At 51.1% G+C, this 121,896-nt stretch overlaps 1 protein-coding gene across 2 annotated transcripts; it reads right to left on the bottom strand.

The window, feature by feature from the left end:
* Positions 1 to 2,976: 2,976 nt before the first annotated feature.
* Positions 2,977 to 109,473, bottom strand: ARK2C (arkadia (RNF111) C-terminal like ring finger ubiquitin ligase 2C). Of its 2 annotated transcripts, XM_060310380.1 has the most exons (8): positions 109,351 to 109,473; positions 21,444 to 21,759; positions 19,671 to 19,781; positions 14,778 to 14,907; positions 13,021 to 13,125; positions 12,616 to 12,711; positions 7,552 to 7,658; positions 2,977 to 7,043 (listed from the first exon to the last, which is right to left on the bottom strand). In XM_060310380.1, the coding sequence occupies exons 1-8, from the start codon at positions 109,409 to 109,411 to the stop codon at positions 6,926 to 6,928; spliced, it is 1,044 nt and encodes a 347-aa protein (XP_060166363.1). In that variant the 5' UTR covers positions 109,412 to 109,473; the 3' UTR covers positions 2,977 to 6,925. The 2 variants fall into 2 exon arrangements, with proteins under 2 accessions (XP_060166363.1, XP_060166364.1); XM_060310381.1 differs by lacking the exons at positions 21,444 to 21,759; positions 109,351 to 109,473 and having other exon boundaries at positions 14,778 to 15,016; positions 19,671 to 19,765.
* Positions 109,474 to 121,896: the final 12,423 nt, after the last annotated feature.

Here is a 121,896-nt window from a genome sequence, read left to right as displayed (position 1 = left end):
AACAACAGACAGCATTTTGGATCATCTCACTCGAAGGAGAACTGGGGATTCTGAACATTCATTAACCTAAGGAAAACCATGGACTTTAGTTAATAATAATGTATCAATATCGGCCCCTCCACTCTAGCAAATGCATCTAACCAAGGCAAGATGTTAATTACAGGGGAAACTGGGTGGCCATGAGAGAACATATGGGAACTCTCTTTATTTTCAATTTTCTGTACACCTAAAACTGTTCTGAAAAATAAAGTCTCTGACTTTAAAAAAAAAAAAGTTTATTAATATGGGTTCTGCTTGCAGCTTATGAGAGAAAGCCATCTTCCAGTCCACTGACCCACACTTTTCTGAGAATAGACTCTAGACACCACAAAGAGTGTCTGACTTTGGGCTCTTAGGAAGGAATAAAAAATCCACTCCAACTTTCAAAAATCAAATCCCTTCTCTCCTATGGAGAAACTGAGGAGTCTCCAGTTCAAAACACGAGCGGTTACATTTGAAATTGATCAAAAATGGGAACTTTCCGCTTTAAGATCCATAAAGTTCAGGAAACAGGTTAATGAGATGATTCTTCACAGAATAGAACAGGTTCTTTGAGAGATAAAGAGGTAAAAGAAAATAATAGATAAGAGAGGAGGAGGAGGGAGAGGGAGTTGGGAGGGGGAGAAGTGGGGAGGCTGAAGGGGCGGGGAGGGAGAAGGGAAACAGGTGAAGCACAGGGAGAGGATGAGGAGACAACAGACACTGCCCCGTGTCCTGGATGAACACAGGTCTGTGAGCGGCTTTCTCTGGACGTTTCCTGGGTGTGCACAGAAATAATCACCCTCCACGAGTGAGGTGTAGTTAGCAATGCAGTTCATTTTTATTAGTTATAAATAAAGTACAAAAAATCCACCAAAAGTGAATCTAAGCATTTACACAATTCCTAATGTCTCCGCCTTTTCATTGATGCACTATTGCTTTAATATTCATAATAAATATTCTTCTAGCTTTCTGCTATAAAATAGTCTATGTAGCAAAATGTTGCACAGCACAACAGAACAGAACAGCAGGAGGATTACAAAAAAGGACAATCAACACTGAGGATAATCCTTTCACTTACCAGGGGCAACCAAATTACCCCCTCGAGGGCCTGGTGTCGCTGGCTCCAGAGCTGAGACATGAGCCACTGACAAGGCCAGGGGTGGGGCTGGGGAAGGGGAAGGCTGGGGTGAGGAAGGGCGGGGGGACAGGCCAGCCAGGGCAAAGGGCACTTCCCACTCCGACCCCACAGAGCAGCATAAGGCATGTCTGTCCAGGAGCCCTGCCAAGGGGCAGCGTCCGCCAGGCCCCCTGCCAAGGGGCAGCGTCCGCCAGACCCGGCAGTGTGGTGGTTATGCACCAGTGGGCAACTCCACAGCCTGCCTTCACAGAAAGCAGGTAAGCACGGCTCCAGGGTGGAGGCAGAGGGGAAGCTGGGCAGGCAGCAGGCCGGAGGCCCAGGGAAAGGGACCCACAGTCCAGCCAGAGCAAAGTTGGGGCTTAGGCACCCTGCACGGCCCAGCCACTCTTACAAGCCTGGCCTGGCAGCGTGGTGAATCTGGGCCTCCGCTCCCTTCCCAATCAGCACCGTCCCAGGGGCCTCATGTGGAGGGTGGATTTCTCCACCACGCAAAGGCAGTGATGTCAAGAGGCAAGAGGGAAGGATGAGCTGGAAAGAAACGGGAGGAGGCGAGGCGGGACGAGGCTGACATGCAGAGTCGGAGCAGCTCAGAGGCTGCCCCTGGGGACAGGGACCTCCGCTTTCCTTTTGGCTCAAAAACTGCTGGGCTCACCGCTGTGCCAGGCTTTGAAGCTACTGCTTCCTCAAACTCTCCCCTCCCACTCCTCCTGGGGGGCAGTGAGATTGGAGGCCCACACCCGTTCTCCACAGCACTCCCTCCTGCCCACAGCCCCCTTGGAGCAATGGCAGAGGGTGAAGGAGATGCTGGGAGGAGAGACCATGGGTCCAAAATCTGTGCCCCAATCTGCTGTCAAGGGCGATGCCTCAACAACAAAGCCTCCTGGAGAGGGTAGGATGGGGGTGCCAATGCCAAATGCCATAGTCTGGGGCTTATAGTCTGCCAACCCCGTCCCCATATCTAAGAAGACACGGATTTTAGCTCACTCTCCAAATGACCACTAAACCTGTGAAAGCACATGTCCAGGGATGTGTCCACCCATCTTGCTGCATGTAAAAGGACAGACATCCTTCCAGGTTTCTCCTTTGAGCAAATCCGCTGGATAAATTCTCAGTCCACTCTCTTCCTCTCCTCACCTCTCCTTCCCTGTACCCTCCCTTTCTTCTCTCCTAAGAGGATGAAGGAGCACAGCGTGGTGGGCTCCCACCGGCTCTGTGTCATATTCTATCCAAGTCTGAGGGACCCTAGAGAAACCCTCCAGTTCAGCTTCCTCACCCCAGCCCAGAAAACTGAGACTCAGGGAGGCCAAGGGACTTGCTCAAGGTCACGGGGAAGTTTGCAGAAGAGCTGCTGAAAACCCAAGCCTCCTGACCCCCGGTTCGGAGCTCGTTCTAATAAATCAGGCTTTTGGCTCTCAGATGCTCCTGCTGGTAATGTCCAAAGGACCCAGTTCTGGAACCAGAGAGATTTGCAGCGCAGGTGGAGAGAGTGCCCCCGGACCTTCCTCTGAGGATGGGGGCAGGGTGGCCTGAGGTGTGGAAACAGGGAGAAGGAGAAAAGAAACAGGCTAATGATGGGGGGTTGAGGAGAACGGGCAAGGATAGCAAGTGAAAGGCTTACCCCAGTCTGCTGACGAGTGCAAATTATATTTATATATGTGCTAAATACAGTCACTATATTGGAGTTTTTCACTAGGATCACAGCATACAGAATCAAAGGTTTGCATTTCGTATGGAATGTATCCAAAGAGGCCAGCACCACAGTAGGACAGCTTGCAATCACACACCCTGATAGTCTGGACGAAATAAAGTTCGCGGAATTTTATTTAAGTTTTTTTTTTTTTTGTATTCGTAGTTGTTTGTCATCGTACCAATGCATGCAAAGCATTCCACTCCCAGAAACAACGCCAAAATGAGGTAATAGGAGTAATAAAAAAAATTAGTATCCTTTCTAAATAAATAAATTATAATTAAAAATGCAAAACAACTATAAAAATAATTAAATAAGAACCCACGATATCTACAAGTTAGTCATAAATTATGATTGTTAAATATAAGGCATTTAAACTCACAAAACCCTGTAAACTAGCAACGTGCCATGTTTTTTGTTTTTTGTGTTTTTTTTTTTTTTCATTTTTGTTTTTCTATCAGCTGAAATCGCTCTAGCATTTGCTCTACGCGCGCGCAGGAGATGAAACACGAGGGGGGGACCTGACAGACGTTGCTACAGCCCCACGCGGGGAGTGTCTGTCCCGCCGGTAGGCGGGGGCTTGGGGGATTTCTTCAGGAAAAAAAAATCTGGTGCTTTTTCTTCACCGTTGAAAAAACTGTGCTTGTTCATTAGGCGTAAAGAGTTAAGAATACTTGCACGGAGGCTGGAAACATTTGCAGAAGAGGAGCTTGAGTCCCGCCACGGGTAGGGGGCGAGGGCTGGGCCAGGGGCCCAGCTGGAGGAGGAGCCCAGGCTCCGCCCCCGCCGCGCCAGGTGGCCTGGGTTTGTGGGTTTCGAAGATTGGCGTCCTTGGCGACCCGCTGCGGCCAGGGCTGCAATGCGGCAGGAGGCCCAACTGGAATCCTGGGGCAGCTGTCGCCCCAGAAGGCACTCATGCGTCTCAGTCAAGAAGGGGTCGAAGGACGACAGGGGGCTGAAGCCAAAGCCTGCCTCTTCTCCAGTCTTCCCAGGCTCCCGGACGTCGAGGGAGGGGAAGCACAGACCCCTCTCCTCTCTTCTCACCCCGCCTGGCTGCCTGCTGAGGAAGCGGGTGGCTGGGAGGTGCCCACCGGCAAGGTAGGAGGGCCCCAGAGAGATGGGCATGGGGGGCTCCAGGATCTACCCGCAAAGTCAGAGCTGACCTCTCCCCTCTGGGTGACCTTCACCCCACTCACTGGCTAACGTTAGCCTGGGGCACTCAGGGAGCCTGCAGAGAACTGGGGGGAGGAGGGGACCCATCCCACTCTCAGCCTATGATACAGGCATTAGTGCCTTCGGGGAAGGTTGTTGTCAACAGCTTGGTGGGCACAGAGCTCTCCCACCTTGAAAAATGTGTTGATGTTAGGGAGGATCAGAGAATGTGATTGTTGGAAGGAAATTTAGCAAGCATCCAATCCAACCTCTTTGTGTGCAGCTGAGGAAACTGAGGCCCAGAGAGAAGGAGGCAGGTTCTAGAGCTGCCCACTTGTCAGTCAAGAGCCAAGACGGAAGCCAGACACCAGCTCCCGTTCCCTCCGGCCTCCCCACCAACCCACCACCTGCTGGCCTTGCAAGCCAGCCTGGGAGAGAAGAACAAAGGACTGAGACTAAGTGGGGAGTGACCTTCCCTGGACCACCCTGCCTACCTCTGGGTCAAAGCAGGGTTAAGGAGAGTTCCCAACTTCCTGGGGCTGCTAGTAACTAGCTCTCTCCAAAATCCTGACAAGTACTTTCCCACTCATGGGCTCTCCAGCCGTTGGCCCAGGAGACACTGTTCACACACTGCAACCACTGAATGGGACAGTACAATGCTCGTGCCATTAACCTCGGATCAGACTAGCCACCCTTTGCGCACTACTGCCTTAGCTCCTCAACTGGACTGTAAGCTCCTGGAGGCCAGGGATGTCGTCTCCCTGGCTGTTGTCTCCTCCAGAACCTGCACTGGCAGGTACTCGGTACAGATGGTCTTGGGCTGAGTGAGATCCTTGAGTAACCCTCCTTCCAGAAGCCATGACCCCCACTCTCTGCCTGCAGGTGTCCAGAGCAGCCATCCCTCCACCTGACAGCTCCACATGTACTAGAAGGTTCTACCTCAAGCCAAAATCTGCCTCCCCATCATTTTTACCCATTGGTCCTGGTTTTACCCTTTGTAAGCAAAAATGCAGACTCAAATTTTCTTAACCTTATGGAATTTCTTCATACATGTGATAAGTATCCTGTTCCCCTTAGTCTTCTCTTACTGATATAAAGGCATTGAGACTGGGGCAAGGGGTGAGGGGAGGGGGAGGCTCTGAGGGCAGTGCAAATGCGAGAGAGAAGGAGTGAGCAGGAGAGCCAAAGGAAGAGAGCAGAATTCTAGCTGAGCTGGTGTTTTCCACAGATGGACAAAGAAAGTTGGGTTGGGGTTGGAATTTGGTGGACTTTCGCATCTCCATTCTCTTGTCCTCCCATCTCTCTGCTCCCTTTGAGATTCAGAAAAATTATGGAGTGGTTCAGAAAAACACACTGTATGGTGTCACTTGGAACTTCCAGGTCTTGTCTCCCACCACCCCCATCCCTAAACCCCAGGGAAGTTCCCAGGAGAGAGCACAGAATGCGTTGGGCAGAGTGTTAATCCTCACAACATCTAGGTGAGGTAGAAGAGGTGGAAATGGGGATGCACTGTTGTTTCTCCCCACTGTAAGGAGAAGGAAACTGAGGCACAGAGAAAGAAAGGGACTTGCCCAAGGTTATTAAAGAGAAAGAGCCAGAGGCTAGGAACACAGGGCCTCCCAAACCCAGCCAAGGTGGTCTCTGGGCCAGGGCCATCTCTGAGGGACTTCATCAGGATTTGAGACATTCCAAAGGAAGCTCAAGGTCCTCCTCGAGGTCCACGGTGTTTGACCTCAGCCCTTGCGCGCTAGCTGAGAGCACTTTGGCCAAGACCAGGTGTCCATCACCTATGCTACTTTACCTTTAGCATCTGGTTGATTTTTTGCATTAGAGAGGCAGTGGCCAAATGGCCTCTTTGCGACAGGGCATAAGCACAGCCAAAAGGAAGAAGCTGGCGTGAGCAGGGGTATCCTGGCTCCGAGGAACCTGGGGCAGCTCTGGCTGAAAGCTGACGCCTCCTGGTTCAATGTGGAACTGGGGGGAGGGGGGGGATGGTTGGAGCTAAGTAGATGGGCTCTGGAAGTGGGGAGCCCTCCTTCAAGACAGACCTCTCCCCTTCGCCTACTCAAATGCTGCCTTCCCAACCCCGGCTGAGCCCCTCCGAGGCCCATCTAAGTCCCCATCTGCTCCTTTTCCAGTCCTCCTCTTTCCTGGACGCCCCTCCACGCTCCGTGCACTGTAAACATGAGAAAAACAAAAGCCAAGAGAAAACAAAAACAAAACGAGAACCCCCTCCCGCCTCCCAACCTGGGTGAAAAAAAATCATCCTTTTTCACCGTAAACAGGATTTGGCTTTTTTCTTCACCTTTGATTCCTTTTTCCTTTTCTCTCGTAAAGACGGGAAGATTCGGGCTGTCGTTGGTTGGTTCAGTCAGGCACCAAAACAAGAAACTCAATGAGAACTATTTGGTGCGGATTCGGTAACAGCGACATGTCCACCACAGATGACTAGAGCACCACACACAACATTTTTCTTAAGCTAACATGCTCTGGCTGCCATCCACAGAATTAGCTAGAGACCCCTACATGGTTTCTACGTGGTCAAGAGGTATATATACAATCCTTCAAAGGACAGGATTGAGGGGCCGGGCTATCAGCTAGGACCTGCAGGATCACATCTAGATTCTCAGCAGCATGGGCCCCCCCTTCCCACCCCTGCTCCGGGCACTGCCAGCTCCCTCCCTCCCGCAAAGCAGGTGGATGGACATGGACGGACGGACGGGGCAGTCACCACTCTGGACAGGTGGGCCTCCCCCACCCCCTCCTTTCCTCAGACACGGATACCACCAACTCCTCTTTCCACAAAATGTGCTTGCAGGCTTTTCCTCTACATCAAATGGCTCAGAAGGCAAAGTTTGGCTGCAAGGGCTATGGCCGTGGGGGGACCTGGTGAAGGAAAATGGGGTGTCCACTGGCTAATTCCTCCCTCAGCTGTCAGCTCCCAGTTGTGTCTCAATGTCCACTCGGCAGATGGGGCATTTCTTGCTCATGGCGAGCCACTGGTCCACACACAGTTGGTGAAAGAGATGCATACAGGGTAGGCGCCTGGAAGAGAGGAGGGTAAGTCGGAGGAATGGTCAAGGAGAAGGGCCCCGGGCTGTGCCAGGCGCCAAGGGACACTGGCTCTACTCGGGGAATGAGGAGACTCACACCCAGGACCACTGGGGGCCTGGCCAAAGAAGGTTCTGGGGGCTCTGCCACGGAGTAAGGCTGTGGCTAGGATGGGAATTCATGACAGGAAGGAAAGCCCCAAGGCCCTCCTCCTCCTGGCCCTCCAGATCGACCTGAAATGAAGCCAGGACTTTGTGTGAGGTCCATTCAGGCCAAATGTCTCTCTGTTCTCCTAGCTTTGTGTCCGGGAGTCCACACCATGGGCACCACACATCTAGAATGTTCCACACCCCACCTTCCTAGGACAACCACAGAGCACACTGTGCACACTTGGCACGTTCACACATGTGCACAGGCAAACAAGCACCCCTGACACACGGTGCAGGACTGATCACCAATCCCCATGAAGGAAGAGGGGGGACTCAAAAGGCGGGGCTCCTACCTCACATCTTCTCCATCTTCCAGCAGAGACAGACAGATCGTGCATTTCTCATCTGTGTCTGACTCCTCCCCCTCTTCCTTCTTGCCCTTGCCATCCTGGGGTCTTCGCTGTGTGAAGCAGAGGAAGAGCACCGACTCACCTGGAGGCCCCTGTCTTTCATCCACAGCTGCCCCCTCCCTTTCAGCCTCCTTTCCCTGTGAGTCAGTCACTTTTTTTTTTTTTTTTTTTGCAGTACACGGGCCTCTCACTGTTGCGGCCTCTCCTGTTGCGGAGCACAGGCTCCGGACGCTCAGGCTCAGCAGCCATGGCTCACGGGCCCAGCCGCTCCGCGGCATGTGGGATCTTCCCGGACCGGGGCACGAACCCGCATCCCCTGCATCGGCAGGCGGACTCAACCGCTGTGCCACCAAGGAAGCCCGAGTCAGTCACTTTTTAAGTTCTGAAGTAACACCCAGACTTCTGTGCGCTTCCCAGACCCTTCTCCCCGCCTCCTCCCCATGCCCCCTCCTTGCTTCAGGATACAGAGTGCAGGAGTGGAGCAGCGGAAGAGGCCAAGCAGTTTTTGTTGTTCCAGGCAACTCATGTCCCAGGTCTAAACTTTATACTGTCCTAGAGGCGTAGAGTTTAGAAAGGAATTGAGTACCTAATGAACCAATCTTTGGAAAACTATGGCTTGTGCATAAACAGCTTCCTCTTTTCTAGTCCCCTCATGCTGTCCACTCCTCCTTACATCCTTTCCAACCTATATCCTTGCCTGCAGACTTCTCCCTCCACTTTCAGGTTCAGCATGCTTCATCTATCCATCCATCCATCCTTCCATCCATTCACTCTTTTTTCCCTTCCTCCCTCCCTCCCTCCCTCCCTTCCTTCCTCCCTTCCTTCCTTCCTCGCTTTCTCTGAACTAATGTCTATTCACTTTTTCTTTCATTACTAGACGAAGGCAGATTTCCTCAACTGGGCATTACCTCCTATAATTTGTACCACACTTATTCTATGTTGTTTGATCTCTCTGCCTGTCCAGAAATTTCCGTTAAAATAGGCACTAGTTCCACTGTACACCGGAAACTAACACAACATTGTAAATCAACTATACTTCAATTTTTTTAAAAAGGTATTAAGTTTTTAAAAAGGTAAGCACTAGTTCTAATATCATGTTAGACATCATGCAAGCACTCAGTTTACACTTGTTGACTTTAATTGTCCTGTTTTAAATTCTTTGCTAATTATTTGAAGACAGTTAACTACTATGTAGAAAGTTCCAAGCTCTTAGATGGTGTGGACCATGGCTCACCCTTCTTTAGATACTGCCCCACACTTGGTTAAGTACAAGGCACATCACTGGTGCTTAAAAAAATATTCTGGGGAGGAAGGAATGTAATCAGTGAATGGAATCAGCCCACTTTCTTGTTCCATCTCCATGCTATGCAGTGAAACATTCTGATAATACCCATGGGAAGAAAACTAAACCTTTTCCCCCCTCTCCAGGGATAAGCAGACTTAAAGGTCATCTTGCCAAGAGAAATCTGAAGAGTCACAAGATAAAGATCACCCAGAGAGTGACTATGACCTTCGGGCCAGGCCTAAATGCCAGGTCTCCCCAGTCTGGTCCCTGGTCCTCAGCTCCGGAGTCTGAAGTAGTCTGGGGAATTGTGTAACCTTATTAGAACATACAAGAAAATCTATACCTTCTGCTCTCAGCCTCCCTGTGCCCTATACACCCTACTGCAATAAGTTTACCCTTAACCAGAAAATCAGAATTACATCCATAGTCCCATATAATTGTCATGGGTTTGGAGTATGAATGGAGTCATGATGATCTGCCTGCCCAAGAACCCAGCCGTGTTTGCTGGTGGAGTGACCTTCTTTTAGTTGGCCCTTTGAGAAAAGGGAATTCCATAAAAAATACCATTGAGACTATTTTCTATTGTTTTTTCCCATCATTATTCAGGATTTCCTTTTTATAGTTAACAATTTTAACTTAATAGTCCTACCTTGTTTTACTATATCTAATCTATATTTCTTTAAACTATATTGTCTCTTTTCAAATCTTATCCTATTTCTTCCTTTGTATTTTTAATCTTTTAGGTCTTCCAGTTTTTGTCTTCTCTTTTCATTATCTATGTAACTTTTATTTTAACTATAAGTTTCTTCAGCATTTTTAATTTAATATGTATTTTAAAGGTTCCCACACAGAACCTTATGTGGGAACTGTCTCTTTTGCCCATACCTTCTCATTTTCATTAACGTTCTGTTTTCACTTTGATGATATTGACATTAAATTTGTATGTAATTTTCATATCTTTTCCTAATTCTTGTTTTTTTATATTTTCTTTTTGACTATATTTTTATTTATTCTTATCGTATCATTGCTATTTTAAAATATCCTTTTTTGTTTTGTATTATTTTACTCTCAGTTTAAATTTTTTTTTATATTTTGGGGGATCTTAAATGCTATCATTTTGCATTTTTAATTCTTCTTATTCCTGTTTTTATAATATTTTATTCCCCTAAGTCTCCTTTTATTCCCATAATTTTTTTAGCTCAACTCTTTATGTCATTGGTTCAGTCCATTTTCCCTTTTCATTCTTAGCATTAGTTCTTTTCCTTATCTCCTCTCAGCCTGTTGAAGTAATGACAGCTGAAGTGTGCATCTCTGGCAGGAGTGAGCCCACCCTGGTCAGGAAGGTAGAAGTTGTTCCCGGGCTCCTGAACGTACCTCACTCCCTTCCACATCCTTCTCCAGAAGCTTCAAGCTCTCCCTCCAGAGAATGATCATTTTCTCCATGCAGATGACACACTTATTTACTGAAATACTGTTGTTTCCTCTATTAACGTACTATCCATGACTGACACATAATAGATGTGTCAGTAAATGTTGACTGGAATCACTGATGGGTAAATCCAGTGCCTCCATGAGGAGCATAGACCAAGGTTCATGGTCTTTGACATTGACACCATGGGCACCTGGGCAAGCCTAGAATCAAGGTGAGAGCAGTCACCAGGTACTGGGCACGGTGCTAAGCTGTGTATATGCGCTGTCCCACTGAATCCCCAGAGTCCCCCTATGGCAGCTACTAACATATCTTTCCCATTTTGCATGAAAAAGGGCAAGGGAAGGGCCAGAAAAGCCAAGTAAGCTGTCTGGAGTTACACAGCTCTAAGTGGTGGTTAGGGACTGAGTGTTTGTCCCCCTCCCCCCAAATTCATATGTTGAAGCCCTAACCACCTCTCCCAATGTGATGGAGATGGGGTCTCTGGGGGGTAATTAGGTCTAGGTGAGGTCATGAAGGTAGGTCCCCCATGATGGGATTGGTGCCCTTATAAGAAGGGAAAAAGACACCAGAGCTTCCTCTCTGCCATGTGAGGACACAGCAAGAAGTCAGCCGTCTGCCAGCCTGGAAGAGAGCCCTCACCAAGAACCAAATCTGCCAGTGCCTTGGTCTTGGACTTCCCAGCCTCCAAAACTGTCAGAAATAAATGTTTGTTGTTTAAGCCACTAAGTAGAAGGCATTTTGTTATAGCAGCCCAAAGACAGTAGTAAAACTGAAATTCAAAACTGGCCCCGTCTGTTTCCAACACCTAGTGCTCACAGCCACTGCAGCCTGTGGCCTCCTGAGGGGGTGAAGATGGGCTCCAGCGTGACCACCATGAGCATTTTCCTGCTCCAAGTTTCTCAGTGCTTCTCAAGCTTTTAATTCCTAAATTTTAAAAAGTATTGGGCTTCCCTGGTGGCTCAGTGGTTGAGAGTGTGCCTGCCGATGCGGGGGACACGGGTTTGTGCCTCGATCTGAGAAGATCCCACATGCCGCGGAGCGGCTGGGCCCGTGAGCCATGGCCGCTGAGCCTGCGCATCCGGAGCCTGTGCTCCGCAACGGGAGAGGCCACAACAGTGACAGGCCCGCGTACCGCAAAAAAAAAAAAAGTATTTATTTACCTGTTTTCATGGCAGACTTTATTTCATAGAGCAGTGTTAGTTTATTCGAAAACTCAGCAGAAAATACAGTGTGTTCCCTCCCTTCCCCTCTCAAAACTCAGAGTTTGCCCTATTAATATCTTGCACTAGTGTGGTACATTTGTTAGAACTGATGCACCAGGAGTGATATATCATTATTAATAAAGTCCATTAATTTACATTAGGGTTCTAAGGGTTTAACAAATGCACAATGTCATGTCATGTCCACCATTATAGTAGCATAAAAAATAGTTTCACTGCCCTAAAAGTCCCCTATCATCCACCTATTCATTTGCCTATCCCTCTCCTAAAGCCCCTGGCAACAGTGGATCTTTTTACCGTCTACTCTTACCTTTTCTAGAATGCTGTGTATTTGGAATCATACAGTATGCAGCCTTTTCAAGTCAGCTTCTTTCACTTACTAATATGCATTTAATACATATTTTCTGCATCACATCTATTCATGGCTTAATAGCTTATTTTTTTAAATCATGGAATAATATTCCATTGTATGGATCTACCAAAGTTTACGTACCCATTTACTTATTGAAAGACAGATTGGTTACTTCCAAATTTCTTATTTATTTGAATTTTTTTTTTAAATTTAACTCCAATTCCTGGACTCCAGTCCTACTCCAGAGTCTTCCTGGAGAGTCTTCCTCCACAGGCTTAGGGTAGAGCCTGTGAATCTGTGGCTTTAAAAGCAGCCCACGCAAACCTGACGCTCACCGAGGACTGGAAACCTACGCTCTGAAGGCTTAGCCGCCTGTTTGTCCACATGTGAGATTGGACTTGGAATCTTTTCTAAGGTAAATCTTAGCCTGCAGTGCAGGTGCTCCCTTGGCCCTCCTCATTCAGATACAAACATTCATCTCTCTGTACACCCACTCACAAGTCCACATGCACACACACATACCCAGCTCCCTTCCTGGTCACACCTGGCAGAAGCAAGGGAGAAGACCCTGGGAAGGTAGCAGAGCTTCAGAGCATCTAGCCAGAGCAAAAGCTTCTAGAGTTCGGACCGTGCCCCTCGGTGGAAAGCTGGGCCAGGGTCAACTAGATCGTACCCACCCCAACCCCAACTATGCAGGCTGACCTGCTGGTTGGCTCACCTTCTTGTACTTGTGGGGGAAGGTGAACCTCTCAATGGTGTTCTGTACAGCTCCCCGAGTCACATTTCCCAACCTGTCCTCGAGCTGCAGCAGCTCCTACAAAGAGAGAACATGTGGATGTGTGCATTCTGCACGTGCAAACACACGCATGCACTCATGATAAGGAGGAGGGGCACTGAGAGACCTGCAGAGCATTCACGTCGATGGGAAGAATTGTCAAATGCTCAAAGACTGCGAGATCTCTACTCACTCTCTTCTTCTCTCTCCTACTCTCAACCCTGAGGCTACGCCTACCACCCATGCCCTCCCCACCCGCAGGGGAGGGAGAGGGGACAGTGGCATCTCCACCAAGCCGGCGGGAGCCAGGCTGACGGGAGGGTCCCCAGACAGAGGGGCGGGGCGTACCTCATAGCTGTCCCGCACAGCGGAGGTGTGTCTGCTGGCATTCAGTCCCTGGAGAGCAAGGAAGTGAAGCTGAGGGTAAGGGTAGTTTCGGATTTCATGGACGACCTGTTGGGGAGAAAACGCCTCAGACAGGATTCCAGGCTCCAAGAGCCCAGCTTCTGACTCCCCCTCCCGTAGCCAATCAGCGCACCCCTGAGATGCTGTGGTGTTCGGAAGCACTGTCTTTCCTCCTCCTGTGTCCCCCTGTCCTCATCAAGAACCAAGCCTGGGCCGAACCAGCCCCAGAAAGAATAACAAAATCAGTAAAAAGTAACAACTAACCTGACTGGGCATTTATTTCATGGCAGGCACTGTTAAGTCCTTCAAACGATTAATTGAATCATCTCACCTGACCTGTAACCTGGGTGCAATTACTATTCCCATTTTGCTGATAGGGTAAGTGAGACACAAGCGGATGAAGTAAGTGACAGAACCATGGTTTCAAACCCAGGCAGTCGGATGGCAAAGTTCACTCCCTTCCCCTCTGCTCTGTACTGCCCAGAACAGGGTGGGGCAAGTGAGGGCACAAAATTTAAGGAGGCACCGAATGACTCAGTAACCAAGATAAATAATACTTTAATGTAGTATTTTAAAATCAAAATTAATGCAAAGAACCCATGATGAACAAACTATCAAAATTTTAAATAAAAACAGGACCTGATCCTTTCCTTGCACGGCCCTGCCTCACTCACCTCACCCTGACCCTCACCCTGTCTCCAGCTGTGAGTCAGAGCTCCTCAGCTTACTCCTGCACGATCCTGGACTTAATCTTTCTATGCCTCAGTTTGCCAATCTGTAAAACAGGGATAAAACCTTTCGTGTGGTGTTTTTGCGAGGCTAGTGATTAGAACGGTGCCTGGTATGCAGCGAGCGCTCAATAACCACTAGCTGTTATTCTTAGGAGATGGTGCTTCTTAAGGCGAACCTTAGAACTTCCGAGCTGACAAGGATTCTGGGATTATTCATCCAAGCCTCTCATTTTACACAGGAGGAGACTGAGGTGCTGAGTGGTTAAAGGGCAAAGGCAAGGGCTGGAAGGGCCGAATTATGCTCTAGGGCAGCAGCATGAAGAAGCTGTCTGGAAATAAGGTTTTCAATCAGCCTTTCGCTGCTTTAGTGAACTATCTTCACCTTCATTCCACACAGCTCGGGATGCCAGGGACGCAAAGGCCCCAAACCCCACCACAGTCGCCACACCCTGCGGCGCTGAAGGCCGGCCCTCTGCACAAGGCAGCACCAGATCAGCAGGCAGCCTCAGGGGCCACTTCTGGGGTCTCCTGTGTTCCCCACACCAGGCATCTTCATCCCATTTCACGGATAAGTAAAACCAAAGCCCCGGGAGAAGCTGACCCAATAAATTAACTAAATGAGGTCACGTGGGGTCCAGGGACTACGCTGCTTGCTCTTAGCCCTGAGCCTTCCCCCCACCCTCCCTCACTCCACCTCCCAGCCCCCAGACCGGGGCCTGCCACAGGGTCCCTTGCCCCACCCCCAGTGCCCCACCTCCTTTCAGCAGTGCTGGCTTCTGGTCCAGCAGCTTTGCTTTCTTTCCCCTTCAAGCCCAGTTGGGAATAGGAGCTGGGAGGGGAGGGGAGCGGCTGACCTGCCTGTGCTCAGGACACAGCCGGGCAGGACACAAGGGAGCCACAGGCCTCAGCCCACCATTGGCACCAACAGGCAGCAAGGGAGTCAGTTTCCTGGCAGAGCCTCTCACTCACCATCTGCGTGGAGGAGGAGTTTCGGGGAAAGTGGTGCATTCGAGGAGTCGCTAGGTAATGCTGATAGTGCTGGGGCATGGGCCGCACCTGGAACTGAGCGGGACTCAAGCCGGTGTCCACACTGAGATCCCTGCAGGGACACAGCCACGGTGAAGCACAGGTGATCCGGCCATCGGGTTGCAGAAGGGACCTCAGACATCAAGCCCGTCGAGTAGAATCAGAGTCACAAACTGCCGGAGCTGCAAGGGGTTCAGTCTCGCCCAGCCCCGCCCCTCTCTTTAAGGCGAAGGGAGCCGAGACTCGGAGAAGCCCCGCCCCTCTCTTTACGGCGAAGGGAGCCGAGACTCGGAGAAGGAAGGGCTCTGCTAGATCGAAGGGACCGGTATAGTCTGGGCCTCACACTACTTGAGACTAGTGCACCAAAGCCCGTCCCTGAGAGAAATGCTGAAAGAGGAATCCAAATAAGCCGGTCACGGATACAGAGCAAAGGAAAGACAGCTCCAGATAGAGTGGAGGGGGGCAGAGGCCATACTTTAACCACTTTGAGAAAATAATAGGAGAGGGACCTGCAGCTGTGAGGCAGGAAAGCTCTCCTGGACCACCGCCCCTGCTCCTCACCATACAGGAAACTCATTTCACTTAAAAATCAATCAACTGAAAAGGATCCAGTGTTCCTTGGAAAATGGCTAAGTTCTGGTCTGAGACAGAAAAAACAAAAAGTGCAACGTGAGATTGAAACATCTTGTCATAACTAAAAGCAAGGAAGTTATCAAGGTCAAGTCAAAAGGATTCGGGAACCATCCTGGAGAGGCTCCCACTGGCAGACTTTGGGCATTTTGTATCAATGAGTGTAACTGCAATAGACTAAAATACATCAAATAGGTTCAAATCCGTGAGAATGAAATGATGCTAAAGAAAACTGGTCCCCTTTGAAGGATGCAAGGGAACCAATGCTTCATTTTGAAAACTAATAAATAAAGGGGAAGGGGCTTCCCTGGTGGCGCAGCGGTTGAGAGTCCGCCTGCCAATGCATGGGACACGGGTTCGTGCCCCGGTCCGGGAGGATGCCGTGGAGCGGCTGGGCCCGTGAGCCATGGCCGCTGAGCCTGCGCGTCCGGAGCCTGTGCTCCGCAACGGGAGAGGCCACAACAGTGAGAAGCCCGCGTACCGCAAAAAGTAAAATAAAATAGAAAATAAAGGGGAAGAACCAAACATTTATCCTGCCTTTCCTCTGTTAACTGTACTGCAGGGTAACCAAATCGTGGATGAAGGAAAATTGCTCTTTATGAAAGTTGTCTAGCTAATAAATGAATAAGGAATGATTGAATTATTTGTCACATTCCTTCATCCCCTAAAGAAATAAAGGATCTGGGCAAAGATTATCAATTGCTACTAACATCACACAGGAGAGACAACCAGCCATCTGCTGGAAGAACACAGCACCTCGTATGAAGTGTTTTTTGCCAGAAAATGCAAGTTGAAGCTGTATCTGCTCAAGTCGCAACCTGGGTGCCAGTGTATAGTGAGTTTAGCAAACCAAGGGGCGTCTGAGGTGACACCTACAGAGCATAACCAGCAAAATCCAGATGAGGGGAAACTACAGGAAAAAAAGCCTGATTCAACAAATACTTTTTTTTTTTTTTTTTTCGGTACGCGGGCCTCTCACTGTTGCTGCCTCTCCCGTTGCGGAGCGCAGGCTCCGGACGCGCAGGCTCCGGACGCGCAGGCTCAGCAGCCATGGCTCACGGACCCAGCCGCTTCGCGGAATGTGGGATCTTCCCAGACCGGGACACGAACCCGCGTCCCCTGCATCGGCAGGCGGACTCTCAACCACTGCACCACCAGGGAAGCCCTATCTTTTTTTTTAATATGAGGATCATTAAAGGAATTTCTGCTTCCAGCTGTGATGCCTATACAGTATGACATATATATATATTCCTACATTTCTTCTATATATTAGCCCACATCCCTGGAACAACTCCTGATGAGTCTGTCACTTGGGACATGAGGTAACTCTTGGAGCCAGTTGGAAGCAAACTTAGAAATTCTCTTAGTCCAGTCCCTCACTTTTGCAGGCCCAGCGGAGGCCTGAAGAAGGCCAGTGCCTTATCCATGGCCCCAGGCTAGCCAGTTAGAGGCTCCAGGGTTTCCGATCCTCGCCTGGGTTCACCCCATGACCTGCCTCGGAGAAAGGAGTTCCCCGGGGCACCTCACGTGGCAGAAACTCTGACTCTTAGCACTTGCCCAGCAGTCCCAGGGAATCCAACAGATTCAAAGTAGCAGAGAGATGTTCAGGGAATTCTACCAAAAGCAAAGTCCCAAGGAACTGGGAACAGGATCCCTCCAATTCTAGGAATGCTGAGTGGAGAGGCAAAAGACACCTCAACCCTCAGATGAGAGAGGTGATCTGCCCAGGTTGGGCCTGAGTGGGCTCTGGGATCCCCTTTTATCATCTCATCAAAAATCCCTTCCCAAACCCAGGATCCTCGAACAGGGCTCCTTTGCTGAGGCCGAGCTGCTTGCAGGGGAAGGATGGTAGGAAGCTCTCACCCCTACCCCCCTCTCCCAGGTGCCCAGGCAGGGCTAGGGCTGTGTGGCCACGCAGGCTGCCATCTGCACTGGGGGCAGAGTCAGAACTGTGAACCCAGGACTGAGTCAAAGGAGCACGATGAGGACAGAGACACTGGAGCAGGGCTCAAGGTCAGGGTCAAGTTATCAGGCCCAGGCCAGAAAGGGGAGATTGGGGAGGATTTATCCCCCAAGGCCTGCTGCTCCCACACACTCCCAGGCCAGGATGCTCAGTGCGCACAGCTGCTTGGGTAGGGCTAGAATCTCCTAAAGTAATGGGGGGAGGGCCAGGCAGCCTCAGGCCTGGGGCTGGACGAGAGCTATTGGGGCATGCCAATTCCTGGAATGACTAGGGCAGAAGTCAGTGGTTTCTGATGATTCTCTAAAGGAAAGGGGAGGTGCGCAGACACACTCCCCACCTCCTCCCTCCCAGGGATCCTTGCAGAGGGTGAGCGAAGCCCCTCCTACAATGCATTTCCTGTCATCTAATTTCCAGACCTCACATCTCCTGGCAGAAGAGGCCTCCCTGGAAAAGAGGGGTGGGATGAAAAGCCCCTCGTCACCACTTGGATGGCCCTTGCTGGAGCAGAGCTAATTACAGGGAGGAGAAAGGGCCTCCTACTTGGGAAGTGGGGACAGGACAGGCAGAAATGGCCCCGGGTGGACCCGGGGCGGGACTCAGCCCAGGGCCCTCCCAGCGTCCCCTGCTGGGGCACAGACCAGCCTCTCAGGGCCCCCGCCGCTCTGTTTCTCTAGGCAAACAGGGGTCAGGAATGCAGAGCGACAGAAATGAGCGAGGAGCACAGGAGATTTGGCCAAATAGAGCAAGTCGGCGGCCTAACCCGCACCGCGCCTTCCGCATCTCAGCGGCACCCGCCTCACCGCATCTCCTATCCCCTCCCACTTGCCACGCTGGACCTTGTTCAGATCCCTCAGCCGTACACAAGGACCCCAGGTGCTCTGTGTGCTGAAGAGAATTAAACTGGATTGACTTGCCTGCTGAGGGACAGAATTTCATCCAAACAACAATTAAATCTTCCTAATTTGAATCTGCTAATTAGAAAAAGTCTGGGCTGAAGCTGGCCGTGGTGCAATCTATATTTTAGGAGAGCGTTAAATCTAACAGAGAAAACCTGAGAACTACTAAAAGCTGGAGACACGGAACCTGTTAAATCAACCATTTCCTGCACCTAGAAGCACCTTTAGCGTCCAGTCAACCAGAACTACCCTTTTGAACCATCCTGGGTGTCTGGTCCTAGGCTGCTTCCAAAGCAACCCTTGCCCACACCAGTTTGCCTGACTAAATGGCTGAGTAATGACACTAATGTACGTCTGTTTTTTAAATAGCCCATCCCTTTCCGTTGAGGTTTTTTGTTTGTTTTTACATTCTTTAAAACACACACACACTTTTTTACCTCAAAGTTGCAAAAACTTCCTGGATACTCTTCACTCAGATTCCCCAAGTGTTAAAATTTTACTGCCTTACTGCATTTCTATTTCCTTCTCTCTCTCCACGTATACATCCATACATACAAACACACACACAGAGTTCTCCGTGGATTTTTTTCCCTAAACTATTGAAAAATAAGTTGAAGGCATGATGCTCTTTACCTCTAAATACTTTAGTGAACTACACATCTTTTTCAAGTGTTCAGGTGTTTAGATCCAGCCCTAGTTTAGGTCAGCCCACCCCTGAGCTAGAACCTGTGAGTAGGGTGGGACCAAGTATCCAAAACAAAGCAATGATGCATCCCAGGGCAACAAAGCCCTCTGCCCTGAGAGCAGGAGACTGTGGGAAGATGTCACAGGGGCCCGCTGCCTACAAAGACACCACAACCAAGCCCTCAACCTCTCCCCAGCCAATCTCCCCAGTCCTTGCCTCCAACCCAGCTGGCTCTATCTCCATGAGCCTGTTTTGCCTGGCTGGCATGCCCTGGCACTTCTCTCTGGACTCCTCAAGGCCCACCCCCTCCAGGAAGCCTTCCCTGACCATGCTAGCTCCTGAGATTCTCCTTTCCGCCCCCCTCCCAGGGACCACTGGTTCACAACATTCCCTGAGCTTGGGAAATGCTTTTGCATTCCTGTCCCATCCTCCCCTGCAGTACCATGAACACTGAGCCCAAGGCTGGGCACATGATGGCCCCTAGCCACATCTGGGCTCATTGCTGGAACCAGGACCTTGGGGGGCCATCTGGCCCTGAGGGTGGACAGGGCAAACGCTGGGGCTTGAAGATTAGGACTCCGGCATCATTGACGTGAAGGAAACAGGAGCTCCGTGGATCAGACAAGACCCTCCTCCCTCCCTCCCCCAGGGACCCCACTCACCAGTCAGTGCCCTCAGCCAGATACCTGGGCTGAGGTGTCTGTAGTTGGTGGCCGAAGTCGAAGCTGGGGTGGAGGCGGTGAGGGTGGACAGACACTCGCTCCTGACTCCGCCTGCCCGGAAGGGAAGGAGGAATCCAGGCGTCAGGGCTGCCCAGGGCCAGCCCAGCCCCCAGGAGTGCTCAGCAGCCCCAGCCCACAGCCTGCGTGTGGAGCAGCGGCCTTCAGCCCTCGTCCCAAACTCCAAGGAAGCTTCCTGGGCAGCAGCCAATAACTCAGAAATTCCCGCTGTCTCTGGGCTGCCCACTATACTGAGCCTCTCCCTGGGTGTGACTACTGCAGATCAGCTGTCTCACCCGGTCTCTCCAGCTTCTCTGCTCCTTCTCCTACTGCTCCCCTCTGTCCTTGGTGGGATGTATTCAGGACACACAGACCGGCCTCCTGTAGGCTCTCCCACCTCTGTGCACCCCCTCTGCTCCCACCATGCTCTTCTCCTCTCCTCCACCCTCTCCACACTCTTCCCAGCTTTCATGGCCCAGGGCAAAGCCACCTCCTCCAGGAAGGCCTCCCTGAACACTCCAGATCATGATGACCTCTCTTTCCTCTGACCTCCTACAGCACTCACCTTCTGTCCCAGGCACCCCAACCTCTACAGACATAGAGGCTTGGGGCCTTAAGGATCATCAAGTCCAGAGGTGCTCAAAGTGTGCCCCAAGCAACCCTGGCAGTCCCTGAGACCCCTTCATGGGGTTTACGAGGTCAAAATGAATTTCATAATAATACTATCATGTTATTTGCTTTTTCACTCTCATTCTCTCACAAGTGAACAGTGGAATTTTCTAGAAACTACATGACATGTGATTCTGCCACATTTGAGAGCAGAAGAAGACTTGAGAACACAGCCATCTTCTATTAAGCCAGGCATGAAAAAGATTTGTAAATATGTATTTTTAAAAAGTCACTCTTTTCACTGATTTAGATGCAAAAAATACGGTTATTTTTTGAAAAACATATTATTGGTGTTAACATATACCTTTGCTATTGTTATTTTTAAATGAATTAATAAGTATTTTTAAATTTCTGTTTTAATTTCTAATAGGGTAAGTATCAATAGTCATAACCCACATAAACAGGAGCTTGCTGTAATCCTCAGTAACTTTTAAGAGTGTAGAAAGGGTCCTGAGACAAAAATGTTTGAGAACCACTTAACTTGTACAGCTCCTTCTCTTAACAATTGAGGCTCAGAGAGGTGAAGTGACTTGCCCAGGATCCCACAGCTACTTCAGCCCCATTTGATTAGCATTGTCTCATTTTACTCTGCACTTGTTTCATAGCTGGTCTCTCCAACCAGACGGTGGGCTCTCTGAGGGCAGGGCTGACCCAGCCCTGTCCTGAGGTATCCCTTAGGGACCTCCAATGTTAGAATCTGGTGACCATGAAGTTTGAGGGGACGTGAGGGGTCCCCTAGTCTAGTCTCCCACAGCATTGAAAAGTCCACTGTGAGCATCCTAGCCCACCACTTACCCAGCTCCTGGCCAGTTACCTGGGCGATATGACAGGGACACACACTAACAACAGAGGGAACCCGTATCAGGTTAAGGCAGCGCTCACTGCCCGAAACAAATGCCTCTAAGTGGATCAAAAGCTGCCTCCTACGCAGAGACTCATTTGGTGACTGACTGCTGGCCAAGCCTGGCAGGGTAGAAGCCAGAGGTCCAGCGCTGGGCCCTGCCCCCGCCCCGCCCCGCCCAACCCCTGCCCAGGTAGCACACACACCTGGGGTGTGAGAGGAGCCTGCGGTGCTGAGCTTCCAGGAGCTGCTGCTGCAGGAGGTATTGCTGGTGCAGGGCCTGAGGTAGGAAGGAGGGACCTGTGACGTCCTGGAACTGCAGGGTGGGCAGCGGGGTCAGCGACTGATGCAGGGCGCCGCTGTGCTGGTGGGCCGGGGCCATGTGGGCGCTGAGGCCCGGCTGCGACTGCACCGGGTGGGCCAGGGGGAAGTCGGGAGCGAGCTGCTGCGGCTGGGGGGGGCCCAGATGGAAGTGGCGGCAGGAGGTAGCGTGAGGATGCTGAGACCTTTGAAATGGGGCACCTGGAGAAGCAATGACAAAGACTCCATGAGGACCAGCCCTGCTCCCCTCTCCCACAGACCCCATCTCCCCCTACCCCCAACCTGTAGCTGGTGAAACTCAAGACCTTCATTAGAACACAACAGTGTCATCACTTTTGTATACAAATGGTCATCGATGCTCCCTAGTAAAGGCTCTGTGCAGTATGTGTTGGAGAGTGGGGGGAGTATTTTGTTTAATAAATAGATAAGCATCCTCTTTTAAATGAACACACTTGTTAAAGGAATTTTAAGGTCCCTGGAGGCAGTTTGGCTTTCTTAAATTTCTCCCATGCAGCCTTATTGACCCTACTACCTTTTTAAATCGATGCCCAGAGAACATTGAGTCCAGCCTAGTCAAGCTCTGAGCTCTACTGAAGACTTGGCTAGCCAGGACCCAGCCGACAGGGAGCCCAAATTTCCAAAGAGAAAACAACCAGCAGTTGTTTTCCATGCAATTTTAAGAAAAATAAAAAATCTAATCCCACAAAGTTTTTAAGTAATAATGAGATAATTTGTTATAATATTATAATTTATTTAAAAGCAGAGGTTTCCAGCAATAAGCTGGGCTCAACGCTGCATTTAATCTAGTCTCCACTACCTTCTAAATAACATTGACCTTGATGATGACAAAGCCTTACAAATTTTCCATAAGCAAAGATCCAGCTCTCAGCGTTGGAGTCCTTTAATAAGGAAGGAAGTGAACTTGGCACCTCAGGAAGCTTTACAGAGGCTTCCTGCTAAACATGACAGGTTCAACATATATCTGCTCCTTCCCAGACCCCACTGAAATGAGAGCAAAGGCATAAAGAGAAAATAAACAGACAAGGACAGAGAGAACAGGAGAGGTGACATCAGCAGGCAACAAATGTCAACAGATTTTTGGAAGGTGGAAAGCAGATGGAGCAATTAGCAGAGCTGAGGAATTGGAAACCAAGCGCCTAATGAAGGCGCAGTCAACGAGAAGTGGACAGATCTTGCCACACTTGCTGGAAGGGTCAGGACAACTCCTGTGGTGGCAGGAGAGATGGCGGCGCTGAGAACAGGGAGGCTGGTGGCCAGTCTCTGTGAGGAGCAGTTCTGCCCAGGGCATCTCCCCTCTCCCATGCAGGGCAGTGACTGCCGCTCCCTCGCCCTGGCATTTTGCAGGGAAACTGAGCCAGAAAGGCTCCAGTAGAGGAGGACAGGGGTGCAGCACCGTGCTCAAACGGGAGGGTTAAGTGAAAGTCTTATACATGGAACTCTGGAAACCCCTGCTCCCTTCTGCCTCTTGGTTCAGAGGGTGCTGCCACTCAGGTGCCCCTCTCCTGCAACCCCACAGCCCCAGGTTGGAAACTGACCCCAGAAATAGCTCTACAGTTCCTTCTGGTTGGGAGTACTCCGTAAAATGGTTGAGTCCCCCACTGGCGACTCCATAATAAAGCCCGTAAGTTGAAAGGTCCATACCCATACACACACACACAGATTCTGGAAGTTACTAGTGATCTACTCTTCAATATGAACAGACAGCCAAGGATGACCAGTCCCTTGAGGAAGATTACAAAGTGAAAAGAGAGAAAGAATATACTAAATAAAATAAAATAAACTCAGAGAAACAGAAGTAACGCAAGGATCCGAAAAAAATAAACTTCAAAACACTTGAATTAATATCCTCAGAAAAATGATGTCGGGTCCATGAGACAACAACAAGCTCCTTTAAAAGGAGCGATGAAGGGGTTTCCCTGGTGGCGCAGTGGTTGAGAGTCCGCCTGCCGATTCAGGGTACACGGGTTCGTGTCCCAGTCCGGGAGGATCCCACGTGCCGCGGAGCGGCTGGACCCGTGAGCCATGGCCGCTGAGCCTGCGCGTCTGGAGCCTGTGCTCCGCAACGGGAGAGGCCACAGCAGTGAGAGGTCCGCGTACCGCAAAAAAAAAAAAAAAAAAAAAAGGAGCGATGAAAAAACAAGAGAGCTCTTGGAAATTAAAAATATAAGAGGTGAAATCTGAAATTCAGCAGAAGGGTTGGAAGATAACGCTGGGGAGATTTCCCAGGAAGCAGAACAAGAAAACAAGGAGTTGAGGAAAAAGATACCAGCGTTGAAGGATGCAGTCAGAAGATTCCACAGTTTTCTAGTAAGAGAGAAAGAATGGAGAAAATTGTGGAAAAAAATTATTTAAAGTATTTCCCAGAACTGACGGTCAGCTTCTGGATAGAAAAGGCCCTCTGAGTGCCCAGCAAAATGGGGGGAGGGGGGAGAAGAACCACACACCAAGGCATCTCCCTGGGAAATGTCCAAGCAGTGGGGCAGAGAGATGATTCTGACACCTTCCAGAGAGAAAGCAAACTGGTCCCATTCGAAGGGTCTGGGAGCAGGATAGCACCAGATTTTTCAAGGGTAACATTGGAAGCTTGAAAACAGTAGGGCAACTGCTTTCAAGGTGCTGAAGGGGTGTCGGGGGAAGATGTTCAATCTAGAATTCTGTGCCCAGCCAAACTATTAATCAAGCGTGAGAGTAGAATAACGCCATTTTCAACCATGGAGGGTCTCAAAATAATTAATCTTCTCACACCCTTTCTCAAAGAACTACTGATGCAAATCAAAAGAAAGGAGCAAAGAAATAGGGGGTGCCACCTGGAAGGGGGGGCTTTCCCAAACACATGGCTGTACAGGGCCTCCAGCAATCATTTCAAGGCAGGGAGGAGGGAGGGCGCTCTGAGGGGTAGCTGGGGGTGGATCAAAAATATAACATTACCGTCAGATTTGGCCACATGAAAATAGTATTTGAAGGAATTTTCCAATTTTGTAGAGCATTTGGTAAGAATTTGTAAAAATGTCCCAGAAAGCAGACAATTATTACCTCTAGGAAGAGAAAAAATTGTTCAGAAAGTGTAATTATTACATACTACTTGGTTCAGCAGTGAACAGTATTTATATATTAATAACACAAGCATTAATAAACTATTTTAGAACAGAAAAGGACATTTCTTCCATAAGAAGAAGAAAATAGACAATGTCAAAATTGAAAAATCAACGAAGAGCAGTAAAAGAATTTATTTAGAAATTTACTTAGTAATTTATATATTTCAGGAAGTAAATACTCGAAGAAGAGTTGGAAATGTTGAGCTTCTAGTGGTGGGACTAGGGTGGGGAGGGCAAGGGGCAGACAATTGCTGATTTACTAAATGTGTCTTATATTGGAGCTATCTGACTTTGTAAATGACATGCAGGCCATTGATAGATTTTTTTTAATCTTTTAAAAATAAATATTTGCAAAACAAAATGGAAATAAAATGCATTTCTGGCTCACTGCAAGTGAGCCAGAAAAGAATGATCTAGAACCTTAATTCCCACCAGCATTCCAGATCAGTAGGGCCTCCTCTGCCTGGTGAATTCTGGCCTCCATGAGTCCAGGGGCTGTAGCCTGAGCAAGCAGGCTCTGGATTCCCCCTTCTCCCTCACCACCATCTATCATACCGTAAAAAAAGGAGGAAAGGTCCACGTGACCAAACGAAGGAGGGCAAGAAGGGAAAGGAGAGCTGTCGAAAGCTAACAAAGTGAAAGACAGGCATGACTGCAGAAGAAGGGAAGGGGGTTTATAAAAAAAGAATACTGTAAAGACTCCTATCCAACACTGTCTATTAAATTACAATGTGAGCCACATATGTAATTGTAAATTTTCTAGTAGCCACCTTTAAAGAAGTAAAAAGAGACAGGTGAATTTAATTTTAATAGTATATGTTATATAACTCAGTATATCCAAAATATTGTTTCAACATGTACTCAATATAAAAAAATTATTGAGATATTTTACACTGGGCTTTTTTTCATATTAAGTCTTCAAAATCCAGTGTACATCTGGCACTTACAACACACCTTAGTTCGGATGGCCACTTGTGGTTAGCGGCTTCCGTGTTGGACAATGCAGCCCAAAAGAAAAAGACCAACTCCGTACATAGAGCAAAGAATCTTAGGCAAGTTTGCTAACTGGTCTGCCTTCAGAGGGGGCGTCCCCACTGCTTACTGGTGAGATGCACACCCCTTAGCCTGATCCTCAAGCTCCATGCCCCTGATCCCCCCCGCCCAAGCCCTCCCGACATCGGATCTCCAGACACTCCAGCACATTCCCACCCCGGGGCCATTGCTCATGCTGGTTGCTGCCTTCCCTGTCTTTAAAGGTCATCTCTCAGCAACTCAAAAAATGCCTCCCCTGCCTGCCAGCCCCCAGGGACGCCTTCCTCCTCTGCATTCCTGTAGAAGGCCCTGTCACTACCACTCATTTGGCACCTGGCAGTAGCTACCTTGAGCTGCGTCTTCACACTCACCGCCCCCAGCTGGCTGAGCTTCCTGTCTTGCTGTTTCTGGATCCCCACGCACCTCCCTGGAGCTGGCACTCAGTAATTACCTGGTTGGCTGACTGCTGGAGGGACTGAGGGAAAAGCAGTGGCTCCAGGCGACTGACGCACTGGGGCTGGTTGAAGGCCAGCTGATTTGAAATCGAGAGGGAAAGAGAGTGGCAAGTAGGCCCGGGTGAGCTCAAGGTTTTAAAGCTGCAGTGCACAGGGACTGAGCAGGCAGAGCAGGCCAGCGTCCTCCCCCTCGGGGGCTGGTGGAGCCTCTCCGACCACCAGGAGCAGCAGCTGCCTCCCTCCCACAAGCCCCTCCTGCCAGGAGGGCGCCCACCCTGTGAGGGAGGCCCTTCCGGTTTCTATGGAGGTCCATTAGGGAGAGGACCGACCACCACCCTGGAGAGGTTTCCACTCTCCTGGAACCTGTGCCCTCCAACTGATGCACTGGGCAGTGAGAGCAGCTGCCCTCTCTCCTGGATGGGCAGCAAGAGAAAAGTGAACAAAAGTGTCTATATGTCTCATAGTATTTCAGGCAATTTCTACCTGCAAAAGTCCTTTGACTTCTGTTCTGGGACTTTGTGCCCCCTCTCCCCTGTCATCTCCATCCCCAGAGGGTTCTCAGTCTCATCAGCTCTGCTCAGAAGGACATTAAAGGCAGGAGACATCCATTCTGGGGCCCCTGACTCACCCCAACCCTGTGTGCTGTAGGGTCTGTGAAAGTAGCAGCTGCTGTGTTCGGTCTCTAAGACCAGAGGAGTGAAGTTCTTAGGGTAGACTAGTCGGGCCCATGACAAGCCAGTGACCAGTGACAGCTGAGTAACACAGCCCAAAATGCCCTCATCGACAAACAACCTACAATTTTTCCCATTAGAGTTACTCCTTTGGGTTAAAAAAATAATCTCCAGGTGTCCTTGAATATATTATCCATTTGTCTTATTTCCCCAGGACTGAAATGCCATCAATTGGAGGATTCATCATGAACTAAATAACATTGTTAGGGAGTGAGGAGAAAGAGGGGTTACATTTTTTTTAAAAAAAACACCACATTAAAGAAACACAGCAAGTGTAAGACACAAATTAGTTTCAGAAATGTGTAGAAAAACATGTGCACCTTAGAATTCTGGAGACTGATGCTATAGGACCCCCCTGAGAGCTAGCTGGGAAGACCCCCTGAGAGCTAGCTGGCAGCACCTTCAAGCAGGAGTGCTCCCCTGGGGCCTAAGCAAGGCAGGGCTGGGGCAGGGGGAGGCCACTGTGCTGGGGCTTGCCTGATGGCCACCTGGCGCACGCAGGTGCTCCACAAGAGCTGGTGGCTGATTCGTGCCTCATGGGCAGGGAGCCAAAGCGGCTGGCAGCTGGAGAGGGGGCGGAACAGCAGAAACCACACAGCCCCACGAGGAAGGGAAGGTAAAAGAGAAGTGGAGGACGTGGGGGCCAAAGGCTGTGGGCAAGGTGGGTGGAGAGGACAGTGACAGAGGTCTCGAGTCTCTGGAAGGTTCATGGACACTCATCTGGTAAATGACAGAGCAGAGATTTGAACTGAGGTCTTTCCTGAAAGCCAATTGTCAATGAGAGGGAGGGGCAGAGCCAGGGAACTAGAAGGCTTGATAAAGTGAGGGGCCCTGCTGAGGAGGAGAGCAGGGCAGAAACGGGGCCTGGACACCCAGAGGACACGCTGGGCTGGTCCAGGTTTCCTGGGGACAATGGGGATGGAGACAAGGGGGCCAGAAGAGCCTCAGAGCTGGGCCTGGGTGGGAGCTAAGAAGAGCCAGGCCAACAAGTCAGAAAGCCAGAAATGTCGGTGGAGACAGCAGATCCATGTGGCCTGATAGGCTTCTCAGGAGCAGGCAGCATCCTGAGCTGGAGGAATATTCTAGCTGTATTCTAATCTGCACCAACTTGGTCACCTCAGGGTAACGTGGCTTTCATCCTTCAGACTCCAGGGCTGAGAGGCAATGCCTTCAAACCCTCAGGTGAAGAGGGAAGGAGAAGAGTAGGCAGTGCTGGGGGCAAGGACCAGGGGAGGCCTGCCTCCCACCCCAGTGCCCCAGGATAACTGCCTCCTGCCAGCAGGGGCCTCAGGGACAAGGTTGCACACCCACGGGCCAACCAGGCCGAACGTCCCCCATTCCTCCCAGGGATGCAGGACCCTGGGAGAATAGGATGGGAACCAAACCTTCCCGCATTTCCAGGGAAGCTGGCAGGTCCCGTCCTCCCCAGGCCAGTTCCCAGGTGTCAGATTCCCACTGTCCTCAGGTCACTGACCCGCATCACTCTCCCTTAGAGGTGGGGGCAGAACAGGAGGGCGGGGTCCACAGCAGTGTCACAAAGGAGGGGAGGGCCAAAGACAGTCCCTCCCAAAGGCCCCCCGGGATGGAGGGCAGCCAGCCAGCAGGGACAGAAGGCTGATACCTGTCTCTGCTGAGCACTTCCTTGAAGCTGGGCTGGAGTCAGAGTCCACTCCTCTCTGAAAAGCCAGCTCTCAAGCAGCAAAGAAAACCAGCTTTTTGAAAGCAGATTTCTGCCCACAAGGGGCCAGGGAGGAAGGCCTCTGCTACCAAAGAGGCTTTCAGAGCCAGGCAGAGTCACCCGGCGTAAGGGCTCCGTCTTAGAGGCCTGCGTGCTTCCCCTCGCTGTCAGACCAGGCGGGACACTGGACTTCTCTGGGCCTCAGTTTCCGAGACCGTGACCCACAATGATGCACCTGGTGCTACACACCTGCTAACATCTCTCCGCTGACGCGGCCACAGGCATCTCCTGGCCTGGCCTCTCCTCTTGCTCGCGGGGAAGCCAAGTAAGAAGCACAGGAAGACCTTGCGCACTGAGTGTCGTGACTGCCCCCGGAGTCCCCCAGCAGGCCAGGCCAGACCCAGGTCTCCTGCCCCACCTCCTGTTGGGACAAGCCTGTGTGTTCTGTCCCATGTCCAGCACCGGAACTGAGCCCAAAGCAGGGAGAGGCAGAGTAGACCAGTGCTGAACTTCTAAATCCATCTTCCAATGGCTGCCACATCATCCTAAAGCCAGTTCTGAGTGTTCCATCCCTTGCAAACACCCCTTCTGGCCTCTCTCTCTCTCACTGCTCCCTGTGACCTTCCCTCTCACCTCTCCCGGACCCCCAGGGGTCTTACCTGCCCCCTGGCCCCATACCCTACCTCCCAGGGCTGTTGCATTCTGTCCATCCTCGACCACCCAGGGCAGATGTTAACTCTGGGATGGAATCTCCCAGTGGATGAAACTCTTCTCTCCATCAGATTTGTGGCATTTGCCTATTATACTTGGCATTTTATTTCTGGACAAATTTTATCGCCAATAATCAGCTGTAAAGTGAGTGATTTCAGGACAAATACCATGCAGTAAATGTCCTTTGTTCTTAGAAGGATTAAGGAAACTTCCAAGAATGGAGGGAGAGAGAATGCAAGAAAGTGAGAGAATGGAAGAGAGAAGGAAAGAGAAAGAGGCGGGGAGGCGCGAAGAAGAGAGGGAGGAAAGGAAGAAGGAAGGAAGAAAGACCTTCGTTATCTTAGAAAAGTTAAGTATTAGATTATTAGCTAGCAAGGAAATGCAGTTCTTCATGGAATCATTGAATATTCAAGCTAAATGAGGCTAAGAGATCATACAGCCTTTGATCAACAGGATGAGAACCCCGAGGAGGCTGGAAAATGGGGGGTGGCTTGTCCGAGGTCTTCCAGGTCGTTACGGCCGAGTTGGGACTGGAGTCCAGGCCTCCTGAGTTCCAGTGCAGTGTGCTCCACCCTGTGCTGCATTTCAGAGTCCCCCGGCCCAGCGCCCAGCTCCTCATATGCCCACACCCATCCACACATGCTACCCCAGAGAGGAACCTGCCTGCCCAGGCCCTGGTGGCCCCACCTCCCCTCCCCATGCCCATCCCCATCCCAAGCTCCCCCAGGAGGAAGCCTTTCCTTCCTAGTAACCATGAGATAACGAGGGACCAGCTGCTGGTGCCCATGGGGAAGCAGTCTGAATCTCTGCTGCGAGAGATGCTGGGAAATGGCCATGGTGGCTGACATCACGTAGGTTCAGCCCAGTCCACATTGACCAGCAGCCCCAGACCTCTTCCCTGGCCTAAGAAAATGCCAAGTACAAGCCCCAACTTTAATGGAGTAGACCAAGGTCTTTCCAGCACAATTGGGTGCTCCTGTCACAGGCAACTCCTGCAGGGTCCCTGGAAGTCCTGTGAAAAGCTTTAGGTCCTACAATTCATAGGGTTTAACTGATAAAGAGGGATGGAGGAAAATTCTGGGGTCTTGGCACAAATTCTGGGCACCTTGTGTTAACATGGACAGGGATGAAGTGGAGTCTGGTGAGGAGACCAGGGTTGGGAGGGGACTTGAGTTGTCTAAGAGGAGGAACAGCTGAAGAATCTGGGTGTTGAGTAGCAAAGAGGAGACTCGGGGTCAGGTAATAGCTGCAGGCAAAGGGATTAGCTCTTTCTAGTAGATCTGGGTCAACATAAGGAAGACATTTCTTAGAATTCACTTTGGCCTCCAAAGTTCCTCATCACTGGTCGTGTCCATGCAGAGGTTGGCTAGCTGCCAGCAGAGAAGTGTGAACACTGGAGGGGAAATGGCCTGGAGCACCTCCAGGGTCCCTTCTGTGCCCACCATGAGATGATGCAAATTCACTGCAACATCTACCCCCTGCCTGAGCATAGTTAGGCCAAACTGGTCTTTGAAAGCACAGAAAAGCTCGTCTGGGTGATGGAGAAAGGAGGAAGGAACGTGGCGGCAAGCAGAGAGCACACCCGAGTACTCAGGGCCCAAGCCTGCAGATGCAAGGAGGAGAAGCAACCCACAGGCAGGTGTCCAAAGAGAGACTCCTTCTTCTACTCCACATGGCCCCAGGAGCCTCTGTCTGCACTGATACAGCTCAGAACTTTGTTTCCTGCATATTCTGAGCCTCCCAGTAGCCCCCACCAACTTCTCCAGCGTTCAAGTTTCATGTTGCGAGTTTCATGGGACACGTTCAAGTTTCATGTTGCTAGGTAATGCATCCTTTGTGAACCACTCAGATGCAGGACGGTTGGAGAGGTGATACAGGAGAGAAGGAGGAGGGGGCAAATTGTGGGATGTCTGAATGGCAGGACCAGGGCTGGGGTGTACCTCGTGAGGTAACTACTTGAGTGCGACCCAGAGGAATCAGAGACGAAGAATGTGGAAAGTGGGTCATCCGCCCAGAACCCCGCTTCCTAGACTGCTCTTTCTGGCTCTTTTCCTCACTCCAGGTAAATCGAATTAACCTCTTTTGCTCCAGTTGACCACCCCAAAGAAGCCTATTCCCTGGCTCAGTTTCTTGGCTGCCAGAGGTCTGCTTTCCTCCCTCTGCATAGTTTGGTTCCCTGACCAATGGGAACAAACGGCCTAGAAAGGAAGTGATATGACCAGAGGGATTCTTTACAGCCACTTTGTGAATGCTTCCCCAGGGCCAGCCTTTGATCTCTAATGAAAAGCTCAGCTTCTTCCGAGGAACTGAATTCCTGGCTCTCAAAGCACTGTTGGGAGGGAACTTGCCATCCTAAGGAAGCCTACTTGCTCATGGGCATGAGACAATTAAACAGCAAACTTCCAGCAAGCAGCAAAGGACCAGTTCTCCAGTTGTGGTTGCAAACCAGGGTTAAGAGAAGGGAGCCCAGGTGCGGGAGGTCAGCTAGAGACAGGATGCAATTACAGAAGAGGAAAGAGCCTGTAGGTAATGGGACCGTCTTCTGTGCATCTTCCATCCCAGAAAATCCTTTTTTCTATCTAATGCCAAGGAGCTCAATGAAAACATTTCCACTATGGTCATAAAAGGGCATTTTGTAGAAGGTATCTATGGTCAGAAGACCTCACCCCATGAGGGCAGGACCTGGCTCTATCTCATGCACCTGTATTCCTAGTGCTTGGCACAGATCTTAATACGTAGTAAGAACTCATGGAAGGAAGGAAGGAAGGAAGGATGGGGGGAGGGAGGGAGGGAGGGAGAGAAGGAGGGAAATGAACTGTTGAACATGTAGGAAGTAGCATCTTGCTAAAAGCCTTGGGAGTGTGCAAAACAGCTGGCTCCCAGCATTTCAGCACTGGGGGGTTTCATGGTAGCAGAGGAACAAATGTGACTCAAGGAAGTAAAGTGTAACGTAGAAAGACTGATATGGGAGACGCTGCAGACAGAAAGACTGGGAATTCCTTCAACGAGTCTAGGGATCCAGTTGCAAATCCAATGTGGACTGGGGTGGCCCAGCATACCAGGTGGTCAGTGTGAATTACAACCAACGAACCCAGAAGAAGAAGTGCTTTCAAACCCAGAACAGAAAGCCTCCTGCCATTCCTGGCCAAGGAAGGAGGGATCTGCACTGTTGACGGCACTGGTTAGCTTTCTTGTAAACCATATGTACTTCATCCTAGGTCATGAGTTTAGATAATCTTCTAATATTCTTGATAACGACTCAAGTAAATTAAAAAAAAAAAACAACTTTCAAGAAGTGTCAGGGAGGGTACCTGGGCCCATCTCACATTAGCATTGCCTGGTGTCCAAAACAGGCAGACCAAGTTCAGAAAGCCACTTCGACTAGGACTCTGTTTAGATTTGCAGCACACAGGTTACACCCACACGAAGGCCCAGCCCTAGGAATACTGTGGGCAGGACTGAGGGTAACATCATTCCTCGGCCTCCCGCTTCCCCAAGGAGGGTTCTGTTCCTCTGACTCCGTGTTCTCCTATGCCTCCTCCACCCTGCTGCCAGCCTGGCTCTCTGGGCCCGCTCACTGTGATGGGCAATGACAGACGTGCAACGATGGCTTCCCCAGGAGCAGTTATGTTTTAGCAAGGTCACATCATGAAGTCCTGACGGTGGGATTTCAGATGGCAGCCAGTGAGTCTAGGCACAGGGTGTGGGGAGCTCCTGGCCTCCCCATGCCCTGAAATTAAATTCCACCAGCGGGTGGGGTGTACCTGCTTTCAGAGGGAGCCAGAGGCAATTAAATTAGATTCCCAACTGTTACTGCCCATGGGCACCTCGGTCTGGCACCCTGGGATGCGGGGTGTGTGTGTGTGTGTGTGTGTGTGTGTGTGTGTGACAGGGGCGGGGGAGAGGAGGAAGTGAGGGAGGATGTTGGTTGAAATATATGAGAGAGGAGAAAGGAAGGCAGGAGGGTGGCTGTAGGAGAGAACAGGAAGGGGGACGTCTAAAGGGAGAGAAGGCAGAGAGAGGAGTGCGGGAGGGAGACGATGCCTGGAAAAGACCACGCTGTCACCATCTCAGAACTAGCAGGCCCCAGATGCCTAAAACAGCAAAGGCCCTTCTTGGGTCACCTCAGGGCACTCTGTTGGCCCTGGCATGGCCTGTGATGGCATCTGCTTCCACCAGCATGACCGTCCCCCACCCTAGGCAGGCCATGTCTGGCTGTGCCCATGTCCACTCGGCTCATCGCCTGGTGTCCTGCGTAGGTATCATCCCAGGCCAATGTCCCTTTGGCCAGGTCCCCCCAGTTGGACCAAGAGTCCCCACAGGCCAAGACGGTGCCTCAGGAGAGCAGCTGAGGCGCTTCACTTCCTAGCTCTTCACTGAGCTTGCTGATATGCAGAATGAGTGCATAGTGGCTCACCTGGCCACCTGACAGGGCGACTATAAGATGCCAGCTGTGAAAGTGTCTTACAGAGGACAAGCGCTTCTCACCCTGCACTGGGCTGGCTGCAGAGAACAGGCTCAGGGAAGACCTACTTCTTCCAAGTCCCCCCTCTCCCCCTCAAGCCCCAGACACAGTCTACCGTGAAATGGTAGGCAGAGGACAGTGGCCAGGGCACCCAGCAACCAACCACCACCCAAGACCTCCCTGTCAACGGAAGCACCCTGGCTGGCCTCCTGCTCCTGGGGTGAACTTAGGACACAAGAGATAGTCATGGGCCAGTAATAACATTCCCACTGGAGGCAAAAATTCTCCAGGAGGGAGTCATTGCTTTGGATTAAGCGTTACTCTCTCTCACTCCTGCTTTTAAGATACAAACGTCCCCAAGAGGGTAGCACATTAAGTCCTTAATGTTGGGTGTGGATGAACTTGCAAGGCTTTCTCTCTGTCCAGAAAGAATGGAAAAATCATGGAGATGCTGAGTAAGGTGGCATGGCTGGGAGAGAAAGACTGACTTTATCTCCTTCACAGCTCTGCCCCTGCAGCCCTAAGGATGAAGACAGCCAGATAACAGGCCTTTTCTGGGTCTAATGCTGTCTGGCCACATGCATTTGATGGGCCAATTGCATTTGACTTTAAACTTGACTTATCCACTCACCAAATATTTACTGCATGCCTATTACTTGCCAGGCACTGTTCTAATGCTGGGATTAGCCGTGAATAACAGTCAAAAACGTGTGCCCTCATGGGACTGTGATCTAGTCCTGCACTGCCCTGTGTGGTCACCATGTGAAATGTGGCTAGTCCAAATTGATAAAGGCTGTCAGTGTAAAATAAGCACCAGACTTCAAAGGTTTAGTACCAACAAAAACATGTAAAAAAATACTAAAAGCTTTGCAAATTACTTATATGTTGAAATGATAAGTTTGGGATATATTGAATTAAATAATGTATATTATTAAAATAAATTCCATACTTTTAAAAATGTAACTGTTAGAAAATTTTAAATTTTATATTTCTTACATTGTATTTCCACTGGACAGTGCTGGTCTAGACAGTAAGTAGCTATATAAGAAAATATGTCATTTATTGATGATGATAAGAGCTAAGGAGAAAACCAACAGGGAAGGAGGATGAGTAGGCGGGGGGTTAATTTTTAGATAGGATGGCCAGATGAGCCTTCACTGAGAAGGTGACTTTTCCATAAAGAGCTGAAGGAGCATGAAGATATCAGGAGAAGAGTTTTCCAGGCAGACAGAACTGCAAGTGCAAAGGTCCCGTGGTGACAGTGTGCCTGGCATTTTGAGGAACACCAGGAGGCCAGTGTGGTTGAAGCAGAGTGAGATAGGGGAGAGTGGTAGGAGTTTAGGTGAGATAAACATTGGGGGCTCAATAAATATTGAGATCATGCAGGACCTCACTGGCCATTATAGGATGTTGGCTTTTACTCTGAGTGAGATTAGAAGCCAAAGGAGGGTGTCTGAGCAGAGAAGTGAAAAAATTTGACTCCCTCTGGCCACCATATTGAGAACAGGCTACAGGGACAAAAGGGCAGAAGCAGAGACCAAGAAAGAAATGATTGTTCCTTGGACAAGGGTGGGAATGGGGCAGAGAGAAAAAGAGGCAGTCAGATGCAAAACATATGTCAAGGGTAGAGGTGACCAGATTTGGATGGATTGGACATGGAACATGAGAGACAGAGGACAAGGTCTCCAGATCTTTTGTCCTGAGCAACTAGAAGGATGGTGTGTTAACAGTTTGCAAAAGTGGCCCCAATCCTTCCCTCCTGGTATGCACATCCCTTGCAAGGTGACTTTGTAGCCCCTCCCACCAAGAGGCGGAATCTATTTCCCCACCTCTTGAATCTGGGCTTCACCGTATGACTGGACTGATTTTGACCAACGTAGTGGAAGTGGCATCATGCCAGTTCTGAGCCTGGTCCTCAAAAGACCTTGCCGTTTCCACTCTCATTCAGACTCCATATGACCAAGCCCAGGCTAACCCACTGGAGGATGAGCGACCATGTGAAGCTGAGATAAGTTCCCAGCTGAGGCCATCTCAGATCAGTCTGTCCCAGCTGATCGTAAAAATATAAGTGAACCCTGTAAGACCAAAAGAACTCCCAGCTGAGCCCAACCCAAATTATCAACCCACTAAACTGTGAGCTGAATAGATGGTTGTTGTCTTAAAGCCAAGCTTTGGAATGGTTATCATGCAGAAAAAATGCAAACTGATACAGATGCTGTTGCCATTTATTGAGGTGGAGACTCAATTTTTTATTATCCTGTGATTGTTTTGAATGTGAGTCTGGATACTTACAGGGCAAAAGCCTTGTCTTCTCTCCCTGCAACACTTAGAGCACCCTCAGGAAAGGGCTAGATGGAATCTGGGTGCTCAGTGCACACTTGGTGAATGAATGGATGAATGGATGGATGGATGGGTTCATTCGATAGATGACTTATTAATCGGCTCCCTCAGCACCAGCCAGGTCCCCGATTCACCCTTCTCCTGACAAAGCCAGAAGAGCTTTAAATGCCTCTCCTCCTCCCCACCACCCGCCTTCTACTCTGTCCAGAGTTTGCAGTTGAACCTCGATTTCCTAGAGCTTTCATCAGCGCTAGCAACAGAGAATTGAAACCCACAGAGCCGTGTGTTTCCTTGAGAACATGAAGCACTGATTTTTAGCCTGTTTTGACCTCCCACACCCAGCCTTTTCCCAGATGCGCTAGCAAATAACAAATCAATTGCTTTGAGTTCTTCTTTCTCTCCACCCCCATGACATGTTAATTAGCAGGGGAAATGCCAACAGCAAAGTCAAAAGGGCTGAGGACAATCCCCAGCCCTGAGTAGCCAGCTGGTACAGCACTGGGCGTCCTGACTTTCCACCCAGGGCTAGTGCCCTTTTCCAGGGCTTCAGGCACTGTTTTCTGCTTCCCCGCTTGTCTTTCCTCCACCCCAGGTGCTCCAGGTCCCTCAGGAACCCCACACGGGTGCCTCTGTGATGCTCCGTGTAATGTCAGTGCAGCATGTCACCTCTTACAAAGCATTTCCCAAATGCAGCCAGCCCCACATTTTAGAGATGAAGGAATTGAGGCTCAGAGGGTTAGGCAGACTCACCCCACATCATTTGGCCCAGCGCTGGGAGTTTGGAGCCTGGTTTTCTGATTCCAAACCTGTCTTTCTTTCACTGTCAGCACCATCAAAGTATGTTCTCAATAAAGGGCCAAATACACTGAGGAGCGGGGGAGGGGGGCTCCTTAGGCAAATTGCTGGTAATTTTAGGTTAGGTCTCCCATGGGCATTTAACCGATGTCAATCTCTGGCCGAGGTCATCCAGGCCTGGGGTGGGGGCACTTTGAAGAGACGCGGGGACTCTCCCAGGCCCTGAAACGGCACCAGCCTGCATCTCTGGGGCTCCAGTCCTCTGAAGCTGTCCTCCGAAGCTAGCGGGGTATCTAAGAGCCGAGAATAAAGGCCAGTCGCCAGGTTCTTCAGAGGCCTCGTGGGACTTGTAGCTCCGGTCAAGCCCTGATCCCATCCACAGTCCCCGTTTGTAAGGCTGTGGTGGATGAAATGAAGATGTTTATTGGAGGCAAGCTGGCCCCCACCAAACCTAACATGACCTCTCAAGAGACCCTCCCCAGCTACCAATGCACCTCTCCCTCTCCACCAGGGCAAGGGACTCCACGTGCTGGGTGCCCTTCCCGAGTCTGGCGGTGTGGGGTGGGGGCCGTGTGGGTGTTGAGTGTATGTGAGTGTACACATGTATCCACAACCTGCCCCATGGCCTGCTGGGATTACTCAGGCCTGCCTGTTGGCTGTGCCTACACACAGTCCAGGTTTACTAGGTCAATTATTTTTTGTTAAATACCTGCTCTATACCCAACACAATATGGAGGAGTGAAGTATTTTCCCTCAAGGGAAAGGCAAGTTGCATTTAAATGGGTCTTAATCACTCACTCGCTGTGTGGCCTTAGGCAAGTAGCCTAGCCTCTCTGAACCTCCACTTCCCAACCTGCAAAATGGGCATAAGGATATTGCCATCTCTACCTCCAGGATTGTCCTGGATTCATTTGAGATACGCTGGGGTAAAACACCTTGAAAATTGTATAAAGTGACTTACACACAATGAGACCTAGTATCAAAGATGTTACAACAAGCACGTAGATGAGAAGAACCTGAGGATGCTGTAACAGTGTGAATTACATTGTGTGGTTTAGATTTCAGCACATGTGCAGCAAAAGCAAATACTCAGATGGTTTCTGGAAGGATCCATGAGGCCTGGCAACGGTGGTTCCCCACGAGGAGAAACCTTGGGTGGCTGGGGGCAGAAGAGGTAGGGGAATGGGGTTTTATATGTTTGTATACATCATTTGGTGCCATTTGACCTTTGTACCACGTGCATATATTTTGTGGTTGTTAAAATACAGAGTAGTTTTAAAAATAAAATAATAAAAAATGTCCATATAGCAAAATAGGAAAGGTGGTCAATCTTCAAGGTTGTTCTGCCCCCCTTTCTCATCCTCCCCCCTCCTTCATCCCAGGTTCCCAGGACCTCCCACAACTGTCTCCCACTCCTCTCCCCAAATTTCAACTCTTTGTCTCTCCCCACTTAAAAGACAAGCAGGCTGAAGTGCAAAGCAAGTAAACACCTTGCTGTCACACCTCCCAGGTGGCAGGGCTAACTCAAGGTGGATTTGGGCTCAGTTCTGTAGAGCTTCTCTGCTCCACAGAGCATCCACCATCTCCAATCTGAAACTATAACTCAGATCTGCTGAGAAAGCATGGGGAGGCCCTATAGCGGTGAGTTCAGGCCTGTCTGACACCCACAGCAGGTGTACTCTGCGGTGGAAAGGGTCTTTCTAGGACCCCTCGGATGTCATCACATATCTACTTCAGGATAAGCTGGGTTCCTGTGAAGCTGCTTTACAAAAGGTGCTTGCGGTGTGAACTTGGGAATCAGGGCCGTTGGACAGGGTCAGGCAGCTGCCTTATTCTAATTCCACTCGGGAGAGAAGAGGCCTTGGCAGTCTTCCCAGTTTGCAACGTTTTAACCAAACAATTTTGAAAACTGAGTTCAAGACCTGTCACCCGAAGCCGCAAGCTTTAGCAGAGTGCCAAGGAGCCTAGCTCCCCCTGGCTAAGGTGGGAAGGCCAGGAACACCTTCAGCTTCTGAAAGAGAGGGAGGTGTTGAACGTGAGGCATCCCTCATTTGAAGCAGCCCAAGGCCTCAGGAATTCTGTGGGGAGTGGGGGAGTTGAGAATACTTGTCAGAGACACAGGGAGGACCTGCCAGTGACCTTGGCCAGGGGCTACACTTTGGGCTTCTGTGGCTTCATCTGTAACAGGGCACAGTGACACCTAGCCCGCAGGTGTGACGTCTGGAGCATGGAAGGTGTGCACTCCATGTTGGTTGCTGGCAGTGTCTCCACTTCCATGACAGCTCCTGCAGAGGTGGCCTGTCCTCCTCCGAGAGTGCGGGGTGGTCAGTCCCTCTGGCAATTGCCATTCCTGTCTGCCCTGCATGCCCTGGAGGGGGAACATTTCACAGCCAACATGTGTCTCAGAGACCCCGCAGCTGGGGGAGCTGGGGAGAGGAGCGCGGCGAACGAGAAGCTGCAGACAAACGAGGCAGCCTCCCGGGCAGCATGACTGAGCGCCGGCCTCCCGGGAGCCCTCTCCACACCCTGAGCTGCATGCAGGACAGGGCTCAGCTCCCAGAGGGAGGTTTGGCAGGAGGGTACCTGCTCTCTGCTCTGACTCCCGCTGTCTTCAGAGCCTGACAGGCAGCTATGAGCTGCTCTGAGAGTCAAAGACAGTGGCAGACAGGCAGGGACATGTTTGCCAGCAAGCTTAGTGGTGAGTCTCTGAGGCTACCAGGCAACCAAGAGACCAGGGCTGCTGGCTTGTCTCCTGCCAGCTGAACAGTCAGCCCAGACCAGGATGTGTCTCCACAGCCCTGAGGCCCCTGGAGTCCACACTTTCCCCACCCAGGACACACGGGCGTGGCAGGGTTCATGGACAGCTGCCCAGTGTGAGATCTGATTTTGAAGAATGGGGGTGGGCAGACTCAAGCTTGGGGGCAGGGACTGCGCTTTGATTCCCAAGGCTCTGAGATGAGATGAGCCGTTCTCTCCTGCTGAGCTTGAGATCTGCACTTGGGGAAGAGAGGGCGTTTAAAAATAGCATAACTGACTTGAATACCTCTGCTTCCTGCCTGCTGCAAGTCAGATCCAATTACTCTGCTGACAAGAGGCTTTTAGCCCAGGGAGGCTGGCATCCTGGGCCACTCCAGGGTGCTGGACACCGTGGTGCCCTAGACCCTCCCCTCCCAAAGGGCATCCAAGGGTCCAGGAGAAAGGGACCAAGGAGAGGCAAAGGTCACATACACACATGGCCCAGCCCAAGGTCATCATAAGGGCACATCCAGTTACTTGATTGAATCTGGTTTCCTTGAACACCCTCCAACTTTTCTTCATATTGGGTGAACAGTCCTAAATATCTGACCCATGCCTGAGATTCCACCAGTAGAGCTCCACCCCTTCGGAATCCCTCACGAAGATACAAGTGACCCTCCCCGGGATAGGTACTTGCTCAGAGTTGAAGACACACATAGAATGTCAACTCCATGAGGCAAGACTTCCGTGGTCTAGTTCATTTCTGGCACACAGTCGGTACTTAACAAAGGTGTGTTGAAATGAATGGATCAGTAGCAAAGGGGATTTGGTAGGAAAATGCAAATGACTCCATGCAACCCCTCTTACTGCAAGGGTGAGAAATAATCAACTGACCCAGAAATACATGTCCTATTAATCATGGCCGCATGGCATCACCTCATCAGCAAAGGCCTAATACAGGGGCCTCTAGGAAATGTGTCTCTTTCCTTTCTCCAGCCAATGTCACTACATCTTTCAAACTCACCCAGCCCAAAGCAACTTGCCAGTGACCGTGTTAAACCAGCAAATGCTAGAGCGGCGGCTCTCTCCTGCCAGGCCTCACCCCACCTTCTCCATGGAGCGGTCCTCTCCTTTCTACTCTGGTTCTCTCCCTTCCTTAAACTCTCAAAATTATTGGATGCTTGGGGAAGGCAAAGTAAGAAAGCTGCCACTAAGTAGGAGAGGAGGGTGCCTGAAACCATCAGGCATGTGTTGCATGTCTTGTCTATGACACTTGTCGCTTTCCACCCCATGTTTGTCACAAGGAGCCTTGTCTTAGCAACTTCCCCAGGGTAGAGGCAGGGTCTTGGTCAGCTGCCACCTACACACAGCCAGCACCTGGCACACAGTGGTGCCCAGGAGATGTTTAATTAATGAGTGTGTACAGAGGGGACCCCGGGGGGGCGGTCCTGTAAACATTACAAAGGCACATGTAGAAAATCAAGGGATTACTTGCTGACCACTTTTATCAGCCTGGACAATTGAAGAAAGGATGCAGAAAGCGAGTTCACCATGTGCCACGTCAATGATGAAAACCGGGGGACAGTGGCACTTCCACTCTCTGGGTCTGTTTACACTTCCTCTGTGATGGATTTCTGCTTGTTTGTCTGTCAGGGAGGCCCTCCCTCGAGCTAAGCCCATGGACGGTTATTAGTGACAGCTTTGAGTGTTTCCAGGCAGGGCTCCAGGTCACAAGCAAGATCTAGGCCCCAGCACCTCCCTAGGGTAAAATTCCACCAAGAATCAGGAGTCTCGTGAAGCTAATGAACAATGATGTCGATCCTGAAGGCGGTATGCAGAACACTGGACTGTGAGTTTGCCCTTCAGTCTCACGGCCTAAGGGGCTCTGACCTTCACCATAACACACACAGCTGGCTGGCTGCCTCCTCGCCAACCTCCACCCTGGCTGTGGGGAGCCAGGTGTGTGGACACAGAAGTTAGCATGATGACAGTTGCTGGCATGTCACAGGTGAGACATTGAGCACCTAGAACTCTCTCTCATTCAATCATTCTCATTCTCTCTCTTTCACTGGGACCAGCTGGAGAGCAGAAAAGCATGGTGCAAGGAGAGGAGCATGAAGCCAAGCCCAGCTAAGCATCTGGGGCCTTAAGAAGTGGAGCAGGAGCAGAGCAGGACCCTGACGTGTAATCTTAGAGGTGGAAGGTGTATTGGAGAGATCATCAAGACCTCCCCACCCCCACCCTCACCGAATCAGTGGTGGCAGGGCCCACACTTGGCAGTAGGGTTCTAATTCGGTGCAACCTCTGTGGAGAGTTCTCTGGCACTGGCCATGAAAATCACAAATGCACACCCCTTGTCAGCAGGCAACTCCACCTGGTATCCTACAGGTAAACACATACATATAAAGATATGTGCACCGTTTCTCATAAGAAGTGCAGAAGACTGAAACAACCAAATGTCCATCAATAGTGAACTGTGTGTTCAGGGAACATTGTACAGTCATGAGAAAGAATGACCATGATCTCCAGGATGCCTTGAAGTGAAGAAAGCAAAGACTCCGAAAGGCCCTCCAAATCCTTCATTTATAATTGGGAAGGCTAAGACGCAGGGTGAGGGATGAGTTGCAGAAAGCCACCCCTGGGCTACTAGAAGCAGTTCTGTGCTGGGACCCAGGCCACCTGATGCCCAGTACAGAAGTCCCACCACTGCACCACAATTTGCACCCTACTCAGATGTGGCCAGGAGTCCACAGCCTCTTAGCGCCCCCACCCTGATACTTAACGACCCAGAGTCAAACTAGTCTTTCTCTATGAAATCCAAACTTGTAGTGTCAGTGCTTGAGTACCTTCCCTCCTGTTCTGTCCTTGACTAAAGCAAGGAAGAGTGTGTCACCACTTTTCCCTGTAGATGTGCCCCAAACCTCAAAGCATCCTTTGATCCCCTGCCTTCCCGCCTTCTCAGAAGATGACACCAGTCAAAGAAGCTTGTTTATTCTAGATTGTGGTGGCTGCTTCCTAGAACACCATCCTGTTCGGTCAAAGTATCTCATATCAATGTGTCCTTTTTTCCCCCCTTAAGTGGAAGAAAACCTTGCAGGCTATCTTTTCTTTGGGGGCAGTGGAGCCGCCAACATTCTTTTTCTCAATCTCAAAGGCTTGTGGTTATAATGACGGCTCACATTTATATTGGACCCACTGTGTGCCAGGCACTATCAGATGCTTTACACATGTTGACCCCTGTAATCCTCAGGACTCCATGGTGTAGCTACTGTTATTATCCCCTCTTACTCAGGGAGGAAACCTAGGTAGAGCAAGGGCACATAGCATGCCCACAGACAAACCTGAAGTAGGAAATGGCTCTGAGGGCATCTAGGCAGTAAGTAGAGAACTGAGACTTGAAACAGAAACCACAATTTGCAAAAAGGCCTGTGCAGTGACTCATAAAACAGTTAAATGGCACAGCACAGACTATCTAAGCTCAAATTCTTTTGACAGCAGCTCATTCACACCCATATGTTCCAAGATAAGACCACAGACAAACTGATCTGACAGCAGTTCCAAATAGGCTTGTGTGTTCTAAAGATATGACTTCTGACTGTTCCGGCAAGGCCCTAGTTTAGCAGCTCTGACCAAGACCGTGCTATAATTAGCCCCCAAACTCCATAAGCGCCCCTTCTTTAATGCCCCCTGTTGAGGTGCCCCGCAGTTTCCCACGGCGTGTGCCCGCCCTTGCTGCATCAGGCTGATACGCCTGACTTTGTGTGGCCACGGGTATATTCTTGGTGGTCTTGGTTGGTGGGCTTTAATGGGATAGACCTGGAATTTGAAGCTAGGAAGTCGGTCTGTGTGCTGAGTGTTCCACTTCTATATGCGTTCTACGCTCCAGGCTGTCATTATAGATGCCAGTCACATTGGCCCAAGATCAGCTCTGGCTCTGGGTGGAAGGGAGGTTGGGCCAGGGATGGCAAGGCAAGGCTGCTCCTTGGCAGATCCCCCCTCCATCTCCTGCGGCCTCTTCACTGCTCCTTAAAGCAGACCTGAGATTCCTCCTGCCCACCTTCCCCTGAATCAGCAGCCTCTGTGGTAGCATCTTTGTCAGGCACCTCCATGGTTCCCTACTCCTTCCGGGGCAGATGCTACCCTTCACATCTGCCTCCAGCCTACTACCTCTGCCTGTCCAGCTACTTCCAGGCCTCCAGACATGCTGGAGATTTCTCACCTCCAAACATCTCCCCAGGCTGTTTCCCCAATCTGAAATACAGCCCCTCCCCGAACAGCCATCTGCAAAGACTTCAAACCTCAGCCACAACCCCACCTCTTCCGGAAGGGCTTCTCTGCCCACCCCACTGGGCCTTCACCACCCTGGATTCCTGAAGACACCATCAATCTCTGTGCTTCTCAGTAGGCAGGGCTCTCTCAAGCAGCCTGTGACATTTGTGATGACACAATACCTGTGATGTCACCCAACTTTCCCCCCGCCCGCCCCCACCGCGTGGATCTTATCACTTCAAGCGGAATGTATGCTCCTTCTAGGCAGAAATTACCTGACATGCCTCAAGGCATCAAGCCCAGTGCCAGCTCCCAGCAAGTGCTTCCCTGCTCTTAATTTAAAAAATCCAACTATGAATAGCAGCTGTGATTCATTTATTTTCCCCATGTAAGCCACGGCTAGAGCCGCAGGTCTGGAAATGGCATCTGCAATATAAGGGATTAACCTTCAACTTAAAAAACAAAACTAAACTAAACGAGACCTCATCTGCCCAGAGAGAATATCTAGAGGGAAGTGCCAACAGGTTAGGCATGTCCTGTTGAATAATGGGATTAGGAATGGTATTTTCCAAATTTATCGTTACACGATTTTATAACGAAGAAATAAAGCCATATAATAATAATAAAGACAAATATGTACTAAAGAGGAAGCACAGGTGAGCAAGAAAGAAAGAGCTAATCCCCACGCCAGCTGTCGGCCGCAGAGCTTGAGGGAGATGTCCGGAGACTGGCTTGGGGGGGGGGGCTTGTACCTCCAAAGGGCTGGGTGGGTCTGCCACTGATGCCTGGGCCAGAGCTGGTCTCCCACTCTGTGGGGTGAAGGTCGCATGTGCCCTGGAAAGGGAGGCAGCAGCCCTTGTCTCCGATCCCCATACTTCAAACAGATCTCAAACACAGGGGAATTCGAGCAAATCAAAGGAAGCCCAACTGTATGCGGCAGGATGCGGTTTATAGTCCTCATGTCCCCCCAAGAGGTGGTAGAGGCAGGGGCAAAAGAAAAGTGCTAGAAGGTTTTAGATAACTCTTAAATAAGAGCTCCATAAATAGCCATTTTTAAAGGGAAACTAGGCTGTTCGGGGACAGAACGAGGATGATGTCAGGAAAGGCAGCCCCGCTCTGCCTACCGTACCCCCGAGTGTCCCCATCAGCATCAGGATTCCGGGCTGGGCAAGCCAGCGCCTGGAGCTGTCCAGGCCCGGGTGCCAGCCACGCCCTGCGCCAGGGAGGCAACTCCCGTGGGACAGGACGGGAGCATAAGGGCCCTGACATGTGACCTCATTGCCGAGCGGGGCCCTGTGGCCAACCTCAGAACTTGGGCGCACCTCTGATCCTTCTCGGTCACCCTTGTCAGCCAGGGCGCACTGAGAGCCCCCTGCCCCAGATCTTGGTGCTCTAGTCCCTAACCTGCCACCAAGGGCAGGGTGACCCAGGCAAGTCAGGCATCTCATGCTCACGACGAACTCTCATTCCGACCCTTCATTCCACTCCAACGTCACCCTGTCTCGTGTTTCCTGGAAGCCTGGAATTAGGAAGGACAGAAGGGCTGCAAGTCCCCCAGGGGATCGGCCTCAGTCAGCCAGCCCCAGCCAGCACCCTAGCCAAGAGCCCGCGGGGTTGGTGGCAGTTAGGGGTTGGGAGCCACCCCACGTGGGGCCCCCTGACTGTGGAGCGCGGCGCTGGGGGTGGACGAGGAGGGGCCGGCTTAACGCAACAGGAGCAGCTCGTGGGTGGGGGTGGGACGAGTAAGGGCAGCCGTGTGCGAGTGAGTGTACGAATGTGGGCAAGTGAATGAGTGAGGGTGAGTGTGTCAAGATGATGGGTGTGTAAATGGATTGCAGGAGTGCGTGAGTGGGCGAGGGTGTACACGATATGTGTGTGTGCTTGTGTGTGAGCGTGTGTACAATGGGAGCATGTAAGTGTGTCTGAGAGGAAAGTGGGTGTGGATGTGCGCGAGGGTGTACACTGTGTGTGTGAATGCGTGAGGAAAGTGTGGGCTGAGTGTGTAAAGAGGCACAAATGTGTGGGTGTGTACGTGAGTGTGTGGGTGAGTGTGTAAGGGTGTATGGCTATGTACACATATGTGAGTGCATGTGTTCTGAGTGTGGATGCGTGTACAAGGGTGCACACATGTGCACAGCCCCAGGGAGCAGCTCACCTGGGACGGGGGAAGGGAACATCGGTTCTGCAGGGAAGCTTATTGCAGGGGAGGTCGTGCACACAAATAACTGTATGACACATCCGCCCTCACAACAGTAAACCCAGAATCTCTCCCGCCAGCCCAGACCGTAAGAAGCTCTTTGTCTGGGTGTCCCATGTACACTTCAGACTCAATTCATCCAAATCGTTTTCCCTTCCTTCCCACCTGTTCCTCCACCCTGGGGGCGTACAGAACTCACCGGGACCCATGGCTGGGTCCTGGGAACCTTCCAATGGTTTCTCCCTGACTCTCTCTCCTCCACCCTTTCTGTCCACTCCCTCACCCACTTCTGTGGTTCCCGTCACCTCTACAACTACTGGCCCCCTCCCACCGCCTCAGCTGTGTCTGCTGCTCTCGTTGTCCCCATTGTCCCCGCCTGGACCACTATTCTGGCCCTCGCTGGCCCCTCTGCCTGTCGGGCCTCCACTGCCATGCACACTCCAGCCAGGCCGCCTTCCAGGAGTCAGCGCATCGGCTCGCAGAGCTCCGTGCCTCCCAGCAGCTGCTCCGACTACGTCCCTGGCCACAGGCACTCCTACTGCTGGGGAGCCTCAGAGCTGAAGGCTAGCTCACCTCTCAGCTAAAAATTCCGTCACGGGACACTCAATAAGTCTCTCAATTTCTGTGTCCCAGAGAGCAGCAACCCAGTCCGCCATACTATACACAGTAGATGGGTTCCAAAACAACAAACTCACTTGCTGAATCAGCTCTTACATCAGAAGGAATTCTATGATGAACCTCATCCCCCCACACAAAAAAATGGGTTTTGCCATATTAGACTTAAAGTAAAGCTTAGCTCTGCAGGACAGCAGAAAGAACACAGACTTCGAAGCTAAACAAAGCCAGATGTGAATTCTGCATGTATCACATAGCCATTCCGACTGTGTGACCTTGAGCACCTCCCTTAACGTCTCTGAACTTCTCAGCCTCAGTTTCTCCAACTCAAAAATGGGGCTCTACTTCATCAAGTTTGGTGAGAGTGAAATGACATAATGAATACTGAATGCATTGCGTGTCTGACACAAAATAAGTGTTTAATATCTGTTACTCTCCTTCCACCACCCTTTCTCCTGTCCTTGACCTATGTCTATCAAATTAGTGAGAATTCATTGGATTAAGTTCAAAAGAGTAAGGGAGCCACTCAGCCCATTCACTGAACTACATCTTCCAACTACATTAAATTACAGCGCAGCACAAACAAGGAACTACTGTGGGACCCCACAATTTACAGATGTTTCAGACTGTAAATTGTGTTTAAATTTTCCCACAAGGAAAAAAGATGAAATCCAGAAATTTTAGATTAGAATATAAAACATCTTGACAAATTTTTAATGGATTTTAAAATGGTTTGTGATAACTTAAAAAGGGAAGGGGGAACAAGAGGGGACTGATAATCACCAGGGACCAGCAAGTTCCCTAAAGAATGAGCTTTTGTGATGGGGTCACCTGGGCTGGGAGATGAAGAACCCCAGAGTGTAATGGATCTGATTTTCACCAGGCACCTGACAGGTTGCCCAAGGAAGCATGCAGTAAGTATCCACTGAAATGAATGAGTGAGAAAATTGAATTAGACTGTTATGAAATGTTTGTAGATAAAAATAGGAAATGTCATGTGGGTAATAGATACTACACTCAGATGAGCTGGTCCAATGAGCGTTATTGTCAACCTACAGGAAGGGAAGACGGGAGGAGGAGGGGGCGGGGGGGGCTCTCTCCAGGGCACTCTTTGGGCACCTGTGCTTAGGCATGGTCTGTCCACATTTCCACCAGTTACTTGACTGAAGATCTACTGTCAGATTTATCAGGTTTGAATATATTCTAACCTGGGAGGGATGGACCTTTTGCTAGGTGACAGACTCTGGCTTCCATGAGATTCCAATGGCCTAGAAGCATGAATAAACCAACAAGATGAAATCTCATCGGCATAGATGGAGAAGCCAAGGCTTTGTTCAAAACCTCTGCCTGAGGGCTGGAGGGGAGGCCTGCCTGATGGCACCAAAGTGAACGTGAGCCATGAGTTTTTGAGTGTGATGAGCTCAACAGGAGTCATGGGACTTGACTGGAAAAGGGTCACATAATCTTAATATCAATAATTAGACTCATGGCACTGAGACCAGGGCAAGCGATCTCCAGCGCTCTGAATACCAGGAAGGTTCAAAGCACATGGGAGCACTGGGACCCATCTTCACACACCAGAAGGGCCGTCTCAGGACAGAGAACACACGTGAATTCTATACAGCTCAAGTGGGTAGAGCTTAGGGCTGCCAGTTAGCAAACAAAAATACAGGCTACTCAGTTAAATCAGAATTTCAGATAAACAATGAATGATTTTTAGTATAAGAATGCAATATTGGGGACATATTTATTTAAAAATCCATTCGTTGTTTGTCTGTGATTCTAATTTAACTGAACATCCTGTATTTTATCTGGCAACCCTAGTGAAGCTGGGGTTGGAGAGTAGAATTTAGAGGAAGGCAGGTTCTAACTGAATGTAAAATTGTTTAACAGCCCATAGCATATAGTACATGCTCAATAAGTACCTGATCTAATAAATGAATTAATAAGTGATCAAGAAGAGCTAACCAACAGGGAAGAGATGATTTCACAGGTATATACATATGTCCAAACCCATCAGATTGTACAGTTTAAATATGTTCAGTGTATTGTTTTTTTTTTTTAATGGAAGAGGGAAGACTGGATTGCCTCACACATGATGTGGGAGACATTTCTGAGACAAAGTTCAGCCCAAAGCCTCTTGTTGGGTAGCAAGAAGAGGTTTTCTGAGTTTGCATCAGATTTATGGTTTCCGATTTCTTTTCTGTGTAAATAGATCTTACTGAGAGCCTCCCCCACCCCCGCCCAGCATAGAGTAAATAAAAGCAGATGGCTGTTCCCACAGTGTAAAGCCCCCCACTTTGGCAGGAGATGCTTGTCATCAGCTGGACTCCTGGACCCTGCATGGGTCTTCCTGCCCTATCTGAGGACTGCAGGAGGCAACACCTCCACGGCCTCCTCAACTCTAAGGTCCCAGGTGCCAGGAAGCTCCATTAGGCTGATGCCATGATTTGTCACTTAAAGGGCAGCCCTGCTGGTGGCTGACATTTGTTAAAGAGGGTTTAGTGGGAAAATCAGGGGACGGGGTGAGACCCAGCTCCCTTCACGTGCGCCTTCACTGTCGTCTTACCCAGGTGTGGGCCAGGCCCTGCTGCACTGAGTAACACGGTGACCCCAGGCCAGTCACTTTCCCGTTCAGAAGGGGATGAGGCACTTGCTTAGGTCCTTTTTGCTCTTGTGCTCCTGGATCCATTATAGAATTTAAATACAAAGAATCTTCATTCCTAATTAAGTGACACTGAGATCTGGAAAATTCCACAATAAGGAAAAAATGTCCTTGAGTGACCCCCCGTGGTTGGAGAAGTGGCGGCGGGGGAGGAACGCTGCTTCGTGGTGACCTTGGACCACCTCGGCTGGAATCTGCTGATCTGCTGAGTTTTGTGTGGCCTATAGAGCAACTGGGAGGCCCCAGGCCAGGCCTGGGCTGCTGTGGCAGCTGAAGTGGCTCCCTGGGAAATGGACCCACTTCCCGGGTCCTCGCTCTCAGACAGGGCCTGGTAGCAGGCTTTGCCATCGCCTCTGAGCAGGACCGAGCAGGCCCCTGGGGGCCTAGGCCCAGTCTTCCTGCGCCCTTGTCTTCCCCTGGGTTCTAGGCTCATGTCCCTGGGACATGGTACTGGGACTCTCAGCCTACACAATGCGCCCCTCCTGGCCTTGTGGGGATGTCTGACCTTCCAGCATTTCCAGTACAAGGCTTAGCTTTGATGGTGACAATCTTTGCCTCTAACGGCTTCAGTCTCCCTGTAGCCCATCCCCCCACACACACACCTTCCACCTGCCCACCCAAAACCTGCTCTCCCCAATAATCCCGGGGTGGGGTGGGGATCGTAAACGCCTCCAAGCCTAATCCTGAGCCCCTAACCAGCATATTTTATTCAACAGAAGATCAAGGAGGGAAAAATGCAAATGGTGGAGGGGCAGGATTTAGCCTCGCAAGCATAGTGTCAGGGCTGCTGACAAGCTGGCACGATCTAGACTGTGTTCAGACCTAGGGAGATGACAGAGCAGCCCTGGCAGACGCAGGCCACCACACTAACAGACACAGGGATGTCCTGTACAGCTGGGGACCACACGTATAGGGGCGGTGTTCCAACTGCCTAGAAACAACACTATACAGGCCATGTTTTTCCCTATTTCTGTGGGTCACACAATCTAACAAATTGCCCATGAAGGACGGAAGGTCCCCATTTGATCTGAGTCAGAGAGGGATGGAGGCCGTATAAGCACTCCTCTAGCAGGCCAGGAAGAAGCTGGCAGAGTCCTTAATAAAGTCAGAGCCAGGAACCTGCTGGGTGGCCCATCCCTCTTCTGAGGGACCCAGAGAAGTGAGCAATCACATCTCTGCCCTCCATGCAGACATTGGCCAAGTCCAAGTACAAAGACATGGTCAGAGTAAAAGGCTCAGAGGAGAGAAGCTGATGAGAGGGGAGAAATACCCGACCCATTCTCAAAAGTCAGGGCTGGAGCGAAAGAGCAAGGCCCGGACATGCAACCACAAGAAATGAAGCCCGCTGAGGGTAGGCAGTGGGATGAGGGTCCCACCTGAGCTTGGGGGCGCCCTGTCTAAGAGCCATAGTGCCCAGCATTCCAGGGGCCTGAAGACCAGAACACCGAGTCTGGGCCTATATCTGCTCCTCCCTAACCCAAAAGCCTCAGTTTCTTTATATGTAAAACGGAGTGAGGTCGCTTGTCCCAGTAACCTTCCAAGAAGGCATACCCAACAGTGCTTTGGAAAAGCCAAACACAGTGTAGAATGTGAGGGGTCAGTATCAGGGAATTCGAGAGAAAATGAGAGTAACGGTCAGAGACCGGTAAGAAGAATAAGAGTGGGGCCTGGACAGGAAGGAGGAAAGCACCCCGACGCTGGATGAGCAGCTCTTGAGTCTGAAACACAGAATCTGAGCATGTGTCCTGAGATGTCGTTAACCAGGGCGTGGCCTCGGGTGAGTTAATTCCCTGCTCTGCATCTCCACATCCTCACCTATAAAATGAGATGCCTTCCTTTTGAACAGTCTACGACTCCAGGGACTCTGGTGGCCTTCCCGGAAGTAAGAGAGGAAGAAGCCAATACCTGCCTCCAGGACAGGCCGCAGGCCACACTGGACACCGTCATTGTCAACTGACCCTGCCTTTCATTGCTGCCCCCTTCTCTTCCTTCCTATCAACGCCTACCCATCCACACTAGTTAATCAGATAAAATAGGTCTCCCCAGGGAGTCACATGCCTTCCCTTCCCTGCCCACCGGCCCCCCAACCCCCGTTCAAGTATACACATTCCCAGGAGGCCTCACTGCCTGATCCAGTCTAGTGGGGGGTGTTTGATGGAAAAGTGCACCCGAGTTCCACTACCTACTTACTGCCTGTGTGACACTGGGCAGTGCTTCTCCTCTCGGGCTCCATTGTTCCCATCCAGAAAATGGGCACAGGTATCCCTACTCAACCAACCCCATAGGGCAGAAGAGAATTCTAGGAAAACCCTGTAGTTGAAGATATTGCACAATCATAAAACACCAAGCAGTTTCTCAGGTCCTCCTGGGGACTTTGTTAAATGCAGGTTCCCAGGCCCTGTGGTAGGTTTGCTGAGCCAGCATCTCTGGAGCCATTCCCAGGAGCCCACACCTCAGCAAGAACTCCCTGGAGCTGCTTAAGCACGTGCCATTTCAGGACCACTGCCCTACACGTGTGTCCTGTGCAGCTACTAGATGTTGGTGACATGGCTGTCTAGTGTGAGATGGGGATCCAAGGAGGAAGGACAGAAGCCAGAGAGAGAAAGGACAGCAAGCAGCCACACGCCCAGGAGCGCTGAGCGGGGGAGGGAGGAGTCACAGCATTCGGGATATTCGGCCTCCTGTCTCAGGCAGCAGACCCCTTGATGGTAGCAGCATTAAGGCCACTAGTCTCCAGAGACCCTGGGGGCTGGACTGTGGGCTCTCAGTTCAACAGCAAGTGGACCCCCTGCAATTCAAGGCCCACCAAGCGCACAGTGCCATTCCAGCCCAAACCATCCTCTTCCTCGAACTTTCCCTGACATCCCTCCTCTGTGTCCCTGCTACCCTGAAGTCCCGGCCACACCATCTGACACTTCATAGGACACTGCCCATCATGGCTGGCCAGTGGTCTCCCCTGTGCCAGATTCACGGCCTCAACAGTGATGGGCATCTTGGGGGCAGGCGGCTGGGTTTATTCTGCTGGACCATCCACAGCTTCTAGCAAAGGCTCAGGCCACCAGATAGGCACTTAAATGATACCGGCTCTCCTGCTATTTGTTCTTCCCTCTACCTGCCTCCTTCCTCCCCGCCCGACCTCCTCCCTATGACACACACACACACACACACACACACACACACTCTCCACACACACTGCTTCCACCCCATCACACACACACACACTCCACACACACTGCTTCCACCCCATCACACACACACACACACTTCCTCCTCCCCATTACCACACACACAAACACACTCCTCCCCATGACCCACACAAACACACACACACACTGCCTCATCCCTGTGACAACACACACACACACACACACACACACACTCCACACATATCGCATCCTCCCCAGGACTAGGCACACACACACACACGTACCCTACTCCCCATGACCACACACACTGCCTCCACCGCATGACCACACAGACACACACACTGCCTCCTCCCATGACCAGACACACAAACGTTCCACACACACTTCCTCCTCCCCATGACTACACAAACACACGCACACACTGCATCCTCCCCATGACCACACAGACACACACACTCACACATCGTACTCCCCATGACTACACACACATACACATGCTGCCCCCCATGATGACACACACACACACTCCACACACACTGCCTCCTCCCCATAACCACACAAACAAACCCACACCACACCCAGGGCCTCCTCCCCATGACACACACACACATACAAACACTGCCACTGCCCTGTAACCATACATACACACAATGCTTCCACCCATGACCAAACACACACACACACACACACACACACACTCCAAACACACTGTCTCCAACCCATGTCCACACACACAGACACACACACACAAACACTGCCTCATCCCCATGGCGACACACACACACACTCACACACTGACTCCTCCCCATGACCACAGACACACATGCATACACACACACACACCCTCCTCCCGTTGACACACACACACACACACACACTCCACACACACTGCCTCCTCCCCATGACCACACAAACACACACACACTGCCTGCTCACCATGACCACACACAGACACACACTCCACACACACTGCCTCCTCCCCAGGACCAAACATACACACACACACACACACTGCCTCCATTCCATGACCATACACAGACACACACATACACTGCCACCTTCCCATGACCACACAAACACACACACACACACAAAACTGCCTCGTCACCATAACGCCCCCCACACACACACTCACACACACACACTCCCTCCTCCCCATGACCACACACACACACTGCACACACTGCCTCCTCCCCATGACACACACACACACACACACACACACACACACACACACACACACCCCTCCTTAAGTCTGTCATGGTGATCTCTGCTCTTGGTCACCACTGAGAAACCACACACACTGGTCTGACTATTCTCTGATCTGGAAGAAGTCCCACTTGACCTCCCACCCACAGGCCCCACTCCTGACCTTGGGAAAGGCTGCAGGTAGAGATGAGGGAGAGGTGTGACCTCTAATTAATGTCCGTTCCTTCCTCTTCCAAGCTGGAGGGCAGGAAGGAAGGACACCTCTGAGGCGAACCTCTGTGACTCCTGGCAGAAGGCAGCTTCCTGTTTCTAATAACCTGGTGTTTTGAAAGGCTTCTCCTCTCCCAGCCAGCCTTACACAGACAGCATTGCAGGGAATCTCAATTACAGTCTCAGATTTCCCTCCCAGAGCTCTCAGGCTTTGAAAGGAAAAGGGAAGCCAGCAGGCTGCTGAGACACCTGTTGGATTTGACTAAACTGAGCCTTTTGGAAAAGCAGCAGAAAATCCACCCAATCCACATGGTGCCAAGGCTGGGAAGAGCTTCCAGAGCCCCTGGCAGCCACCACGCCCTTCCTTGGATGGCCCAGGCCGTCACAAGGGTGCGGTTTGCAAAGGCAGCACTTCTAAGGCTGTCTGGATCCTTTCTCTGGATCCCCCATCAATCATGCCGACCTTTGGTCATGGTCCTAACGGCCAGGCTGAGAACTGGACAGCCTTCTAACTCTCTTGGATTAAGTAGGGTTGAGCTCAACAGGTAGTAGTTACTTAATAAAGACCAGTGAAATCAAGTTATGTTGAATTGAGTTGAGGAAAAGTCACTGAATTAATTTCATATGTAACAACTATTAGCTGAGAACCTACTGTGTGCCAGGTACATGCTAGATTCTTAGAACTCAGGGGTGAACAAAGTCCATATCCCCAAGGAGCTCACCATCCTGAGAAGTGCATGCAGGCAGCTAGAATCTCTGCAGAAGCCTGAACCTGCTAGCATTCCCCTCCCTCTCTCACTAATGGGCCTGGGGCTGCAGACACTGAGCCGGATGACAGCCGGAAGCCAGCCAGATACCAGCTGAGCACCAGGAGAGGAGGAAGACAAAGACAGCCTCAGCTGCCCCTCCCCATCTCCACTCCCTCACAGTGTGACATTGCGGCCACTCCCAATAAGAGGAAATTTTAGATTTCCTCATTCTAGAATCTGGGCTGGCTTCGTGACTTGTTTTGGCCAACAGAAGGCGGCAAAAGTGGCTGTTACAGTTCCAAGCTTGGGCCTCAGAGAACCTTGCACATTTCCTCTGTCTGTCTCTCTCTCTCAGACGCTTGCAAGCCTGAGCTGACCTGCTGGATGATGAGACAGCATAGAACAAAGCCGAGACAACCCAACCCAAGAGCAGGAAACCACACATGCATGAGACCTGCTGAGCTGCCATGAGGCCAGGCGAACTATTCAGGTGTCCCAGAGAATCGTAAGCTACAATAAATGATTATGTTCTCAGCCACTGGGTGTCGGGTGACAGTGTGCAACAGACCGTGACTATAGATATCAGTACAAACCCCTCCAGCCAAACTGTTGCAGACGGAAAGCAGGTTTACCTCCCAGCTACTTCCCATCCCCACCTGGCCCCGGACAGCCTCTGACGTCAGAGAATTCAGGGCTGGGACCCTTGCGTTGAGTGCTGCCCACTAGCTCACTTCTGTGAAAACCCCAGCTTGGGCATGAACACCAGATGAGATCCAGGGCTCCTTGGAACTTCAGTGTGTGACCTAGATGTCATCCTCTGTGGCAGGAATCAGGGTAAAATCATGGACTTTGGTGTCAGACAGACTTGGGTTTGAGACCCGGCTCTGCCATTTACTAACTGCAGATAAGTTACTTAACTCACTCAGCCTCGGAGAGTTCATCTGTAGGGTGGGGATGATGATAAAGTTGGCTCCTCTAAGGATCACATGAGATGACCCGTGTAAAGCAGCAGTTCTCAAGTGGGGCGACTTAGCTAAGGTAGTAAGGCTAAGGTAGTTTTGATTGTCACAAAGTGGGGCGGGGCGGGGAGGGGGCGTGGGGCGGACAGGTGCTGCTACTGACATCTAGTGGAGAGAGGCCAGGATGGCCCCCACAGTAAAGAATTATCCAGACCCAAATGTCAAGAGTGCCAAAGTGGAGAAGCCCCGGGCACAGGGCAAGCCGGCAGCAGTGGAGATCGTCACACAGACCTCTGGAGAAGTGGGGCTCCAGGACCCCTGCACCCTTCCTGGGAGGTGCAGGTAAAAGCAATAGCAAGTTGGGTGTTGATAGTAGCCGGTCCACCTTCCATCTCTGAGCCCATCTGCCCTAAAGGTCTGTAAAATGCGAGTCTAGCTAGTCTTGACCAATATTAAGTGTCAGCTTGAGTTCCAACAGGGGAAATGACATTTCTGAGTTTCTGGCAGTTAAGATACTATGGCCCGAAGGTAGCCCTCTCCACAAGGTAAGGGAGGCTTTGCACGGGATTTGTAGCACATTTGGCACAAAGCCACACATGTATGAAAGTTCATGTTAATTGAATGTTGCAAGTTCAAAAGTTACCCTGCATCCTCTACTAGGGGCTTGTTTTCAAAGAACTAGCCTATAATAAAATACACTGGAATCTTCCATTGTTGATTCAGAGGCCTTTGGTCCTGCAGAAACAACCATGGGGCCATTTATTAGGACCCATGGTTGTCCGTGTGCAGTACCGGGGACGTGAAGGGACAGCTCTGCCTCCTTGGATTCCTGTTTGTTTGGATTTAGGGTAGGTTGTGGAGAGGCCTATTAAACCCAAATTAGAAGTGAGTAGGAAAAACCCACCAAGGTAGTTAGCTTGTTAAGAATACACTTCAAACCAGCTGAAACTGCGTTCCATTTGATCAATGAGTCTCGCAGAAACCTCCTCCACTACCCACAGAATCAAAGGTCTTGGAGGATCACTTGGGTATCGGTCAGCAGACTATTTGGGAGGGAGGGGGAGAGGCATGGCCTTCCCAGGAGTGAACAATCCAATGTCAGGAACACCTGGCAGGCTGGGAGGAGAGCTGTCTCAGTCTTGGGTTGTGAGCTAACGCAGGGGCTGGGACACAACTTCGATAGTCAGGCCGGGGCTCTCGCAGGTGCCCCAGACAGATTGTGCTTCCACAGTGAAAGCAGGCACGAACTTGATCACTTTAGGTTCATGTTTTCACCCTGCTTAAATTCTGTTCTCTGTAGGAGGGCCCCCATCTGTCTCACCACCCCTAGTCATTTGCACCTTTCTGGAGGAAGGAAATCAGTGAGGGTCTGGTTTGTAGCAGGGAGTGTACCCCGCCTCCCCGGGGAGCAGGAAGCCAAAGAGGAAGGTTGGGGCTCCTGAGACAAGCTCTCTCTGCTTCCCAGCAGCCAGCCCCACTGGAGCCACCTGGATCCCTGCCAGGCAGTGGGCACCTGATCTCTTCCAAGCCTCATATCAACCAAGACTCAGAGGGGTTAAGTAACTACACAGCTAGTAAGAAGCAAAGACAGGCTTTGAACCCTGGTCTGCAGACTCCAGAGCCCGTGTGGGCAAGATGAGTTCTTGTGACCTCCAGGCTCCCCACACCATGACTCCACAGTCCTTTCTACTTACTGGACCATCTGTCTCCCTACTGACCTCTGCACAGTAGCTAATGCCCCTGGGGAGAGGGACATGACTTCCCTGGGTAGAAGGTTCTAGAACCTGGAGGATACATCAAGGTTTAAGAAGCATTGGGAGTGAAGAGACAACAGGTCTGAGACCTCACGCTTTGATGAGTTAAACCCTAGGGTCCAGGTCTAGTCCTGCTTGGCGGGCAGAGGAGGGGGCCCCGGCCCAGGCAGAGCATGAGGCTGCGGAGGAAAGGGGAGAAAGCCTCCCAGCACTGAAGACTGGGTTTCTAAAGCCCTGGGAGGGAGGGAGAAAGGGAGGGATAACAGTACAGCCTGGGGTCCACCCTCCGGAAGACCCCGTTTAGGCAGCTGTTGACAAGGAGGAGGATGTCACCTGGTCAGACGCAGCCTGGTCAGCTTCCCAGGCCATGGCCCAGCCCTGCCCTCCACCACCCAGAATAAGGGCTGAGAGGATTCATACAGAGAAGCTCTCTCAAACTTAACCAGATGTTGTCAGATGATACCGTGGGCATCCCCTCTAGACAAATACCAGCATTCATAACCCAGGGCCCTTTCTTGGTGCCATGTCCACTTTGAAGTGAGAGAGTGCAGGAGCCAGGCTCTGTGCTCCTCCTTGAGCCGCAACGTCCTTCCCACTGATGCACCGCAGACACGCTGCAAGTTCATGACGGCGCTGCCTCAAGACTAAACAAGACAATTTGTGTGAATGCAACCCCCGAGGAAGCGCTTGTGAAGAGTAAACTGGAAAAATGAACAGAGAAGTGGTGGTCCCCATCTAGGGAGCCTTGACTGGCACCGTCTTGTCCTCAGCCCTGTGAGCTAGGAGCCCCCATGGGCAGCCACCAGCTGGTGAAAGCTGAGCTCGATTCAAACCCAGTCCAGCACACTTTCAGACCATTATGAAACGTGAAGTATTTCCACTGTGCTCATTGCTTTCAAGAGTTTCAGTGACGCTTTCATAAATGGTGGCGGTTCAAGTCAATGAAGATCCCCTCCCTCCCGTTCACTGAAGCCTTCCTAAATGATTTACATTCATTGTCCCCGTTGATTCCTGTGGCCCTGTGAGGCATCCATGCCCCCCTCCTACAGGTGAGGGAAATGAACTACCAAGCCCCAGGGCTCCCAGCTCAGAAGCGGAGCAACAGGCCAGTCTGCAATTCCGAGCTCCGCTCTCCCCGTGTTCCCTTTGTTCCTCCTTAGTCTTCAATTCCACACACCATCGGCACCCATGGCTGGTGCAGATGGACTTGTTGTCCTGTACGGGGGTGGGGTGGGGGGAAGCAGAGAAGAAACTGGCCTATTTCCATCACTCAGAGAAGGGTTAGTGTTCGTTTTACAGAAAGCTTGAGGTCCACATGCTTTACATTCAAGTTCCACTGAAAATAGAATATACGTGCCAGAGCGTCTATGGAACCAGCCATACCTCCTGAGGACACAGAGGCAGTGACCCAGCTCCAACCGCTGTCATCTGCTGTCAGACGAGTGACGACTGATGCAGTCATTTCCCGGAGAGACCCCCGAAGCCCCACAAGGCCCCAGCCCTGTGCCAGCTCCACTCTGGGGCTGTGAGGGTGCGGCAGGAAAAGGAAAGTGAGTCACAGGGTCTGGAGAGCGAGGGAAGGCTGAGGGCCTCATTGGCTGAGGGAGACAGGGGAGCCTCAGACTATTCCTGCCTCCAGCACCTGAGCACCTCTGACTGGGGGGCTCCCTGCCCCCCGCTTCTGTGCCTACAGAACAAAGGGCTTGATCCCGATGACTCCGACATGCTTTGTTTCTTATAACACACGATGTGTCTGTCTCTTAATGTGGCCCATAGGAATTTATCTAGAGTGTTTAGAACTTGCAGTGATGTTTCATTTATCAGCCTTGTTGAGAAAGATTCATATAAGTGAATTTTCCCCGTAACAGAAACTTATCCATTTAATCCCCGTCGTTTAGTATGGAAACCTTTCCTAAATGCTCACACACTTAGCTTTCCCAGCTCCTTAAACAGTGACTAAATACATTGCACCCCTCCCTACTTCCCTGGGATGAGAATCACCTAACGGTGAGTAATGGGACGGGATGACTCTGTCCTCATTCCTTCCCCGAGCCTGTCTTCCCTCTTCCCATTGGTTGTTTCCAATCCATTGTGGACTATAAACTATATAAACTACGAAAGAAATCCAAGAAACTGGGCCCCAGAGTTAAGTACATGAGCTCCATGATAGCTGTTTCAGTGTTCTGTGTCTTTTTTTTCTTTTCTTTTTTTTCGCCCCTGTGTTCTTAGATCTGTTTTTGACCACCCTGCGTGGGGTGTTACATTTTCACTCATACCTACCTCTCCACACAAACATGTCTCTTGGAGTTCTCTAGGTTTACTCCTCACTCTGGGAAATGGAACTTTCTTTTTTTCCCTAAAACCACCTTCCAAAAGAGCTGCTTTTTCTTGTTGGCTAGGATTTGATAGGCTCGTTCATGCCCCCACCACACCCCCCACACACACACACTCCCCACCTGAGAAGCCTAAAACACCAGAGTGAAAAGAAGCCATAAAGGCCAAGGACCACACAGACCCCGACCAAGGGCAGGTTTGCATAGCGCCCAACCCCTGCTTCCCATGCCCTCCATCACGCCTGAGGCAGACCCTGAAAGCCGAGTGCGGGCGTCTTGCCACCTCATCTCTTTCTGCTCATCCTGCAGGTTCCAAAGTGTGTTTCAGAAACAAACTGTTCCGCAGGATTGAGTGGTTTCTATGGCACAAAAGGGTCCCAGGACTAAATGCATCCAGAAAGCAGTGGGTTTAAAAAGGTCCAAGCCTGTAACATAACAGTGAGTGGTAAATTGTGATGGGATACACACAGGATATGTCAAACTTACCAAGCCAGGACCCAAGCACCCCTCAACAAGGCCACCTTGCTACGCAGCTACCTCCTTTCACCTCCCAGCAATAATTCTATTAACCACTGAGCAAGCCTCTCTCCCTCCCCCGGCCGCATGTTCTTCATGTGTCAAGTGGGGGACTTAATCTAGATGGAGAATGGCAAAGATGCTTGTATGGAACTCACATGCCAGCTAGGATCTTAGAACATCCTGGCCTGCAGTACTGGGTTAAGAAGAATTGTGACCGTGCCTCCTGGCTTGGGGGGAAAGCTGCCATGGTCAATTAAGATATCTGTCCCCTGTCCCGGAGACAGGCTAGCATCCTGCGTGCCCCACATTGGCTGTCCCTGTAACTAGGCAACACCTAAGGTCACCTTTGGCTTCAAGAGTCTTCTTTTGGGGCCCTGAGCCTGGGGTTTCAGAAGTCCTCGATAGGAGGACTGGAGAGTGGAAGGCTCTCCCTCAGCCTTGGCTGCCTCAGTGGAAGTTGCCTGGATTTCTGTCTGCTCCCGCTGGTGGGCCCTTGCACAGTCCATCCACCCTCTTGCTTGGCTCCGGATCACCCCCGCTTCTGTGATGCTGTCCTCACTGCCCACCTTCTAGACCTACACTCAAGTGGAATTGGAAGCAAGGAGTTTCCACGTTTTGTACAGCCTCAAGGGGACTTTGGCACTGAAATTTGGACAAATTTCTCCCCTACAAGTCCTGGAATCCTGCAAGTTCTGTACAGATTCCCTGTCCCAGAGCTAACTGCTGTTTTCATACTGGATTCACTTCCAAAGATGTCGACGGTCCTGAGGAAAGCTGTCTTCCCATCCCCAAGTGGCCCGGGAACGCTGCACTGGAAGCATGGCATTGGGGTCAGGGGAGCGGCTTATTTTAACACAGGGCCTTGTGTTAACCTCTCACGCCCACCATGGGACTCTCTAGAGATGGTGCCTGGTTATCTGTCTTTTTTCACATGTGCCTCGGCTGGACACTGAAGGTGAGAACCACAGGACAACAGGAAATTTGTCTGCTGAGCTGGCCAGACCGGGGCCCTATGCTAACAAGGAAGGATATCACTGCAGGAGACCACCAGGTACCACTGTCTCCCTGACTGGTCCACTCTCAAGGAGGTGGTGAGAAATAAGCTGTGTTTGCAGAGTGCCTGGTCCGTGCCAGCGCCCAGTGGTGCCCATAAACATCTGTCTTTCTTCCTCTCTGTTAGCGTTTAGCTGCTCCTCTACCACCCAAAGCCTGCTCACCTGCCAAAGGTTCTAGAAATCAGAAGCTGAAGGGCTCCCAAAATGACCTAAATCCAATCTGCTGTGGACAGAAGGAAGGATGAAATGTAGGAAGGGAAACAAGATCTTCCTCTGAGAGCTTCATGTCCAGACTTCCACTCCACACCCTGGATCTTTCTATCTGCAGAGAAGAGAATCTGCACTTAACTGGCAGCAACTAAGGGCAGGGAGCAGGTCTGTTTTTGTCTACTACTCTACCACTACTACATGCTTGGCATGAAATGGGCTTTTTGTAATTATCTATTGAGTGGATGGATGGATGGATGGATAGATGGATGGTTAGGTGGTTGTATGGATGAATGGTTGGAAGATGGATGGATCTGAGATCAAGACAAAAGATACCATAGAAAGATGCTAACACATATATATGGAATCTAAGGAAAAAAAAAAAACATCATGAAGAACCTAGGGGTAAGACAGGAATAAAGACATAGACCTACTAGAGAATGGACTTGAGGATATGGGGAGGGGGAAGGGTAAGCTGTGACAAAGTAAGAGAGAGGCATGGACATATATACACTACCAAACGTAAGGTAGATAGCTAGTGGGAAGCAGCCACATAGCACAGGGAGATCAGCTTGGTGCTCTGTGACCGCCTGGAGGGGTGGGATAGGGAGGGTGGGAGGGAGGGAGACGCAAGAGGGAAGAGATATGGGAACATATGTATATGTATAACTGATTCACTTTGTTATAAAGCAGAAACTAACACACCATTGTAAAGCAATTATACTCCAATAAAGATGTTAAAAAAAAAAAAAAAAGATACCATAGAAAGAGACCTGAATTCTAGTGCAGGCCCCAGTACTTACTGGCCCTAGAAGAAAACTGATATTAACCTCTCTGAGCTACTGCTTCCTATTAAACAATGATGGTTACATCTGCCACAACCCCATCTTAGTGGGAGTTTGTGCCTCTAATAGGATGACTGCGTATGTGGTGCTACTTGGTAGACTATCAGATTACACAAATGCCAGAGGTGATGGTGATTATGACGATAAGGCTCATCAATGCTTTAAAGAGTATCTAGGGGGTCAGAGCCTCCAGATCCTCATACAAGGATGGGAAAGCCTTTTATTTCAGTTGTTTCGCCAGTGTGGGCACTGAGGCAGCCAGGAGAAGAAGGAAAAACCCTGCACCGTGGTTATCCGTTTCCTTCTCACCCATGAGAACTTTCCCCCTGAACTGATGGGCCAAGACATTTGCTGCCAAGGCCCCACAGGGCTGTGGGTAGACCCCAACACCTCTTTTTGGCAAAACAACTGAGAGGCAGGCCCAGATGGCAGGGAAGCTCCCTCCTGTGAGGGAGGGGTGTCCAGTGAGCCAGAGTGTCGGAGCTGGCAGACACCACCATGAGGTCCATCTAGCCCCATCCGCTCATGTTATAAAGACAATATTACAGTCTTCTTGGCACGTGTTAATAACAGCAACTCCTCCAGCTCCAGACTCCTCGCTGGGATCAGCTGAAACACTTATTACTTACGGGGGGGGGTGGGGAATCACTTTTCCAAGAGGAAAGCAAACACTGATTTATTAATTAATTACTTCCAGGAGGTCCTGCCAAAACTGCAAGAGTGGAGCGAGAGACTGGGGGCTGGGTGGCAGCGGAGAAGCTCTAGGAGGAGGTGGTGGGTGCTCGGCTCACACGCCAGAGGGTGAGAGCTGACACGTTCCCCTGAGGGGCTGTGGGACTTGTATTTAGATTTTCTCTCTGTGCATTTTAAAACAAGTCTCGTCTTCCTTCCAGCCATCATCAGAGAGGAGCAGTTCTCTAAACCTGGGGATCTAGAGGCTCTAGGGGCAGTAGGGTCCAGTAGGGTCAGCAGAGCCAACCTGGAAAAATCCCAGTCTCAGTCTCAATGTCCTTGTACAGCACTTCCTCTGCAGACCCCTCCCTGCACACACACACACACACACACACACACACACACACACACACACACACACACACACACACATGCACAGAATCTTCTTAGAGCGCTCCAGACCAGACAGTCTGTCAGCAGTCATTTACACCCAATTGTGAAGATACGTCACTTCTTTCATCTCCCAAGAAAACACACCATGTTACTCTCATTTCTCTGCAATTTAATTTAGAGTTCAGGAAGAAGCAGTAATTGGTGGGGTAGGATGAGTTCTCCTGGTCCCCGACATCACATCACCCGGGCAACCATAGTCTCCAGCCTAAGAGAACAGAGCTGGCGCCAGTGTGGTGAGTAGGATCTCAGGGAACATATGCCAGTGTGGGCTGGACTGTCTCCCCGTTGGGACTTCAAAAGGTACACCAACCAAGAAGGTGCAGGGAGCCCTGGAGACTCCTCTGGAAGTCTCCGAGGAGGAGGGAGTGGGGTCACTATATGTAGACGTGCCATCTGTATCAGGCACAGAGATATCCTGCGAGGGGGTGAGTGGGGCTGAAGCAGCCACGTGTGCCCTGGCACCCGCTGCAACTGCCAGCAGTGGGGGAGCCATTTTCTAATTCATGCAAAGGTGCAGAATGGGCTAGCCTTGGTCCCAAGTGGAAAGGAATAGAAGGCAGAGGTGGGCCGCCTCTCTGCTGGGGGTTGTGCTGCCTCACGGGGCACCTAAGTGACTGTGTCTACTTATATAGAACGTGTTGTGTGTGGGTCTCTGTGGTGGGGCGGGGGAAGGAAGGGTAATATGTCCGTGGGAAAAATTCAAAGAAAGAGCAATGGATTGGGGAGAGGATGGAAAATAGGGACCAAGAAAGAAGAGGTCCTCAAGCCCCAGTTCTGGGCACAGCCCTGAAGGAGAAAGTCTCCGTGATGAAAGGAAGTAGGATCCCACGCATACGCACATACACACCAGCCTGCAGGTCCCTGGGGAGACTGGGCACCTATGGGAGCCCCAGGTGAGCTCTTGGCATCCCCAGTCTCCCGAGACTCATGTCCATCATGAAATGCCTAGGTTGTTCTAATAACCAGAGTGGGGCTCTAGATGGTGGGAGAGTGGGGCTGGGTCCAAAGAAAGGGTAGAAGCCCTGGACGGTAAAAACCTGCCCTGCCATCCCTGTCTCGGGCCTTCTCCAGCTCCAGTCCCTCAGTTTCACCTTCTGTTTCTGTCTGCCGTAAAGGAAAAATACCTACAATTTTGAAATACAGCAAAAAGAAGACTGTGCGTCCTTTCCAAGTCATACTAGAACGCTGTCTAATAGGTCTGCCTAAGAGTCATGTGACTTTCTAGGGAACTATAACTTTATTTGACTTAACTATTTACTATCGGTAGTCTAATCACTGTAAAGTTAGACATTATCATTAGGGACCTGATACGGGTGCAAATGACTTTCACCCCATGGAGAATACCAGTTTTATCTCTAATTTAGAGATGTTATTTCAGCCTTCTTTTTTCTCCCATTAACACGTGCCGTGTATATGTTATGTGTGTATGTATATCATCCTGCTGGTTCCCTCATTAATGACCTGAATAAATCTCACTATGTATTTGTAGGAGAATTATGTTTTTAACATTTTGGATATTTGATTTCGACACTATCTCGGGCCGACCCTCTGTCCTAAGCCCCCAACACCAACTGCCTCCCAAAGCTGGACGGCGTCTGACCGTGTCTCCCTCTTGGGCAGCCATCGTCCGGCCCGAGTCTGTCTCACCCACCGCTCCTATCCCAGCCTGGCCTGATCCTGGCCCAGCACGGTGAGAGGAAGGAGGGCACGGGTTGTGTCCCCTGCCCCGGCCAAGCTGGCCCAGCAGGTAGGAGTGTGCGTGAGTTTCCAGACCTGGGGCGGGGAGAGTGAGATATGTCAGGCTCTCCCGGGTCTGCCGGCCAGCACTGAAGCTCCGTGAGCCTCTTCCTTTCCCTGCACACAGAGGAAATCATACCTCCCAGGGCTGTGGTGGCGTCAGAGGAGATGGACTATAGATGGAGGGTGGTTGGAAACGCTGGAAATTTAAGATATGCAACTGTCCGCAGAGCCTGCTGGGATTCACGGGTGGGTAGGATCTTACCTTCAGCAGTAGGCAAAATAAACAATGGGGAAACAAGAGACTGACGCTAGGTGAATATATTAATTTTAAAACATTAAATGACATACAAGGGGTGGAATTCCTCTTTGAAAAAAAAAAAAATTCTCATCTCATCTTGAAAAGCCACAGCTTTGCAGACACCCAGCCCCAGCAGGGGCCCAGCCCAGGGCTCTGAGCTGTGCAGTAAATCTGAAGCCAGACAGAGCCTGCGGGGTGAGGCCCTGACTGCAGCGTCTGTCTTCCTCTCCAGCTGCGGCCTGAGGGACCTCTGCCTCCCTGGGGCCTGCCCCTCCCAGGAGGGGAAGATAGCGGTCCAGGAAGGATCCGTGATGCCAGGGACCCCACTGCTCAGATGCCAAAACTTGCCTTTGAAATCCTTGCAGCCTCTTATTTCAAAACCAGCCCTCCCAGAGCCGGCCGGCTGTACAGACTGAGGCTGCGCTGAGGCCTGCACAGTCCCTGCAGCTGTTTTCCAGCGCCTCTGAAGCTGAGCTACAGGGCCCTTCAGGAGCACCTCAGCCACGAGGCCTGAGGGAAGGCGAGGCACTGCCGGAGCCTGAGCTGAACCCTGCGGCTGAGCCAGAGAAAAGTGCATTTCTCCAAAAGCTCCTTCTCACCGGGGGCACCCGAAATTCCACCACAAGAGTTTTGCTCCTGAGAGTCTTAAAGGATATTTTTCCCCTCCAGGAGGCCTCTCTGGAACTGGGAGGACCCTGAGAGGGGCCAAACCTTGATGCAGTCAGAGCCCAGGGAGCTCTGGGCGAGGGGCAGCCTGGGGAAGGAGGGCGGGGCAGAGAAGCACAGCATTGCCTGACACAGGTCACTGGTTCCCGGGGCTGACCCTGCCCTTGTAGCCTGAGATGGGAGAGCCAGGCTCCCCAGAGACAAAAGCCAGAGCGGCCAAGTGTGGATGGAAACCCGGCGGCAGCAGCGGACGGCAGAGCACATGCCTGGCCTGGCAGTGAGTTCTGACCAGCTTGGCCTCCCTTCCAGCATTCTATGGGGAGGGCAGAGTGATAGTACTGTCCCCTTTTTACAGACGGGGAGACTGAGACCCAGTGACGTGTCAAGCCCAAGGCTTCACCACACTCCCACACATGGCCAGAGAAACCCAGGAGTCAAAGATGTTCTCTACGAGTTGTTTCAGAGAGAAAGAAATCCAAGCTGGCTGGGTTACGTCCTGTGTAAATCTCACTCTGTCCCTTTCCTTCCTTCTCCACCAAGGGCCTGTCTCTGGGCTTTCTCTGAACAGAGGCTGGAAGGCAGAGCTGCCTCCTGGGTCAGGTTCCCATCACACTCCCTCCAGCCCCCCTCCCCAGTTTCCCCTTAGCTAGTGGGCGCCACTCACAAGCACTAGCTCCAGGTACCAGGCGGGGTTCAGAGCTCCAGGACCCCAGGTACTTGGAGTGGGGGACCTCAGAAGTCACCAACTCCCAGCTCCCACCCACAGGAGATTCACCAGCACCCAGCAATGGGCAGCACGTTCAGAAGCATCCGGCCTGAGGAATGACAGTCCCCTGGGGCCCGAGTTCACAATGGTAAAGCTCTGAGAACAGCGCCCGGCAGGCGTACACTCCACGCAGCGCCCATTATCAGCATGACACTGCTACTGGTCGTGATGTGTGGCTGTCACCGTCATCACTACCTTTACTTCCCTCTCAGTGAAACCTGAGGCAAGGTCTTTTGGGCCTCACCCAGTGGATGTCCCTGCTCACCCCTACCCTGGTCAGCAGGGGAAGAAGGAAGGCTGCGCAGGGGACAGGCTTCTCCGGGGCCCACCTTCGGTCCCATCCCTGGCAGCACCAGATTGGCCACAGGTTGGTCAGGAGGGGAACCCTGAGACCAGAGCCCTGCCCAAGGGCAGCCCTGAGACCGCAGCCCCGCCCAAGGGCAGCCCTGCCCAAGGGCAGGTGCGCGTGCACACAGGTCTCTTGAGCGTTCCCCATACTTCCGATGATGGCCTCTTCATCTCCTTGGGAGTCACTGAGTGAGGGACTGGTAGAGCTGAAGGCAGTGGAGACACCCTCCAGCCCCACTCTTCTATTTTACAGGGGAGGAAACTGAGGCCCAGAGGTGTGGGGTAGAGAGAGAGGCGAGGTTCAAGGCTCTTCCACTCTGCCCCCTGCAGGGAAAGGGTGGCTGGGAGCGAGCTATTTTTAAAAAGCTGTAGCAAGCACAGATTCTGGATGAAGAGAATTTGAGATCAGTGGTCAGGAGGAATTTCAGGGTGGGGGTGGCCTTTGCCTTTGGACCCTTATCTCTTCTTCCCTCACATTCCAGTTCCATTTGAGATGAGGTCAGCAAGCAGACTTAGAGGTGAAACCAAGCAGGACCCTGTGGGGTTCCTGGGCATGGAAGCCTTTCTGTCCCCCGTTTCTTGTTTGTAGGGAACAGACTCCAGCCTCCATGATCTTCCCTGAGTTCCAAAGGGCAGATTCAAACAGTTGCTGATCAGGGAAGGGAGGAGATGCAGAGACAAGGCAGGAACAGCCAAGAAACAATAGTGCAGCCTTGGAGCAGGGTCCTCGTTCCCCCTGAAGAGATACACATAACAATGTCTTTAAGCTCTTTACAGAACTAAAACCCCCAACAAATGGAAGATGTCAGCATTCTTCATTCCAGAGAAGACCACCTGAGGCCAGATTAAAGGAACCAGAGAAACTCATCAAAAGATTACCAGATTAAAGGAGTGCAGGCCCTGCACACACCCTGATTTTATCAGCAGCCCCACCCTTGAACTCTTGTTATAAAACTCCTCACCAAATCTTCCTGGGCTGGGACACAGTTTTCGCAGGCAGGAGTCCACTGCGTCCCCCTTTGCCTGGCAAAAAGCAATAAAGCTACCTTTTTCTACTTCACCCAAAACTCTGTCTCCAATATTCGATGTGGCATTAGTGCACAGAAACTGAGGTTTTGGCATCAGTGGCAGGAACTTCCCCGTGGGCCAAGGACCCCTGGGGCGGAACAGCCCCTTCTGCAGTTTGCTCAGTAGCTACTCACAGGGCACCATCTTGAAGCAACCCTGAAACAGACGCTTTGCATCAAGCTCCTCCTCCCCTTCTGTGTCCTGAGTTATATCCTGTAGGTTGAGAAAGCTCATTAGCTCCCCAGGGTGGCTGATCAAACTGTGGCTACCCTTAGAAAGGCCAGACCTTTGCAGTTAACAGGGAGGACACTGGGCAAGGAGAAGAATCTGGAAGGCGGCCTAAAGGAGGAACCTTGCCCTGGGGGCCTGATGAAAAGAGACAGCTCAGGAGAAGATGAAGACCAGTGCTGTTGTCCAGGCCCAGAGGCCAAATTACTGTGTGACCTCAGGCAGGTCACTCAACCTCTCTAGTTTCATTCCCTCACATGTAAAATGGATTATTGTTGGGGGGGGGGTGTTATGGGAGATAAATAGGAAGAGGCATCTCAGAATCTGGAGGGATGAGGCGTGAAAGGAAACCAGCACTTTGTCCTATGAGACTGATTTGTTCTCTCAAATTTCAAGTTAAGTTTAAAGGAGAGGGTATCGTGTTTGTCAAAGTGGGGACAAGCGGGGTCAACAAGCTTAAAATCGTCTGGACTAGATGCCCCCCAAAAGGAAGATAAGAGGGTTTTCCTTGGCTGAGTGACTTGCCAGGGACTTTGCATTTCCAGGTCCCCCTTATCACAGTGTAGGGCAGGGGGACGTAGGGCAGGGGGACTAGGCTTCCAGCAGGGATGTGAGGCCCCAAAGCCTCCTCTTTCCTTCACTGCCTCCGCCACGCCCATGGGTCCTGGGGACCAGATGCTGCTGCTGCCCTTTGGTGCCCCATTCCCCTCCCCACTCCAGTCCTAATGAGGAGCAAATGAGCCTCGTACAGGCACCAGGGTCCCTCTGAAACAAGACAGAAGGAGGCAGGGCACAACCTTTGAAAGAATGATGTAGCCCGAGGACATGACATAAATTGATTAGAACCAAATGGGTCCAAGATGGCGGAAAGTTGACTTCCACTAGACCTTGAGCCTCAGTATATCACATCAGCAAGGTAAATGACACACCCACAGGCACCACGACAGTTTCAAGGCCAACCATAATGATCAAAAAGTGGGCGGTGGCCCAATTCCTAGAAATCCCCGCCCCTTCCCCAAATAGCTGGAATACTCCTCCCGCTCATTAGCCTATGAAATTACCCGCTCCTGTAAAAACTGACAACCCCATACCCTGGTGCCTTTCTCACCTTCTGAGATGGCCCACACTGTCTGTGGAGTGTGTTTCTCTCTAAATAAATCCACTTCTTACCCATCACTTTGTCTCTCACTGAATTCTTTCTGCAGTGAGACATCAAGAACCTGAGCTTCATTAAGTCCTGAAACCAGGTGTGTGATCTCAGTTGGAAGACCGTGGGTTTAGGCTGGGTTCGAGTCCCAGCCATGTGGGTTAAAGTCTCAGCAAATGGGTTCAAGTCCCAATCTGAGGTGCATGGTGTCACCTCCACTTGACATATGGTCAGTTTCTGTTTATCCACCTGAGCAGTGCTAGGGGAAGGCGATGGGGAGGGAAGTTAGACACCCGGCAGCAAAGTCACCTCAGAGCTTGCCCCCAGGTTCCCTGAAGCCTTTCCAGTCTGGGTGGTGATTTAGAGAAAGAGGTGCAAAAGGCCACAATTTTCACCCTACCCCTCCCACAGAACGTGTTCAGAGGGACAAATGTTCTACAGGCTGTGCCCCAGGAGTGTGACTGCTGGGCCTGGCGCCGACCCGAACTGCTCTGTGGCCTTCTGCAGACACCCAGCCTCAGTTTTCTCATCTGTAGTATGGGTAAAGGGAGACGCTATTGTGTGGTACTGTGTAGACTAGAGCTAGGTGGCCCAAGGGAATGTGTGGAGTTCTTATCTCACTTTCAAACTCCGCACCTTCAAACTTGCTCCCTCAATACTCATTGATAAATGGCTGGGGGCATTTATGAAGCATTAATGAAGCATTAATGAAGTCTGCACTGGGATCTGGGAAAGCAGTTAGCTAAAATGAAACCCCAAGGCCATCTTCCACTGGCCTCATCTCTCAGCTACTGAGATTCTTCAGCTGCCAAGACCCACCACCCTCTTCCCCAAAGCCTCTTGAACCCACGCTGCCTCTCCATTCCCGTGCCACCTCCCTAATGCAGCTCACCATCACCTACTAGCTGTCCTCCTGCCCCAGATCTTCCTCACAGAGGCCTGATCATGCCAAGTCGCACCTTCTTGTACCTTTTGCCCTAGACATGGTGTCCTGAACGTCACAACCTAAATATACCATTCATTGTGTGTCTAGCATATAGCAAGTTCCAATAAATACCTGTTGAAGGGAGGGAGGGAGGGAAAGAGAGAGGGAAGGAAAGAGGGAAGGAGGGAGGGAGGGATGACATTAACTATAAGTCAAATTTCCAGTCTCAGTTTTATGAAACATTCTTCTTTTCATTAAAAGTTATCTACTAAAAATGTAATAAAATGTGATACAGTCTATATCTTCTTAACATCGTCCCTATAAATATATTCACAGTTTAAAATAATCCATTGTCAGATCACATGCTGACTTGAACTTCGGATGCGATGGCCACACTTGAACTTCTCTTAGTGCATATCCAGTGTCCTGCCGCCTCCTCCCAGTAGCCTAGATGCTCGTAGGGGCAGGAGTAGGTTGCGCATCTTTGAGTCTCTCCCAACCCCGGCACTTAAAAGATTCTTAACTGGTGCTTGCTGAATTACTTCAGAGGAACTGGATTGAAGCCTCAAAAGAAATTCCTTTTCAAGTCACAGGGCCATGATTTTGCAACATTCCACAAATTCTGGTCTAATATTCCAGTGCACAGGTGAGGTCCCCCAAATGGGAAGCTTCAGAAGACGCCCCCCCACCAAGGGGCTGCATCTACTGTTTCCTTCATGCCTGTGCTCCTCCTCTTCACCTGCCAGGAACAAAGTTCAATACTGGGCAGGCTGGGCCTGACTGTGGCCTCTACCACGTCCTGACCACGCTGTCCTGGGTATGCTCTGAGCCACCCCGAACCTCAGTATCCTTGTCGCTACAGTCGGCATGCTAATGCTTGCCTCACAGAGATTCTGACACAGAGAAGGTACCCGGCTAATATCAGTTCCACCCCTATTGTATGTTCATTTTAGAAAGGACAAAGTGGATAGGAAGCACAGGTGACAGCTTTGCTGTTTGAAGCCAGGGGCCTAATAGCAGTACACACAGGAGCCTGTAGTCCCCTCAGCCACAGGTGAGGGCGATACTCAGAGTGACCACGGCTGTGACAGACTGTGCCCGTCCCTCCAAAGCACTCCACGTGCTGCGTCTCACTTAATCCCCGTACAGCCCTAGGAGAGATTACCACCCCATTTTACAGATAAGGAAACAGAAGCAAAAGGAAATGAAATTACTTGCCCCAAACCACACTCTCATTGAGGGCAGAGTCTAGGCCTGTTTGGTTGTTAGCCCTGCACCCCAGGACCTAGAGTGTAGTAGGTGATCTATACACAGCCGTACGACGCAGCTGAGTCACTGGTCGCCGTGATGGATTTCAGGATGTCCAAGATGTATTCATTCTACTCCACGTGCTGCTCCTATCCCAAAATATTGCCCCCACCTTGCCTCTCATGGGGTCTGAAATTCTGTGTGCTCTGGACCTTACATAAAACTGCAGGGAACCAAGAGTCATCTGACAAATGTAGAACTCCCCAGAGCGCTTAAACTCACGCAGCAACTAATATTGCAGTTAATACTGCAGCTAATTAATACTCACAAGATGCTAAGGAAATGGAACTCAGGACACGTAATATTTGGGGAAAAGGAAAGGAACTGTCTAGAGCCAATATATAGATGAGGCCAGTGGGAGCAGAACAGAATGGGGCCGCGGCAGCCTGGAAGGAGCTCGAAGACTCTGAGGGCAGGGAGAAATGGGAAGATACGAGAGGTAAGTGGGGGTTGGAGGGGAGGGGAGGCAGGGGGCTTCCACCAGGTCCCGGAAGAGACTCAGACAGACAGATGCAGATAAACCCAGCCTGGGGAGGTTTGCAAGAAGAAACTCCAAATCCCCCAGGCAAACAAGGTCTTTAACTTTCTCTGGTTCTTCACTTGTTTTGGAAGAGTCCTGGGGTCCTGGCTGGGGCCCAGAGACATGAAGAGGCAGTTAGGAGGAAAGCAGAGGAGGCAGGAGGGAGCCCAGGTCCCCAGTGCAAGCATGCAGGCCCACCATCATCAAATTGTCACCCCCTGTCTGGGACATGCAGGTCCATCAGGGGCAGAAGCCCTGTGGTGTGCCCGGGAGCTCCTGGAAAGGATCTCCAGGGATGCCAAGGTCAGGCTGTAGGGTCCCCTGTTCTCTCCCTTGTTCAGCCAGAGCACCTCTGCTTTCTGTACCTTACTTACTAGGTCTCCAGGTAAGATTTTATTCGGGAAAGAAAATAGCTGGAGGAAGATTCCATTGCTTTGTTTCTTTGTTTGTTTAAAAACCAAAGAATTAGAGCAAAAGAAAAGGCATAAAACTTCCTTTTCCTGTCTGGGGAAGGAAATTCTGACACATGGTAAAACCTGGAAGAAACTTGAAGACATTCAGTGAAAGAAGCCAGTCACAAAAAGACGAATACTGTATGCTTCCACTTATGCGGGGTTCCTCGGTAGACAGACTCGTAGAGACAGAAAGTAGAATAGAGGTAGCTAGGGCGGGGGGAGAAGGGAGTTACTGTTTATTGGGAAGAGTTTCGGTTTGGGAAGATGAAAAACTCTGGAGACAGATGTGGTGACGGTTGCACAACAACGTGAATACTTAATGCCACTGAACTGTGCACTTAAAATGGTTAAGATGGTAAATTTTATATTATGTGTATTTTACCACAATAAAAATAATTAATTAGATAATTAATTAATTAAAATACAACATTTTTTTTCTTTTTTTGCGGTACGCGGGCCTCTCACCGCGGTGGCCTCTCCCGTTACGGAGCACAGGCTCCGGACACGCAGGCTCAGAGGCCATGGCTCACGGGCCCAGCCACTCCGCGGCATGTGGGATCCTCCCAGACCAGGGCACGAACCCGTGTCCCCTGCATCGGCAGGTGGACTCTCAACCACTGTGCCACCAGGGAAGCCCGATAATACAACAATTTTTAAAAAGCTGCCTGGCTGGTGCACAAGCTGCCTGGGCCCCAGTTTTCTTGTTTGTGAGAAGGGCTCCATCCGGGGACACTTGGTAGGGAGGGGAGGAGGGGGACCAGGATGGCAAGAGTGCGTCAGCCTGGCCACGCTCACGCAGAGGGGAGAAAAGCACACCAGGAGTAATTAGAAACATGAGGGGCCTGAGTTTGCCATGGGAAACACAGCATGGGCACCACACATCCCTTTTATGGGAGCAACTGTCCGTCTGCTTCAGGAAAGCAGGCAGCTGCCAGGGGCGCTCAAGGCCACGGGGCTGGGGGCTGAGGCTGCTCTGGGCCCAGCTTCCCACATGCGCGATGCAGATAACAGCTCCTCCTACGGCCCGGATCCCGAGGAGGGTCCAGTCCGGGGAAGAACCCAGAGGGCTGGGTACACAGGTGGCTTCTTGGGCAGTCACTGCAGGCGGTCCTGGAGCCCAGGAGCCACTGCAGCAGTGCTCAGCCCCATCTTCGGCATCAGCAGTGGTTTATTAAGCCCTCCGTGTCCCCGGCACTGTGCTCTCTTTTGTCACGTCACTGTCAACTGAGTCATCAACAGAAAGAAACAACACTGCTGTGACAAGCTCTGTGGCATGCAACCAGTTCGGCCCGTCCTCCCAGCCACGACACGATGGGCCGCTGGGGAGTCAGGAGGCCTGGACAGAGCCCTCCACTGGCTACTCCCCACAGTCCCTCAGCCCCCCTGGGCCTCACTTTCCTCACCTGCCTAGTGGGCCAGCCGTCTTCACAGGTGCTTGTCAGGATGAAAGTAATAATGGAAGCTTAGAAAGCTCTGTTGAAGCTCTGAGGAAATGTGAGCTGTTATTATCCCCAGGCTCTGGCTGGCTTCCCCCTCCCCCAAGACTGAGCACGAGCCACACCAGACCCAGAGCCTTGGCATCAAGCAAAAGGCCCTGGAGGCCCCTAGAGGAGACCACAGCCTTGCAGGGCCCAAGGGAGCGGCAGAGGGCTCTTCTGCTCAGTCTAGTGTTTGTGATGAGAAGGCATATCCTCCTACACACACACACACACACACACACACACACACACAAGAGAGCCGGTGGTGCAGTTGGGAGGCTATGGGAAAAGAAGGGAGAGGTGGAGGGTGCAGAGGTGAGAAATCTCCTTTTCTCTGTGCCCCAAGGCTTCCTGGACACCACGCAGTCCTTACATAACAGCACTGCAGTGTGGTTAGAATAAAGGAAACACACAGATTTTGTCCCTTTCAGGTTTTAACAAGTGTGGATAAAACAGCTCAGCCAGAGGCAGCAGAACCCTTGGTCCCTATAGCCAGAGCAAGAGATGGCTTGCTCCCCAGCCCTGTCTCCCCTCCACCAAGTCCTAACAGGAGACCCCTAACCCCTCAAGCCGGCCCCTCCCAAGGCTCTGTCTTCCTGTTGCCATGGTGACATGGGCTAGTTCAATAGCTGGTGGCCCTCCCCTCCAGGACAAGACAAGCTAGAATGTGGAGTGAGTGAGAGTGAGCTCACACAAGTGGCCCACACGGGGATGGTGGAGATGACAACGATACTCTCGATGTCAAAGAGCATGCTTTCTAGTATAGTGTCCTGTGCACTATTTTTCTGGGTCCCCACATGGGCTTCTGGGAGGGACAGTGGCAGGCTTATGGCTCCCAGCACTGAGGCATGAAGAAATGAAGTGACTTGCCTAGGGATACACAGCAAGTGAGTAGTGGGGTCAGCATTAAACTTAGCTCCCCATTCTCCAGCCAGGCTCCCTCCAGAAAACTATGCTGTCACCCTGATCAGCGTGCTCTGAAGGACCCCATGCAAGACCTGGTGGGTTCTAGAGCACCCCTGGACATGGCAGACAGTCCAGCCCACCAGCACTGCCCCCATGGCGCACTCCTGCGTAGACACTCCCTTGTTCTGCCCTAAAAAAGCTCTATCTATTCCCCAGGACACCTCCTGACATGGCCTGTCCAGGGCTCTGTATCCAGTTCTCAGAAATGACATGTGGCCAAGTCCAGCTCACTGTGAGTAGGTATTTAATAAACAGCTATTGGCTGAATGGATATGAGTAAACAAACGTGAGGACATGGAGATTCAAAGAGGTTCAGTGACTTGCCCAAGGTCGTTCGGCTGGTGAACGGCAGAGCGGGGGTTTGAACCCAAGCATTCTCTCTCCAGACTGTACTAGACTCTCAGCAGAGGCTGACGGCTTCTTTATTCATAGCCAGGCCTTGGTCCATGGTTAGCGCTTCATGACCCCTGTGTGCCTGAAAAGACTCAGCTCCGTGGAGTTGCCCTGAAGGGAACAGGACTGCACACCCAAGTCACCTCAGGAGAAGGTCAGCTGTCTTCTCCTGGACAGCCGAGGGCACCAGGGACAAAGCTCGCGCCCAACTGTGACCAAGGTGACCCGGGTCCCCCTGGCCCCCAAGGAAGCTGGGGACACTCATGGGCTTCTCCCTGCTCGTCTATCCCATGACTAGGTCCTGTCCCAAAAGTCTCGCTTTCCCACCCAGTGGCCCTGGGGTTTAGGTGGTGATTTGGGCAGGATATGGGGGAGAAAGGAGGCAGACTGGGGAGAGTGAATGATCTAACCAACATTATCTGTTCTCTGTTCAGGACCTCATGCCCCGAATCAGTTTCAGCCAACACCAGACGGGCATAACCTACGTCTCCAGGGATGACCCCTCAGTGAACTTCCAGTAAACTTCAACTGGGAAGGATTTCTTTGCACGAGCACAAGGGTGTGTAGAGGTCCAGGGGAGAAGACAGGGCCTGGCGCAGTGCTTCTCCACCATTTGTGTGCATCCGAATTACCATGTAGATTCTCGTTCAGTAGCTCTGGGGAGGGGGCCCAGGAACCTGCATGTTCAACGTGCTCCCCTGGTGAGATCACTGCTGAGGGGACCACAATTGGAGACTTGCTGGCTGCAAGTTCTCAACCCAGGCATTAACATCAAGCAGGGAGTTGGCTAAAATATACAGATGCCTGCCCTGCCCAGACCAGCTGCAATAGATACCAAGAGAGCCCAGCAGTCTGCTTTGTTTAAAGCACTGAAGACAAGCTGATCCTCAAGAAGGCTTGAGAAGCCTACCTCTAATCTGCTGTTCAGTGGAGCTGGGGTCTGGTAATGACTGAAGCACAAGGTCACAGGCTGCTGGTGGGGAAAAAACCAAGCCCAGTTGGGTAGAGTGTGCTGCCAAAGGTTGTACAAACACATCTTGCTCCATGCTGGAAGGTTTATGCAATGTAAGTCTTAAGGCCCACATTTTCATTGAAATTGCCGAATTATGGGTCCAGTAGACCCATCTGTCGTTCAAGAACCAAGTCTACCCTGCCTCAGAAAGGATCCGCATAGGGCTTTGGCTCAGATGCATGGCACAGAGAGCCACTTTTCTTCCACGCAGGAGCCCGCTTCCTTTCCAGGTCCTACTCTGGACAAGTTGTTCCCCACCACCCAAGCTGAACATTAATACAATCCTCCAATTGGAGCTCAGATCCTGAAAATCCCTGAACTGCTGAATTTTAAAGCAGATGGAGACGTCAGGGGTCATCTGGCCTACGGTACATCTGGAGAGGGTTGAATCAGTTGAATAGGAAGCTAAATCCCAAAAGGTCCTTGGAAAATCCCCAAAACTCGGCATCTGTAAGGAGAGATTCTGCATCCCCCAGCAGGGCAGCCTGGAAGGAGTCTTTCATCCACCCAACCCCAGTGTCTTCCTGTTGTGTTTGCTTTGTAAGGCCCACAGTGTTGTTTTGCTTGGTGATTTATTTCCTTTTTCTTGGAAATTAAGTATATGATGAATTTCCTCTTGGTGTGAATCCCAGAAGCCCAACAGGAGGACTGGGCCCTAAGCCAGTTCCAGCAAATCCATTCTCTCCAGCAGGACACAGAAAGCCTTCTGCTAGACTTGCATTTTCACTCTCCAAGACGCCTTTGTTTGCTCTTGTTTCCCTAGCCCTTAGCACAGCGCCTGACAGATAGTGGACAATCCATGTGTGTGTAAGTAAATGAATACATGAGTGAATGAATGAATCTGACCTAATCTCAGGACAAGGAAAGGTAGAGAACGGTCTCAAGGCAGAGCTGCACTTTAGCCCTTGCGGAAAGAAATACCGTCCTCCCAGTCTAGAAGCTTTTCAGAAATCTGACGCTTCTTCTCAGTCAGGACTCCAGGGTTTAATAACCATTGTGCTGTCAACATATCATTGATATCAATGATATCACTGTGCTATCAAGTTCTCCCCCAGAAGGCATTGCTGGGTAGTCCATTTACTCAGAGCGTAAGGAAACCAGGGAGCAACTCTCCATCACCCTCACCAAGCTCTCAGGGGCTTCTCATAAAATGAACTACAGCGTCTGAGGGGCACTTGGGAAGAACCAGATGTCCTCCGGGCTGGGCTGGGCCTGGAGAGCAAGGAGGTGGTAACACTGTCAGTTGTTCCCAGCTCATCCCCCCTAATCTTCCAGAGGGCTTAAGTCTTTGTCACAAGAGTTATCTCTTAGTTAGACCCCAGTGTGTACTGATCCCCCTTTGTTTGGTCACAAGGTATGACATTTCCTTTGCAAATAATTTTGACTTCCTTCAGGGCGACCCCCTTGCTTTATACCTCTTTTGCCATTGTTTCTATCCCTTGCCCACACCCTGCACTCTCAGGACAATCTAGCCACGGAGTTAGACCTTCCCATTACTGAATGAGGTTGTGGAAGCCCAGGGTGAAGTGAGATGTCCGAGGTCACAAAAGAGAAGTTATCCAGCCAGATTTTAAGCTTGGAGCCCTGCATATCAAGGGCCCACATCCTTGTGAAGAGACAACTACATGTGTTCACTTAGCATAGAAAAGTCTCCTCCAGAGACTTCTGGAGACAGACATCGGTCATCCCAAAACAGAACTCCTGGACTCTTGACCCTACGTGACCCTGAGTCAGGGGTACGGGGTGGGTAACACAGACAGGAGACGGGTTCTGGAAGAGTCCACATTGGAGCCTCAAGGCCTAGGCTCAGCCCACCTGTTATCCAAGCCCCTTCCGCTCTCACCCAGGTCTGGTTGCAAAGAGAAATTCCCCTCCCTCTCCTCTGATGAGAAGGCAGGAAACTGCCTGGAGAGAACATGGCAGGAGAAGCAGGGAAAGGTGATAAAGCAGGAGTACCTGGAAGAACTAGAGACTTGCAGGGCATTAGAAGCAAGGGGAGTCCCAGAGACCCTCAACCCAGCCACTCTTCTCTTGTCAGAGACAGAAACAGACCCCCAAGGGTCTGGGAGGGACGTAGCAGGGACCAGAGAGCCCAGCTCTCCTGAATCCTGGACCAGGGCTCTTTCTCACCTCCTGAAGCACCCCGAACGCCCAGGACACCAATGAGCCTCCTGAGTCTCCAGCCTGCAGCCCAGCGAGGTGCAAAGAGGGATCCACTGGCCTTTGTTCTTCTGGCGTTTCTATGCTCTGGGGGCCCCCCAGCCAGCTCAGGTTGTCAGAGGCAGCCAAGTGCAACCTTTTGAAACCACCAAAGGAGACTCCATGGTACCTCCAGCCTCTCCTTTGGCCTGTTCTGAAGAAAACAAAATCCAATTGTAAACAAATCCTAAAATCTAGGCACTGAGCAGTAGATGGAGGAGGACATCTTACAATGTGGGGTGGAGATGACCTGAACTCACAGGCCTGGGTGGTCACCTCACCTATGTGTGAGGGGGCATCCCCAAGGGCCCTCTAGGGACCCCAAAAAGTGAGCTTCCCTGAGGTCACGTTAGAGTGTGTATTCTATGTCCTCACAGCTTTTTCTCTGAAGCTTTGCTAGACCACGCCAAAACACACTTTCAGTAATTCTTGAGGATTTTTGACCAAACAAACTTCTGGTTGGGGAAGAAGTTCATGGGTACAGGGTGGAGAGCACAAGAAGGTCCTGGAAGATCTCTTGTCTTAGGGAAGCAGTTCATGGAGAAGAGCCTGGGCTTCAGGCCCTCTGAGAGGTGAGTCTAGAGGTCACCCTCTCACTGGTGGCCTCAGCTACTTCATGTGACCTCTTCAACTCCTCCCAGAAAGTCCAAGGAGACCCAAGACACAGAGGCATGTTCCCTGCCCTCAAGGTCAGCTCATTGTGGCAATGAAAAGCATAACTCCTTGACCCCCCCCAAAGAGGGCTGGGCTTCAACTTGACCACCTGGTCTCCCCCCATGAATCAGGGACCCAGAGAGCAAAGGTGAACCCTCATTCATGAGTGCCGCAAGTCGGGGAGCAGCTAAGGTGCTGAGAGAAGCCAGGCAAAGGTACCACTTCAGGGCTGGCACGGTTCCCGTGAAAACTTTGCAAAGAGACAATCTGGCTGGGGGACTGCAGCGTGTTCCTTTCAATCTTTTTAACACCTAGAAAAGAGCCACCTTTTCTGCTAGGATAGAAGACTTGGCTTTTGCTTCCTCTGTGGCCAAAGGAGATAGAAGAATTAAGTGTTCATCTTCGGGGCCACATTCAAAGCCCAGAGGATAAGGGATTTTCTTGGCTGACAGCACAGCAAAGCCACAACTACTTAAACCCTTCTGATGTAGAATGTGTTGTAATTCCTATTTATTTGGTCAACGAATACTTATTGAGCACTAGCTCTATGTCAGCCCTGGGCCAGGCACTGGGGATACAATGAACAATTGGGCAAAAAGCCCAGGTCCTCGTGACCCCCATCCTGGGTGCAGGAGAGGCCGACCTCGGTTTAACTCTGCGCTTTTTCTGCAGGTGTGGAAAGATCTCTGTGGGCTCTGCATAACAGCCCTGGGGTCTGGCTTGCCCTTTGCTACGTATCTCATCCTGTGATTTTCCCCTTCGAGACTCAACCTCCACCTCTGTGAAATGCAGGAGCTGGGCAAAACCCTCTCTGAAGTCCTTTGGGCTCTGATGTGCTGAGCTTCGGTAATTTAAGGAAAAGGACCAGAGGGGGACTAACGGAAAGAAGAACTTGTCAAGCACTTCGAACACACCAACTTACGTACCATTGAACTTGGTGTGGTTATCACAGATCCCTCTTATTTGTTCACCGAAGCAAGTTCCCAAAGTTTCATTGGCCAAGGCCACGTGACCCCGTGTCTGTAAGTCGCAAAGCTTTGAGGCTCTCCCTGGTTCACGTGAGTGAGACGTGGCTGTACCACCACTACTTGGGCTGCTTCTGGGCTGCGTTCAGTGTTTTCAAGAACAGGACACGAGTCACAAGGAAGAGACAGAGGACGGAGCCTCAGGCAGTCCTAGTGAGTGGGCCAAGCCCCTGGAGCCAGAGCAACCCTCTACTCGCACCAGCCCCCACCCACTCCTGGAAGGCAAGCTTCGTGGGAAAATTCTCTTATTCCTTTTAGGAGCGCCCTAAGGGACTCGCCCAACTGGCTCTAAGTTAAGAAAACCCAGGCCTAAAAAATTGTGGGTAGAAACCCACAAATTTTGTGAAATTTTTTCACAAAAACTTGATGGGAAAACGTGGCCTCGTCAAGAATCCATCCCAAGGGCTTACAGGGTGCACTGCACGGCCTGGTGGAGAAAAGAATGGCCTTGGAGGCAAAGCCACTGCCCCCTGACCCCCCTGTCACCTTGGACCGAGAGCCTGAGGCCTCCCCTCCACACCCCCATTTCCAAGCGGGGAGAGGGTGGGAGCAGGGCCGAGGGCAGGCCAACCACAGCCGAACTTGAGCAGCATTTTGTTCGCACACTGTAAACCCCTTTGAAATCCTTCGGGGCCATAAATGAGCTATTATCTTCAATGCTGCCCTATTTCTTAATTTCTTTAAGTGGGGAAACGGGGCATGAAGTAGATAATAGGATTGTGGAAATTTGAGCTAAAAAGGATCTTCAAGAGCATCTCACCCAACCCCCTCATTCACCAGTGCACAAGACTGAGGTCCGGGGAAGGTCAGAAATTGGTTCCCCCACGAGCCAGCTGGGGCGGAGGACAGCGGCCTCCAGAGCCTCCCAGCTCGCACCTGCAGAGGCTCAGGCCTGGCACCCAGGCCGCCGCTCTACCGTGGGGCAACAGCGAGTGATGTGGATCTCAGGCGAGTCTCTGTCCTCTTCCTGCCCTTCTCCCATCAGCTGCTCACTGCGCGGCCGGCCAGAGTCCAACGTTCTCTAGTTACAGAGACCTTTCTTCAAACGAAATGTCTGTGGGAGCCCACTTTGAAAGATGATGGGAAGTCGCCTGCTGCGGGGCCAAAGCCCAGCCCCTGAGCTCTCCACAGCCCTCCTCTACAGCTCCACAGACCCCAGGGGTCCCCAAGCGCAGCTTGAACACCCCAAGGCTGGACAGCATTCAGCTCCCTCCCAGCCTGAGCGCTCCCATGCCTGACCCTGCCTGGCCCCACCCCATGCGGAATTCCACACCCCGCCTCGTGTGTCTGGGAGAGGCAGCCCAGCGGGCAAGGCAGTCTTCTCCCACCACACCCCCGCCTCCTGTCCCCCAGGGGAGCCCTCACAACTGTCCTAACGCAGGGATCTTTCGCCTGCTGCTGCCTGGCGCTTTGGTCCCAAGAGAGAGAAGAGGAAGGCCAGGCTGGAAAGCAGGGATTGCCATGGAAATGTCTTCAAGAAAAGGACACAAGCCACCTGGTCTCAAGAGTTTGTAAACAAGTTGTTTGGAACTCCACCTGTATTTTCCCAAGGAACCCCGGGCTCCCACCGAAGGAGGAAGACCATTTTTCCAGTTGGGACTGACCACCAACCTAGTCCACTGTCTGTAGAACAGCTTCAGTTCCTCCAGGGCTAGTCATAAACACACGACCCCTCCTCCTCCCATTCTTGCAGCAGTGAAGACTGCCCACAGCCTCAGCACCCGCGGTGGAGAGCGCGGCCCATGGAGGAGAGAAGGATCGCTCTGATGAACCATGTTGGAGGGAGGGAGGAAGGCTCTATATGGATGAGTGAGGGTGGAAGCCCCTCAGTGGAGCCAGCACATGGATTCATGATGCATCTTGTGATATTCTGGACCTAGAGTGCCCTCATCAACTGAAATACTAAACATGGTGACTATGGTGGAGGCCATGAGTTATCCCCAATATCCAACTTCCTCTCTTTCCGTAACAACAGAGCCCCTCATTCTTAGCTGGCCCACGGCTGTCTGGAATAAAGACACTTCCCCAGTTTCCCTTGAGGTTAAGTGTGACTACGTGACTAAAATCTGTCCAATAGGATTTAAATGGAAATGGTGTGTGCAACTTCTAGGAAGTGTCTTAATTTGAGGAAGCATCCCCATCCCTTCCTCCTTAGTATTTGCTGGAATGCAGACACAAAGGCTGGAGCTTTAGCAGCTGTCTTGGGCTATGAGTGACTTTGGGAATGGAAGTCAAGAATGGCAGAGCAATTAGTAAGAACCTGGGTCCCTGACACTATGGGGCACCACACCAGCCCTGGATTATTCCTGCCAGACTTCCTCTAGACAAGTGAGAGAAATAAACTGTACTAAACCAAATAGAATGCTAACTAATACAATGGCCCTTCCACTGGAGTCCATCTGGTCTCTCTGGCCTCAGTTCTCACATACCCTTTGCTCTCTTTGTTCCAACCACACCAGGTTGCTCTCTATTTCTAGGACAGGCCGTGAGCTCTGGCTTCCAAGACACTATTCCCTCTGCTGAGAATTCTTCTCCCACTCTCTGCCTGGCTAACTCCTCTTCATAGGCCACCTCCTCAGGAGGACTCCACTGACCCTGGAGCCAACTGAAATCCTAGCCATGCCTTCTCAGAGCTCCCTGCACCACACCCCCTTGTAGTGTTTCTCATTTTGTGAACTCCTTACACATGATCCATCCCCTCCTCAGGCAGGGTGCAGCCTGCCTGGCCCACCCTGCATTACCCAGCCTGGCGTAGGGCTCAGATTACAAAGCAGGAGTGCAGATGGTCGGGCTGAAATAATTTGCTCAATTCTAGCTTCGTGACAGCTATTCACATGTAAGCCCTGCGAAGTGGGTACTACCACATCCATACTACAAGGAGGGTTACTGAGGCCCAGGAAGGGGAGGTGCCTCTCCCAAGCATCAGCTCAGCTCAGTGGCAGTGGTAGGACCTGGGTGCAGTCCTCCTGACACAGCAGTGTGTGTGAAGGGCTGGGGGAGCTGGGTCTCTGCAGGGACAAGATCTAAGCGTGTGACTATCAGGATGCTCTCATCTCATTGTGGCTTTTCTTTAAGTCAAAGAATATCTCTTTGCATATGTGCTCCGAGCAGACCCTCTCTAGACACTGGGGATACAATGACAACAGGGTGGGGGTCATCTCACACACAGGTTTCTCCCTCAGTGTGAGAATAAAAGGGATGGAGGACTTCCCTCATGGCGCAGTGGCTAAGAATCCACCTGCCAAAGCAGGGGACACGGGTTCGATCCCTGGTCTGGGAAGATCCCACATGCCATGAAGCAACTAAGCCCGTGAGCCACAACTACTGAGCCTGTGTGCCACAGCTACTGAAGCCTGCGCGCCTAGAGCCCGTGCTCCACAGCAAGAGAAGCCACCGCAATGAGAAGCCCACACACTGCAACAAAGAGTAACCCCCGCTCGCCGCAACTAGAGAAAGCCCGCACACAGCAACGAAGACCCAATGCAGCCCAAAATAAATAAATAAATAAATAAAATTAATTTAAAAGAAAAGGGATGGAAAAAGAAGCTGGTTGGTGTGGGCATAAGAATAGGAGGAATGGACAGTCTTGGGTGTTTGGAGCATGTCATCAAGAGCCAGAGGCTATGAGCTTTGCGGACATGTGTTAGCTCATCCCAGGAGACCAGGTGGCAGTCACTCCTCTTTCTGCAGCCACCACACCTGAAAGCCAGAGCCAGGGGGAAGGAAGGTCACAGGCGAAGGCTGAGAACACCCAGGGCCCCCATCACTTCCTGTAGGGGAGAAACAAATGGGTTCCCTTTAGGATGCGCTGAAGCCTCATTTTACTGAACTCACAGTTCTAGAAGGCAGCTCTGAGCAGATCCTGGGAGCCTCTTCCCTATGGCTGTGTGTGCTTTGTGCATTCCTGCCTCTGCGGTCTTTTACCCATTCACTTGCTCATTCTCAGTCCTCCTCCCCATGTACCTGGACCCTCAAACCCTGGAGACCTTCCCTGAATCCTTGCAGCCATCATAGGCTGTACCGCTCCCTGGGCCTACGTGTCTCATCCTTGTTGTGGATTGAGTTGTGTCCCGCAGAAAAATATGTTGAAGTCCCAACCCCCTGCACCTTATTTGGAAATATGGTCTTTGCAGATGTGACCCAGTTAAGATGAGGTCATCTGGATTAGTGTGGGTCCTAATCCAATGACTGATGTCCTTATAAAAAGGCCACGTGGAGACAGAGAGACACACAGGAAGAGCACCACGTGATGACACAGGCAGAGATTGGAGTGATGGGTCTGCAAGGCAAGGATTGCAAGCAACCACCGGAAGCTGGAAAGGAAAGATCCTTCCCCAGAGCCTTCAGAGGAACCACGGCCCTGCCAACACTTGATTTCAGTCTCTCAGCCTCCAGAACTGTGAGGCAATAAATCTCTATTGTTTCAAGACCCCCGCTTATGTGTCACGACCGCCTTAGGAAACCAGTACAATCCTTATCATGGGTGATGTCCTGTCTCCCTAACTGGATGGTGACTCCCAAATGTCGGGAGGGGTCTTGCTCCTCTCTGTACCCCAGACATCGAGTGAGAAGTGAGTGGAGAGGGTCCTGAGAGCCTCCCCGCCTCCCCCGGCCCCGCCCTGGCCAGCCCCACCGAGGGATCCTTCAGAATCAGCTGAGATTCTGGACAGGAGATCGGGAAGCCTCATTCCATCCCACCACCTCCTCCAGCACAACCCACCAAAATGAGGTTGTTCCTGCTATTCTGCCCCCAACACCCCATTCTGATCACGCCTGGTCCTTGTCACACTTCATGATTATGCATGTATTTGTGGGTCATTTGTTTATTTGTTTATTCCCAGTCACCTCCACTAGACCATAAAGCTGCATGAAGGCAGAGACATACGGGTTCTGTTCAACACAATACACATGTGCGTGTGTGACGTCTAGTGCAGCGCTTGCTACTATATCAAAGGTGAGCATTACAGTCATTGCCTCTGGGGAGGGGCCTGGGGGCAAAGGCGAGGTCGGAGAGAAGGTGTTCAGCGAGGAGTCTTCCATGCTGCTTACACTTTCCGCACATGCGCATCTTTCCTCTTTTTTTTTTTTTTTGCGGTACACGGGCCTCTCACTGCTGTGGCCTCTCCCGTTGCGGAGCACAGGCTGCGGACGCGCAGGCTCAGCAGCCATGGCTCACGGGCCCAGCCGCTCCGCGGCATGTGGGATCTTCCCAGACTGGGGCACGAACCCGCGTCCCCTGCATCGGCAGGCGGACTCTCAACCACTGCGCCACCAGGGAAGCCCCGCGTCTTTCCTCTTTAATGGCAAAACCACCAGCTTGTATTTAGCTTGTATTTAAAATTCACAAATCCGTATTTTTATAGATGTAGATTCCTATTTCAGAAAGTTAGCTCTGCCTCGAGGTCTGGGAATACGGATCTTTGCAAGCTCCCCAGGTAACCCTGATGACAGATAAGAGAGCTACTCAGAGTCAACGCTGCAGCTCAAAGGCAAAGAATGTTGCCTTTCCAATGGGCTCCATCTGACTCTGAAGGAACCCTCTAATCTCTGGGGGTCTCAGTTTTCCCTGAGTGTAAAACCTCGGACACCTGCACCATGACTGGATGTGACTAAGGTGTAGAACAGAGGCAGGGAGTCAGGGGGCGGAGAGCTGACACAGTGAGGAGAGCAGATGGCAATGCCATTGAGTGTGGCAACGCCTGGGGTGTGGCAGAGCCCTGGAAGGGGTCGCTGAGGCCCCGGGTGCCCTCTCAACCCTCAACTTCCCATGTCTCGGATTTGATTCATGGGAGTCCTTGGTGGAATCTGAATATACACACATGTGCACGCATGTGCACACACCTTCATACACAGAATGTGCACGCACCGATACACACATGTGCCCACACATGCACACAAAGACACGTGCATGCACATCCACGCACACACCTGTCCTCAAAGATGGTCCCCAGAATATGGACAGACCCACCATGCTTCCACCTCCTTCCACCCCCAACCATGGCGCTGCCACGAGCCCTGAAGCTTCCGGGCAAAGATATCAGACAAAGGGAGGAGAACGCGGGAGAGGAGAGTCCTTGAACCTCTTTGGTCATTAATTAGTATATGGTTTGATCAAGTCAGTTCCCCTCTCTGGGCCTCAGTTTCCTCTTGTGTAGAGCCACAGCAAGACGTGCACTGAGAAGGGTTTGGAACACCATGCCGGGTGCCACACCCACCAGTCAGCACCCCTGCCGAGGGATGAGGGTGGGGGAGGCAGCCATCTGGCCCCAGAGCTCAGAGAACCACTGGGCCCAGGGGTGGAACACAGACATACAGAGGTCAGTGTAGCAGAGTAGTCATAGCTCAGACTCTGGGGTCCCCTGCCTGGGTCCGAATCCTGGCTCCACCCCTACCAGCTGTGTTACCGTGGGTGACCTCTCTTTGCCTCAGCTTCCCCATCTGTAAAATGGGGGTAATGACAGTCTCTACCTCCCAGGTGTGAGGACTGTGCTGCTAGGGTGCCTGGTACAGAGCAGGTACCAGCAGTGTGGGCACCCTGTCCTGATCAGGAGGCAGGAAGCAGCCAGCCCCACCCACAACAAGGGAGGCAAGACTCACCCCATTACATCCTCTGGGTTCCCTCTCTCACTGCCCTCAAGTTTCGGGCTCTGGTAAGCATGGCACTGACAACAGGGTTCTTCCTGAGTGTGGACATAAAGTGAGCACCTCCTGCCTCTCCCCCACCCCCGCCCCAGCATTACTGGCCCCCTTACCCTGTGCTATTTTGCACCCTAGCCCCTGTCACCTCCTACATGCTGTCTGTTTACCTGCTTACGTATTTGCTGTCTGCCGTCGTCCCCCACAAGAATGTAAGCTCCCTAAATCCAGAGGAGGGGTCCTGACTGTCTTGTTCACTGTTGTGTCCTCAGTGCCTGGAACATGCCTGGAACATTCCTGGAACAGGGTGGGCCATTCAATCAACATTTGTGGGATGAGAGAATGAATAAACAAACAAATGAAAGGAAGGAAGATAATGCAATTTTTTTCAACTTCGGCACAGATTCTGGGGTCCCCTGCCTGGGTCTGAATCCTGGCTCAACAGTTCCTGGCACAGAGTAGGGGCTTAATAAATATTTAGGTAATAGATAAAGGAGAGAATGAGAGAGGAATGGTAAAGATTTGGACCTGCACTGAGCCAACCTCATCCTGGCCTAGAGCCAAGGGCCATGAAAATGCTGCCAAGGACCAGCCCGTGGCCTTGACTCAGCAGCCGCCATCACCTGGCCACGCCTCCACCAACACAGAGGTCCTTCTGTGGCATCCTCGTCACGTCCTTATCCATGGCAGGCAGAGACCCCCATGCAGTGGGGCTGTACTGGGCATTTAGGTACAGGGGTCCTGCAGGAAGAGTGGGGCCACGCAAGGCTTTGGATCATGTGTACAAAGCTGGGCTTAGGGAAGGTCTTGAGGGGGCAGCTGAGTACATGGGGTGGGGGCGGGGAGGAGAGAGGGAGGGGGGAGCCCAGGCAGGCACCAAATGCAAGGGCGGCAGAGGCCCTAGGAAGGGACATCTCGGGGTACTGGGAGACTGCAGCTGCTGGAGTGGGAGGAGGAGGGGTCAGCATTCCAGAAGGGTCACCTGTGTGTCTAGAAGATTGGTGGTAGGGCTTCCCTGGTGGCGCAGTGCTTGAGAGTCCACCTGCCGATGCAGGGGACACGGGTTCGTGCCCCGGTCCGGGAAGATTCCACATGCCGTGGAGCGGCTGGGCCCATGAGCCATGGCCGCTGAGCCTGCGCGTCCGGAGCCTGTGCTCCGCAACGGGAGAGGCCACAACAGTGAGAGGCCCGCGTACCGCAAAAAAAAAAAAAGATTGGTGGTCCTCGGATAGGCACAGGAAGAGGGCTTGTACAACTGGTTTGGGGAGAGAGGGAAGGTTAAGGAAGTTAGCATTTTTTCTAGAATATTAACTCTAGGGCACGTGTGTCCTTTGCAAAGCTTTTTAGACAGCAAGTTTCCCTGAGGTCCTCACCAGCCCCCGAAGAGGGAAGCAGAAAGGATGCTCTTCCCCTTGGACCAGCAAGGAGCCCAAGGCCCCCAGAGAGCTTAACAAAGCTCAGAGAGGTCCCAGGATTCCTATCTCCAGATTCGCTGCTTTCTGGTCTTCCGGGATGTGTTTATCCTCCTGAGTCCTTGGATGTGACGGGTCGTGAAATGTTAAAAACAAGATAAAGGGGGATGTTTGTGGTGAGAAAGAAACCGAGATCTCATGAATCACAAACTTGGCACTGAAGTTTGCCTTTGAGGTTTTACAGACTGAGCTGTGGCCCCCAAAGCTTTGTGAATGGGAAGCATTAAAAAGAATGCTAAATTTCAATTCTAAGAGGCCAATTGCACAGTGCACCATCACTTTATGAACCCCCAAAAGATTTTTAAAAGGCAATTAAACTGGGTCGCATGGGTATCTAGAAAAATCACATCCCAATTTCAGAGACGGGAAATGTACAAATGCACATTAGAGCTTACTGACTGATTGTAGTGGTGTGTTCTGTGAAACCCTGAAGCGTCAGGCAAACGCCCTGGAAATATCGTAACCAATTATTGAGATGCTTGTAAAGGTTTCTCCTGTTTGGCCTCTAAGATATAAGTAGACCCTGTATTGTCAATAGCACTGTTGGATTTGGACACCTACACTCCCTCATCAGCCCTTCCTGTCCTGTGCTTTGTGTATGAGAACCTCATCTTTTCAGCCTGAGTGAACAGAACCTCACATCTGAATGGCCCCGCATGGTCTACAAACTTATGTGGGTTAATCTCCACCCTAACCTTGGGAGCGGGTCCCATTTGCCCACTCTCACCTTCAACACGCACCAGTGAGCCTCGGGACTGACATCAGAGCCCAAGCCCCATCCCTGACCCTGTGAAGCTCCCTCCACATCGCAGCTGCTCCCTTAAGAGGTCGTCCCTGGTCCCTGAAGGTGCCTCTGCTAACACGCCTGAGCCTCCCTGGCCTCCCACAGACTGGACAGGAGGACTGCACTGGGAAGAAATGACATGATTCATAACTGGGAACAGAAGGAAGAGAAGAGAAAGAAAGTGGGAAACATGGAGCTTTGTGGCCCCTGCCCTCCTGGTCCAGGAGTGGGGGGTGGGGGGTGGGGCATGGGTCTCCACCCTGGCTGAGTGCCCTTGGCCACGTACCCTCCTCTCTCTGGGTATCTGTTTTTGCAAAATGGGGCTGGTTGAAAGAGGTGGATATCTCTGGGGTCCCTTCCAGCCCTGCCTTTCCAGGCTTCCAGTAAACACCCTGAGAGCTGGGTCTTGGTGGACAGGGTCCAGCCAAGCCCCCAGGTCTGTGGGCCCTCGACATGGGATATCCATGTCTGGTTGCTGTCTCTGGAGAGCAAACCTCCTTTCCCTCACCCTCCCTCATGGAGGACCTGAGGTAGGAGCCTGGGGCGGTAGGCACCACCCTGGCCTGAGGGGCCAGAGTCCTGGGTCTCTGCCTGCCAGCAGCTCGTGTCTCCTTGGCCGGTCACTTCTGCTCTGATTCTCAGAGTCCTCCCCCTTCCTCCACCCACCATCTGGGGAGGGATGGGGTGACACCCCTTGCCCATGGCAGCAGGGAAGAGGGCAGGGAGAAAACTAGCATTCACGGAGTGCCCACCCCTTGCCAGATGCTGTGCTAACGCTGTCCGTACCCCACATAATCCTCACAAAAACAACCTCTCCGGAGAGTACTAAGCCTCACTCGCTCCTGGCAGCCTGACCTGGAGCCTATGCTCTTGACCCCCAGGCCACCCCGCTGCTGTGGCAGCTTCCATTCCTGCTCCAGACATTGCACCGGTGCTGCCTGTGGACTCTTGCTGAGTCTCGCCCACAACAAGGGGCGGGTCATGATTACATCCCCATTTCTCAGATGAGTAAACAAAGTTCCAAGAGGTTACATACCTTGCCTGAGGACACACAGCTTCTGTTGAGGGTCTGTACACCAAACCCTGGCTGGGCACTCACAGTTATGATCTCCTTCTTAGCTCACACATTCTACTGTATTCTTGTGGACAAGATGGAAAATGCAACCTAGTCACCAGGACAATGAGGAGAATTTGTAAATAAATGAATGAGCACATCCTATCAACACAGGTCAGTGGTTTGACACCAACCTGGACAGTGGCTTCTCACGTCCTGCCTTGGTGTCTGGTCCTTGCCTGTTAGGTGAAGCCATGGCGGGCATGTTAGCCCCATCCACCACAACACTAAATTGAGAGAAGTGGACACAGACAGTCTCTTTTTAATTTCCATAGGCAAGGAGTTTGCTCGTGAGACCATAAGTTTCTCTCATAGGACAGTCTTTAAAGGATCAATGTAAGGCTTCACCTGTGGGTACTAAGAACCAACTGAGGCAGAGGTGATGAGCTGTCTCCCAGTATCTGTTTTCTCCTTCTATGGTAATAGAACCCTCAAATTTGGCTGGGCACATGGCCTTCCAGAATAAAAACTACATTTCCCAGCCTCCTTTGCAGCCATGTGTGGTCATGAGACCAAGTTCTGGCCAATGGGATACAAGTGGAGGTGCCAGGCAGCAATATATCATGCTCTTCCTGCCCTTTCTCTTCTTCCTCCATCCTGCTGCTTAGAAAGTGGACATGGGGTGAACTGTCCTGGACACGCAGAAAAGGGCCATACCCCAGGGAGGGTGGAGCAAGAAGAAAAGAGATGCCTGCGTCCCTGACATCAGCACCTGCCCAGGACCACTAACTCCAGGCTGATTGAGATAGTTAGTATCCCCTTTAAGCCACCTTTATTTTGAGTCTCTGGCACCAGAGCCAAACTAAACCCTACCCAATAAACTGACTCCACTAGGTGAAGACATAAGTGTCTCCAAACAGGTGTTATCAGATGCAAGAGTAGTTCAGGTCTGCATGAATTAAGCTCAATAATAGGGTGACATGTACTCAAAACATCTGATGCAAACTTAGGCTACGTTAATGGAAGCAGATTTTTCAACGAAGGGAGGGCATCTGATGAGTCCATACTGGCTTCCTTCTCATTTTATGGACTTTGACCAGCTGGAGTTCATCAAAGTCAGCATCTGGATGGAACCAAAGGCACTGGAGGAACCAGGGATGCTTGGCCTGAAGGAGTCTCAAAGGTGCCTAGCAGAGCCCTGCAAAGGCTGCCAAAAGGAGAGTCAGTGGTGGGAAGGAAAGGCCAGGGCCTGGGAGGCAGAGGACATAGGCTGGCCTCCTGGCACAGGCCGAGGAAATGCAAGGAAAGGCAAGGGGCAAGGTCGCTGCCCATGGGCCACTCACTTCCATCAAGGCCAGTCAGGGGCCATGTGTGTGAGTCAGGCCCTCCTGCCCCACAACCATGTCCCCCACCGACCTGCAGTGACAGGGTCTGCCAGGCCACGAGTGGAGAAAGATCTGTTGCATTGGGCCCAGGGGCCCCAAGGAATGTAGCCCCCATCAGGGAGGAAGACTGCTCAGGAGCGGGGGCACCTCTTCAACCCCTCGAGTTCTCATGGACCCTGTCCCCACACACCCCGTAGATTCACTGTCTGCCGAGGGATGCAAAGTCTGGTGTGTGCAGCCCTGCCCCCGCGGTAGGAATACTGCCTTGGGTCATAGAAGGGACCAGGTATCCCAGCTGCACTGAAACCCCAGCCTCAGTTTCTAGGCCATGAAATTTAAAACCACCTCTTACCTTGCCTCGGTTTTCTCATCTCTCAATGGGGTTTAATAAAAGGTAACCCAAAGATCAACATAAGGAGACAGAGAGATGGTGCCTGTAAGCCCCAGCATGACGTTCATGAGCTGATGCTTCTCTCCTGCCCGGCAGGAGGGGCTCACAGCTGAGGCATGACAGTGCTGGGGGCTCCATGGAAGGAAGGAGACAGCCTTTGCCGATTTTACCATTCTGCTCAAGACCCAACGTCTTAGCTTTCCACTCAGGGCCTACTTTTTGCCAGCCCTTCTCCTGTGTCTTTCTCTTCAGACACGCAGGGAAGGGAAGCCACGCCTGGAGCAGGGGGAAACTGGAGGGGCCACTTAGCCTGTCCACAGACCGAGGCCTCCCAAGGCAGGACTGTACCAGGCAGGTCTCCTCCGAGAAAACGCCAGACTTGGGGAAGTCAAAAGCCCCACCCCCCAGAGGTGGCGACTCTGTAGGGCTGGAAAAATCCGTGTTTTAACAAAGTTCCAGGTGATTCTTACTTGGTGTAGACTCTAGGGTTTGAAGGCTCCTTGGCCAGGTGATGCCCCAGATCTCTCTCGCAGCACGGATGGCGTGCATCCCGCCAGGCTCCATGGGTCTACAGACCCGCCCACCTGCCGGGACATCCGTCTCCAGCACGTGGCCGGATCGGGCAGCTCCCGGGCCTCTGGGCTCAGTGCTGCTGGTGCCTTCCGTGATTTATGGCTGAGACTCCCGCACACACTCCAGGAACAGGAGAACCCAGCACACTATTCACAAATTGAATTCAGCCCTCCTCTCCTCCCAGGTAGTGGGCCCATCTGATGATAGAAGAGCTTATAATCAGCTGTCGTCAAATTAATCTCAATGTCAGAGAAATAGCTGCAGCCGTAAATAAGACTGAGTGTGCCCGGCTCGCCAGCTTGTTAGGGCACTTTATAAAAGAGGGCAGCGCCGTTCACACCGCACCGTCTGTTTAATTCCCCCAGCCACACGCGCAGAGGCTGAGCACCAGCTGAGGAGTCTCCCGGGTGTCAGGACCAGCACCCAGGGTGGCGGGTGGAAACCCCGGCCAAGCAGGGCTGCTGGCTGTTTCCTGGCCCCACTGCTTCTTCTTCCACCTCTGCCCAAACTGTCCTCATAACCGCTGCCAGGGTTCTCAGGGTTGAGGGGCCACCAGCCGTGCTCAGCCCTCCCCGCTCCCCTCTCGTGGCCTCCGACCTGGGTGCCCCCCGCTTTCTCACCTCTTACTGACAGGGACCTCAGCCTTCAACACCAGCTCTAGGCCCACCCCCTCCACAAAGCCCCCCAGGCCACATAGCCTCCCAAAGGAGCTGGGCGATGTTTGTCTCATCCATCACCAGGCAGCTATAGCAGAGACCACGGCAAATAAAGGGTGCCCCCCTCAGTAGCCCACACAGGCCACGGCGCCTCCCAGGCTGCAACAAGGGCTCATGGAGACAGTGGAGCCCTGAAGACGGTGACAACCGGGGGCCACAGGCTCTGCTGGGGCACGTGGCCATGCGCAAGCCCGGTGGCGTCATCCTGGCTCAAGGCTGGTTGGAATATTAATTGTGTGAATCCAGTGATGGTGTCCACCTCATGGGGTTCAGGAGACATGTCGGTGGAAAGAAGGGGAAGCGGACATTTAAGTTGTATCTCCAGAGATAACGTGCGTGGGTATCACGGTGTCGCTGTGTATACTCACATGTGTGAGTAGCAAGAGGCTGTGTGCATCTGTTGTCACCTGTGCATGTGACTGTGTAATGTTCTGTGCGTACAGATATTTATGAGTGTCGATGAGTGGGCTGCTGACGTCACGCAGGTGTGTGGCCCGTGTGTGAGTGTGTAAATGTGTATGACTCGGGGACTGTGTACAGATGGGCATGTGTCAGGCTGAGCATCCAGGTGCACTATTATGTGCACGTCACGTGCTAGACGGGTCGTGTGCAGTGTGTCAGACGCAGCTGTGGGTTCAGGGGAACAGGGGCTCACGGGTGGGTGGGGAGAAAGCCCAACCCGAGGAACCTGGGCAAGATTATAAATATGAGAAGGTGGGAGGAAGTCCTGAGCAGAGTGGGGTACAAGTCCCTCCAGTGGCCAGGAGCTCCCTCCAGGGCCACCTCGGCTCCCCGGCTGCTGGCAGAGCTTCCCCGGCTAGCCTGCAAGGGTGGCACTGGGAGTGAGTGACCGGCTCCCCACCGACCTTCTGATCTTAGAGAATCCTCTCGAGTAGGCAAGGATGGCACTCCTGGGAGGAAGACTGCGCTGGAGGGGTGGGTACTTTGAGACGAGCAGTCACCTACTGATGAGCCATCTTTTGCAGCCTTTTTCTCAGTCTCCATCTCCCCTCAGTATAAGGAGTTGCTTTTTAGCCAGTCTTGAGCTAGATGACCTGGCTCCCAGGCCGGCATTTGCCAAACTGTGCTCCATGTTCAAGACATATTTCTAGGAGTCACACACACACACACACACACACACACACACACACACAGAGAGAGTTCTGTGTTCAGGTAGTTTGGGTAAATCCTACTGAAGCAGAACCAAAAGGGGTTTCTTTATTACAGGACTTATCAGAACCTTTAATAAGCTAATAGACATAAGACAGGGGTATAGTGTGTAGCATTTTTTCAAATTGTTGGAACACATAACCCTTTTGTACAAACAGCTTTTAACAGCTCAAGGGGTCCCAGCATTTGGTTGGACAGTGTGTTGGGAAATGCTGCCCCAGACCCCTGCTTCAAGGGTCAGCTCAATCCCCACATTTTCCAGGTCTCCCAGATACCACATTACCCTCCCCTTCCCCTCCTCTGAACTGCTCCATCTCAGCAGTAGAACATGATAACATTATTATTATTATTATTAATGCCCCATTATTATTATTCTGGGGGTCTGTCAGGATTCCAGCTTGTTTTCTAGACCTTCAAAGGCATCGCCCAGGTCTCACCCTCAGCCCTTATTTCATACCGGACATACCAGAGCTCCGCGTAGAATGTGTGCACTTCATTCTTGACAAAGGCCAATCAGCCACCAGCAACGCTGATTAGCAGGCAACACTGATATGCTGACAATTAGGAGTGACAAGGGCCCAGCTGCCCCACAGGACATTAGCCTCCTCCCACGGCCCCTCTGCAGTACTCTGCTCCTCAACCCGCCCTACGCCTGGCAGTCCCTGTGCCCTGCAGCCCCTCTGCCTGCAACACCCTGCCCCCGCCTTTCCTCCTGGTCAGCCCCACGCATCTTTTAAGACTCAGCTCAGCCTGAGCTTCTCCTGAGAGATCACACAGCATGTACCTTGAACCATACTTTCTTGATTGTTCAAGTGTCTGTTTCCCATGGGACGATACCCCTAGGGCAGTTAAAGTGCTCAGGACAGCACCTGGCACAGAGCAAGTGCTATGTGAGCATTTGCTGGTGCTCATGTTGTTGTTATTATCCTCATGCCTCCAGTACCTGGCAGGGCACCTGGTCGAATGCCGACACAAGGTACACATCTGTGTGGTCAGCTGAACAAATCCGAGATCAAATCTGAGCCTCATTATAACCCTGTTGCAGGGGTTACTAGGATTGTCCCAATTTTACAGATGGGAACACTGAGGCTCAGAGAAGTTTTTCCCCTACGCTTTTTTCCCCTTACCAAATTCAAAGTGCCTCCTAGGAGCAGTCAGGGGATCACGTACGTGGCAACTACCTAGCAGGTAGCCATGTATAACAATAAGCGTAGCCCCGTGCTCTGTGCCAGGTGTCATGGTGGGTGCTTTCTATCCACCATCTCATTTGACTCTCACTCAGCCTGGCAGGTAAGAATAGTACCCAATTCTGCAGGGAGAAGAACCAGTGCCTGAGAGGGTTGCCCGCTTCAGAGGAGTTCACAAACCTTCAGCTCCTCCCAGGCAGCATCCCACTCTGTGTGGCCATCCCAGGGGGTGGCACGTTGACCCATGGGAGCACTCAGGCAGTCCAGCAAGGCAGAGGTGTGGGAGGAGGCAGGGGATTACAGGGGAAATGGCTGGGGCTGAGGGATGATAGGAGGGAAGAAGGGGACGAGCGGGGGTGGGATGACAATGAAATGAGAGGGCCCGATGCTCCAGAAAAGAAAAAGAAAAATCAGACAAGGTAACAGCCACAGGACTCTGAACATTCACCTCTTGGATCGGATCTGGGCCTGTGTGGGAGAGGGGCCAGGGGGCAGGCAGACCTGATAGCTCCCCCAGTCAGCAAGCTGCAGATCACTCCCTCCGTGGGGGGCAGCTCCAGTTCTGTCTTCTCCAGGAGGCCCTCCTGACTTACCAGCCCTCAGTGACTTCCCATCCCGGGCACCAATCCTGGCCAGCTGCTCCAGGCTGGGCCACGCTTTCCAGCCAGCATGACCCTCGGCCTGGCCCTCAGTGTACCCCAGTCTGCATTCTCCACCCCACTCCAGGGGTGCTCGGGGGTCTCCCCAGCTAGGCTGTGGGCCAGACGCTATCTGTGCCTCGGTTGCTCACAGCCCAAAGTAGATTCTCAGTAACTGCTTACCCAGTGAAGCTGAAACATGCCAGTTCTTGTCTGTTCCCTTTGCACTCCCCTTGGACCCCTTAGACTGTTCCAGGCCCAAACAAACAGGGATGTGTGTTCAGAGGGGATGGGGTGAGTGAGGAGCTAAGAATGACCATCTTTGCTAAGCACTTCCCAGAGGTTCGTGTGCTTGTACTTTAAATGCATCATAACTCTCTTTCACCCTCACCTCCCCATGACACTAGTATTGATAGCAATTATCTCCATTTTTGTCTGATGAAGAGACTGAGGCTCAAAGAGGTCCAAAGTCACCCAAAGTAGGTGGCAAGACCAGGCCTGAACCCTCCCTGGGGCCAAAACCTGCGCTTTCCTTGCTACCACTTAATCTCCCCCACCGTCCTGGAGGGGTCCCAGCAAGCACAGCTTGGCCCTGCCTGGGAACAGGCCTCAAGGTCAAGGGGGCCCTGAGTTTCTGTTGGGGGTAATGAAAAAGTTTTGGAAGTAGAGAGTGGTAATGGTGGCACAACATGACGGATGTACTCAATGTCACTGGAGTGTACACGATAAAATGGGTAAAATGGCAAATTTTATGCAATGTATATTTTATCACTGTAAAAAAAAAAAAAAAAAGAGTCCTTACAGTACCATGGACAGCCCTCTGCTGAGTGCCCCCCACAGGAAGGCCCTCCTCCCACGCCAGTTCATGGGGTTGTCTCGTCTGCTGCCCTCTCCTCTCAGACCGTGGCTTCCAGTCCTGGCCTTGGCTCTGCGGACTAGGAATATATGTGAATCGGCCACCATGTTGAAATGCCACCCTTCTCCCTCTGCCCAGTTAAACCCCATGCTGTCTTCAGCCTTGCCCAGTCCTGTCCCCCACAAAATGCCCCTTGACCATCCTGCTGGAGTTACTGGAGCTTGGGCCGCCTCCAGCTGGCCTAGAATCAAGACCTGAGGAGAGCGCTGGCCCTCGGGGCCAAGCGGCCCCGGTCGCAGTCCTGACCAGGTCCCTTGGGAGCTGGCTTAGATACTCCAGCCTCTGGACAGGCTTGGGTTCCCACTTCTGCAAAGAGAAAGCCTTGGATTACCCAGGAGCGCCCCTCACACTCTTCCCCAGGAGGGCCCAAATGTCAGAGGGGTGTGAAACGACCCCAGCCCCCCAGTCGTAGGGGTACAGACTGGCCTGGAGTGCGTGAATGAAATATGTCATTAAAGCCCTATGTTTTCACTCAAAAGTCCATGCAAAATTTGTAACTGGTGGCATAATAGTTCCTTGCTTAGTTTAATATAAAAATCTCCTTTCTTCCAAATTTAGTAAGAAAACTGAAAACCACGCTGTGTTTATTCTGTGGTGTGGCAAGGCCCTTTTTTTGACCCAAGTCAAGGGTTCTGCCCTTTGTCTGTTGCACACCTGTCCAGTCTCCCGTCTAGTCTGGTGGGCAAGCCAGGCCAGGCCCACCCACCCAGGCGAACACAAGGCAGGCACCGGCACAGACTTAGTAAGTACCCAAGAGATGGGTGCTTCCTGCTGAGAAGTGAGGCTCAGTGATGAGACAGTGCGTCTCTAACTTCCTCCTCCTACACTCTAACCTTCTCACTCCTTCTTTCCTCCACCTCTCTCCTACGGGAAGCTTGGGCTGGTGGGGACCCTTCAGGATGGGATGGGGATGGGCTGGGCAAACACCGTTCCACGTTCATGTCTGGGTTCCTCCTCGGCCTACGTCATCACACTCCCAGCTCACCTGCTCAGGTGGGGGCTGATGGCTGTTGCACTCTTTACGCCCACGTGGCCTCTCTTCCCCTCACGCCTCCTGCAGCCCTATTCCTCCCGGTGGGGAGAAGGCTGCATTCCTCAGGTGCCAAAGGGCCCAAGCTCCCTCTCAGGGCCTCCTACTAACTCCAACTCCGGCTGTGGCTCTGTGGCCATCCTGCTTCTTGGCACCGCTGCCTGGGAGCCTCAGTTTCTCCTCGCCCAAAAGCAGTCAGGCAGGAGCCGCCTCCAAGGCCCAGCTTCCCTGTGGACCAGCTGACTGAACTCCTCTTCATGCCTGACTCCCTCCTATGCCCCGAGGGACGTGAGTCCACCAACGGTGAAGCCAAGGTTGGGCCTACCCACCCTGGTGTCCGCGAGGGGCTCTGGCCACCACCAACTGAACCAGGGCCAAAGCCCTGTGCAGCTACCTCTTCTGGCTCCCTCCCTCAGTACCAAGTGAGGCACACATGCCGCTGGGCCAGGGGTGACCAGCAGTTCAGGGAGCCTCGAAGGAGGGAACCGGCCCATGGACCCAGGTCTTTCCATCACCGCCTCACCATCCCCAGAATTGGACCCCTCAGCGCTGGTCGGCAGGGCCGTGTTGGCGGAGCAGTAGGCCTGCCCAGGCCAGCTGCCCTTCCAGGGAGTGCCAGGGAGACTGAGGGCCCCGCTGGCTTAGGGAAGCCCAGTGCCCCCAGCCCTGGGCGGCTGGACGCATTCACCCATGAGCACCCTCAGAGTAAGTGTTCTAGGAGGCAGCACGATGGTGCTGGGGACAGGCAGCATGGTGGGGCCCCTGAGCAATGGGGAGGGGGTGGCCTGGAAGCCCTGGCAGATGCGGGGAGGAGCGCTGGGGCCGCGCAAACAGGCTGTGGGGGGAGGGGGAGCCTTGAGCAGGCCTCCACCCCCTTCTCTCCCACTCGCAGCCCCACAGAAGGAGCAGCAGCTGTTCCAAAGCTTCCTGCCCTTCCTTGAGACAGGTGTTGGCTGAATCCTCACTTCCTCCCAGCCTCAGAGAGCTCCTCCACCCCCCCTCCACCCGCAGGCTGCTGCTGAGTCAGCAGCCGCCACTTCCTCTCCTCCACCCCACTGCATCCCCACCTCCCAGGAGGAGCAGCTGAGCCCTTCCACGTGGGTAACTTCCTGGAGGGCCGACTCCCCTGCTGCCCTGAAGTGGCACACCTCAGGGGGAGGTTTAAAGGAAAGGACGGCAAGAGGAAGCAATGATGCCCCAGGGAATCTTGCTCAGAGGCCAAACCAGAGCGGCAGCAGCAGGAAGCAGGAGGGACCCCAGGCTCAGGACTCCCAGGGGGAGCGCTCACCGCGTGGCAGAGCCGCCAGGAGTCACTGCTGCCCCCCGCCCTCGTCCCTCCGAGGGCAGCCGGTGGAAGGGCAGGTGCCTATGTACTGAGCACCAAAGTGCATGGCTGCTGCCCAGTGAAAAGGCCAAAAGACAATGGAAATGTAAGTTATTCTCATCAAGAGGAAATCATAGTTTTCTAGAGCAGGAAGGGGCAATGAGGGGCAATTATCTCCTTTGGCAGATAGGAGGTACAGACCCAGAGCAGGGGGGTTACTGGCACAGCGGCCTCAAAGCAGGGCTGCGCCCACCGTCCTGCACAGCCTGTCTGAGCACTACCTCCTGAATAATGGGCCATTATTGTTACTGTTGTCTCTGGCTGGCTTCTTACTTCTTTTCATGTGTATTACTTCACGTGACAAGTCCTGTAAGGCAGAAACAATGGACCCATCGTCCCCATTTGACCGATGGGGGAACTGAGACCCCATGAAGGAAGCTGACTTGCTTAAGATCACAGTGGAGGTTTGTAGCAGAACAAAGACCAGAACCCAGGTCTCAGAAGGATTTATCCCAATCTTCCTTCCCCACACCCACTTTCCTGCCCTTCCCTCCCCCTCTTTGGGCCCATTGATGGAAGGGGCTGATGGTGAGCAGAGAGGCCTGGAAGCTGTCAGATTCCACTAACCCCCTACCCTCTAGTGGCCAAACAGCAGCCCGCGGGAGGTCACAGGTAGACCAGCAGGAGTGGCCCGTGACCCACGGCCGTTGGGTGCCTCATAGACCACCAAGCCTGAATGCGGAGCCACCATTCAAGTGGAATCTGGTGAAGCCACTCAAAGTGACGCTGGTGAAAACAGCTTAGCAAAACACGAAAAGGCTTTCGATATGTTAAATTTGAAAAACTGGAGAACGCAGAAGTGTCTATCACTGTTTACAGCTCTACAAAAAAGACATATATGAGCATGAACAAAAATGTGGAAGGCCTTTCACTAAAGTGATCACAGAGGTGGACTCCTAAGAGATTTTTCTCCTTTTGGTCTATTTTCTAAACTTTCCAAAATGTGATTCTACTACTTGATGATATAGAATCTGCGAAGGCATCACAATGACCTAAGGAAGCTTGGGAAACGTGCTCATGACTTGGGAGCCAAAGTCCTCAAAGGGTGACCCCTGGTTATTTAGGTGGCGATCAGAGCAGAGTGTCCCCCAGTTAAGCCGGCCAGGCCTCCTCCGAGCCAGTCTGCAGGCTGAAGGACTCACCATGGGGCTCCAGCCTCTGCTCATTTCCTACCCAGGGGTCTCTCTGGTCCACTATGCACCTTCCCTGGCTCTCAGCCTCCCCTTCCAGGAGGATAGCTCGAGGCTGGGGACTTGACCTGCCTCACAGCATGGCTGTCCGCGAGCTGGACAGAGGCCTCTCCCAATGTGGACAAATTGATGCCCCCAGACATGGAGGAAAAGCAGGGATTCCTTTCCAATGCTTGTCTTGGTTTCAAGAGGGTTCCTAACAGTGTACAGGCCATGGAGGCAGTGCAGGGAACCACAGCCGGCCAGCTAGTCACCTGGCATCCACTTCTGGCTCAGCCATTTCCTAGCTGGGGGCGGGCAGGGATGGACTTTCCCCACCATCGGCCTCAGTTGCCTCCTCTGGCCCCCAGTTACCTCCTCCCAGGCTGTGTTGGGGAGGAAATAAGATAACAGAAGAGAAAGAGCTTTGAGTTAGGGAAAATCCACTCTCTGCAGACAGGACGAATGCTGAAGTCGGAGCCCGGGCCCCCCCTCTCACGCCCTGCCCTCGTCCCTAGCTGCCAAACCCCTGCCCCATCCTTCTCCCCGACTCTGCTATCCTCCTCACGTGGGGAGGGCCGACCTTTTCTGCAAACCTGTGGAGGCAGTGATCCTGCCGCCAGCCGGCCTTGGGGTTCTCTCTTCTCAAGAAGGGTGAAGTTTGATAAAAGTTGTTCAAACTGAGATATGGGGGCACAGCTCCCTGAGGGGGTCAGTGTCGGCAGAGAGGTTGCTGAAAGTGTGACCTGCATAACTAAAGATGCATCTGTATAGCCAAGTAAGGCACGGAGGGAGAGTTTTCTGAGGGTGTGTCATGTAAATATGATACATTTTTATCGTCAAAATTAATTTTCTACTCCATCCGGGTACTAGAAGTCTCAAATCCCAGGACATTTTCGTGGTCCCCTTCCCTCTGCCACTTTCTGCACCTCAAATTCTATTTATCCACATGCTGAACTAACCTATCCCCCAAATTGACTGTTCCTCCCATCTTCCCTGTTTGTCTTCAGGGTCTTACATTTTCCCAGGCACCCCCAGACCTCCCGCCCCTGAGCCCCTCCCCATTGACACAGTTCTGCTCACCTCCTCCTATGGGAAGGCCCCTCTTGCAAGCCCTCCTCCCCCGGAGCCCTGGTTTGGGCTTCCAACAGCCCTGGATGGCCACCACGGCCTCCTCCCCGGCTCAGCCCCCTGGGCTCACACCCTGTCATCAGTTGCCAGAATAAGAAGTTGTTGAAGCACTCTCCCCAGACAGCCCCCAGGGGCCAAAGGAGCAAGTCCAAACTCTGCCGGAGCTTCCAAAGGTCTTCAGAAACTGACTTCAAAGTATCTTCCAGCCTTTTCTCCCTTTTTCTCCCAATCTCATGTTGCTTATCCCCTGGAGTTGTGCTCTCAGGAGAACCATTCAAAGACAGGACAATGGTCCCAGTGCCTCCCGAAGATGTGCAAGGCAACAGGTCTGCACACATACCCCGAGACACACCCAGACACACACACACACACAGACCTCCTCATAAGCACTCTCTGTTCTTGGCAAATCAGCAGAGCCACTTGACCTTGGCCAAAGTCTCACTCCATTCGGTCCCCACCTGGAGCTCTCACTTCTCTTCCTCCTGTATACATACCAACCTTTGAGGCACATCTCAACCCCACTTCCTCAGCAAGTCATCCCTGACTTTATTTGATCCCTTGGCCAGTAAATTCCTACAGGGGTGGGGGATGGGGGCAGCCACCTAGCATGCCCGAGGCACCTGCTCTGTGCCAGGTGCCTCTGAAAAGTCTGCACACCACACACCCTATCAGATAGGTATAATGACAGTCATTGTTTAGATGATGCTCAGAGCAGTGGCCTAAGTTCACCCTTCCCAGTCAAGACTGGAGTAGGACTCAACCACTGGACTGCTCCAAGCTCTTCCCACCTCAAGCCAGGATGTTCTTGCCATCCGTTCGGGTGCTGTGGCACAGAACATCTCAGCGTCTGGTTTCCTAAGCATTCATCTTCCAGCCTCAGCAGAAGCCTCAGGAGGGCAGGCACCCAGGTCCTACACTGCTTCACTTGGCCCCAGGTAGAAATTCAATGAACACTCATTAACTAAATGAACAAACAAGTGAGTCAGTGAATGAATGAATGACTGAATACATGAAAATACAGGCATTGCAAGTGGTTCGGCTGTGGGGTTCTGAATGTTTGCTTTTAGTTTTTAAATCATCCAGAAAATCTGAGCCTCTCTAAGGTAAGTTTCCCCTCTGATTCTCTTAGAAATATATTGGTTCATCTGTGGCCAAACCATACCATACTAATAAAAACTAATTCACTTTCATATTATGTTAAGCCAGGAATTTTTAAAGAGCTATTTAGATTCAAAGAGAAACCAAGGCACAAGTGTCTTGCACATTTGAGCAACCGTGGTCAGCTAGGACTGAGACATCCAAAGTCACTCCCTGAGTCAGAGTCAAGGGCCTGTGTCTCCTGGCCAGGAAAGGGGTTTCCCATTGCACTTGGATCCAGCACAGAGCTGGTGCTTCCCTAGCCCAGAAAAGCATTAAGGTTTCCAATGGACACAGCAGGCTGCTCATTTAAAGATGGGAAGGACATACTGGGTTGGGAAGGACATAGTGGGTAGGGCAGGAAGTGAGCAAACTACGAAAGGAAGAGAGGTGAGAGGTGGGCCAGTCCCTGTTATCAGTATATTAGGGCATGGAGACTCTTGGTGGTCTTTTCCCCTAACCCTGAGTGATTAACAGTATTTGCTGATTTATGAGAACTATTATTCAAGTAAGCTCCTCAATTAGGTGGACCTTATCTGATGCTAGTTTCAGGAAAGAAGCTCTCTTATTCAAAAGGAAAAGCCATAAACAAGAACTATGTCCCATCTTGTTACAAAGTTCAGTGTAGGATCTGTGGAGCAGAAGCCTTTTCCAAAATCTTTTAGAGTTAAACTTTATTAAAACAGGTACACATCTGTTGGCTGAGAGAGTAGATATAAAGTACAATGGCTTTGTAATGACTGGATCATCCAGTCAGAGGAAAAGGCTCCTTCAGATAAATATGTTTATTCTGACAATCTGGATGAAAACATATGCATTTGATAAATTGCTAAAACATGACTTCCCATTAACCCACTAACTTTCTTTGTTATTACTAGGTTACTAAACCATCCTCAAAACGTATTGACCAAATAATTCCAACATACATAACATTCACTTAAAGAAATAAAATCTTAGAGTTGCTTAATAGCAATCTAATGAACTACTGCTCTCTAGGACAGAAATGACGGCAATCACCTGAGTTGGGGTAGTTTTCCTTATTGTTGAGGTTGGTTGGAAGATGGTTTATTTTGCTTTCTCAAACTAGGAACAAAATTAAACATTTCATGAAAACCAAAATAAAATGAGAAGGAGAGGAGAAGAAGGAGAGGGAGAAACAAAATCCTTGAAGACCTGCATATACCTTCTTATAAAAACTACAGCATGAGCCTCTGCTGGGAACTTGCATGTGTGTCCATGTGTCACAGTAAATCAGCTCAGCTTTCCCTTCTGGGCTGGAGAGAGCATGAGAACAAAAGGCCAGAGCAGAAAGGGCAGCCATGGGGGGAGAGGAGAGCCGCACCAAGCCACAAAGAAGGCTAGGAAGCGCTGTGGTCAGGCAGGGGTGCGCCTGCCCGGGAAAGGGACGCTGGCAGGGGGCAGAGGCGGGCCGGGAGACAGCCCACAGGAGCGAGGAGGAAGCACGTTGGTCCAAGGAAGAGCGGCTCCAGAACGATGACCCTTTGAAGGAACCATGAATTTCTTTAATCAACTAATTTCCGCGGTGACTAAAACGCCTCATTTGTCAAGGCTTGTTCTGGGCTGAAATTGAAGAGGTGTAATTGACAAATGCTTGAATTTGGGTTCCACTCTGGGGAAAAAATACCTCTTCACTGGCTCCTCCAATATAATTATGGGAAAAAGACATATTTTAAGGGCTCTTCTTCCAATTCAATTTGGGGTAAGGTCATGACTTCCTTCCTGATCCCCCCCAACACACTCTGACAATGGCAGAGATCTGGCTTTCTTTCTCAAGAGGGGCACTACCGCCACAGATGAGGCAGCTGTCAGGAAACTAGGCTGTAATCAGCTTTAAATGGCTCACAGCCTGCAGAGGGCACAGACCCTCTTATTCCTACAGTAACAGGTCAGGCTGCTGGCCCTGGGATGAATGTGGGAGTGGTCTGAGTTGGTTTCTGTTTCAAACATCTTCCTTATGCAGGATCTCAATGCAAAACTTACATCACAGGTCCCAACAATTTAAATAAGCACACAGAAGAGGGTACTTTAAAATTCCAGATCATGGCTTCAACTGCATGTAACATGTCACCCCCAGCATGACTTATAAGGACAGTAAATCAATAAAACAGTAAAAAGAAAAGTTAAAACACAACTGAAAATGGGTTTTTCAGGCGAGTCTGAAATGCTACAAGATTGCTAGTTAAGAACAGTATCCCTTTTCTCAACCTAAGTGTTACAGCCCCATCTCTTCACCAGCATCATAAACTGAGTGCCCATGTAACTTGGAAACTGAGATGAAATGTGGAGGCTATTGGGTGGGTACACAGGTAGCCAAAGATAGGAGTTCCTTCTATGCAGTAGAGCTATTTTGGTGTGACAGGACAACTGACCCACCCCCGCATTGCCCCAGACATCTACCGTAGAAAGATATGGACTAGATGAGATTAAAGTCACCATATCTGTACCACAAAACAAAACAAAACAAAACAAAAGTTAAAAAAAAAAAAAAACCAGAAGGCATTCACTCAAATCTTACAATGGGAGGTGGGAGTGGTGGGTGGGTGGGTGAGGGTGGGGATAGAAAAGCAAGGGGGAAAATCTACAGCAGGATACAACAATAAATGGGAAAACAGCAAGAGAAAAAGCACACTAGGTTAATATAGGAAACTAGTTCTTTATTGAGAGATTGTATATTAGTATTAGTGGATTCTGTGTGTAACAATGTCGTCATGCACACGATACAAAAAAAAAAAAGGCTGGGCCCACCATGCTTCGGAAGGGCAACAGAACAAAAGCAGCGTACAACGAGCAGATGGCCCGGCTACACGAGCACAGTGCGTTTCAGCAGGGTAACATCTCTACCCGAGCGCTGTACATTGTCAACTGGGGGATGGAAAAAAATACAGATCATGCTTTAGTTTTAGTACAAGAAAAGGTGAAAAAGATACACAACCGAAAGGATATTTGATACAGAAAAAATTACCCACAAAATAAGAACAGGAAGTAATTCAGCACAGCAGAACACGCTATCCCTGTTTAATGGAAAACCATTTTGCTGGGGATCCTTTTCCTTTTCTTTTCTTTTTTCTCTTCTCTTTCTTTTCAGATTGCCAAATGGCAATCTGGGGAGGCCACTTGGGACTTTATTTTGGAAGGGCCCTTGAAGTAGGGGCCTTATTCTTTATTGCTGCTGTTTTGTTTCAGTTTTCAAGCAGGTCTGGCCAACGAGGCAGCAGAAGGGAGCCGGCTGTTAAAGGGGTAGCTCTGAGGGCCAGGGCGCATGTCCAAAGATGCTCTTGACATTGTACAATTAAACAATTAAGACACCATGGCTATGGCTCCCCCTTAAGTCAAGGACCTTGCTACACCAAATTTTCAGAGTAGCAGCAACTGTCATGTCATCAAAATTTTTCATATCTATATTTATTATTTTTTGCCTCTGACTAAATGTAATCTCTTCACTTATGCCTGGGCGCTACCAGGAAGCTAGCTGATGGCCACCCAGGTAAGTGGGATATGGGGTGCTACAGCCTCCAAGCCAAGGCAAAAGGAATCCACTTAACAGGGATTTACAGTGCAATGTACTCGGCTAAACAAGATGAGATACAAAAATGGTTATTTCTCTACATCTATTCTGAAATGGCCTACATCCTATACTACTACAATGGAAACTAAAAGGAACAGATCTAAGCTGGCAAGCTATCTAATAGTTTTACAAGAAGATTGTGGTTTAGGACCTTGTTGAGTTAAGCATTAGTATCCTCTATCGGAAGGTCATGAATTCTTATCACATTGTGCTAAATTTTACTCACAGCCCAATTAACCCTCAGCCCTTGAATTTCCTATGGGCGTGTTTGCCATGAAAGTAAACTTTGACTGACTGGCAGAATTTGTTTTCTTGGGTGTTTTTTTTTTTGAGGGGGGGGGCATGTATTAAAAATAAAATTTAAAGGCAGCTGAGCAATTTGAATTTCAAAACATGGAATCAGCATCCTGCAATGGTATTTAGAGATTGGTGGTATTAATGAGGATGATAATGATTTAATCAGGATAATTATACTTTCAGGCTCAACATCCTTCTTAATCATTTTTGAATTTCTGCCTAGTGTAATGTTCCACACCCGTTTTAAGAGGAAATGCCAAGTAATAAGATATAATTGTGTATTGGGGGAGGGGTTGGCATTTCAAGGGAGATCTCACCCAGCCCCCCCATTCCTATTCTTCACACACCCACTCCACCACCGCCCCCCACTGCTAGGCTGGCCTGAGATAGGGGATACTGCCGCTTAAATAGCAATGCCTTCCTCAGATGGAGACAGGAGATGGTTAAGAGGGGTGTCACAATACAGCTAAATGCGGAGGCAGAAGGGTCACAGCGCACACAGCAGCGAGTTGACCATTCACTGAGCTACACAATGAAGAAAAAAAAGATTTGATAAATGCAGAATGTCATCATTCTATCATCACACGAAAAAACTGTGGTTCAAACAGGCCTAAGGGGGCCAACCTTGCCTTTTAGGTTCTGGGGACAGGCTGGGTCTGGGGACAGCTGGGCTGAAAGAAGGAGGGCTGGGCTTTCATTCTCCTGCCCAGTCGGGCCCCTGGGGCGCACTAAAGCGCCGGCTTGCGACGCCACCCCCCACTCTGACTTGGTGGAGCAGCCGGGGCCGCAAAGGGAAGACATCATTCTGAGCTTGAGGGAGGGGGAGTGGGGGAGGGCCTCAGCCAGCAGGGATTTAAGCAGACGTGGAGTGGGAGAGGATAGCAGAAACATTTCCAAGAAGAGAAATGTGAGTCCAGAGGCAGAGTACAAAAAGAAAAAAAAATAATAATGAATCTAAATGCATCTCGGATTTGCTTTGGGAGGTGGGAGTTTCTGATTAAAAGAAAATGGAAGAAATGTGAAGGGAGGAGAAGACGGGAAAATCAAGCTATTGTTGTAGCAGAATGTAAGGGAAAGGGGATGTGGGGCAGGGGACCGTGCAAACACACCCCATATATCACAGTTAAAAACAAAGCCGGCGCCGGCCTGCTGCTTTGTCAACGCCTGCCCGGGGCAAAGGCCTGGCTTGGGGGCAGCGTCCCACCTCATCCTCACACACAGCGCAACAGCCAAGGGCCGGCACCCCGCTTCGGCCCAGCCCAGGGGTGCACAGCAGTGCACGTCTGACTCTCCGAGGCGCGCACACACTTGCACACACTCGCATACACACACACACACACACACACAAGCATCTTGAACCCATAAATGCAACTGTCATACAAAGACCATGGGGTGGGAGGGGTAGCACAAGGGCGATACACAAAAAGGGTTAAAGGGGAGGAAGAGATGGGACGGGAAATCGTGCAAGTGCCCACGAGAATGCGGGGGCTGGGGCATGGCATAGGGCAGATGGGAGATGCAGATGCCAGGTCCCAGCTAACCAGCCATCGGTATCAACGACCAAATGATGGAGAAACACAAACAAAAATGACACGAAACACACACACACCTCAAAAAAAAAAATCACAGGAAGCCAAGTACGCTTACACACACAAACACACGCGCGCGCGCACACACGCAGTCCTGTATCTCTCTCCGTCCTTCGATCACACAGGGCTAGGTATTGGGGGAAGGGGCTATGATTTGGGGGAACCGCGTCCGCCGCAAAGAATAAATAGTGGGGCTGGGGAGGGAGGGAGGGATGGACTCAAATCGCCAAATCCTAACTTCACTGCAAAAGCTCCCACGAGGGCAGCCACCTCCACACTGGGGGTCCCCCCAAAAGGGAGAGGGGAGAAGCCACCACTCGCCCCGCGTCCTCGCGGGTGTGCCCTGAGCCCTCCGCCGCCCTCGGCGCCCGCCCCCACCCCGGTGCCCGCGGCGATCCACGCTCCGAAGCGGACCCCGAAAGGAAAAAGCGATACCTCTGTTTCGCACAGAGCCAAACACTGGAAGCACGAAATAGCCGACGTGGACCAGGACCATCCTGGCTCCTCGCGCGGCGGCGGCGGCGGCGGCGGCTGCGCGCGGGCCCTTTGTGGCGCGGCTCCGGGGCGCGGGCGCGGGCGGCGGCGGGGCTGCGGGAGCCGCCGGGGCGGGAGGCGGAGCGCGGGGCGCGGGCGGCGGTGGGGCGGCGGCTGGCGGGGAGACAGATGGCCCATGGAAAGGCTCCCTTCCCGGCCCCTCTCGACATTCAAAGGCGCTGGGGCCGCAGCTGCCGCCACACAAAGGCGCGCGCAGCCAATGGGAGCGGAGCGCAGCGCGGCGCGGCCTCGCCGGAACCGCGGGGGACAGCGGGGACCGCGGGAGCGCGGGTGGCGGGGGGGGGGGCGGGAGGGGTGACGGCTGAGAGGGAGCGGGCGGCCAATCGCGGTGGCCCGTGGCCGGGCGCGGGAAGGGGGTCAGCCCTGCGGGGCGCGTGGAGCCCCGCGCGGGTCCCTGGTCGCCCGCAGGCCGGAACGCGCGCGCGTGGAGCGCCCAGCACACAGACACGGGCGGCGTGCACACGGAACGTGCACACACCGAGAGCGACGTGCACCCAGACATGTGAAGGTGCCTTCGTGCGTCAGGAGAGACAGGCTCGAGCGCTCCAAGTGCACACGACCCGGAGGTCCTTGCACAGCGCTCCCGGGTCACTCGGGGACGTGCGCATGGAGGCTGGCCCACGTGCAGAGCCCGACTGCGGGCACAAGTGGAGCTGGAAAGAGAGCAAGCGCGGCACACGGGACCCAGGCACTGCCACACAGACCTGCACACACCGAAAGCCTTGTTAACCAAACACGTGCCAAGAACGCATTCCCAGAGACACACAGAGAGGACACACAATGCAGATATGTACACTCCCAGGCTCCTTGCCTTCGCACCGCTTTGTTGCTTCTGCAGAGCACAAAGCTCACAACATTTATTTGCCAAATTGAAAACCGCTTGTACACTGAGGTGTGTGCACACGTTCTATAGAGGCACGCTCACCCAGAAAACCATTCGACCACCATTCTCCCCACTCGGACACAGGCACAACCAGCCATGTGCACAGACACGCCCACTTCCACAGCCCAGAGGCACATATATGACATCAGGGCTAGGAGGCTCCTCAGATTCACACGTGGAGGCACAGCCACAGTGTCTCGCGTGGCCTGTGACTGGCCTGCCAAGCACAAGCAAGACAGAAGCAAAGAGCCTTCAGCCCGCAGCCCAGTTGTCAGGTGGACTGCTAAGACCCAGTTCCTACACACTCAGCCCACCTGCTCTGGAAATCCCAGCACAACCCTCAGACCAGGCTCACAGTCCTCAGCAAGACCAGAGTCTGCTTGGCATCCACATGCAGAAAGACAGAAGACATTTCCTACACTGAGACTTGTCTTCAGTGGCTCCTTTATTTAATGAGTCTGAGAAAACTAGATGGTAAAATTGCAGTATGTGGAGCTGGAAAAAACCTAATCAACCAAACCTGCCTCCATTTTTGAGATAAGGAAAAGGAGGCCCATTCAGTGAATACACCTTGCGTTGTGTTTGAGGCCCCAACGCTTGCAGCCCAGAGGGGCCTCAGAAATGGAAGACATGGGTATCAGCATAGGGTGCTGGGAAAGGGGACAGCTAGGAGAAGCACCTAGCTGAGTAGGCGGGAGGTGGGGAGGGCAGTAGGAGTTGACTCCAGAAAAGTGACTTTTAAGTGCAACTTGACGAATGGGAGAAGTGAGGTCAGGGGAAGAAGAAGACAGCAAAGGGAACACAGCAGATTGGCTTTGCCAAGACACCTACCACACTCCCAGTGAGCACAACAGGGCAGGATCCCAGTGCACGCATATCCCTCAGACCTCTTCTCCACCCCGAACACCTCTGCTGCCCTCAGAGAACTCAAGAATGAAGGCAACTGGAGGAACACACCAACAGTTCCAGGCCCCTATTTTGACAGTCCTGTCAACCCACTCCTGCCCAGCTCTTTCCTTTCTTCATTATCTATCAAATAAACATAATGCCACCACTAATGGAAAAATTTTTAAATGAAAAGAACTTAAGAAACACCTAACTACTAGAGTTGTTTCCTGTTCTGTTTCAGGCTTTGCCAGTATGCTTATATATGGGTTTTGTCATCATAATCTGCATATTTTTTACCCTGCTTTTTAAAGTTAACGTTTTATCAGAAACATTTTCCCATCCTTCTACATAATTATCTTCCTAATTTTCATTTTAAATGTTTTCATAGTATTTCAACAAGTGAATGTACTGTGAAATTACTTAATCATACTCTGTTCTTGGGCACTTAATTTGCTCCCAGTTTTCCATGACTGCAAATCATACAATGAACTTTCTCATGCCTCTAGCTTGTTGCTTTTGTTGAACTATAACTTCGAGTAAACCTCTAGGATTGACTGGCATTCTTAAATAGACAAGAATGGAAAACTTTATGTCACCTGCCACACATTTTAAAAGCTTTATAAAACTCATGGCCACCAGCAATATATAGTGTGCCAATTCCTCTGCAACGTGGCTAGCTTTGAGTGGGCATTCTTTTTTTATCAACATTTATTTAATTAATTATTTTTTAAATTTTATTTATTTTTGGCTGCGTCGGGTCTTAGTTGTGACATGCGGGATCTTCACTGTAACACGCAGGATCTTTCCCTGCGGAGCGCAGCTTCTCTGTCTCTCTAGTTGTGGAGTGCGGGTTTTCTCTCTCTAGTTGACGCGTGTGGGCTTAGTTGCCCCGTGGCATGTGGGATCTTACTTCCCTGACCAGGGATCGAACCTGTGTCCCCTGCATTGGAAGGCGGATTCTCTACCACTGGACCTCCAGGGAAGTCCCTGGGTAGACATTCTTTTTTTTTTTAATTTTTGAATTTTATTTATTTTTTATACAGCAGGTCCTTATTAGTTATCTATTTTATACATATTAGTGTATTTCTGTTAGTCCCCATCACCCTGGGTGGGCATTCTTTAGCTTACTTTATACCAGAGTAGCTCACAAAGGCCATGACCAATCTGACCTTGACAGCAGAGTAGTTTGGGTACACGCTCCAAAATCAGATTGCCTGGCTTCACATTCTGGCTCTGCCACTTACTAGCTTGGATAAGTTATTTAACTTCTCCAGGCCTTAGTTTCAATAGCTGTAAAATGAGCATGATTGTAGCAACCTTCCTCATAGGATTGATGTGAGGACCAAGTAACTTCATGCTTGTAGAGAACATAGAATGGTGCCTAGCTCTCCAGCCCTAGTTCTTTCCCCTTTACTTGTCCATCTCTCCTTGCCCACTACCTCTTGCCCTCCTGTTGTTATTTATGAGTGCCTAGTTAATGTGTTCAGTGGACATTGTACCACAACATGGAACATCCATCAGACGAAAGCAATCATCAAGGAACAGACCATCACTATAACTAGGGAAATCCACCTACTAACCATACCCTTCATACCTGCATATTCACACATCAGAGAAACATAACAGGCAGATGCCGACATTCACCAATGTACCAACATTCCCTCACAGGCCTACGCCTCCTGCTAAGAAGGAATCACTGTGCATCAGGAAGACAAGCTTCATTTGCATGAAACCTACCATCTCTCAGCCTCAATGCACCCATCTGTCTAATATGGGTAATAATAACCTGCATTAAAGGTTTATTGTGAGGCTCAAATGAGAAGATAGGTATGGATTCTGTAAATAATACAGAGAATTCTAGAAGCATAGATAAAGTAGTGTCTCCAAGAATGCAACTTGATTATTGTCTTGCCCATCTCCTCGTTACACAGATGAGGAAACTGAGGCTCAGAAGTGGGCTTTGAACAAGGTCAGAACAATTCAAGACTGAGTTACAACCAGAATCCATTTTTCCCAGCATACAGCCTAGTACTGTCCTACTTCCCATTTTCTTCCCATTATGCTGGGATGACTGTTTTCACTCCCCCTTCCATTACATAAAGTCCACAGAAGTACAATAAAGCAGGTTCCTAAGAATAGAAAGATTTATAGAAATATTTCATTCATCGTGGTTTTTTCTTTCTATGTTCTTCCCACCCACTGCCAAAATCAATACCTAGAGCATGTTTGCAGACTTAGCATGTAGGACTCAAGAAGAAACATTAAAAATGAAAGGTGAAGGTCAGTCTATAATTCCTGATCCAAAATGGAGACACTTGACTCTATAAAGTAGAAATAGCACTGTCATTTTGAACCTTGACCCACACTTTGATTCCTCACTCTCTTGTTTCCACTCTGGCCACCTGCAGAAAGGGTTCTATAGAGCATCATGTTTCTGGAGCCCAGAAGCATCTGTTTCAAGAACTGCTCCTTTGAAGTCCAATATCAGATCTGGGTTATGACCACCACTGCCGTTTAGTCAACAGATGAAAACAAATCCACCTCTTCAGTCACGTAGACATCAGAAATGTTCCAAGACTGATGACCAGATTCCTGCTCTTCTCCAGGTTGTGTTGGCAACAGGTAGACACAGCTTTCAAAATCTGTGCACAACAGCAGTGACTCAATCAATGCACCCCCATGATTGGTGTCACAACAGCTCCTGTGCTGAACAAGGCAGGAGGTCTAGCTAGATGTAGCCTGCTGGGGACAGAGGCATGGCCCCAGGCACTGACAATCACTTGGGGGGATCTGGGCATAAACACAAGAAAAGAAAGGGATCTAAGAGGGGCTTAACCAGGCATGACGGTGAGTCAGATGGAAGTCAGGGTGGGCTTGAGTACTCAAGGAATCCTTCAGGATAGAGCAGGGAAGGAGAGGACCCTAGAGGCTGGGTCCATTTCCAACAGGCTGAGAAAACTGGGGAGGCATTGAGTCAAGGAGGCAAAAAAGGAACAAAAGTCAGAAGTGAATGCAGAAGAAGGAGCTGGAGATGGGGGAAGGGGAGGGAAAGAGAAGGGGAGAAAAAGGAGGAGGAGGAGAGGGGGAGGGAAGGAAGAAGAAGAAGAGAGGGAGAGGAAGGAAAGGGAAAGGAACAGCAGCAGCAGAAGCTTGGGATGAGTGAGGCCATAGGAGACGGCTCAGAGCCTGGCTGAATGGAAATAGGGCGGTGGGACAGATAGGACTAGTGGGGACTGAACCTGTCACTCCTGTGCTCCTTGCGTACTCACTAAGTGCCAAGAGCATGTCTCAGCCCTCACACAGGTGGAGCCAACAGGAAACACAGCCAGGTACCCAGGGTCCACAACCCCCGCTCTCCATTGTAACAGGGAAATTGTCTGAGCCCCTGGCTGTCCAAGTTAAATGCTGAAGATCCCAGACCACCTGTCAAGGAGGTGGGGTCCTGTGACTCTACCCTGGGGAAAGGGACGGAAGCAGGGATGGCTTTCTTAGAAAACAGAGCTGATTCTGAGGATGCTAGGAAACCATTAAAAAAATAATAATAAATAACTGATAAATAGACAGAATCAAGCATCTATCCTACCTTTTCTTCTATGAGCTCCATTTCAGGATAATGAAAAATTGGATGAGGCAAGCTTCTCTTTATAGAAGTATTGACTAATAAATGAAGAAGTGCTATAATGAAAGTACCATCTTAATGAAACAATAGTTCTAAACAATGACCATCAACAGCTGTTAAAATCACCAAAAGAGAGACATGGGACATGATTTGCCTCCTGATAAAAGAACAGACCACCACTCATAAAGTAGTCCTTCCAGAAGATGGAACCTGAGCCTAACCAAACCTCTAGGTCTAATTTCCAACTGATATGAAGCACCGGAAACAGAGAAACATGTTAAAAGATACTGTAAGTGTGCACTTAGCAAAATCCAGACCATGGAAATTTTATGGGACAAACATTGTGTTCAAAAAAAATTATAAAGGGAAAAAAGGAGATGGAGGGGGTCCTATAGAGGCATAAGGGATATATCAACCAAATGCAACATTTAGACTTTCATGAGATGTGATGAACAAATAAGCTATAAAAATAATTGGGGAAATGCAAACACTAGATACTAATGATATTAGGGAATTATTGGGTTTTTAGATGGAATAATGGTATTGTGGTTGTGTTTACACAACGAATCCTTATTTTCAGATGCTCTACAGATATATTAAATGATATATCCCAGGGAGAGGGGTATAGATGAAACTAGATTGGCATTGAGTTGATAATTGTTGGAATTAGAGGAAGGATACGTGAGGGTTCATTATATTATTCTCTCTACTTTTGTTTATGTGATGGTTAATTTTATGTGACAACTTGACTGGGCTAAGGGATGTCCAGATAGCTGGACATTATTTCTGGATGTATCTGTGAGGGTGTCTCTGGAAGAGATTAGGATTTGAATGGGTAGACTGAGTAAAGGAGATCACCCTCACCAATGTAGGTGGGCATCACCCAATCCCCAGAGGGCCTCCATAGAACAAGAAGACAGATGAAGGGAGAATTTGCTCTCTGCTTAGCTGGGACACTCATCTTCTCCTGTCCTGGGACATCAGACATCGTGCTCCTGTTTCTCTGGCCTGTGGACTCAGGCTGGGAGCCACACCACTGGCTCCCCTGGTCCTCAGGCCTTGGGGTTTGGACTGGAACTACATCCACTGGCTTTCCTGGGCCTCCAGCTCGCGGACAGCAGACTGTGGGACTTTTCAGTCTCCGTGATGTGTGAGCCAATCCCTTATTGAAAAATCTCCTTCTATATATCTACATCCTATTTGTTCCATTTCTCTGGAGAACCCTGACTAATACAGTTTATACTTGAATTTTTTTTAAGTAAGAAATACACAAAAAGACAGCAGGCACACATCCTTCACTCTGCAGGCACACAAACAGATGTTTCTTCGGGTTGGGCAAAGTAGAAAACGGTGCTTCTTCCTCATATGCTTCACAGCCCTAGGCCAGGAGCTCGGGCTGAATTGCAGTTCACACACCTATGGCAGCTGTGGACAGTTTACCTACTTCACAACCGTCATATGAGAGAGAAATAAACTCCTGTCTTGTTTAAACCACTGTTTCTCTGGGTTGTGTTCACATCCAAACCTAATTCTTGCTGAAGGTAGAAGTGATTCATACAAGAGGCACTGAAAATACTGCAGGGGTTCTGATGAGGAGAGAGGTATCTAGTCAGGTGAATGGGCTAGCTATTGCTACGATAATATTACATGATAAATACTTATAAAATTGCAGTGGCGGACAACAATAAGCATTTATTCTCACATACGTGCGGGCTGGCTGGGGATGGGCCTCGCTGGCCAGCTCTGCCTGTGCGACGAGGCAGCTGCGGCGATGCTGCTAGTCTGTGGGTTGCTGGGAGCTTCTGCTCCACGTGTGTCTCATCCTGCCTCAGCCAGCCAGGACCTGGTCTTCTGCTGCAGTGGCAGAGGCAAACACAAAGCCTCTTAAGGTATACCAGCTATGAGAGCAGCTTACATGGAGGCCAGAGAAGCCAAGACACTGGGTTAGTTAAGGAAACAGCCAGAGGGTTTATTTGATGGGAATAGAATTGCGGAGTGGGGGGGCGTGGTGTGTGCACACCTGGTGAAGAAATTAGGAGTTTATTTGGTAGGCAATGGGGAACACTGGAGGTTTCTGAGCAGAGGTGTGAGCTAATCAGGAAGAGTAATCTGTGCACAAAATGAAGAGGTGTGGGTAGATTGGGACTGGGAAATCAGTTAGGGAGATAAATCATGGGGTGGGGTCGAAAGTCAGACTTCAGAATGGCACACTGATCCAGAAGTGTAAAGGAGGAACAGGGGACACGCCTGAAATTTTTAACCAGGAAAAAGAATGTTCTATAGGCACTCCCTCCTTTATGAGGATGTAAGATTCCAAAGGTGGTTCCCAAGCCCAATTGTTCCTAAAGCCAAAGTGATGCCATTCAAGGAATCTCATATACTCATCTCTGAAAAGTTCCGCTTTACTCTCATTCCCTTTGTAATTATCTGATTCTAACTGTTACTAACTGTTCCACATTTTCTCCAGGTTTGCTCTTATTTGCATGAGGCCATCATATATATTCATAAATCAACTCAAATGTAAGGACGACCACAGCAAACATGCCTCAGATCGAGGACTACAATGGTGCTGCAGAGTGCTAGGTGCCCCCATTGTCTGTGTGACTATGTTCTGACCAGTGAGATATAAGCAGAAGTTCATGTACGATTTCCAGAAAGTGTTAAGGCGAGGAGGTGTGCCTTTCTCCTCTCCTTTATTATTTGCACTAACTGGAAGATGATGTAAGGGCAGGAGCTGGAGCAGCCATGTAAGACCATAAAGTGGAAAGTACATAGTGAATCTCATGCAGATGGTGTAGAAGTAAGTTTGAAAGAGCCTGGACACTAGATGCTTTCATAAAACCAGCCCCAGATGGCCTCTCTGTGACTTCTTTAAAATAGGAAAGAATTAAATTTCTATATCATTGAAGCCATTGTTATTTTGCAACTTTCCCTCACTTTCTCCCACATGCAGCCAGGTGTAAAAATCACCATGTGACCAGTGATTCCTGTCTACATGGGTACAGACAGAGGTGAGATGTTTCTCCTGGGGTGCAAGAATCTGTTCAGGCTTCTGGACACGTGTAAGCTCTAAGTTCCTAAGTAGAGGCACTACTTCCATGCATGTCAAGATGCAGAGAAGAAGGGAAGGAAATATCCAACGTAGTCAACGAACGTTAGGGCAGATGGAACAAATTGAGTGTGAGGGGATGAAAGAGTTAGCCTGCCCTTGAGGCAACGGGGGTGTTAGGACTTTTCTTAGTTCCTTGGTTTCCTCATTCGCCCTCCGCAGGGTCCACCTTGGTTGGTGGGGTGGGCGAAGGGTGGAAATCCATGTAGGGGGTGGAGGCCAGTCCCTAGAGTCGCCATCCGTAGGGGCTGCTTCTTACACTTCAGTGTGAGTAAGAATCATATGGAGATGTCTTAAAAGGTAGATACCCAGGTCCCAGTCCCTGAGAGTCTCAGGAGGCCCCAGGGCCAGGCCCAGGAAACTGCATTTTAGCCAGCCCTACCCGCCTTCCCTGGTGAATCTCCTGCAGATGGTGAGGGGGCATTTGGGAAAAATCCATATGCGAGACCTAGACCACCCGCCCCCGAGGGCTGGCCTGCGCTGTGTCTGCTTTGCTCTCCTCCGTGTGCCCAGCAACAAGCGCTCTGCCGGCACCAGGGGCTGCTCCATGCTGTTGACAATGGGGAACCACGAAGTGATCTTGGGCAAGAGAGTGACTTTAAAATCACTTCCACTTCTCCTGACTCTGCCTCTCTGAGCCTGCTTCGGGGGAACAAAAGAAATGTTTAATCCAACTGGAATTGAGGATTTTCTTTTTTAAAAGAATCAGAGACTCTCAGGCCAGCATTTTGATCTTCAACCTACTTTCTGACTTTGCAGCCGTTGTGTGATCGGCCCACGAGGAACTCTGGTTGGAATGAGGTGATCCAGCCTTTGAGAGACTGGAAGCAGGGCTGCGGAGGCGAGGCGGAGCTTGGGGCCTGAGGCCTCCCACTTGCACAGCCTGCCTTCTCTGTCCTCACAACTTCTCACACTCGCTCCTCTTTCCTCCCTGCAAAGGACGGGGTGGCTCAGCCTGTCCTCATTTCACGGCTGAGGACACAGACTCCCAGAGGCCAGGTCGCTTTATCCAGGTCGAGGGTGCAGTATTCACACCCAGGTGTGCCGCCTACCCCTGGCGCTCCCCTCCATGCAATTCTGCTCTAGTTGTCATCATGTCACTCTTGGTCCCAACCTCAAGAAGCCAGGCTGGCCCTACACCTCATTAGAGGTATTGGCCTCACTTTTCAGAGGAACTTGAGAAGCCCAGAATTCCCACCCATCCCCTCAACACTTTTCCCCACATCTGGCACAGAGCCTTGAAATGCCACCATCCCTCATTGCTTTGGCTTAAGGCATCGTCCCTGCTGAAAACCTTTCCTGCCTTGGAAAAAAGCAGTAAATGTTCAAGTAAATATATGCACCAGCCCCCTCTGACCTTCAGCCTTCTAGAAGTTGAGTCTTCCCACAGCTCAGGAAGCACTGCTCAACCCTCCTCAGCATATCTACCACGGGAGCTGAATTTCTCTCCAGAGCCTTTGCCTCCCTGTCTCCTCTCCTAGGGCTCCTGTCCCCGCTTCTCTAGGTAGTCATACCCTCAGATTCCAGAGAAGGACTTTCCTTTTGGCCTGGCAGAGAGGTGGATTTCGAGGCCTTGGATGCTGATCCTGGGGATGTGGAAGGCGGAGGGAAAGGTTTAAGGCAGGGGCCCAGCCTCTACCCCCTAACTGGGCCTGGAGGGAGGTGGGAAGAGGTCAGAGGCCAGCCAGACCTCCCGGGGCTGTCCTCCTGCAAGGCAGTTGTGGTCCAGGCTTCGCCCCACATGTGTTCAGGTTGCATCATTAGGGCTAAATTGATGGTTGATTACCAATAATAACTGCTCCAAAGCAAAGCCAGATGGGGAGTGTTCAAATTGAATGAACAAGGAAATGAGCTGCCATCCGCAGGGAGAAGGGCTTCGTGGGGGGCCTGGGATCAGGAACTCTCAGAACCAGAAGGGATAGTTTACAAAGTCCAACCCATCCACCAACTCAGAAGGAGACTCCTCATTGTAGCATCACCCACGAGCGGTCACTCAGCCTTTGCAAGAATGCTTCTAGTGACAAGGGACTCCCACCTCACCTTTCTGTCCTTCTGGGTTCCATCTTCACATCTGTACATCGAGGGGTTCATTCAGATGCTCCGCAGAGTCCCTGCCTCCTCCAGCGCTCTCTGGCCCTCAGATTCTTAACCCCTTTTGGGTTTCTGACCCAAAGGACTTGCCCTTATGCCAGCTTATAGCAGTCGTGGCTGAAGGGAGAATCTGCAGTGTGGAGCTAGGGTCTGCAGCATATTCATCCTAGATGCTTCCAACTGACTATGAGACACCTGGACACTACCCGAGGTGACAGCACAAGGGACCCTCAGCCATTTCCTGGCAGGTCACAATCTGGCAGCCACACAATGTTCAGGGCAGCAGGTGTGGGGGCTTTGGTGGGTGATTGTTTAGCCAGCAGAGCCTTGGCTGTGTTTGGTTTTTATTGCAAACCTCCTCACTCCACCACATAACCTCACTCCCTATGGTCTTACTCCCTACCCAGCCTCACACGTCTCATTTCATTACCTGCCCCCACCGAAGGCGCTTGAATTTTCCATTCCTGGTCCATCTCTGCCAGGATAACCTCCTAGATAAACACCTCCCACAGCTGGCCCTCCCCTGCCCCCAGCATGAGGCTAAGCCCACGTTGGGTTATTATTTTACATGTGTTCTTGAATCCCTTCCCTGCCCTGCTTCCTCCAGGCCTAGGCCTCTCTGTATCATTTTTATTTCTCTACCTAAATCAGTGCCTGGCACATAGTAGGCACTCAATAAATATTGAATGAATAAATTGCTAGTTTATCTTCAGTCACCATGAGGCATAGCTTTTGTTACAAACTCACAGTTTGTGTCCCCCTAAAATTCATATGTGGAAACCCAACTCCCCCGCTTAGTATGATGGTACTAGGAAGTGGAGCCTTTAAAATGTAATTATGATTAGATGAGGTCATGAAGATGGGGCCCTTGTGAATGGGATTTGTGCCCTTTAGAAGAGTTGCTAGAGAGCTTGCTTTTGCTCTCTACCACATGAGGATACAAGGAGAAGATGACAGTGTGCAACCTGGAAGAAGGCCTCACCAGAACTTGACTATGCTGGCATCCTGACCTCAGACTTCTAGCTTCCAGGACTCTGAGGAATAAATTTCTGTTGTTTACAAGCCACCTGGTCTATGGTACTATGTTATAGCGACCAAACTGACTAAGTTTTTTTCCAGGCACCAGAAGAATCTAAGACCAGAAACATGGTCTGTGAGTGTTAATAGTCAGGCTTCTTTTAACAGTAATGAGCAGAAAACCTTGTTTATGGAGGCTCAAACCACGAGTTCATTTATTGGTTTTGTTTGTTTTTTAAATAAACTTATGTATTTATTTGTGGCTGAGTTTGGTCTTCATTGCTGCCTGCAGGCTTTCTCTAGTTGCGGTGAACGGGGGCTACTCTTAGTTGCAGTGCACGGGCTTCTCATTGCAGTGGCTTCTCTTGTTGCGGAGCATGGGCTCTAGGCTTGTGGGCTCAGTAGCTGTGGCTAGGAGGCTCTAGAGCGCAGGTTCAGTAGTTGTGGCGCACAGGCTTAGTTGCTCCGTGGCATGTGGGATCTTCCCGGACCAGGGCTCAAACCCATGTCCCCTGCATTGGCAGGCAGGTTCTTAACCACTGTGCCACCAGGGAAGTCCCCATTTATTGTTGACTTGGCAAGTCCCCTGGTGGGAGTAAATGTGGTATCAGGATGGGTTCAGAGGCTCAACAATGTAATCAAGTTCCCATACTCTTTCTACCTGTGAGTCCACTAACCACGGTGTACAAGATTTACTTTTCTGGGTTCATTGCCTCATGGTTGTAAAATGGCTGCCTAGCTCAGGCATCATATCCTCACATGATAGAGTTCAAAACAAGAAGGAAAGGAAGGGGAGAGAGGCTTCATCTCTGGGTAACT

Source organism: Globicephala melas, chromosome 13 (genome assembly GCF_963455315.2).
Source record: "Globicephala melas chromosome 13, mGloMel1.2, whole genome shotgun sequence".
Lineage (NCBI taxonomy): Eukaryota > Metazoa > Chordata > Mammalia > Artiodactyla > Delphinidae > Globicephala > Globicephala melas.
The sequence above is the reverse complement of the archived record's forward strand: the minus strand, read 5'-3'. Positions and strand labels throughout refer to the sequence as shown.

Excerpts from the sequence above, each read along its gene's own strand:
- ARK2C (XM_060310380.1), bottom strand. The coding sequence starts at position 109,411 with ATGGTCCTGGTCCACGTCGGCTATTTCGTGCTTCCAGTGTTTGGCTCT. Across the intron at positions 21,760-109,350 it reads TGGCTCTGTGCGAAACAGAG|GTGCCCCATTTCAAAGGTCT; the intron begins GTATCGCTTTTT and ends TTGCTTCTCCAG. Across the intron at positions 12,712-13,020 it reads CTGTGCGGGACAGCTATGAG|GAGCTGCTGCAGCTCGAGGA; the intron begins GTACGCCCCGCC and ends CTCTCTTTGTAG.